The sequence below is a fragment of the Engystomops pustulosus genome, chromosome 1, assembly GCF_040894005.1.
Source record: "Engystomops pustulosus chromosome 1, aEngPut4.maternal, whole genome shotgun sequence".
Taxonomy (NCBI): domain Eukaryota; kingdom Metazoa; phylum Chordata; class Amphibia; order Anura; family Leptodactylidae; genus Engystomops; species Engystomops pustulosus.
The window spans coordinates 219,383,271-219,527,449 of NC_092411.1; the positions used below are offsets into that span (position 1 = coordinate 219,383,271).

Below are 144,179 nucleotides of genomic sequence, written 5' to 3' on the forward strand. Positions count from 1 at the left end.
TTACATACAGCCATGTAGATGAAAATATAGCTGAAATATATATATAATCCATAATTCAGGGTACAATTACTCTAAAATTTTGTTAATAATTACTTTCCTATCATATCCGATGATTTCACCATTATAAGATTATTATTATGTCATTGCGCCTTTCGCTCATTGTGGATCTTTAAAGAGGTTTTCTGAGGTTGTAAAGTAAAGTTTTAAGATATTTTTTCCTTTTTGCAAAACCTCTTGTAAAACTTCTTTTTGGTGAAATAGTTTGGTGAAAAGTGAAGATCATTCTGTATACTTGCAAATGAAGATTATGCTGATTTTACACTTATTACACTAATTTTAAAACTTGGACTCTATAGGTTAATGGCATTTCTAGCCAGCATAATATTTATAAAAAAAATTCTTGGCAATTTATTAAATTATAAAAGAAGCCTACTCCTATTGAAGCAGCATGCGTGAGCTTAAATTTTTACATATAGCTTCGGCATCATGTCCGAGTTTTCGAGAAATAAATAATGACAGATGGAATCTGTTCTGTATCTTATAATATATTCATTTTGAAAAACATTACTATCATCATTGGGGTACAGTGCAGTCAAAAGAAAAATAACATACAGCTTATAAGGTTCGGAAATAAAAAAAAACTTAAAAACCTAAATAAAAAAGCCAAGTACTCCAAATAAGTCGGTAACATGTAGAACCACCTTTATGACCTATACTTCATGAAAGTATGTGGACATTTGTTTATGTTTGAAAACTTTGGAATACAAAGAGCTTCATCGTCCACTCATTGGGAGAGATTTCTGAAGTAATTTGCAACCACAAACTTTCTGAAATGCCTTATTCTACAATTATTATGGGTTTTACAAAGTTTATATCCACTTTCTGAATAGTGTAAAAAGAGGCCATGGTCTCAGAAAAGGCTGGTGTGCCAAAATTTGCTGCAGCAAATGAGAACAATAAAGTACAACTTGACAGTCTTAAACTACATCTGATTTATCATCAAGTATCAGACACAGTGATAAATCTGGCACAGCAGAAGACTCTTAATCTGTGAATACCTGTCCGTTTGAAGTAATAAGGGATTGTTATCTGCCTGTAGTCAGCTTTTATGATATTAAGAAAACTGATTTATCAAAGGTAGCGGCATAAGGTAACAACTGCAGAAAACAAAGGGAAATGATGTAACACATAATGTGCCACTCCTATTTTTTCTGAAATTTTTGTAGGAATGTTGTGGAATCCTGCCCAGACTATTATTGGAACTAATAACTGGCCTTGGGTGTATGTGGCACATGCCTAATAATAATCAAAGACCGTAGGGATGGCAGGCATTTAACAGGCGAGATCTTTAGCCCCTTAACCCCTTAAGGACCAGGCCCTTTTTCGTTTTTGCGTCTTTATTTTTTTTACTCCCCACCTTCAAAAATCTATAACTTTTTATTTTTCCATGTAAGGAGCTGTGTGAGGACTTGTTTTCTGCGTAACAAATTGTACTTCATAGTGATTTTATATAATATTCTATGCCGTACACTGGGAAGCGGGAAAAAAATTCTGAATGCAGAGAAAATGATAAAAAAAACATTTGCGCCATTTTTTGTGGGCTTGGATTTTACAGCTTTCACTGTGTGCCCAAAATGATAGGTCTTCTTCATTCATTGGGTTAGTACGATCACAGGAATACCAAATTTGTTTAGGTTTTATAATGTTTTCATGCATTTGCAAAAATTAAAACCTCCTGTACAAAAAAAAAAATGTCATTTTGCCGTATCCTGGCGCTAATAACTTTTTCACACATTGGTGTATGGAGCTGTGGGTAGTGTCATTTTTTGTGACTTTTGATGACGTTTTCAATGCCTCTATTTTTAGGACTGTAGGACCTTTTGATCACTTTTTATTGAATTCTTTATATTTTTCAAAATGGCAAAAAAATGCAATTTGCGACTTTGGATGCTATTTTTATATGACTTCTAGGGAAAAGGGGGGTGATTTGAATTTTTAGATTTTTTTAATTTTTACTATTTTTCAGACTCCCTAGGATACTTTAACCCTAGGTTGTGTGATTCATCCTACCATATACTGTCATATGATAGTATGGCAGTATATGGGGATTTTGCACACCATCTATTATAATGTGCAAATTGCACATTGTAATAGATGACCTAGATCTTTAGCCTAGATAGCTTAGATAGCCCCGGATCTTTATGTGACCCGAGGCTGTCATGGCAATGGATCGCTGCTCCCCGATGATGTCACGGGGTAGAAACGATTGGAGCCAAGATGACGGCTCCCACGCTCCACCAGCCCGTTTATGCTGCCGGCAGCTTTGCCGATGGTGATCGAAAGGTTACTAGCTCCAATCGCGGGTGTTAGCGATGGGCGTTTGCTTCATTGGGAAGAAAACACCTGGTGAGTATGAAGAGGGCTCAGCCGGTGAGCCCGCTTCATACTCCCCCATGCGCAACAAGACGTAAGGGTACGTCTTATTGCGCTATGGGGTTATGGATGTAGGGTTTTTTCCACTCATTTCTTGCTCTCCACCTTCAAAAACCCATAGGTTTTTCATTTTTCAGTGTCTAGAGCTGTGTGAGGGCTTATTTTGTGTGTAAGTAATTTTACTTTTCTGTGACATTTTTTATTATTCCATTCCATGTACTGGTAAGCTGGAAAGAAGAAAAAAAAAAGAAAAGAAAAAAAATTTGCCATCTTCTGACACTAAAAACTTTTTCATACTTTGGTTTACATAGCTGTGTGCGGTGTCATTTTTTGAAAAATGAGCTGACGTGTTTATTGCTATCATTTTGAGGACTATGCAACATTTTGATCACTTTTTATTACTTTTTTTTGTTATGTAAAATGGTGTAAAAGTCATGTTTCAGACATTTGGGCGCTATCTTCCATTATGTGGTTCACCACCGGCAACAACCGTTTTTATATTTTGATGGATTGGGCTTTTTGGGACGCTGCGATAAATAATGTGTATGTGATTTTTACTGTTTATTTAGTTTTATATCAGTTTTAGGAAAATGGGGTGATTAGAATTTTTTATATTTTATTAATTTTTTAAACTTTTTATTTATTTTTTTTTTCACTATTTCTTAGAACCTCAAGGGTACTTTAACTCTAGATAATCCGATCGTTCCTACCATATATTGCTTTTTACATAGGATTCATTACAGTGAGCTACTGTATTGAAACCATGCATCCTCGGGTCTGACGAAGACGACGCTGACATGGCAACCGATCTCTGCCCTCCGAGGATGTTCAGGGGAGCAGCAATCCCATTAAAGATGGCCACGCCCATGCGCCGCTGTCTTTTAAATACTACCGTTTTTGCTGTCAACAAACAAGGGGTTAACACCCGCAATTGGTGCAAGCAACGACTGCAGGTGATAGCGAGGGGTCTTTCCTGTAGTATGCAGCAAAGCCCATCTCTGTATGAAGAGGGCTCAGCCCGTGAGCCCTCTTCATATACCCTTCATAGCTCTCTGGCGGATATATCCATTGCAGAGCGTGAAGGGGTTAAACTATTTCCTCTATTACCTTAAATTCTATTCTTCTTATTTTTAAAAAAAACCATTAAGACGTTAAAGGTACTAATTTGGACAGTTTCAACTCTTCTGGCTTAATGAAAGGTTACATCGCACACATTTTCAGGTTCACCAAGGATTTATGGATATCTGACAACTATGGGACTTATTTTCTACTATTTGATCCTATGTATAGTTACAGTAGCTTAAAAAAAATTCCAGAAATTCCCAAAGGGGCCAGGGCTGAGTCGAGAAAAAAATAGAACAAACACTTTCCACACAAGGTGAGATGGTTCCTCAAGTCAATGTCATGTCAATGTTCTTCCATTTTCTTACTATTGAATCAACAGTTGTGTCCTTTTAACCGAGCAACTTACTTATGGTTTTGTAGCACATTTCAACCTTGTACAGGTCTTTGATCTTGTTCTTGACATCCTTAGAAAACTCTTTGGTCTTGAAAATGTTGTAATGGTTAGAGACAAACTGATTCATTGGCAATCTGTCTACACCAGAAAACAAGAGTAGTTTGTTCCTAAAATGCTGTACACTACATTTATTAAAGGATCTAGTCCATTTTTAGACACACCCCTAACACCCCCCCCCCCCGGACACACCCCTAACTCCTCAGAATTAGGGGTGTGTCCGTGGTAACTAGAGGGCGTAACCAGACAGAAAATAATGTAGATTTAAACACAGCAAGTGTGTAGCCAGCTCACCCTTCCAAACATGTCTGTCTTAATGAACCGCAGGTGCTTGTGGATCTGCGGTGAAGTTTAACGCTTATCAAACAAAGTTTTCCAACGATCCCGGTATGAACCAGCAGACACAGACGTAACTGTAGATTCTTCTTTGTCAGATTAGATAGTACATGTATCCGAGGAATACCAAGAATGACTTGTCATTTGGGCATTTCTTGGATACATGTACTATCAATTCTGACGTTTTCAGAATTCAGACGTCTGTGTCTGCTAGTTCATTCCGGGATCATTGGAAAACTCGGACAGAAAATAGGCCATGCACCAGAAAATTTAGTCCAGAAAATTCAACATTGTGATGCAGCAAACTAGATCAACTAGTAGGAGGTGCAAAGTACAGTCTTATACTGCACCAGACTAATCATCCAGCATCAGATACAATGATAAATCTGGCGCAGCACAGATCTGTATAGTTTTACTCTGCACTGGTCTAAAGACCAACACACTAATACATCTCCCCTATTGTGGCTGTGGACACCTGTCTGTAATACAGGAAATAAGTAGAATAGGATTTGTAACTGGTCTGTAGTAGCCTGAACTCTTAATGGTTGGTAGGGGATCAAATACTTATTTCTCTCAGCCAAATGCAAATATTTTTTGTGCGCTGACTGTCAGGGCTCAAATAATTATTTTCTTCACTGTCCATAGTAACTGACACTGTGTATTATAGTCTGTACTCTAGTCTGTATCTGAAATGAGATCTTAACTTATTTTGTATGACTTGAGTATCCCTGTATACATTAATTACCAATCAAGCAATGTTTACTAGAAGAACCCCTAGGCACTCTGTGGGCTTTTTTATTTAAGTGTCTCTCAAAATGGCAACAAAACTATTGAAAACAAGACACTGGTAAACAAAATTCAGCTGAACAGTATACCTTAGAGGAGAAAACAACCTGCAGAATAGTTACTATTAATAAATGATTGTTGACCTTCAATCAGCCATATTTAGTAATCAAGAAAATTGAGAAGCATGACAAGTACTATTCACTTCACACAGAGCACAAGAGGCGACTGGTGAGGATAAATATTTCAATACAAGAGTGGTATGCAGAAGTGCTGCTGAGAGATAATAACATGCTAATCTATTAATGTGAGAGGTAGGTTGGCATTATTAAAAGTCATTTACTTACAATCATAAAGTCTGCTTTTATGGATGGCAAAGTCACTTAATTCAAAAGAAGTAAAAGGAGCCATTGAATGCTATAAACTGGTCTCTTGCTTTCTTATTTTTCATAAAATAAAGCACAATATTAAGCTTTCCTTTGTCATAAATAAAGCCTGTGGTGGCCATAAGTTGGAAAACTACTGACTGTATACAGTTTCCGGGATTTATTTCTCTAGAGCGTGTGTAATAGAGCATGTTCTTAAGGTTTGCTTTCAATCAATGAACTGATTGCACTTGTGTAGACAGCACAGATTGAACTCTCCCCAGGGACTGTACAAGCTTGACCTCTCTTGTAAACTTTAGTGACAGAGATCATACATTTGAAATAATGTGTACTCTGGGTCTTTTCCACATTTGCACAAGGCATTTTATATGTGCTTGATGAAAATTAAAAAGAAAAAAGTCCTGAGACCACTTTATGGTTATCTCATAAAACTGCGGTCCAATTAGACAGCTTTCCTTGCTCCATCCGTCATACCTTGAACTGACATGCTTCCATCCTTCAATAATTGCTTCTATATTTAGCAGCACATCAAGGATATCAGATAGGCAGAAACACAAATACCAAAGATAAAGGCCAAAAGAAGTTTAAAAGTTGAGAGTCTTCATTAAACAATGAAGAGAGAAATCAGTCACTTTCTCAAATAGTTAATAGTAAAGAGTGTAATTCCCTCAATTTTTTTTAAGAACGCTTACACCATGTAACATATCTTTTATAATTATTATTAAACACATATGTGTATATCATATATGTCTTATCATAGTTCTCTATTTAGTAGTTTTTATTATATTTGTACAGTCATTTCTTTGTGCATATTGCCTTTCCCATAGTATTTTCTTGATAATTAGGATCTGAGGAAGGGGGCAGAACATTCCCAAAACCATAGATATTAAACAATTTTATGTATGATCAACCCCCAAGTTTGGAAGTTCCATGGAATCACGTTACCCAACTGTGTTTTTCTCACTATCCTGGAATCCAAGCCTACTCTTAACCACACCACAGAGAAACACAGAATACTACCACTCAAAGCCATGAGCAAAGTAGCGTACTATCCAAAATAGCACCTTTTAAAAAATGTGACCGCTCTACGCCATGCTGTGCGTTCCCCTTTTCTCTTCAAAGTGAATATACAGTGTGTACATCAATGTGTGTTTTTACATGTGATATAATTAAAAACATCATAGTGACACCAATTTCAATAGCAATGTGCGCTGGGGTTTCCCATTAAATGTTTACAATGCTATTGTTTAACTGAGAATTGATCTTGGCGCAGTCTGTAAATGGTAACAGTGCATCTTGGGTAACATCTTAAGATGTGCATTTCTCAAAGACTTTTTATGGAGACTCTTTTTTTTTTTTTTTATAACAAAACGCTTAAAACATTGGTTTACCATTAGTTGTGTAAAAAGCATGTGATAGTAGAACATTCTCCCTAACATGCTGGTAAAGCTGCTGACAAAACATCATTCATAATGCAATTAATGGGCTTTTTCCTTTTTGTAACACAAAAGCAGTTTCAACTCAACATTATCGGATCTCTGTCCAAGTGGCAACAAAACACTTTAGTAGCAACAATGAAAATATGGGAAATAAATCAATTATGGAGCTTCTCATAAAGCTATATAATTTACTGTACTCTACAGCCTTTCAACCACATGGTGCCTCTCATCTATTTTATAAACATTTTAGATATAACATATTATTAAATTATTTCTTCTCTGATTCTTAACCATGCACAAACTTCATATCTTACTATGTTGTTTCAGTTAACATTGAAGATAAACATTCCTATCAGTCTAGCCCTTAACTCCTCACGGGCTGAACCCTCTCCATACGAGGTAGCCTTTGCTGCATATTGCAGCAAACACCCACCGGTAACACTTGTGGTCGTGCTGGCACCAATTGTGGGTGTTGACCCTTTAAATACGTCCGGCAAAGCTGCTGGAGGTGCTTAAATCCTGGTGGCGTGTGGTGCCGCCAAACTGGATTTGATCACCGCCCTCCTGATCACTTCACAGGGGGGCGGCATCACATCGGTTACTATGACAACTTTGGGTCATAGTACCCTTATCAAACAAAAAACAAAAAGAAGGGATATGTCACTATACATAATAAGTGGTGAAAGTGCAAAATAGAGCACAGCTGGGGCGCAAACATACAATCCAAACAAAGCCACTAGTGTGTATATTAAAAAAAACGTTTTCTTTGGATAACATAAAAAAAAAACAAAAAAAAAACAAGGATTCCATCTCAAAACAAGTATGTGATAAAACATCAATGTCCCATTAATGCGTTTCGGGTACTAACAATCCTTTCTCAAAAAAACGGAATGAATGAAATAAAATAAAGTGTCCGGACTAAAAAGCATATATTTTTATATAAAAGGCTCATGTATTGCATTAAACATAAGGGGGTGTATCTTAATGATGACAAGGACACAATATGATGTTAATCATTGCATAGAGACAAGAGTACTCATAGTACTGTACGGCCAGTCAATTCTGTCTATAAGACCGCCCTGAATCACTATGGTGATTTTACTAAACTTCCGGCCCCATCACACGATGCTTCAAATGCACATGAACATCTATGCGAGGGTGTCCATGGCGTTGTGTACATTCCAGTGCTCAGGCGCAATTCTCGTATGGCAGACTCATTTGGCTGAATGTGCGCCAAAGCTACAGTACTAGGAGTACCCTTGTCTCTATGAAATGATTTATATCATATTGGAGGTCCTGATGGGGATTCCCGATGCATGTGAGTGATTGTTTTTGTGACACAATTGGTTTTTTAAATTCAGCGTTTTTTCCGAATCCGCCAGGTTTTCCAACGGCCACGCACCCCACACATTTCTGCTGTGTGAAAGCTGGCACTGATGCGCCACAATCCGATTGCGTGCGCCAAAATCCTGGGGCAATTCGGCGCAAATCAGAAAAATTCGTTTTATGTTATTCAAAGAAAAGGTTTTTTGTGTATATGCACTAGTGGCTTTGTTTAAATTGTATGTAAATTGTAAATTGTATGCACCCCAGCTGTGCTCTATTCTGTACTTGTTTATTTGATTACCTGATCCCTATGGTTTTCCGCTCATTTGAGCCTCTAGAGCTGCTTTTTACATCCCCAAGTCAGTGTATAATGGCTGTGACAGGTATTTAACAGGGGATTGTGTTGCACACGATTGGATTGTGGCGCAGCTGTGCTGGCTTTCATGCGACAAATATCGGGGGGAGGGGGCGTTGGACGATCAAGAACTTGTACATCCAGCAGGAAGAAGAAGGTGAACTCGGTCAGAACTTTTTTTTTTTAATGTGGAATATACATATACACGATATACAATATACAAGGAGCACCGCAAATAAAATACAAACAAAACAAGAACACTCTGTCATAACTGAGCGGGGAAGCGACACATGCACGATATTGGGAGAACAATCTTCTGTGAACTCCTCTGGACGGGGAAGTAAATGTGCCCCATAATGGTTACCACTTTCAAGCACGTTGCCCATGTTATCACCCAAGGCACCATCCTCTGTGTAGTTTTTCTTTTGTTTTTACTATACATAATAAGACTTAATTTTATTAGGATTAATTAAAAATCATGTTTAGAAAAAATACATATATAAATGAATACACAATAAATGGTGCTGGGCAGTAGAAAAATTAATAAATATACAAGCCATACAAGTGTGTACATTACATCACATGGCATCTCAATACAGATTATGACAAATAATAAGTGCAAACAAATCAAAGCAGGATAAAATGTACCTACAAGATGAGAAGGCCACTCCACAAAACATGCTGTCCAGCCCGGACACTTGTTTTCGTCTACTGACCTTTGTCAAGGGGTGGTGCTGGTAAGTGTCAAAAGGAGGTTGACAATTCCAGGCACCACCCCTTGACAAAGGTCAACCAACCAAAACACTTGTGAAGGCTGGTGCTGAGCAGTGTGTTTCTAAAGTGGCATTCTCATCTTTTAGGTACATTTTGTCCTGCTTATTATTTGTCATAATCTTCATTGAGATGCCACCTGAGGTTATGTATGCACTTTAGGTGTATATTTATAAATGTGTCCGCTGCCAAGCACCATTCGTTGTATATTCATCCTATTGCTACATTCATATATGTATTTGTTATGAACATGAATTTTAACTTATAAAATTAAGCCTTATTATACTTAGGGTCATATTCTCTCTTTTTGTCATTGGTTTGCTATCGTTATGTTAGTTTGAGTGGCCACAATTATCAAATAGCCTTTCAGGTCTTATAAGATTCAGATTTAAGCTAGCTAACTATAATTATTACTATTTAGTTGGCATTTTGTTGTACACTCGTCAGCTCAGGGGCATCCTTTTTATGGACTGGTACCCAGAACTGGGCAGCATGTACCAGGTGAGGCCGAACCAATGCTTTGTACAGTGGTAATAATACCATCACAGGTGCCCCTGCGACCCAAGTCTCGGGTTACATGCACACCCATGCTCCCCTTTGTGCCCCTCCATATCATCACCTTTTCATGATCCAGCAGCGTCTCCTGCAGTCTGGTGCTCACATCCCTGCCTTCTAGTGCCTGTGCGCCGGTTCTGCGAGATTTAAATGGCCAGCACACTGGTAATTACCGCTGGCCATCTGGTGACTTAAGAAATGGCAAGCCTCTTCCCTTATGCCCCACTGTGCCTGAGAGAAAGCTGGTTCCCTATGTCAGTGACTGTTTACTGAATTTCCGTTGTGACCCTGGTTCAGTTCCTAACTACGTTCCTTGGCTGCCTACCCTGACCTCCTCCTCTGACTCCTGTGCTGAGTTGTTCCACATCGTTGAATCACAAAACTATTTTATTGAATCTTATTAAAACCAAATCTCACAAACAATTAAAAAAAGAGTAAATTCCAAAATAAGCCAGAAAAATACATGTTTGGTATGCAAACCTCAGAGTATAGTATATTTCAAGTAAAAGTACTAGTCATAATTTTTACCACAAAGAAGTAATTCCTAACACATGCTATAACATATTACAAAGATCACTGGTTATATTGTTAACATCATGATCGAAAATTGGACCAAAAATTTACCTCGGTTCCATTGCTGACTACGTTCCTTTGCTGCCTGCCCTGACCTCCTGCTCTGCCTCTGACATTGATCCAATGCTGCCTGTCTCAACCTCCTGCCTGTCCCCAATCACGATTCTGCCTCAAAACTCTGCACCCTGCCTTGACTCCAACCACAGGCAAAGTCGCACCTGTGGAATAACTTAGTGGTACCACGCTGCAGCAAGTCCAACCCATTTTGTGGCGGGCTCTGGTGAAAACCAGGTGCCACTTAGATCCGCTCCCAAATGTCGGCTTACTTCATCTTCTGCGGTGTTACAGTGGGTCCACTACCCCTGAATCCTGACAATTACATCCCTATCTTAAGAGTCCATACCTCATTCTAACATTATTCAATTTGTGCTAGATTAATTATCATAATTCATTAGGGGTGATAAATCTGGTGCATCTTTAGTCCATCTACTCTATAGAGCATATTTACCAGGACGTGGTGCAGAGGCCCTGAAATAATCGCAAATTCTAGCTTATTGGTAGCACTTGCGATTATTTGCCCCAATCCGCCACCTTCACGCCAGTGGGGCGTGAAGGGGGGGCATGGCCGGCCAAGCGGAGGGCGCGGCCGGCCGAGCAGAGGCCTGGCCGGCCGGGAGTGAGTCAGCACGGGTCGTTACTGTCCCCGCGAGTGCGCACTTGCTGCCGCCGGCGACTTTTCATATGTGAATAGTCGCCGGCTGTGTACGCCCTGCCTGGCGTAGGATAAACGCTTTGCAGCCTCCCGCCCCGATGAATCAAGAGGCGGAAGCCTCTTGATGTATCCCGCTGTGAATAAGCAGCAGTGGGGCTATCATACGCTGGCGCACGATAAATATGCCCCTATGTTTCTACCACCTATTAATTGGCTATTAATTGGCTTCATCTTTGTCCAAACTGTACAGTACTTCATAGTTGTGAAAAACTTTGGCCCCAAAATGCAAAAAATTACAATAAAATTTGATTTTATTTTACTCCAATATCATTTTGCAACCACTATAGTAAATATGTCCCAACTTTGATACTTGTACCTTATCATTTTGGTTGAGGCTTTTTTTATTGGAGCTTAGTCTGTAACATTCTTGCTCACAGCCCTATTCATGAATCCACATAAGTTTGACAAAAATACACTGACAGTACTTGGTCTACTATCATCTATTCTCTGTCTCTTTGCAGTTGCACATTCTGCAGAGCAGCTTATCAAGTTATTGTGGTACAAGTCTTTACAAACAGTCACCAAGCCATCTATACACTCAGACATCGCTTTCAAGTAATATCTAAATTGGTATGTCAAGCGATATCTGCCATGATATTTTAATGGTGAATGCACTATTTAAAGGGTTATTACCATCATGGAAATTTGTGGCTGAGACAAGGATAACTCTATTTCCAATCTGAGATGGTCAAAGTTGCAAAAAAAACTTTGCAGCAAATTGAGCTACTCTGTAGGTCCTAAGTCAGTGATGGCGAACCTTTAAGGCACTGAGTGCCAAAACTACAAGCAAAAAAAAGATATTTTCACAAAGTGCCAAATTCCAATTTAAAGTATAGGTTTCAAACATATTACACCAATACAAGAGAAAGAAGGAGAAATTTGGATTGTTATTGTAGTTCCCCTCTAAAGTCCTCTTAACAGGATGAATCATGGGTCCGGAGAAGAGGCTACATTGATAATCAAGCTCTGTCCACACCTCCTTGATTCAAGTCTTGAGTCCTGAATGTTGACCTTTGTGCTGGGCAATGCCCTGGGTGCCCAAAGAGAGGCCTCTGAGTGCCACCTCTGGCACCCATGTCATAGGTCCGCCACCACTGTCCTAAGTTATAAAAAAGTTGCACTCCTTCAATGTTTCCGTAACTTCTATTCATCTCTATTGAGTTCAGATGGTTCCACAACTCTGGACAAATTCTCATCTCATTTGTGAGTGACAGGGATGGCAATAATCCTTAAGATGACAACAATTATAAATATATATGTTTTCTTTGTAAAACTGCTGCCCACCCTGAAGCTGTGCAAACACCATAACAGCCTTGGCCTTGTTGTCGGGCAGGGTTTATAGACAAGAACAGTGGTGAATTTATCAGAAGTGTCTGAGGTAAAACTGTTCTAGTTGCCAATGGAATCCAATCAGAACTTAGCTTTAATATTTCTAACTGCTGTAGGAAAATTAGAGCTGAGCTCTGATTGGTTTTCATGGGCACCTAGAACAGTTCTACTGTCAGGCACTTCTAATTAATCTCATTTAATGTCTTATGGCTTACTTTCTCTGACAATGAAAGTAAGGAATCAGTTCCAGGTTAGGAGCTGTCTCTTTCTGCCTAAACATTGGAGACTTCTGAAGGCTTCTGTGACAGGTTTTAATAGCTCTGTGTCAAATATCCATATACCGCAATACATATTGGGGCTCATTTATTAAGGGCCCCACGGACCGCACTTTTGTGGGACATCCCGACGATTTCCTTTTTGCGCTTCTGGGACTTTAAAAGGAGTTTTTAGCGCACACGATCGGATTTTGGCCCAATCGTGCCGGCTTTCATGTGACATAAATCAGGGGACGGGGGATGATCCGATGGATTCGGACGAAGCGCAGGATTTAACTTAAAAATTGTGTTGCAAGCCATGCAATTACATGCACCGGGAAGAAGACGGTGAACTCCAGCGGACCTAATCGGGGATGAAGACACATGCAGGATATTGGGCGCAGAGTTCATTCTCGTCAGACCGTCCGGATAAGCGACCGGGTAAGTAAATTTGCCCCAATGTATTTTTTCCTGAAGATAACGATTAATGATATTTAACATAATGATTTTTTTCCCTGTAAATAAGAAAGAAACAGATGTATAACAACCCTAAGAAATGCAGTTCCATCAAGCGTCTTGTTTGCGGCATCTGCATGTTCACACTTGATTGCATATTGCCCTCACAGCTTGGGAGAAAAGGGCAAATGTTCCCTTGTGCTGTTAAGTTAACATGACAATTGATTTGTATTAAGAAGTTACTGGTAAGGTTCATAAGTTTTTACACAAAAGATTAAGGCGATTTTGAGAACAGAGATATTTGACATTAGGCTTTGATCATTAGGGAGACATTTTTCATAAGCATATCAAGCTTCCTGTCAGTAAACCTAGTGAAGGACACAGCAGGGAGCCTTTCCCTGTCTGAAATAGCCAACAATAGAGATCTTAACTTGTGGAATAGCGGATAACAAGGTTCTCTCTACAACATTTTCAAAAGTTTTAACTTCTATGAAGAAGTAAGAATATTTACATGCTCTGAACGTATCTTTCCTCTTTAATCCATGCTTCATATACCTGGTTTAATATGGTGTGTGCAGGAAAGACAATTCCAAAACATGAAGTAAAGACCAGGAAGAGGCAGAAAAATGTATTGAAAATTGTTAATGTTAAATCATAATGCATTTCTTCTGCAGCAGGAACCGTTCCAAAGTGGTTCCAGTTACTTAGGGAGAATTGAAATGGATAGGTTTATATAAAATGTCACACGCCAGTTTACCGTGAATGACAATTACGAGTGCCCTTGTTGTAACTTGAGAGGAAGCCTTGAAAAGAGAGCATCATGGATTAGAACTAGAGGGAAAATTTTGCCCTAGTTGTCTTTAGAAAATATTCAGACAATGTTTCATTTGATTTTCATGTGGTGTTAAAAAAAATAACTATTCAATAAGGGCAAAAAGGAAAACTATGAGGCACATTTACTAACAACAGTGTAAACTGCACTTAATGCAGTTTGCCTGTGTAGTGTTGTCACGGAGGCCCTGTGATCCTTGTCGCGGATTGCGGGCAAACCCGTGACCCCCCCCCCCCCCCCCGGACTTACCTCACCACAAGCCTGTTTCCCAACTCGGTCGCACGCTGCCGAGGCCGTGCGATCCCGCTGCTAGGGCATGCACGCACCCTCTCTCCCAGTTTCAAAGGGCCAGCGTCCTCCTGATTGGTGCTGGCTAATCCGTCTCAGCCTTTATAATCTGGCACCTCCCTTCCTTCCTGGACGGATCTTCAGAATTGTTTGAGCATTCTATGGAACTTTCAAGGTTTCCACACCTCGCTTCCCACACCGGTTCCTGTTAAAGTGATTGCCTATCAGAGTTTCCAGACGCTCCTGTTCCTACAGCTTTTCCAGACGCCTCCATGTTCCTCCAACGTTTTCAGACGCCTCCATGTCTCATGTCTTCAGCGTTCCTAGATGCTCCTCGTGGCTCCCGTATTCCAGCCACCTGCGAAGACGCTAAATATGATAAATGTGCCCCTTTTTGCTCATTTGGAGCTCCGGGTAGCCAATGTACCATTTTTTTGGTATCATCTATTTAATGGAATCATCATTAAATACACAGGATTTATAGAGACACTGCCAGTCATATGTTGCCTTTTCTTTTGAGCATTTAACTCTGCACCTTATGAATACAATGGGGCTCATTTACTAAGGGTTCTACGGCTGCATTCGGAAATGCGTTGGATATTCCAACGATTTCTGATCCGCGCCACATCGCGCCATGGATTTTGTTGCACGCGATCAGATTTTGGCACAACGGCGCCGGCTAGTACTCGGCACAAATCGGGGGCACCCCGGGGGCATCTGTCGAGACAACTCGACAGATTCAGCCTACGCGCGGGATTTAACAGTTCAAATTGTGTCAGAAAACACGCACTTACGTGCACCGGGAAGAAGAAGGTGAACTCCGTCAGAACTCGGCGGGTAATTGGGGATCACAACAGAACCGGGTAAGTAAGTAAAAGTGTTTAGTAGGGATAGCCAGCAATTGAATTGATAGCAGGGTGAAGAGTTGTATCCAATGATTCCCACTCAGAATGTGGTTACATTTGTGGTTACATCCACAAGGGTCAATGCTGGCCTCATTACTATTTAACTTATTTATTAATGCTATAGAGGTCAGCATTAAAAGCACATCGGGGCATATTAACTTTCCCCGATCTGGAGTGTCCGACAAGAATGAACTCTGCAGCGATTCACTACGATCGTGCGCCTGATATCATGCATGTGTCGCTCCCCACTCAAATCCTGCGCTCAGTCCGAATCGGTCAGAATGTCCGACGGACCGCCGCCCTATTTCTGTTGCATGAAAGCCAGCACCGATGCTGCAAAATCCGACTGTGTGTGACACAATCCCCTTCTAAATCCCTGTTCCAGCAGAGCGATCCCCGAAAAAGTTGGAAAACCCAAACGGAAATGCGGCCGCGGGACCCTTAGTAAATACGCCCCACTGTGTCTATTTTTGCCGATAACACCAAGCTGTGTATTATAATGTAGTCTAAGGAGGATAATCATAGGCTGTAATTGTTTGGGCATCCACAAATGTCCTTTATGTCCTTTATCAGAAAGTTACATTATCAGGGAAACACTAACAGTGTATGATCAGCAGAGGCCAGGGATGGTTTCCCTACAATGGCATCTGTCTCACATAGGTTATTATGGTCACATATTTTTAACTGCACTATGGTAACATATGTAAACGCTAAAATGATTCCAATCAAATCAATTGCATATGATAAATTAAATGTGTTAAAATCATCATTATAAAATAACATGAAAATCTACTTTTGAAAGTTAAACTACACTTCTTAATCTTGACTGTTCATTAACTAAAATTAAAGCAAAATTTTGAAAGGCATTTGACAGTAAATGTCTCAACAACACTTTTCATAAATCTTAACTATTAATCTCTTCATAATTGTAATGAGAATTTATATTATTCTGACACAGATGAAGTATGAAACTAAAGTTCCTATTGCTTTTAGTTGAGTTGAGTTGAGTGACATGTATAGCACTTGATAAAAAAAAACACCTTGCATAGTTCCATAAATGAATTTACATATACATGAACAATGTCACATTCTCTCTGCATGACAGTTAGCACCCAAAACTTTAGCGGTGTTCCACTTTGACTACGAGGAAAAGAATTCTGTAATCACTGATACTGTATATCCTTGTTCCTGCCTCAAATAATTGTGTCAACTGGCCAAATATGCTGAAAACTAAAATATATTTCACTTTTCCTTCATTGTTACACACTGTTACGGTGCAGTCCTGACCACAGAATGGAAGATTTGAACATACCAAATCTCATGGAGAAAGGAGGATCTGAGAGTACAAGTTTGTGATATCATTTGACACTTTCAGATCAAGGCTGAATTTGTCATGTGTATTGATGAATGCACCCAAAGTTCGGATTCGGCTGAGCGACAGATCTCAATAAAGGGAGAATAAAACCATCATACTCCCCAAATACTGCAATATTTACTGCGAATAGTGTTTATTCTTTTCTCCTTAAATTAATTGTTCTGTTTCTACGACTTGCCTCATCAACCATAGCCGTAATGGGGAACATTTACTTACAATGCCGCTCGAGTTCACACAAAGTGCATTGTGCAGCAATTCACTAAGATTGTGCACAAGAAATCATGAATGCGTCGCTTTCCCGCCCAGGTCCAACAGAGTTCACCATATTTATTGTGGTGCATCTTTAACATAGGCCATGCGCCACAATTTGAAAGTCCGACCGTCCAACTCACCCCCTAATTTGTGTTGCATGCAAGCCAGCGCAGCTGCACCATAAAAGGTTTGCATGTGCCACAACCGCAGCACACAGACTTCTTAAATATCTGTGCAAGCCGTTTAAGCCATGAAGAACACGAAGAGTCCGACTAAAGTGCTGCGCAAAGCCCTTAGTAAATGTGCCCCATTGTGTCCATTTGTGTATAAATTCAGACGCTGTCTTATACCAGTGATGGCGAACCTTTTGGAGACAGAGTGCCCAAACTACAAACAAAATCCACTTATTTACTGTGAAGTGCCAACATGGCATTTTAAGCAGTAACTTATTGCTACCTGTTCTTCCACATCTTTCAATTGTATCGGCCCTCTGAGGCCATCAATACAGTTGAAAGAAGGAGGGCAAATTCAGACTCTCGTTGTAGCTTCTCTCCAGGGTCTCTCTGTAGAGGAGGAATGGTGGGTCCAGAATGAGGACCTCAAAAGGTATTGCAGTTCTGTCAACACCTTCTCACTTTCCCCACAGTTCCAAACAGCCAATAAAGTGTCATTTTAAAATAGCGCTGAGTGCAGCATCTCTTGAGTTGCCTGGGACTGCAGGAACTCTGGGGAACTCTGTCCTGGGGTGATGGCCTGAGTGCCCACAGAAATGGCTCTGAGTGCCACTTCTGGCACTAGTGCCATAGGTTCGCCATCACTGTCTTATACCATGCCTGAATAATAGACCTTTGTAATCTTCAAAACTTGCAATTGTCATCATGCTTTTTAGCTACTCAATAAAAGTTATCAACAACCAAGGAACAACTTTATGAACTTTAAGACAGATCATTTTTATGTGGGCTAAAATCTATTCATTGTTTAATTTTGTAATTGTAACTTTAAGAGTATCTGTAAAGTTACTTGACAAAAAATAGTTTTAACACAGCTGGAAAGAGCCTTTGACAACAATTACAACAATACCTATATCATGCTTCTTGCTTCTTCCTATCCTAAGATTGAGCCTGGTATACCTATCAGTCTTCTATAAAGTCTTCTCAGATTCTCCTGAAGAGGACAGAGACTTTCTAGTTGTGACATCAGCTAAGGGCAATGAGGCCAGAGCACTCAGGGCTTACACGTGAACTTGCACAAGCAGCTAAACCAATGAGGACACATAACCAGTGTTTCTGCTTGCACAGAGATCTTGTGCAGAACTAGGCAGGGAAGACACAGAGTTGACAGCTTAGATAACTGAATCTCTGAATCATAGTAACAATGATCATACAGTAATCTTCTACACCACAAAGAAAAACATATATTAAAACATGTCCAAATACACCAAAAAATACCTACATAGGAATAGCTCAGTGTGTGTAAATAAATATATATACCTAAAAGACTTTTTTTTTTATTCAAAGCCAAATTTTCTATTTATTTTTTGTTATTATGCTTAGAGATGGGCAAATCGATTCTAATGAATTGGAATTTGTTTAGAATTTCAGGAAAACTTCAGTTCTGCACGAATCCGAAGTTTACGGTGATTTTTGGGAACAAATTAATTTTTTTCACTTTATTAGCAAAATGGCACAACGTGTTAACATAAGTGCTAAGAAACCACTGCTAAGGACAGGCAACAAGCATAAGAGGCTTGTGCAACGTCCCTGCCAATGCGCATGGCAGAGGAATTGCGAATAAGCCCTTTTCCTATGCAATACATATAGAGGTAATTGAGCAGCGGTAGATTCTGCCTGGATAGGCAAGGGTTAAGTATGTTAATGTTAACATCCAATGATGTTTCACTATTGTAACTGGAGTGTGATTGGAGGAGTAGACCACCTGACTAGGGAGTAATTAAACCCTTAGTCAGGGGAGGAGTTCTCTCTCTTGGAATCCAGCTCTCTCTTACCAGAGACACCTGAGAGCACAAGCTCTGACTACAGACCTGCTAGGCCTCATCTCAAAAACTACTTCACATAGAGTGACACAGGACAAACAGGACAAAGCTGCAGCTTCCAGCATTGGACACAGCTACATCCCAGCCTGCCCCTGCATCCAGGCTGGTGAGACAACTCCTGAGGTTCCTCTCCAAAATCACTCCAGTACTGCATTTGTACAGAATCGTTTGGTGTGTTGTTACCGTTGGTTGAATAAAGAACTGTAAGTTACTTTTATGCACAACATTGCCTACATCTGGTCCCTGCTACAGCTGCATCACCACCAAGGGCGTCCCATCTATCTACCAGGGACACATACTACAGACTCTAAGGGCTGCCCCAGGGAGAACCAGTACCACAGCCTCTCCCTCTATATCATTTCTTGCCAACACCACCTGCTGGAGACCTGCCAGGCTGTAGGACAGCCCCCCCGGTCCCCATACCAAGCACCGTGACACTAGCGTGCCTAGGCCGCAACCGCCAGCCACTCCGGTATTTTGGGCCCCGGCTGCCTCCAGGCCCCAAGAAAAAGGATAGGCCCTGATGTTGCACTTGTTTTGGCTAAAGAACACAAATAATGGACGTTAGACCAGTGGAAATCTGTGCTTTTGTCTTGTGAGTCCAAATTTGAGATCTATGGTTCCAATCACCATGTCTTTGTACGATGCAGAAAAGGTAAAGATCCGATTAGAGACCAGGTCAATGCCACACAAAGTTCTAGCAGCAGACAAATCTCTACAACAACTATGTGTAGCAGCCCTTCATGGTAAAATAGCTGCTAGGAAACCACTGCTAAGGACAGGCAACAAGGAGAAGAGGCTTGTTTTGGCTAAAGAATGAATGGACCAGTTGAAATCTGTGCTTTGGTCTGATGAGTCCAAATTTGAGATCTTTGGTTCCATACACCATGAGGCAAATTTATCAAGCAGTCTGAAAGTCAGAATATTTCCAGTTGCCCATGGCAACCAATCACAGCTCAACTTTCATTTCACCAGTGCTCATGAATATTTTAAAGGGGAGCTGTGATTGGTTGCCATGGGCAATTGGAAATATTCTGACTTTCAGACACTTGATAAATGTGCCCCCATGTCTTTGTGCGACGCAGAAAAGGTGAACAAATGGACTCTACATGCCTCGTTCCCACTGTGAATCATGGAGGAATAGGTGTGATGGTGTGGGGGTGCTTTGCTTGTGACACTGTTGGGGATTTATTAAAAATTTAAGGTATACTAAACCATCATGGTTACCACAGCATCTTGCATTGGCTTGTATTGATACCTAATGCATTTCCTATATATACCATTTGCCCAATACTAGAGGTCTAATTTTGTTATCTGCTATATTGGTTCCCATTTTGATGCCTTCACTTGTAAATATGCACTTGATCATGTTTTGCTAACCATTGCTATAATTTGATAATATGCACTTGATTATGTAGACATTCTGATCATGTTAGTCACTATACCATCAGAATCACTTGTAAAAATATATTTACAAAATACTGTCCCTGTTAATATGTATGCTACATGCCACTATATGCAATTTTGAATTTCCCTCTAATTCGCCCCCTCATCTGTAGCTGTGACATTTTGTATATTTCCACATACTTACATTATATTACATGTATTACATGTATCTGATTAAGGTCAGAGATTGACCAAAACGTCACTATATTTGTTTGCTGAATAAAAATGATCTACATTTAAAAACCCCAAATCAGTGTGATTGGATTAAATATCTTCTTCTACAATTTTAATAGTCATGAGAATACAGAAAACTCTTTCAATGAGAAGGCGTGTCCAAAATTTTGGTCTGTACTGTATGAAAGCCTCCAAAAAACACATGAAGGACTCCCAGACTATGAAACAAAGATTGAACTGTTTGGTGTTAACTCAAAGCGACATATGCAGAGGTGTACCCAGCCTCTCTGCTGCCTGAGGTGAATTATAGAAACAGTGTCGGACTGGCCCACCAGAGTACCAGAGGATCCTCCGGTGGGCCCTGGCTCAGCCCAATACTAAACCCCAGAGGTCCATCAGATAACACCGCAATTTGGAGGCTGCTGGAGTACATTTCCTGGGAAATAATGAAGAGTGGGCCCCCAAATTGATTTTCTCTGGTGGGCCTAAGGAAATCCTGTCCGACACTGTATAGAAAGACGCCCCCCCCCCCCTCCATCACTCCCCCGAACGGTCAAAGAGTTACAAAATGTACTTAGTGCCAATAATGAAATGCGGAACCCATGGATCACAGAATTGCTATAGAAGCCAGTAGCATATGCTCCCTGCCATATAATGTGCCATTTCCAGCAGCTCTCAGTTTAAAATGGCCAATTCAGCTGCCCCTTTTTCTGTAGCCCCTCCTAATAGTGCTCCTTTTTCTTCTGTTTTTCTAAAAAGAACCGCCTACAAAAAAGGGGATGCTATGATACCCCTATTTCTACATCTATAATGTTCCCTGGTATTTTGCCTTTTCACTATGAGGAAAAAAACTATACATACTGTATATACATACTACTAAACATACTGTATATAAGTATAAGCCGAGGCACCTAATTATATGACAAGAAAAATGGAAAAACTTATTGCCTGTAGTATATACTTAAGGAGGGAAATGCAGCCACTACTCATTAATAAAATGTCCACAGAGAGCCCTCATTTAATGTAATGTCCACAGCAGAGCCCCCTTTAATGAAATGTCCACAGCGGAGACCCCCTTGACTGTAATGTCCACAGCAGAGTCCCCAATTAATGAAATGACTGCTGCAGAACCCCCCTTTAATGTAATGTCCACTGCAAAGTTCCCCCTTTAATCTAATATCCACTGCAGAGCCCCCCTTTAATGTAATGTCCACGGCAGAGCTCCCTTTATTGAAATGCCTACTTCAGAGGCAGAGCACCCCTTTAATGAAATGTCCGCTGCAATACCCCATTTAATGTAATGTCCACTGCAGAGTTTCCCCTTTAATGTAATGCCCCCTGCAGAGTCCCCCCTTTGATGTAATGTCCCCTGCAGAGACCCCCTTAATGTATTGTCCAGTGTAGAGCCCCCCTTTAATGAAATGTCTACTGTGGAGACCCCCTTTAATTTTATGTCCCCTGCAGAGCCTTCTCCTTTAATGTAATGCCCCTGCAGAGTCCCTCCTTTAATGTACTGCCCCGTACAGAGTCCCCCTGTAATGGCATGTCTCTGCAGTGCCCTCCCCCCTTAATATAATGTCTTGAAAAAAACATGATATCCTTACCTTCGGCTTCTTCTCCCCTGGCTCTGTCTTCTTCCTGGCCTGCTAGCACACAACTATGACGTCCCCCGGCCGCGACACCGTGCTACATCATGATTAGTGCCCTGAGGCTAATTGCACCTGAGGCACAAATTGCACCTTTTTTAAAAATTTGCCTGCATTTGACAAAGAGCCAACACGATAAAGACAAATGAGGTGCAAAAAATAGACTCACAATAGGCGCAAAAAGAGCGCAGGGAAGAGTGAAATAAGATAAATGACTCCTATACTGTTTGCTATAAATCAGCTTCAGAAAGAGCTGGTGCCATGGAAGTATTTTTTTCCCTTTTACACCTATCATATCAGTGTAATTTGGAAATAGTCACACTCTTGAAACTTTCACTGCTAAATGTTCCTGCAGAGATGATAGTTTGTAAAGGATTAAAGTGTGTAGGTATGGCCCCTGAAGGTGGCTTCTAATTGAAATATCTTTGTTTGTTGTGGCTGCCCCCTGCTTGCCTGATATGTGAACACAGCATGGCCGCTACACTTCACGTCATGATCCTGAGAATGGCTGAACGTTTTGGAGCAGAGGAAAATCTGCTGCAAGATTCCAGCCGCTACTCCACCTCCTGTATCTAACAAACACAGAAGAAACCCTTCTATTCCAAGCTCTGTGCACACAGTGTAATAATAAGAGGATTTAGAGGGAGATTGCTTTCAAGTCATTTTAAACCACTGCAAGCAGTCAGTTACCCATGCGTAGATAGGTTAACAAACCGTTCTCTTATCACAGGGCATAAAGAACAGCAATTGCATTATCTTATTTGTGGTAATGAATTCACAGAACATTTGCCAGCCTTTGTAATTTCAAGAAAAAATGATAATGGCATATAAAGCAGCATGGGTGGGTCATTTTAGGCTAACTTTTCTTAAACACAGAAACTGTGAATTTGGAAGAGGGAAGACCAAATCTGGAAACTGAAAATGTCTTTACTATTATAGCATGACACTGAACTGGAGAGAGGGACGCATACAGGGGTGGACTGAGCCATCCAGAATATGGAGGTTCAAGAAGGTCCAGGGGCTCCCAATCAGATAGAAAAAAAATATATTTAGCAGTGGTTAGGGGATTTTGGGGTCCCCAAGAACAAAGCAAAAACACATGAGTTTTCTAACATTGTGCCACAGGTTTACCAAGCATTTTTGGAGATCTCTGCTTGCTGTCATTCTATAGGAAGCATCACTGTTTACTTTTTGTGGGTAAAAATGGCCCTTGGTCATGTGATGTCACACAGGTGCATGGCTCGTTAGTATCACATAGAGTAATCAGAGCTGTGTGTTATAATGAGTCGTGCACCTGTGTGACGTCACATGACTATGGACCCATTTAAAAAAAATAAATAAATAAAGCTTTCTATAGAATGACAACAAGAAGAGATCTACAAAACCATGCAAATTATATTAACCCCCTGTACTCTGGATAGAGATAGGGGATAAATATATGATTGGGGGGGGGGTCTCAGCTGTTGGACACCCCACAATCGTTCCACTTATCTGCTCTGGACTTCTGATTGTGGTTTCTCTTGTTCACCACCTGGAATTCCCATAGAAATCAAAGGAGCACTGCACAGAGCTCTGTCCTGTGCTCCATTGACTTCTATGTGACTTCTGGATCAGCATACAGCACAACCAAAACCCCTGTGCTATGGAGCAACTAAGGGAAACTTGTGATCCCTCGTTCTGCCATATATATTTATATACAACCCCTTTAATACTGAAGTATATTGGAAAGTATAACATTTATTCAAACAATTTAATTTATTTACAGAAACTAGATAACCCTTTTAAATGTAGGTGGCATTAGTACTTTCAGCACTCATATTTGGGTGATTATTAAGTAGCCCTATACCATTATATACCTGCAGTCTACCCCTCCTGACCATGTATCAATATGTCACACACAATAAACTACCCAATTTACTGGGGACAATCAGGGTTTGTAGGTAATTTATGGACAAATGACACCATTTCTCTGAAACAATTGTATCACCTTTACAATGCAATATTTTGTTCAGTAGTTTGTATCAGTATTTGTAAATCACAACCAGGACTATGTCACCAACACTGCAGAGAGAAGAATATCTTATAGTAATTCATAGAGTACATTCGTCATACACCATCCAATGATCATATTAATCATACTACAACATACCACAGCTGCCTTGCACACCAGCCAGTGTTAGATCCTCTGTTGCACAACATACATTAGACTACAGTGTACAGAATAACAAATAAACCTCTATTTCTCGCCCATCCACAGGGTTTTTACTAGCCCCCACCCTTGTTGCCTGGCTTTGAGCGCATACAAATGCATGAGAGTCCTTACCAGCTAGTTCCCTGCAAGTCTTTCTATATAACACCTGATCCCAGATCTGTATCCTAGCATGGCAAGCTTCACCATTCTGCAGCATCAAATGTTCATGTTCTGAATAGCAGATTCTATCTGAATATAGCATAATGCTTAGAATGGGCCAAGTATTTGGAGGGTCAGTTGCACAGCACGTCTGGCATGTGGGTGGACAGCTCGATGCTTGAGAATGGTGGAGACATAACGAGCTTCATCAGTATCATTGCCTCCTGTTACAAGCAGCATTGTGCCTGCTCTCTCTGTCTGTCTCTATAGAGCATGAATGAGACTCATTCTCCATGGATGTTTACACTGCCCACACTATATACCACCTTGTTACAACAATGTATCAAAGCAGCGATCGATGGTCCAGTTAATTACAGACAAGCGCAATCAACGGCAGGGGGAGGGGTGGCCATGCTTATATCAGATGCTATAGGGTACACATGACAGCGATGCTAATACTAAAAGTGCATAGGAATATATACATACGAGGATCAGAAATGATACATTACATTGACAGCTTGATAGGAATCTCACAAAGTCACAGCCAGCCCATACATTTTACAGAAGCGGGGAAGGGTGGATTTATAGCTGGTAAAGCTCACCTGAACCGATTAATGCATTTACATAAGCCCTGGGGGAAAGGCTTCAAGAGAAGCAGCAGGGAAGAAAAGAGAAGAAATGATCTCTAGAATAAAAATGTCAAAAAAAAGCTTGCAGTGTACACATGTGTCCGCTAGAGGGAGCCTAGAATCCACAGATGCGTGGAGCTGGCGAGGAATGTCATTGAATGAATGGTGAGCTAATATCAGGCTCTCACTAGAGGGAGAACTTACACTCACATTGATGTCATGATGTCCCTTCCTTAAATGTCGCCCTGTCTGCAGATAGTTATTCCTTCTAATGAAACTCCCCTATGGCAGTACCTGTCCCCGTGCTAATCACATCCATTATCTGCTGAAATCTGATCGCAGCTTCCTCAGCATTTCCCAAATAAACGACATCTGTCACCGGGCGCCCGTCCAGCATCCGTCATGTGCTGAGCAGGGCTGCTGGGGGTTGTGGTGCAGGGAGCACACAAACGTGAAGAGATGGGGATGCTGGGACTTGTGGTTCCACAGGAGCTGGAGGATCGGTGCTCTAGTGGTGGATTCACATGGCAGACAGTAACTAAGTATGTTCTGTGCGTGCCTATAGCACTATATAGCCAGATGCCTCTGTATACATGAATACTATAGCAGTATATAGCCAGATGCCTCTGTATACATGAATACTATAGCAGTATACAGCCAGATGCCTCTGTATACACGAATACTATAGCAGTATATAGCCAGATGCCTCTGTATACATGAATAATATAGCAGTATATAACCAGATGCCTCTGTATACATGAATACTATAGCAGTATACAGCCAGATGCCTCTGTATACATGAATACTATAGCAGTATATAACCAGATGCCTCTGTATACATGAATACTATAGCAGTATATAGCCAGATGCCTCTGTATACATGAATACTATAGCAGTATATAGCCCGATGCCTCTGTATACACGAATACTATAGCAGTATACAGCCAGATGCCTCTGTATACATGAATACTATAGCAGTATATAACCAGATGCCTCTGTATACACGAATACTATAGAAGTATATAGCCAGATGCATCTGTATACATGAATACTATAGCAGTATATAGCCAGATGCATCTGTATACATGAATGCTATAGCAGTATATAGCCAGATGCCTCTTATACACAGATTCCTAACTGCCTGATGCTTCCATCTGTACACTGCTGTGGGCACACCAAAGGGGAGTACATGTATGTACACTGATGAAGGCACACTATAGTGGGGGTGCATGTACACCACTGGGGGCACACTATAGAGGGGGTGCATGTACACTGCTGGGGGCACACTATAGAGGGGGTGCATGTACACCCCTGGGGGCACACTATAGAGGGGGTACATGTGCACCACTGGGGGCACACTATAGAGGGGGTACATGTGCACCGCTGGGGGCACACTATAGAGGGGGTGCATGTACACTGCTGGGGGCACGCTATAGAGGGGGTGCATGTACACCGCTGGGGGCACACTATAGAGGGGGTGCATGTCTGTACATCAGAGGGGGCACACTGTAGAGGAGGTATATGTCTGTACATCACAGGGGGCACACTATAGGGGAGTTAAATGTCTGTACATTACAGGGGGCACACTATAGAGGAGGTACATGTCTGTACATCACAGGGGGCACACTATAGAGGAGGTATATGTACACTGATGGGGCACACTATAGAGGAGGTATATGTCTGTACATCACAGGGGGCACACTATAGAGGAGGTATATGTCTGTACATCAATGGGGGCAAACTATAGAGAAGGGATATGTCTGTACATCACAGGGGGCACACTATAGAGGAGGTATATGTCTGTACATCAATGGGGGCAAACTATAGGGGGGTTACATGTCTGTACATCACAGGGGGCACACTATAGAGAAGGGATATGTCTGTACATCACAGGGGGCACACTATAAAGGAGGTACATGTCTGCACACCACAGGAGGCACACTATAGGGGAGTTACATGTCTGTACATCACAGGGGGCACACTATAGAGAAGAAATGTGTCTGTATACCACAGGGGGCACACTTAGAGGAGGTATATGTACATTGATTTAGCACACTATAGAGGAGACACATGTCTGTACATCACAGGGGGCACACTATAGAGAAGAAATGTGTCTGTATACCACAGTGGGCACACTATAGAGGAGGTATATGTACACTGCAGGGGGCACACTATAGTGGAGGTAGCTGGCTAATGCTTTTGTATACTGCCGGCTCCTCCATAGGATGACAGCAGAGGATATAGGGATGCCGCCTACTGATCAGCCTGACGCACTGGGGTGGGGATTTAGTGAGAAAACTAACAAGTCCCACTCATGAGTCACAGGCCAGATGATCAGTGAGGAGACAGGCTGCTCCCAGGTCACCAGATCGCCCCCCCCCCCCTTCCACAGTGTAGATGCCAGTGCCAGCTCAGGGTACATGTATTTATAAGCTATCCCACCTTTCTGAGCTAGCCTGAGCCTTACTATGTGTATGTAGGTGGGTAGAAGAGAAACCAGAGGAAAATACACTGGGTGTAGTGTACTATATGATGCCATAGACTAGAAGGGGAAAACATCTAGACATTGGTTTTATCTCCTTTTCTCATACTTATGCCTAATTTCTTTTCATGCTACTGTGTAGTTGGCTCTGTCAATAAAGATTATTTTCAAAGAATTTATGTGAACTGAAAGCAATGATAGATACATAGTTGTAATAGAAAAAGAATGAAAGAATAGATAGGAAATAGGTAAACAGATAGATATATTATATAGTTATACAGGCAGTCCCTGGGGTATGTACAGGATAGGTTCTTTAGATTTGCTCTTAAAGGAATTCATCCAGTAGGAAAAGTCTCTATTCTAGGTGATCCTGGTGTGTCAAGACTAGCAAGGACCCCCACCTGAGTGAGTATTTTCTATTTACTGGTTGAATATATATATTTTTTTTTACTTTTTCGTACTGGTTACTTTCCTTTAAGCAGAATTTGTATGTAAGTCACAACATGTCTATTTTTGAAGTGTCACTACAGTATTTTTTGGTTCCTGTGACAATTGTATTTCATAAATTTTGGGTTGACTAGGGAACAAGGATTAACAATGAAGCTTCATTACAGACACCTTACCGCCCATCATTGCTGCCTGGCACTAAGCTATAGTTAATTACCTGCATCCAGAGAGGTCACATGAGGCAGAGAGGTGATATTGTAACTAGGGGTTGTCTGTAAGTTGGGTGTTCTTAAAGGACATCTACCATCATTTTACTGATGGTAGACGTGTGCTACTAAGAAGTTGGAATAATGCTCCTCAGGACATCTCTTTTTATAACTCTGTGTAAAGAGTTATAATGAAAGAAGTCCTGAAGAGCATAGTTCCTCAGGGACTTCCAAGTGAAACTGATGTCCTTTAAGTTGGGGACTGTCTTTACAGTAATATATAGTAGATACATAACTGATGGATAGTAGGTAGATTGCCTCAATAAAGATCACCAACTTTTGAATTCTATCTTTGGAGTGCTGCTCGCTTTTTCCAATTTGTATCTGCGTAAGGACCAAGCCAGAACCTTGGTGGGCTCTGCACCCCCCCTCCTTAGGGGTTCCATAAAGCTGTGCGGACTTGAAGTCTACTTTTTGTAGATAGATAGATAGATAGATATTGTAGAGATAATGATATACAGTGATAAGTATATACATAAAGTTATAGGTAATGTAGAGAAGATAAATGATTTAGATAGATAGATAGATAGATAGATAGATTATTTATGTAAAGATAGGGTGGAGAGACGATAATAGATACTATAGATAAAAGAGGATGATACATCTGCTCGCAGTAAATTGGGATGTAGTGCTGCAGGTTATAGCCTGGTATCAGTTCAGGTTTCCTGGCACTAGAGGGATTCCTCTCTTTCGTTACACAGCACAGGCTCTACCTTGATAGAGACTCTCCTGTCCCTGACTTCCCTCTGGTGTGAGTTACCTAGGCACCAGCTGATCTTAGCAGGAGCTTTCCGGAGTGATATACATCCCCTGTGGTAATAATTGGGGTTTCCCTCTTGTTATTCAGTGCGTGATCTCCTGTCCCATAAGATAGTCATCTCTATTTGTGTTCGCCCTTGAGACTGCTGGCATCAACAAGTGCCAGTGTTGCACCTTTTAATGTCCTCTGTGTAATATCACCATGGTGTCTGGGTTACTGGGAAGATCCCGCAGCCATCAGCCTGTGTGTAGTGCTCATTAACCCTGTGTACCAGTATATTAGTGATGTGGCACTGTGCCAGGCTTCATGCAGCCTTCAATATACTGTACTGCCGGTGCTGGGAATAACATGTGTGATTGCTGTGATCTGTGGGGTTATGACTGCTGGGATTACATTGTCTGTGGTGAGTTATGGTACAAGAGGTTCCCAAAAACTATAGGTGACTCCGTATTTATTGAGTGAACTTATAGTGGTGTGCCACAGACTCCCCCAGAGCAGGGCTGGTAAGTCAGCTCAGATTGGCATCAGCCTTGCAGGGTTTTTGCTTTCTTCTGGATCATCGCGGTATAATTTATTGGTTGGACTTGATGGACTGATGTCTTTTTCTAACCTTATTTACTATGAGACTATGATGCTGTTACCCCAAACCATGAGAAATGTAGAACACATGTTGCTAAGATTCATTAAAAAACCAATAAACTAGTCGACAAAATCTGCCACCAAGCGCCCCATGCCCTAGACGTAGGTGACACAATGATGGTCCTTCATACAGGGGGGTAACGCTTCTTCCAGGACGCGTTCTTACATTTTTGGGGTGTGGTTGGTCAGTCGGGCGTAAACTTCTTGACAAATGACAGGCGAGCGCAGGCGCTCTATTCTGTCAGCCATGTGACATTACGAATGACGGGGCGACAATTTCTACCTGTCGTTGTGCATGTTAACTATTCCCTGCCCGGCAGCCAGAAGCTGCTCCATCCTCATTACAAGAATAGAGCAGACGGCTCTGAGGACATTGCTATCGCCTGACAAGACTTGTGAAGCTTGGGAGCCAGCCTCCTTCCTCTCACCTTGTGAGGTGGACACGAGCCTCCATTCTCACAGAGAGCTCCATTACAACCAATGACACGCACTTATCATATGGCTTTATTAGTCACATTCTACACGTGTGTGTGTACAGACATGTATACATCTATGTGCAGGGCATGAGGAGAGATGCAGAGCAGCGCGGTCTCCTCTCCCGCCTCCACATGACGCCTCTGTGCTAATAGACTGACGTCCCCGCCAGGCCCCGCCCCTTGGCATATCCCGCTCTTCTATTGGTTGGCAGGAGGAGGGCGCTGCGCAAAAACAGCTAAACTGTGAGCGGAGAGCTCAGACCCTGGCAGCAGAGATCCCAGCAGCTGGAGCAGCCGGGGAGAGTAAAAGTGTGAGAACCACTATGGGATGTGTGCAATGTGGAGACTACAGGAAGTAAAGTGACAGCAGTGCCCTCAGACACACTGTGACCCGCAGAGACACCATGTGCAGTGGATGTAGCCCCCTGGAAAGGACTCTCTGACTACTGGGATTTATCGTTGTCGGATTGTACTGATGTGCCAGGAGGAGTGAGAAGACAGTGCACTTTTCTGCAGCCATCGCGTCTTGGAGATGATTGTTTTATTCCTTGTGCTGTGCATGGTGGATGCTCTGCTATCGCAGCTCGCCTACAAGGTGCAGGAGGAGAGGGACCATGGTACTTTCGTGGGGAATATCGCTGAGGATTTGGGCTTGGACATTACAAAACTCTCCAGTCGCAGGTTTCAGAGCGCCCCTAACTCCCGGAGCCCTTACCTGGAGCTGAACCTGGAGAATGGGGTGCTATACGTGCGGGAGAAGATAGACCGGGAGCTGATCTGTAAGCAGAGCCCGTCCTGCCTGCTGCACCTGGAGGTCTTCCTGGAGAACCCGCTGGAATTCTTCCGGGTGGAGATCGAGGTGCTGGACATTAATGACAACGCGCCCACCTTCCCGGAGAGCGAGATGCAGGTGGAGATCTCGGAGAGCGCCACCCTGGGCACCCGCTTCCCGCTGGAGAGCGCCTCCGACCTGGACGTGGGCAACAACTCCCTGCGCAGCTACGAGATGACCACCAACAGCTTCTTCACCCTAGACGTGCAGACCCAGGGGGACGGCAACAAGTTCGCCGAGCTGGTGCTGAAGAAGCCGCTGGACAGGGAGCAGCAGGCGCTGCACAGGTACGTGCTGACCGCCAGCGACGGGGGCATCCCCCAGAGGACGGGCACTGCCCTGCTCACCATCAAGGTGCTGGACTCTAATGACAACGTGCCAGTCTTCGAGCAGCCGGTCTACACGGTGTCTATGCCCGAGAACTCGCCCCCCGGCACCCTGGTCATACAGCTCAATGCCACCGACCAGGATGAAGGGCAGAACGGGGAGGTGGTGTACTCGTTCAGCAGCCACAACTCGCCCCGTGTCCGGGAGATCTTCAGCATCGACCCCCGGAGCGGCCGCATGGAGGTGGCCGGGGAGCTGGACTATGAGGAGAGCAACATGTACCAGGTGTACGTGCAAGCCAAGGACCTGGGACCCAACGCGGTGCCCGCACACTGCAAGGTGATGGTCAAGGTGCTGGACCTCAACGACAACGCGCCCGACATCAGCTTCAGCACGGTCAAGGAGTCGGTGAGCGAGGGCGCCCCCCCGGGCACGGTGGTGGCTCTGTTCAGTGTGACCGACAAGGACTCGGAGGAGAACGGGCAGATCCACTGCGAGATCCTGGGGGAAGTGCCCTTCCGCCTCAAGCTGTCCTACAAGAACTACTACACCATCGTAACGGACGGCGTCCTGGACCGGGAGCTGGTGCCCTCGTACACGGTGACGGTGCTGGCCAGGGACCGGGGCAGTCCTCCGCTCAGCTCCACTAAGTCCATCCAGGTGCAGGTGGCCGATGTCAATGATAACGCGCCGCGCTTCTCCCAGGCGGTGTACAACGTGTATGTGACCGAGAACAACGTGCCCGGGGCTTACATCTCCGCTGTCAGCGCCACCGACAAGGACGACGAGGAGAACTCGCAGGTGTCCTACCACATCCTGGAGTGCGACATCCAGGGCATGTCCGTCTTCACCTACGTCTCCATCAACTCGGAGAACGGCTACCTCTACGCCCTGCGCACCTTCGACTACGAGCAGCTCAAGGACTTCAGCTTCATGGTGGAGGCGCGGGACGGCGGCAGCCCCCCACTGGCCAGCAACGCCACGGTCAACATCGTGATCGTGGACCAGAACGACAATGCCCCCTCCATCATCGCCCCCCACGGCCGGAACGGGACGGCCAAGGAGCTGCTGCCCAGGACCGCCGAGCCGGGCTACCTCTTCCTGCGAGTGGTGGCCGTGGACCTAGATGAGGGCGAGAACGCCCGGCTGACATACAGCATCCTCCGGGGCAATGACATGAGCCTGTTCCGTATGGACTGGAGAACGGGCGAGCTTAGGACTGCACGGAAGATCACCAGTAAGAGAGACCCCCACAGACCCTTTGAGCTGGTGGTGGAGGTTAGGGACCATGGACAGCCGCCCCTCTCCTCCACTGGCCTCATCCAGGTGGAGATTGTAGACGGGACAGTGGAGAAGCTGAACGAGAACCGGCGCTCCAGCAGATCCAATGACACAGCCCTGGACCTCACCCTCATCCTCATCATCGCCCTGGGCTCCGTCTCCTTCATCTTCCTCCTAGCCATGATAGTGCTAGCCATCAGGTGCCAGAAGGAGAAGAAGCTCAACATCTACAGCTGCCTGGCCAGTGACTGCTGCGTCTGCTGCTGCTCCTGCTGTAGTCGGCAGGCGAGAGCCCGCAAGAAGAAGCTCAGCAAGTCAGACATCATGTTAGTGCAGAGCTCCAATGTGCCCAGTGCCACCCAGGTGCCAGTGGAGGAGTCTGGCAGCTTCGGCTCTCACCACCACAACCAGAATTATTGCTACCAGGTCTGCCTCACCCCAGAGTCTGCCAAAACTGACCTAATGTTCCTAAAGCCTTGCAGTCCTTCCAGGAGCACGGATACAGAGCACAACCCTTGTGGGGCCATAGTGACAGGCTATGCTGACCAGCAGCCTGATATCATCTCCAATGGCAGCATCTTGTCCAGTGAGGTAAGCCAGCCACTTGTCTATTGATGTCACGTCCAGTCCTACTGCTGCTGCAGCTAAATAGGTTCCCATTAGATAGGAGAACTTTTCCCTTGTAACCAGATGTTACTGATCCCCTGTTATCTGCAAATCCCCTTCCACGCACATTTATCCACATGAAATCTCATCTATCTCCATGTCCTGCTCCATCATCCGCCTATTCTTCCATCCCTTGCCTATCATATACTTTCCTGTATTGATTTATGCTAGAAATCCCGCAGTGGCAATCTATAGTAATAGATTTTAATTTCCAATCATGTCATCCTCATTTTTATAATACACTTGGTAACTATATATTGAATATAGGAGATTAGGATAAGAGATTTTTATATGGCATTAGAATTCCCCAAGAAAACTGTTGCAGCCTGTAGCCCACACTGCCTGAATGTGAATGAGGCCAGACTGCTGCTGATGAGCAAACAGGCAGAGTTTTTCCTGCCTTTGAGCCATGTTTGCCAAATAAAATGTCACTCCATTTAGCGAATATGATCTGGAATACCAGAAAAAACTGAAAAAAATGCCATTTTTAAATAGAGCCGAAACATAGAAAACAAGAGGATCCAAAGAAATGCCACATAAATCAGTTTAATGCGTCTGTGTTAAATGGAGGCTGCTTGGATACAATGAGCGAATAACAAATCCATTTTGCATTTGGCAACCCTTCATGCATAACAATCATAGAAAGTGGTATATGGATTGTGTATGGACAGTGGTGTCCTCTGTAAACCCAACCCCTGCTGTGAGCATCATGAGAACTACACATGTCTATCATAGGTTTCAGAAAGACTAGGGAGGGGTGCCCTGGCACAGTGGGTAGATAACATGCACTCTCAATATTTGATGTTTTCCCACTGCTGGGGGCCTAGGCAGCTCAACATACACATCTCATCCATCAGCCTCGTAGCTTTGAGCTCTTTCATGTTTCTTGCAGTGACATTTAGAGTCCAATTGTGTTTCATTTATTTTTTAGAATAAACACCAACGCACTGAACTCAGTTATCTAGTTGACAGACCACGACGGGTAAACAGGTATGGACTGTATTTGGGTATCTCCTCTTTATTTGCATAGATTATTTTTTTTATTGTTAAGTCAATCTGCTCTATAACATTGCCAATACAGATATGCTTCATGGACATGAAAGCTGTGACATTGTTATGTTTACTAGCTGCTAAATAATAGTTACAATGTATAACAGCAAGGATGCTATGTGACATGTATCATTTTGGCCATGATGGTGGTCTCACCTGCATATTCTCAGTGTGTAATACTTGTATCAGTCACATACTGTAGGTGTACAGCCACTTATTGCAGCTCCCACTGTGTCCATAGGATGGCAGAAGAATATATGATTTTCCATTTCTCCTCAATCCTGTGCTGTTTGTATTTGCAGTTCTGCATTCCAGGAAGCAGACATAGTAAGCTCTAAGGATAGTGGGCACGGAGACAGTGAGCAAGGAGACAGTGATCATGACGCCACTAATCGAGGTCAATCCTCTGGTAAGTCTGATGAGAGCAGGAATCAAAATTGGTTCTTTATCCCCTTAGTGGCAAGAGCTGCAATCCCCAAATACTTTATGTCATATGCCAATCCAAATGTGACAAGTAAGTGGAGAAGACTGTCATTCATGTATGTGGCGCCTATCTGAATGGTTATAATGGAAAATACTGAGATATGTCTAATGTCACATCACTGTAACCAGTATATGTTAAGGACGGGGCACCAAATCATTTCAGAGAACTTCCAGGTTTTCCAGCACTTTAGACACCAATGGTTTCAGATTTCAGGTATATTGCAATTGTATTCAATATAGATAACAAACATAAATATATAAGTGGTAGATAGATAGATTACAAGGAAAATAAGAAATCAATACCTTTTTATACTTATATTTATTTTTCCTGTCTTAAACTTTTCCCAATCACAAATTGGTTTGGGAATATACAAATCTAGGAAACTAAGTGAGAGAGACAATTACATTGCAGATAAATACATAAGATAGATGGAATAGCACCCTTTCTACATTACTTGGATTGTGCTGTCTTTTTGTTGTGTTTAGATAGATATATGAGATAGTTTATATACCTAGATAATTAGAGAGGTAGATAGATACATGTAGATCAGTCAGGCTGATGCTGATACATAGATAGTAGATTATGGAAATATATATATATTGAAGATATATATAGTATGGAGATACGTATAGAAGATATATACATAGATAGGCGGATAGATAGAGGATAGCCAGCTAGTAAGATAGATGGTGACTAGATATAAAGAATAAAACAGATACTGTAGATGGTAGAAAGTTAGATAGATGATAGCTAGTACCAGCCGCCAGATCACTAACACAGCAACATATAATTTTATCAAGTCATTTAGGAAACAATGGACTGAATAGTTCTTTTGTCTGCTATGCCATCTAGCATTAGTACTTATGAGGATTTTGACTTGGGAGCCCCACTCCCATGATCTTGAATAGATCCCATAATTGAGGGCAATGTCTATAGAAATGCACTCCCCAGCTGTCTGCATGCTCAGAGTTCAGTGATATCCACACTATTACTGGTGGTGGCTTCTAGCAGACACCAGGCAGAGTTTATGAAGCAGACGTTGCTGGAGATATGAGAGCTTCTGTCTTGGCCTTTGCCTTGTGTGCAGTTTGCTGCATTGTATGAGAAATCCTTTCAATAGAGGAGGCTATACTCCAGGCCCCCTTCTATTTTTACAAGTCATTAATATGCAGGCCTAATGAGAGTTCAGGAGAGCCAAGAATCCCTGGAGGTCGCTGCTCCTTGTGGGACTTCATGCTAAAGTGAACAGAGCGTCTATTTAATGTCTGGGAACCCGCACACTAACTAAGGCTTGCCAGAAGTTTACATTCAGGACAAGGAATCCTTTATTTTTCCCTATATGTGGGGCTCTGATTTATTGTTGTCTTGACTTAAAGAGATCTGTCTCGACCTATTTTATTATAAAGCGGGTTATTAATGTAAGCATTTGAATAGGGCTTAGCAGCAGACAGTAGTCCTACTTTGTTGGATTTTTTTTCTCAGGTTTTCAAAGCTGCTAACCCAGTGAAGCTTTAAAAAGGTTAGTTTACCAGCATAATGGCTTGTAATTAAGGAGCACAGAATATTTAATTGGCATCTGTTATGCAAATCGCCAAGACAATATATGCATTTGACTAATTAAAAAAATATGGAATTAGACTTTTCAAGTCTGATTCCCAGATGCCATAATAGGCAACAAGTTATTATATTGGTACAAAACAGATGCATATAAATTTAAAAAGAACAATTAAAATAAGCCTACATATAAAGACCAACATTAAATAGCAGATAGCAGAAGAAGTTAGAATTCTAGAAGGAAAGAGAAATATTTTCAGATTTCTATGTAAAAAACAAAAAAGGAAAATCAAATGGGAAGCAATAAACACTAATTATATATATGATATTATATATGTATTGTATGTGTTCTGTATATTGTATAATTAAATGTAGATTATACACACACTGTTATAGCGGAGTGGAAAGAAAATACTTAATAGTAATTCAGTGTACATACTACCCTCTATAAAACAACATATATTAGTTACAGAATTCATAAACCTTGAAAAGAAATAGGTACATGTAGTCCAACTTATAATTCTACTATCTATCTATCTATCTATCTATCTATCTATCTATCTATCTATCTATCTATCTATCTACCTCTCCTATTTTATAGCAATCACTCACTTTATATTCTATAATCTATTATATATTTGTCACGTATCTATTTATCATTTATCTATCCTATTAATCAATATTTCTGTATCACTTTATTACCCATCATTTGTCTTCAGTATCTATCTTCTAGTTGAAATGTATCATATTATCTATCATACACTATCTCTTTATCATCTATCTATTTATTTATTTATCCTAATATTAATCTTTATTTATATTGTACCATCATGTTCCGTAGCGCTGTACAGATTGTGGGGGAAATATACAAATTACAGAATAAAAACATAGTAATATAACATAATAGAAGTGTGGGCGCTGCTCACAAGAGCTTATAGTCTATGGAGGGTGAAGGGTTTGACACAATAGGTATAAGAGCTTGTACAATGGTCCAGCCATTCCCGGAACAGAAAAAAATAATTTATTATTTAAAAATGCTACTGCTTGAACCAGTCATCAGCCGCCAAGGTCAAATGGACTGCAGACAAGTTTGGAGCTCAGTATGTGGTGTTTACTGCATAACAGACGGGAGGAGGACACAGGATGGTTAGTAAAAGTATAGTGAAGTTTCATGAAGTTAGGGAATATGATATGCAATAACTATTTATAGATACCTTTCCATCAATCTTCTCTCATCCTATCTTCCTTTACAATTACCTATATATCTGTGTTATATATCTATATATTGTGATATATACTGTTTATTAGAATTATAAAAAAAAATCTACATTATGAAATACCTTGCATCATCTATACCGAGTCATGATGTTGAGCTCTGCTATATAAGTGTGCACACTTAGCTACTTCAAGTCACAATATCCAGGATAAAGTGCAATTTACCAAGCTGTACAAGGACCCAACAGATAGGAGATCCGACCTGGACCAAAACGCTATCATTTGTAGAACATTTTAGGGGTTTAAAATTTTGACCATCATCACAAGAAATAAAATACACACACACACACACACACATAGAGCATGTTGTATTGTTAAATAATAATGATAATAATACATAAAATAAAATACAAAAATCCAAATATACAAAGTGAAAAAAGCACACAAAAAATTGTTAAAAAACACTGATTTTCACAATTTTTCCTATTGTGAAACTGTTCAAAAGACATGTAGCTTCTTCATTTGGTTGCCTATATGGAAGTAGGCTAATGAACTTTATGACTCACAGTATGTGGTGGAGCATTATAGGGTCATACATACTGTAAGTAGTGCACTATGATAAGATATAGGGCATTGCACAGAAGGGGGTATCCATCACTGCTGTCTATGGACAACCTGCACAATTTCAATTACTTATTTTTCTTTGCGGAATTTCATTGATGTTCTGTTTGTTTCTGTGAAAGTCTAAAGATTTTTGTGCGGAGTGAAGCCAAATGGTGTTAAAAGAAGCAGAAAGTGTCTGTCTGTGGTCCCCCATTTGTTGCTTTTGTTTACATTGTCTCGGAGGAGGCCATTTGGCTGACCCCAGAGGGTGTTGTGTGTAATGCTGATCACATTCCAGCAGTAACTGATAATTGACATTTGGTGAAATAAGCGACAGATCATTAGTTACACAATATCTAATGTTTTCTGTTACGTATACTTGGCAGGCATCGCCACAGGTGACAAATCCCAAGGCTCCCAGCTTAATTCCATTTCGGAAGTGGTGGTTTACAAGTCGTGTTAAGTGGTTACGAGTTGCGTTAACCTTGCCATTCTTTATTTATAGCATGCAGCCAGCTAAAGCTATAGTTCTGGTTGACGCCTTGGTGTTGTAAAATGGCTGACTTATTGCTCCTGTACTGGCAGCGATATTTGTTTTTAGAATATGTATGCAGCGTGTTATCATTGATCTCTGATAATTTGCTCTTCTTGGCAATTTTATGGTCCATTTAGTGAGTGGACATTAATTTATAACTTAAGTCTACCTGTAGTCTCTCAATTTCTCTGGCCACTGGTCTAGAGCTTGAGTTTAATATGTTCAACATTGCAGCGGGTTATTGAGCAGCATGGTGGGTGATTTTAAATCAGACATGCTTTGAGGCCCACACACTGTGCATGGATTGCGGATTCGGAGATAAGGGACTGGCCTGCAGCTATCTTTCCCAGCTGAGGATGAATATACTCTCTGTATAAATACCTTCACCGTAATGAAATGATTGAGTTAGACAACTCATTTGGAAATAATTTAGGTTTTACTCAGCCACTGATATGCCCTGCTCCGCCACACAGGCTCACACAAGTTATTTCCATAATGTGATATTGCAGTTTGTGATTTGCAAGGCCATAAAGCCATAATATCAATCATTTATCAATGAGAAAACCAAAACACATTTTATCGCAGTCACTAATAGACATGGTTAGTTTATCTGTGCAGCAGTAAAGTGGAATTGCACCAAGAAGAAGATCATTTTGGGGGAATTAATTATAAAATAAGAGTTGCTAAGCGACTTCACCGACTTCATATGATCATTTCATTCACTTCTAACGCCAAAGTCCACATTAGTTGGCCATAGAAATTAAAGGCAAATAAAAGTCACCTCACTCATGAAATTGATAATTGTTGGTCTTCCCTCTAATGAGTAAGGTTACCACAGGAGGAAGAGATTTACAATAGGTTTAGTAATTATTATATAATTATTCTTATATTTAAACATCCATATCTCACACCACCAATAATAGTGTTAGATGTTTCTGTAAAACTTGCTCAACTGTAGCTAAGGAATGTTAATAAAATGTGACCTTTAAATGTCTCCTCACACTTACACTGCAATTCATTACATTTAGGAAGAGACTATAAATAAAACGACTTCCTAGTTTATTATCTACAAGGTAATATAGCCGGTATATGCTGGGTGCACCTCTCAGTCCCAGCCAGTGCAATCTATTTTCCCACCCTTTCCTTTACTAACATATTCAAGCCCTTTGCCCTTCTCCCATGGTGAAGGAACAATGTCTCATGAATACATGTCTCCTCTCACATCCAGAGCTATTCACTGCCAGTTGATTTAAAATCTGTAATTTATGTTGGAGGCTTTTGCATTCACTTCTCTAAAACCAACAAAGCCTGACAGCTGGGAAACATGATTCCATATCTATCTATCTATCTATCTATCTATCTATCTATCTATCTATCTATCTATCTATCTATCTATCTATCTTTCCTTATATTTATTTCCTGCATCTTGCACAGTTACAACATTTACAAAACTGGACACAGAGAAATCCCTGTCTCAAATACTTAGAGTCTATCTATCTTTAAAAAACCAAAAGTTCAGTGAAAAAAAATGTGGCTACTTTATTTACCCACCTTTTAGCCACGTTTAATAAAGTACCCACTTTTTTTTCACTTAACCTATGGTTTGCTACTATTTATTTAGATATGATGGATTAATAATGTCCTAGGTGTGCACCCATGTGCTTTATTTTCATCCAAGTGAATAAAGTTCCCATTTTTGCTTTCATTTTTGGTGAGCTACTTCTTGTTTTACTGTTGATCATGGACTGTCAAAACTAATAGTAGGAGTTAGAACCCACCTTTTTTCCATGGTTGTTACACTGGTGCTAATGAGCTTTTTGTAATCTTTTTTGTATCTATCTATCTGTCTGTCTTTCTGTCTACTATCTATCTATCTAAAATTCATTAGAGGGCTTGGATCAAGACCAGCTGTTTTCCCCATCCGTTTTGCTACCCTCTTGCCCTGGCACAGGTCAAAAATTAGGCGCCTGGCCATGACAATATTAACACCATTAGGGGACTTTGGTTAATTGTACAGAACTTTGACTTCATTTGTGAAAAGTTTAATCTGCTGGAGACCAATGGCCACGCCTTCTCCTCACCTACACACACCCCTTTTTGAAAACCAGAAAACTTCCATTTGCGGGAAAAAAATTTATGAACATGCTGTTTAAAACTATGGAAACCATTGGATTTCTCCCCTTTTTATTCTGAAAATGCAATAATTAATTGCCCCAATAATCTATTTCTATTTCTACTCTATGTATAATATATCTTATTCTAATATATAGCACTCTTTCTCTTCTCCTTTTTTTTAATCTAGACGAGACAAACTAGAACTTTTTTGTCTGAGGCTATTTGTGAATCCTTTCTATCTAACTATTTTAATAATTGGATAGAATTTTACCTCTTTTATTGCAAATAATTTATAGTGGAATTTCTTCCAATAAGAGTATTAAATTTACACTAACCTGTAAATGGTGAATAGTTACTCATGCTTTAGCAGAAAGATTTTTACCAAATAAAATCCTTACAATTATTTAGTACACTTTCTACTCATTATTTTTATTTGCACGAAGGAGTATAAAAGATTGAAGTTGTCGGTTTCTGTATAAAGGCCTTTATGTTTCTCATATCCCCCTCCTCAGCCCTTCTCCGATTCTTTAATCCCAGCTGCAGTTCACGTCTGAATTCTTCAACAGCTCACTGATCAGTAATTTATTTCCAGACTTCTGCATACTTATTATCAATGGAAGGTTAGGATGGAAGGCGCAGCCACTATGTGCTACATTGCTTCATTTAAAATAAAAGTCATTACAAAGTGAGATTAATCTGTAATAAAAGCTCTTCCATTTGCTGCCCTTTACCACTTGTTGATGATTCTGCCTTTTTTTATTTTCACAAAGTGCATTTATGGCACCGAGATGACAGAACAGTTAACATTATGAATCTAATTATAACATAGGGCAGTAGTTGAATACTAAATGGATATTATAACTGATTGGGTAGTAATGCGCTATCACCAGATACACTATCAAAGTCATTGCTCATAGACATGCATATGGCTAGACTAGACCATATAAAAATAAGGTAGTATGTTTAACTGTACTATCTAAAACTATGTAATCACATAAAATATTAGGTGCCAATAGGAGTGTTATCAGATTACTGCATATTAAGGGGTTTGTCTGAGATCATAAAAAAATTGGGGAAAGGCAGGCAAATGTTTAAAATAATGAAAGAAGCATGAACTGCCAGTTGAGTTCCCTGTTGCAGTGGTGCTTCCTTTGTGTAGCTTCCCATGTGACCACCACAGCCAATTACAGGCAATAGCGGTGTACCAGGTTATTCTCAGACACCAACAGGGGGTATCAGAGAGCTTGTACTGGGGCAGTGGATTCAGCAGGTGAATGATACATATTTTATTTTTCGATAATACTGCCTGACATTGTCCTACTTTTAATAATCTTGAGTGATCCTTTTAAACATAAAATAAATATTTGTAATAAATACAACTATTTGCTTTTCTCATTTGGAGTTCTCCTATTTTATGGTAGCAGCCATATGTGAATCCAGATTTAATATTAGGAGTAACAATTTCAACTAGACATAAAACATTCTGGTGTGAAACAAATAACAGATGCAACCAACCCCAGTTCACACCTGGTTCCGGACTTTTTTTTCACTTTTTCCATTGAACCTTGAAAGTTTGCACCAAATATAAATTTTCTGGTTAGCCAGTAAAGGTATCATTCCTTAAGAGCTTTTGCATTTTTGACAGAAATGTATTTAACATCTTAGAACTATTTTTACTTTCCATTGACATGAGATAGTAACAGAAACTAACACAGAAGGTAAACGTAAGGTCAACTTTTCACCTTCTATTCCCTATGGACCATTCCATTCCGTTACACATTTGTTATTAATAGTGGAAAAAAAGATGAGGTCTGCAGCAGAATGTGTCACAGAACCTGATGAACCTAGGTGTGAACTTATTGTTACATTTAAAAATGTGAATTACGCAATGGTATGATAGTTCCATAATCCACAGGATATGTAGTTAAAGGGGATGTCCACTTTAGGCACATTCCAACAAACAATTGATACTGTTTGTGCAAAGAAAAGTTATACAACTTTCCAATATACTTTCTGTATCAATTCTTTACGGTTTTCTAAATCTTTGCTTCCTGTCTTCTTTCTGTCATGTAACAGGAAACTTAATTTTTTCTTCCCGTAAATGACCCCGAGTCCATGGTCATGTGATATCACATAGGTGCACAGATCATTAGCATCACACAGCTAAGATTGCACTTTGTGTTATAACGAGATGTGCACCTGTGTGACATCACATGATCATGGACCTGTGTTTATCTACAGGAAGAAGCTAATTAAGTTTCCTGTTACATGACTGCAAACAAAGATTTAGAAAACTATAAATAATTGATACCGAAAAAATATTGGAACATTGTATAACATTTTATTACACAAGCAATATAAATTATTTGCTGAATATGCATAAAGTGAACAACCCCTTTAATACCCCCACTACTCCTGTTTCGGAGGTTTAGATGTGGTTCTACTTGGTTGTAGTTTGTCTTGTATAATATTGATATAAAGCTCTGCGCACACAGTTGGTGTAGGCAGGCGCATTAGCATACATATGGTATTGTGTACACAAGCATTACTGCACAATTATAAGCAACCCCACAGTGCATGTCTGTGTGCAAATCAATCACACGCCAAACCTGCCACTGCCGTTCCTTCAACCAAACAAATCTTCAGTACCAGTGACAAATTGAGGTTATGTATTTAAAAAAACACATCTCTAGGTAGTATATGATATATATACACACTAAAAGCCTCATCTAAAATACGGTAAAGAGAAAATTCCCTAGAACTGTGGAGGTTTGCTTAATAACACCTGCTTAAAAGAAGATTAAAATCAATCAAAATGTCAGATGTCATTCAGAAAGTCTTAATAGGCTGAGGAGGCATCAGAGAATATAGGGCTAGTGAGAGCATGACTGTGCTGGAAGAGATCTAGAGATTAGTCAATGGTATCAGAATTCACATCTCACATTACTCGAGCACTGAAAGCAGCTTATCATGTTCATTCACAATTGAAGCTTACACAGTATATCACAGGAAACATTCGAAAAACATGCAACCCAGAATTCATGTAGCACAATATAGTGACATTGTAGGCAGGAGAAGCAGCTAAGCAGATTGATAGTTTTCTTAGAATAGTTAATGTAATAGTTAATATTCTTATAAAAGTTAATATTTTATTTTCTGCTCGTTGTGGTTAAAGAGTCCAGTGGGTAGTCTTATCCGTGTGTGTATATTTATAGTAGGCACACCAAGTGGGCACCTAACCCAGTATGGGCATATATTAATATAAAAACGATATTACAGTACTGTAATTATATTGAATCTTTCCTAACAGTTATACATCAATTTTCATAGCTCCTCCTAGTATATTATGACATGGTCCCTGCAGTTTGTTAGTGAATTCTGTAATATAAGGATATTTATTCAAAATGTGCTTCACCTCCATTGTATAAAAAAAAACAACCTACATGAAATATATTTGGGATTTCCTGTGATGTCTCAAACTAGTTTCTCCTAAAAAATCTTAGACTGGTGGACATGAGAGGACTGTAGTATAGAAGAATACAGAAACCTTACTAAACAATACAATCTCAGTATGTTTCTCAGAGCAAGGTGCATATCCTAAATTATACAAATGGTGTAGCCAATAATGGAGCTGTTGAGCCCCGCTTACTCATCGATCAACCTGATCTATGAAGAATATAATGAAGGGTTCCATAATATACTCAACACACCGACTAATGGCCTGTAGAGCTTAACAAATTATCACATGGATTTATGGCTATCAGTACTGAACAGAACTGTAAGTGCTATTAGAATCTCTTCTCATTGATTGTGGCTACAAGTCATCTTATTTGAGGTCTAATTTATCAGGCTTTTATCAAGGCCTAAAATCAATGGTGTCAAACTATTTCATAAGGATTGATACTGTATATAGTAAAGTTGCTTTGCCTTGCAATGAATGTGATTTTGTGTATTGCCTTTATTGACTCCAATGTGCCCTCTACAGGGGCCGATCTGTTCTCCAATTGTACAGAAGAGTGTAAAGCTCTGGGCCATTCGGACCGCTGCTGGATGCCTTCTTTTGTACCTTCCACTGATGGCCGCCAGGCGGCAGACTACCGCAGCAATCTTCATGTGCCCGGCATGGACTCTGTTCCGGACACTGAAGTGTTTGAAGCACCCGAGGTGCCTCCAGGAGGGGAGAGATCCTTTTCTACTTTTGGAAAGGAGAAGGCATTACAAGGGCTGGCAGGAGTAGGCAATGGAAATGGAGGAGGTAATACACAGGAGAGAAAGGAGCTGGATGGCCTGCTCTCCGGGACCAGAGCGCCTTACAAGCCCCCCTATCTGAGTAAGTATTTGGTATTTCCCTTTTATTCGTAATAAAACAGGAAAAAGCTTTTATTTTTTCCAAAACTGTTATCTGATTGGTTGCTCTCTACATTCGCATTATTGTTTTGTCACTTTCATAATTATATATGATCACCATTACATACTACTTCAACATGTTGATGTGTGCTACTTTTACAACACCAGTTTGATTTTTATCCATCAAGTTAAAGGTGTCAACATTCACACTGAATCAATATTCACAAGAATCAAGTAACACAAGTAAATTTATTGATATTATTGTTATCTATATTTGCAGCATTATTTCATTTGAACTAATTTGCAATAAATTATAAGTAAATATAAAATAAAATCTTTAAATGATAGTCAAATGTTTTTATATTGCCACAACTTGCTGGTTTTATATTGCTAGATGAAACCAAACCCCATTACTCAGTATTCTACATTATGGTCTAGATGTGAGCTATCTGAACACTTAAATAAGGAATTAGGGAAATAGACTCGCTCTCATGTCCATGTGACAGCTGGAGTGTGCTTGTCCTATTCCACTTTATTAGGCTTGTTATCTCAGTTTCTTTTATGTATTCTATTTAGAATGTTTTCACCATTTTTTTACCTTGTCTGACAGTCCCATTCTTTCTGTCCATCAATACACAGTGCTCTGGGCTCTTCCTTGTAAACCATTGATGGATTTCATCACTCTCCTCCCACAGGATGCCTTTGTACTTCACACCCTTTGTTCTCTTGTGAAGTAAAGCTTCATCATAATCCCATGCTTTTTCTATATTTCCACCCACACTCTTTTTTACATTTTTTTTATTTTTTTAATTTGACCTCTTTATTACCCCTATACTTTTTCATATGGATTTTTTTTTACAAAATTTAGTTTTACATCTGTTATACAGTATCATGTATAAAGCCGTTCCTTTTAAAATTATAAAAATAGATAAAATATGCTACTTTTTTGTTGCATAAGGTCTATAAAAAATTTAATTTGCCAACTAAAAGTGAACATAAGCTAATAAATGACATTACAGGTGATAAAAAAGAGGTTATATCTCCCAGTTATTTATAACAGTATTTGAATATTGAATATTTAAATTCCATTGTTGATTCAGGAAACTCGGGATAAGCAGAACTACTCTTCCCTTGTAGATAAATGGGGATAATATGTCAAGTCTTATTGTGAACCTGTCAAATGTCTTCACATTTCTGGCATGCTTAATAAAATAACAATTCTGGAGCATCTATTCTTAGATACAGTTGCTCTGTTATTCTTTCCCATACACTTTGACACTGTCTTTACATCAACATATAATTCATAGAAAATCAGTGGTAACACCCAGTTGTCAATTTATACATCCATTTTGTTTTTGAAGGCATAATGGAGGAATCACATAACACAGAGTTAGAAGAATAGATGCTCTAGATTTGTTTTTACACAGAGAATAAATAAATATTTTATCATATGGAATACCATATGTCTGCTTTCATAAATTTCAAATCTGAAAATATTTACCAAAATGTGTATACAATCCTTTATTTGAGTAAAAATAAGGCATGCATATTCAACATGCCTTGTGCCCTCCATTCTGCTTCTTGTGCCTCTGTTACACAGCTCCCATTGGATCGATTGTTAGTCAAAGCCACGCCCCCTCCATTGTTCCAGCTCAGGACATTGGGAGCAGACATGTCTGAGACATACAGCCAACTACAGACAAAGTGAGTGGCCTTTTTAGAAGAAACCCAAAGAGGAAGACAAATAAAGTATTGTAGGCATCACAAGCATAACAGAGGGCATCAGGCATGTTAACTATTTATACATGAACCATTGTCAAATGTTGTTGTCTGGGTGGAGGGTAGCCTCAAGCATTGCTGTGTGCTAAATTTTATGGAGTTCCTGTACTTAGGGTTAAACACTATAAATGACAATAAATAATAAGTAATTTATAAACTGCAGATGCTTGAGGCCTGGGTGTGAGGCATGCATGACTAAGTGAAGGACTTGGCACTATCACACAAGGTGATATCTATTGAAATACCTTGATCAAGGGTATATGTTAACTGACTGCTTGTAGATTAAATATTATAGTTTTGTTATAGAGACGCCACAAGTGCCTCTCACGTTTAGCATATGACTTTCCATAAGCTATAGCTATTTTGTTGTTCCATGTGATACTGAACAAAAATCAATACATGTTAGTTTAAGTAATAGTCATGCTGGAATTAATGTAGGTATTGGATTGTTTCAAGGAGTAAATAAAGCTTTCAGGAGTAGATTTCCATGGGTTAAACAAATATGTTAAAACTGGAGATATGGAAGATAATGATCAAACATGGACTTCCTATGAGTAAAGACATCCTATATTAGATGTAAGTTGAAGATACTCCATTGTAATGTATGGTTTAGAGTACTGGTCTCCTCATATGGGGAAGATTCACCTACCTAAGGCTGCTGGCCCTGGGTGCACCTTCTGCACTCTTTTCTAGCCTGAAATTACTGACTTAAAGGAAATCTACCATTTCTAAATGGTCATTCTGACCCAAACATACCTTTACGTACCGGTAGGTAAGCTGATGCTGGAGGTTGTCTTGTTTAGACACAGAAATCATGAATTTCGCCAATTATTATTTTTTTTATAAAATATGCAAATGACCCTCGCACAGGTCATGCTTCAAAGTTCTCCCCCAATCCTCCATTGTCTTCAATACATTTCACTACACTTCAATACATTTTGGTTATATTGAATTGATATTGGACATTGAACGTGTTTTAGGATATGATACTGGAAATGTGTACTGTAGTCTGAAAATGTTCTTCTGCTATGAGTATAAATACAAACATATGCAATAATATTCCTTACTTCTGGCTATTAAGCACAAATGGGATATTGGGAAACAATACTGAATATACATTTACCATATATACTCGAGTATAAGCCTAGTTTTTCAGCACAAAATTTGTGCTCAAAAACCCTAACTCGGCTTATACTTGAGTCAACTAAAAAATTAAGTCAAAACTCACCTTTCTGACGTCTCCCCTAGGTCCTCTTCTATCTCCGATGCTCAGGTGCCACCTCGGGTCCTTTGGATCCTCTTCGGGTTCTTCTGCTCCTCTTCGGCTTCTCTTCAGGAAGTTCCGCTCCTCTTCGGGTCCCCTCGTGATGCCAGCGGCTCACAAACAATGACGTCGGCAAGCGGCTGACGTCATTCTGTGTGCTGGAAGAGCACGGAGACCCGAAGAGGAGCTGAAGATAAGCGGAAGAATCCTAAGAAGGCCGAAGGACCCGAGGCAGCATCGGAGACAGAAGAGGACCTATGGGGGACATCGGAAAGGTGAGTACATTATTTTTTTTTCCTACTACAGGGGCTGAGCAGGCTGTATACTACAGGGGCTGGGCAGGCTGTATACTACAGGGGCTGGGCAGGCTGTACATTACAGGGGCTGGGCAGGCTGTACATTACAGGGGCTGGGCAGGCTGTATACTAGAGGGGCTGGGGAGGGCATATGCTACAGGGGCTGGCAGACTATATAGTACAGGGGGCTGGCAGACTATATACTGGGAGGCTGTGTCCAAAGCATTTCCCACCCTTGGCTTATACTCAAATCAATAGGTTTTCGCAGTTTTTTGTGTTGAAATTAGGGGTCTCAGCTTATACTCGGGTCAGCTTATACTCAAGTATATACAGTGTAATTTATTAGAGTAGATGCTTTGAGATGGTGAGAAAAGTGAAAAAGCTTTGTCAAGAATAAGATCTAGGTCACTGCTGTCAGCCTGCGAGTATCCCCAAATATATTCCAAAGACAATGTGCAGTCATGTTTTTATGGATTTTTTTTTTTTTTTTGTAAGGTCCTTCTCAAAGAGCACTAATGCTAGATAGGAAACAAATTAATATATGAAATAAGTATGTCTCCCAAAAGCTTGTAAAATACACCACATATAGTATATTAGCTTATTTTCTGTGTATTAGTAGTACAAAGACAAAGTAATAGATTCTAGTGGCAGGAATCGGTACAGGACTAACTGAGCTCTTGGTTTATTTACAATACATTAGTGCAGATATATCCATGTATAGCTGGATGCTGTTGTCGTGTGATTTGTAACTGGGTGCTTATTAAATTTTGGTGTTTTCTTTCTCAGTATACACTATAGAATTGCAGTAAGACTGCCAGCTGTGAGATAAACCTCAAATCTATTGTGTGTCAAAATGCCAATAAGGTCATGGAAGAGAAAAAAAGAGAAAAACACAGGGATTGGCAAAGTCAAACTATGGGCACCAGATGATGCAATATCGCCACTGTTTTTGAAAGATGATATGTTTTAAGATTGTCCAGTCTATATTTGTACCTCCTATTAGGCGGGTTTGAACAAATACACCAGAACTTGGTAGATTTTGGTGCACCTTAAGCCATATCCCTTTTACTATGGTCCCTTTTACCATTTCGTTGTATAAGTCTCAAAATATCTAAAATCTGACTAAAACCTTTACCATAAATAGGTGAACTGTGTTTGTTACAATGTTTAAGTAGGTGGCACGTGCCATTTACCTAAATGCCAGCAGGTATAATATTGCACTGAGCATGGTACCACAGATTCATAGCCAGAATTCTGTTTTCTATCAATGTCTACTAGTCCTTCTGTGAGGTACAAGACTTTGCTTTCCATGCAGAGCAATGAGCCTTAGATGGCCATAACCTGATGCACTGCTTGTTATTCTTTTTATCACTAACACCCATATACCAGGAACACCCAACGCAGTGTCCAACTGGCTCACCAGAGTACCAGAGGATCCTTTTGTATTGGTTCAAACAAATACATATCCCAAAAGGTCCAGCAGAAAACATTCCGATTTGAAGTCTGCCTGAGTCTGTTTTGTGGGGGATGATGTTTTCTCTGGTGGGCCTAGGGAACCCCAGGCCGACACAGCCCACAAGATAGGCCATTTTGTGGATGCTCTTGTCTGTTTTCTGGGGGATGATATTTTCTCTGGTGGACCTAAGGAACCCCAATCCGACACTGCCCACAAGATATGCCATTTTGTGGATGTTCTGACCCAGTTATCTAGATATCATAATTTAACCCCTCTGTTGCTCAGACTTTACATTCTTTGCTGTCATGCAATATGGCACAAATAAATAATCTAACCGATTAATACTGTTTGTGCTGGATGATAAATCTCCATTAGGTTTATTGTGATACTTTCTTATCTATGACACTAAATAATTGAATTTTCACATTTATTATGTCATTTCCGCAAAGATACGTGTTCTTTATAATGTGACTCGACCCAGATTTTCATGCCAGTATTAATTGATTTATAACATGACCGCTGAAAGACACATGTTCAGTGTCTCATATGATTTCTGCAAATGTAAAAAATGATCTCATTGTGTGAGCTGTTCTTCCAGAGGACAAGCAGACATTGCAAAATAAGGTCACCCGCAATAACAGGCTCGATAATAACCCAAGTTTATCTCTAATTGCAGTTTTGGATTATGGAAAGTTTATTTACACAGAACCATTGCTACTGAGAAATTGGCTCAGCTTTTAAATGGAAATGTGCTCTGTAATGTTGCACTTCGTCTAGACAATGAGATGGACGGCTATGTTGATTTAGTTCCATCATGGATATGCTGAAACACTTGCACATCTGCATAATAATCTGAATGGTAAAAAAAAGAATCCCAAAATGATTTCATTTCATTTTATTTCATGAAAGAAGTACAATTTTTTGAGTAGACATTCATTTATTCTATGTCCTGAAATTTAGCATAATTGCAAAGTATTTACTACAAGAATGACTATTTATTTACTCATTTCAATGCCTCTTTTTACATTTAAAGTATGTTTCATCCAAATATTTAGTCAAATCTCCAGAGCTTAAGGGTAAATGTTAAGCAGGCTCCAGAGGAAGAAATGGTTTAGCATTCTCGGTTTTATTTTAATGTACACAACTTTTTATTTCAATGTTTTGTACAACTGGGTACTGGTAGCATGGAAGAATAAATAAAAAGGTTGATTCTAAAGAAATGCATAAAAATAATAATTATAGTGATAATGAGGATGAAGTACTGTATGTAAAATAATCATGATTCTGATAATAAGGATGAAGTATATAAAATAATAATGATAGTGATAATAAGGAAGAAGTATATAAAAATAGTAATGATAGTAATAATATGGAAAAGGTATAAAACATAATAGTGATAATAAGGAAGAAGTATAAAAATAATAGTGATAATACTAAAGTTTACAAAAATAATAATAATAGTGATAATACTTAAATATTTAAAAATAATAATGATGATATAAAAATTAAGTAAATAATAATAATAATAATAGAAATATTATTAGAAAATAATAATGGTAATTATAATATGAAGAAGTAACACATATTAATTATGATGATAAAGATAATAACTAAGTTTATAAAATAATAATGATAATGATATATTAATGACAGTGATGGCAAACCTTTTCGACTGCCTGAGTGCCCTAATACCTTTCAAAGACGGTAGGGCCCCATGAACAGGAAGAATCGTGGGGGCCTGAAGCAAGTTCTCTAATACCTCTAAACCAACCCTAATCACACCTTCTCACTATTCCTACAGTCCCAGGCAGCATAAGATGGCTCTTTTTAAAATAACACAGACTGTCTGAGACTGAGACTGTTGCCTGGGAAACAGCCTGAGTGCCCACAAGGAGGTCTCTGAGTGCCACCCCTGGCACCCGTGCCATAGATTCGCCATCACTGACCTGGGCCAACTAATAGGAAGTACAAAGTATGACCAGACAGCCTCAAACAGCTTCAGATTTATCATCCAGCAGCTGACACTGTGATAAGTCTGTTGTAGCATAGGATTGTCTAGTCTACCTGTGCATTTTTAACTTAATTTTACGACAGATTTCAAATTCTGCCTCATTAATGCCATTCTCAGAAATCACAAAATCTGTTCCCTGTCCAGTTTAGTGTAGAGTTCAGCTTTTTTTTTCATTTTTCCATGCCTTGTAGGCCAAATAATGATATATCAGCTTCATTGAAAAGGATGTCATTCTGTTTTGGTAAACACAAACATCAGACGGGATTAGAAATAGTAACAATTATAATTTAACTTTGATTTTAGAACCAAAAATGTAAATATGTAAGTGAATCATAATTTTGCTAATGAAGCTGCTGGGAGCTGTAATTTTAGTATGTATTGCATAGAACATCATAATTTAAATTACCCCAGACTGTGGCGGCATACAAAAGTTATCCGGCGTTTGTGCAGATGATCAGAATCATTGACTTGTAGCATGTAAATAGCAATCTGCAATAAATGACTAATCAGCTATTCCTATTGTAGCAATTTGGATCCTAGCACAAAAATATCTGCATGTTTGACAGCGATCATCATCTCGGTATCTGTGGCCAGCTAGATGGCTGCGTACTGAAGCCTTGTTTGCATGTCTCTAAAAGTTCAAACAAATATCCATACAAATATATTTCTGTGAAATTGTGCCAGAAATTGGAAGCCTATAGAAAAGAAGCTTAGAGTCAGGTGAATCTGCACCTGCAAAACCGAGCCAAGTTCTATTTTATTGTATGTTTAATGATATGTTAATGATGTCGCTAATTTGCAATTAACCCACACTATCCAGTACATTTAAGCAATCTAGAACATGATTGACACTACATAGGTAATGAGCCAATGATGTCAAGCTAAAGGTTATCATAATGTAAAGAGTAGCAGCAAATGGCTGACCACAACTTCACCTGACACCATTTGGTCTCATCACAGAATGTAGTTATTTACATGCTGTGTTCTCACACATTCTTCCAAGGTCAGGAAGTAAGAGTTCTCCTTATGGAGACTGCCAATTAAGGCCTCAATGTAGGTGTGTGGAGCCTTATAGCCAAGGATGCTCCACTAGTGCATTCTGGGAAAATATGAAAATACATTTTCTAGGATGGGATAAGGAAAACCACACCTCTTTTAGCTACCTTTCAGTTCCCTTGAGAACAAGCATGACTTTCAGGAAGCCTAATGACATGATTGGAATTAAAACCAAACCAGTACATCTATTCTAGAAGAAACAGATTCCCAAGTGTAGACAGAGCTGGTTGGGTCTCCTCAGTACAATATAGGGAAATGGTTTGGCTCGGTGAGATTCTTTTGACTAGGGTCAGGAAATAAGAGTTCTCCTTACGGAGACTTCCAATTAAGGTGGCAAGGATGTCAAGGGAGCTGCCTTACAAGGTAGATAAAAGAGGAGGGGTTTTCATTATTCCATCCTGGAAAACATATTTGCATATTTTCCCACATTCTACCAAGAAAGATGACCCTTTAATGGCCAGGCCTGTTGGAGCTTGGCCAAGAGCCAGTGATCTGCATTGCACAGCCAGCTGTGCAAGTGAGCCCGAAAGTGGCTTCAGTGACTGAAAGCTCCGCCAAGAGGAAGGGGAGAAGGAGGGGATTATGCATACAAGAGTTTTGCATATTTATGTGCGGTGGCAGTGCTGAGTGGCTAACCAGAGAGGCAAATGTAATTTTTTTTCGTTTTCACATTTCAGAAGACATTATATTGTTAGCTTTCCTTTTTCATGGCAGTGCAAGGTCTATTTTTGTTATGCAGGGTAAATCAAAGGAGTATTGCACTTCAACCAAAACTGACCTATCCAAAGTGCTCCATTCAGGTGTTCCATATTGTGTTTATGTAAATATTACATTAGGATGTCTGCAGTGTCAATCTACCTGTGGTATCATAATATCATAGTAGATGAGGTTGGAAAAATGTGCAGGTCCATCAAGTCCAACCTATAAGATCATGACACACTTTCTATACTTGAGCTGATGAGCATCCATGTCATCCATCACAGATCTTCCTGTATGCAACTTGGGGGTATGCTTAGGCATTTTAGAATTATAAAATTCTGAGTCATCATGGGTCTGATAGTAGAATTGGCAATTTGGGACACTAAACCAACTCAGGCTCTTACGGATCGGTGGTTTAGTGTCCCAAATTACCTTTTACCAAATCCCACTGTAACCGCTATTAAAAAAAAAAAAAAAACTGGAGATCACATTGGACCCATCTTTTGTGCATAGCATAAGGATTTGCTAAAGGGCAATTTGGACCTGTGTGAGGTTTTGTGTCTCTAATTGCCCTGATAGATTCTCTTTAAGCATAGATGAGGCTGCACTGCAAAAAATTTTTGCAGCATGTATAAAAGGTTTGAGTGTAATATACAATCAGGTAGAGGGAGAGATAGAAAAAACAAAATTTCTTAAAGTATTTTTTAGCACTATTTTGTTTGTTTGTTTGTTTTTTTTACTGTTCTAGCTACATTTATTTATAAAATAAAAGATTTTTATTGTTTTTTTTTTTAATTTGTTATGCTTTTGAGATTAGGATTTTGTGGATACCAAGGAAGCTCAGTTTGTCTCATTTCAATACCGGTATCCTCAATAATATTTATGTTCTAGTAACTAATTCTGTTTTTTGACAATGTTGTATAGGTTACAATGTATTTCCGTTCTTTGCATTCCTTTAATATCGTAGCCTGAGTAGTTTGCCATCACTTTGTAACTGAAGCATCATACAATGTCCTACATTTCCACTGAGTTACATTTTAGCCTGTAGCTATTAGAATCTTGACCTCCTCTTCAAACACATTTCTCTAATATGCTTTTGTCCTGCACACTGTTAAATCCCTTAACATATTCCAGAGATCACACTATATCCTCCCTCTCATTTAGCTTCATAGCGCCATGCATATTAAGGCTCAATGCTGTGTGCCTTATAGATTTAGTTACATCGAATGCTGCCCAGCTGCTGATGAGAGTTACACAAAAGGAACAAGTTATTCAGCCGGCGCAAGTCATAATTATAGCTACAGCACATTCAATAATGGCTTTATTGAAGGCCTCAATAGCATCAGACGCACCAGCCAATAAAATTGTCAAAATGGTACTTAGTATCTATCTACTGATTAATACTCCCAAGGCACTCGTTACTTTTACTATACTGCATGCTACAAATGGTGTAATAATCCAAAGCACCAGTAGAGGGAGCACAAGGAGACACTTTCGTCCCAAGATTTAATAAATGCTAAAAATCAGTTAAATCAGGTAGTTTAATTATAATAGAGTAAAAGGAAAGCAAAATGCATTTCTAGTCGTGTTCATGTGAATAAAACACCCAATGAATAGTTGGGTTATTGTTACTATTTATATTTTTGCTTTATTTCATTCGATACGAGTTTGCCATTGAAAATAACATTTGTCAATTTTGAATAATTATTTTAATTTATTATTGTGCTTTAGTTGTAATTTTCTTTTTAATGATTTGATCCAAGCATAATATGCTGACCGCAACACACAGAATTTATAGAATATCTATGGTTAAAAAAGGAACATTGGGGGATTATAAAAAAATTACAATTTTCAATCAAAATTAGTAGACAATATTTTATTATATGGCTCAAGCCCAACTGGAATATAGACTACCCATATAAAGAAGAATTGCAATGTTTGGATCCTCAGAATATGTGGATTAACTATAGTTACTATTAACTACCTTCTAAGGCCGGCTGTTCATGAATGTGCTCAGTCCACAGTGCAGTGGATTGTAGGAGTGTCATCCACTGCACTGAGCTTAGTCTCCGGGATCTGACCAGCATATGGATCGGTTTCCATGGACTGAGCAGGTTCATGTGCAGGGGGCCAATCTCAGTATTAGAACCAATAGAATTTTATGAAATGGACTTTCACTATCTATAATCACTGATTCCTTTAATTAAATACATCAGCAATAGAATTTTATGAAATGGACTTTCACTATCTATAATCACTGATTCCTTTAAATAAATACATCAGCAATCAGAATATATGCAGCAGGGCTGAATTATAGTTGCTGGGCACATCCATCACACCTTTGGGTCTGAGCCCAAAGTCACAAATATAATGTAAACAATTGGCTACCTCATAACTGATTAGCCACTGAACGGAGCCTGTTTGCCAAAATGAATCTAATATACCACTACCAGTATGTTGTATGATTTCTTTCATGGCCCAGTGTGGTGTCATCTTCTACAAAATGAACTTTGAAGTGAGATGTAAATTGGTTGTATAAAGTCAAGGAAGCGGAGTGCTTAAAAGTGGATTAGCTGAAGAATGCATTATAACGGATAAAATATGTTCATTAACCTACAAACATACTGGCGTTTTATATTATTTTTATGTTATATGCTTTTTCTTTAGCCATTTAGTCATTTTGAAGACACTGAACTGATATGTTCCCTCCAGAAGTTAATGTCTCATTGCACCCAGAATAGGTAGCACTTCTTTAACAATTATGCCTGCTTTGACAGCTTTCTCCAATCTGAAGTGTTTCTTTTAACACTTCCTTCTTCTAACTAGGACTGAAATCACTTTTCTGTGTGTCTCATAGCTTTTTCTATATTAGCACACTTCTTGAATTTCAATTTTTTTCCTTTCAGGCCATTAAAATGGCAATGTTTTATGGAAATTTTTTATGAAAATGCTTTGAAAGGTTTTTTTTTTTTTTTACAAATGTATATAGGCTGTTAGTATTGTCATTGATTTAATTTCATAACGTTCTGCATATTACATTCCATAAGTAATAACAGGTTTTTTCTTTGCATCATTTCATCTTGATACTGCCTATCTTCACAAATTGTAGGCATGTATTAAATCTATGCCTAAAAATTTTAGTCTTAAAGCATAATGCTGTAGATGTCATGCAACCTTTCAGAATCCCAACATATGTGCAGCTCCTAACAGGGCCATAAAAATGCTTTTTATAAGCATTCGTTTAGGACAACATTAAAGCATTTTATTTATTATCTATAAACTAATATTTGAAAGGGAAGAGAAGTTATCATTATGGCCTTTTGTGGATTTTTTTTCTTCCATTATATACATAATAACATTTTTAATTTTATATACATAACAACATTTTTATTTGTGTATACATTATGTATGTCACATTTTTCGTTAAATACAGGCACTGCATGGGTTACGTACAAGATAGGTTCCATAGGTTTGTTCTTAAGTTGAATTTGTATGTAAATCGAAAATGTATATTTTATAATTGTAGTTCGAAACAAAATTTTTTTTGCCCAGTGACAAAATTTTTTGCTGTAATGGGACCAAGGATTATCAATAAAGCTTCAGTACCACTATAATGGAGAAAGTAAAAGGACGGCACTCACCAACTTCGTGCAGGAGATTTATTGAACTGTGCAGAGTACAGACGTGGACATGGTGCAGACCGCGGCAAGCGACGGGCCGTTTCGCGCCTGTGTGGCGCTTTCTCAAGTCTGAGTGGTACTGCCTCTTTAGCTATTTTAGTCGAGCACCACCACAGTGCAGCCTAGCTTCCTGACTGGAGAGGACACACAGGGGAAAGTATCCTCAAAGGGGTAGTGCAGGGTGACTTACTTAATTGAAAACACGAATTATCAATAAAGCTTTATTACAGACACCTTACAGATGATCATTGCAGCCTGGGACTATAGTAAAGCATCCAGAGAGCTTCACCAAAGGTCACAATGGTCCTTAAGTGGGGGAACAACTGTATAGACAATAACAATGAAAGTTTTATTATTCATTCTACATTTATGTATACGTATATCTGCTACATACCAAGATGTCTCCTTATGCATATCTTTTCATAGACTATTTTTTTAAGAATTAGTTATGCTCATTAATGCCCTAGTCTGGGAACTAAGGGTATATCAGTGAGTAACTTGGCAGGCTTGGTATTCAGGAGTCTGTGAAGGCAAGTCGACTATGCAAATGAAAATACACAGACACAAACACAGCAAGGGGGATATTGTGTTTAACAGTAGGGGGGAATTGATGATCCATTAGAGTTTTTTTTCCTATGTCTATACACTTCTTTTTGAATCTAGTTTATAGAGAAAAAACAGTGTGTAGATTCACTAAACCTATCTTTACAGTCAGGCAGATTGCTTCTGCTGCAAATTTTGATGCAGCAGAACTAAGATTTGACCATGGTTTTTTTTATAAGAGCATTTTCTGGGATTTGTGTACATTGAGTGTGAGTTACACAGCAGCAATCTGCCGTATTTGGCCTTTAAGGGGTTTTCAGCTGGAAAACAATTGTTTTAAAAAAGTCTCTATTGCTTCTTAAGTTCTAATGCTGCCTAGGTGCCTGCAAGATAGTGAATACTAGATTGAAGAATCCCTGGACTCTCCCCTTCTGGCCAGTCCAGGTTCTGACTGCTCTCTGCCTCTTGGTTTCATTTGGCCACAAAGGATATACTCTCACATTCAGTTACAGTCCAAGACATTATGATGGGACAATAAAGTATGTACAATCCAGCCAGGATCTGGAAAGCAACGGAACAGGAGACGTTGCGCAATACTATTTTCTAAAACTGAGGCTTTATATTGCAACACATCAGAAGAACCACAAGGTCCAGGATCAGTAACTTTTACATTTTGGTATTCAAAATGGATCCGGCACCATGGCTGGTCTATCACCATGTGTGTTTTCACAGCAGCCTCACAATTTTTTTTATTTCCCACCTCAGAATGTGTCTATAGGGAATTGAATCAAAGCTCATAGTGTTGACCCCATTATAAATAAAAATGGGTAAATAAAAGGTACTATTTTTCATAAAAATGTATATTGAACGTCAGGGCTGATGATATTCACTAATTTAAGCTTCTTTCACGTCTTAACAAATATATTATCACAAAAATTCCCAAGCAGGTTTTATATTATTAAATACATCCTCCATATTTCATGATCCAATTTTTTACATTTAGACAATCATCTTTTTCGATCTATGAAGTAAAAGCATAATCTCTCAAGAAGCCTATTATCTGTTGCTGTTAAATACACTCCTCCATGAAACCATGAATGAGAAAAATTGCCACCACATTAACACTTATTTTTACATAGGAGCTACTTTGTTAGTCTGTAATGTAGGTTTTACTACATACATATTAAAAGTATTAGGTCCATTAATTTGTCCTAATTTGAGAGCTTACTCAAGGATTATTGTTATTGAAACAGACATGACCCACAGTTTTTATATAAAATCACAAAACTATAGCTGAGTCAAACAGATTCCATACAATAACAATATGCTGATAAATTAATGGGCAAATAATATCCCAAGGTGAACACGGAAAATTCATGGAGAGACAAGCGGCACTCCCACTTCTTTCCAATGCTGAAGTTATGCACTTTATGGAGCCCATAGAGTGGGAAATACAACCTTTTATTTTAATTTATGCAAATGTGGTAACATCTGTGTAAACTTGAAGTTGTGGTGCTTTTATCCTTATAGAAGTATATACACAATATACAGTCTACAGACAAGTACAGGAATAGGAAGGCACTCCAGTCTCAATAAGTCTTTATTGAATGCTATGTACAAGAATCATTCATAAACATGATATTACATAAAAATTGGAAGGGTGTATGGAGTCAATGGCCGTTTTACTCAGACTAGCACTTCATATGGCCAACAGATTTTTAATGAAATGGAATTTCGACTTTGATCAGTCAGTAGAAGATGTTGCATGGGGATGATCCAAGCTAAATTTTGTGCTGGGGCCCTTGAGTTTGTGGTATACCCCTTGTAAGAGGTTTAGAGGTTATAATCCTTTTATTACATATTCATTTGTTTTGTCTATTTTGTTTCCTTGTTTATTATTATGTGTTAATTGTGTTAATTGTTAATTGTGTTAATTATTTAGTTTTTATACTTTCAGTAGTGGACTACAATATAGGGGGTTTGGACAGTAACCCAGGGCCAATGCCTACCCAAACCACCTACCAAATTTTATATTCAGAAGGACTTTCACCCTTGAAATCCTTATTATCTGTTTTTCTCTCAGTACACATATACACAAGAGCCATTTTAGGACATTTGATGGTCCTGTAATTGCAGAAAGAAGTGACACATCCTCCATTCCCCAAGAAGCTTGATTCTAGTACTAGATTTAGGAAGTAAATTCTTGACTTGTAGTGGCTATAATACTCATAGAGCCCATGGCAGTCTTAATCCACCCCTGTATACTTTGTATTGTTTTTTTTTTCTGTTTTAAAAATAGGAAACCATTGTAGTCTGTGTATAATGCTGTCAGTTAGCTTCCCCCTTGTTGTGGCATAATTTGATACCCTGCACAAAAAAATGATTTGGACCTCTCATGCTTCCATTTTGATTTTTTAAAGCGGATCCATCATTATAAGCCTTGATTAATGTATGACCTGTGTACATGATTTCACTTCTGTATTCTATTATCACCGTTTCATATATTTTTCTAGATGAAATTCTAATCAAAGCACTTTAATTTAATAGAGTAATGGATTGTAAGAATCAATGATAATTCTTAGCCATTTCCATGAATCATTATAATGAATAGAAACAACTGCTTTAATTCATTGGAACGATGGAGTTGGAAAGCTTATAGTTAGCCCTGCGGTGTAAACATGTTACTGGAGTAGGACGTTTCAGCTCACATTTTATGCAATCCATTAAACTCTACGTAAACTATATCTGACAGGACTTGTCAAAATAATGTACACAGAAAGCCATAGCATCAATTAGTAGTTGAACCTTTCCTTCTTTTAGAGTGAACCTAATGAAATATAACTAGCCTCCCTATAGAAGAACAAGGAGTACAAGTACATTGTTGGTTTTTAACAAGTGCACCCAAGGCAATGTTGTTTAATACCGAGGGAGTGAAATGCCAGCGAAGAACATAAGCTTCTTCACTGGCTTCTTTTTCATTGGGTTATCTTACCTTGATCTGATTGTTTCCATCTGTAAAATCACATCCTTGCTATTCTACACACGGTCAAACTAACTATAAGGGAATAAAGATGAAGAAAAAGAATCGTTGTAAGAGATAAGTTACTGTACTAGAGAACATACAGGAATCACCTGAACGGTATAATTATTATTGTTATTCACTTTCTTGTTGTAAAACCATTGCATTTTCTTTAAATTATTTTGTAAATAGCAATTTTAATTCCAAAATGAAATGGTTGAGATGTAAAGAAATATAGTCACATCTGCAGAAGCATTATTCCTGATAAAACATCACCATTCTCCATGGCAGTACAATTTTGAAAAAAAAAGTATACTTTTTTCATATGTTTTTGGTCTTTTGTATAATGAAAGCACTTTCCAAAAAATAAATAATTAAATAAGTCACCACATTTCAAATGTGAGAACTTAATATTGTGCTATACATGTAGACCATGAGGACATAACTGAAGGCCTTCAATAGACCTGGGCTGTCTTCCAGTAGAGATGGAAGCGCTTTATCACAGAAGTAAGTCAGAAGTAAATACTTACCTCTTCAAATCCCTTCATAGGGAACATGATAGAAAAGGATTCATCCAAGGATCCCAAGAGTGAGGGAATGCTTAGCACAATCTGATCTCTCTTAGGAAATCTATAAAATCCAATTTATTGATAATGTTCCTTGGGTTTGTCCCAAAGGCTAGGCTGTACAGTATTTGTTTTTTTACAAAGTGTGTTGTCACATATGATATGAAAAAGGCAATGTTATTCCATCATAATACATTCATTATATTTGTGTTTATTAGGCTTAAATATAATGTATAGTATAGTAGAGATATGTGACCATGCATTGCTTGACAAATATAATGTAGGAGTTACCAGGATGTAAATTGAGGTTGTGAAGATGGTGTATCCATGCTCTAAAGCAGTGGTGGCGAACCTATGGCACGGGTGCCAGAAGCGGAACTCAGAGCCCTTTCTGTGGGCACCCAGCACACCAGACAGGACTCTGATGCTGCTTTCAGTCATATTTCGATACTTACTTCGCTACTTGGGACTGTAGGAAGAGGGAGAATGTATAGACAGGGCCGAATTATCTTTGGAGGACCTCCTGCTGGCTCCACGATTCTCTGTGTACAGAGGGACCCTGGAAAGAAGCTTAAATTATGTAAATTATGTAAATTTTCCATCTTTCTACTGTGTTGGTGTCCTCAGGAGGCCCAAATGTTTGAAAGTTGTTGAAGAACAGAGAGCAATAAGTTACTGCTTTAATTTTTGGTTGGCACCTCGCGATAAATAAGGGGGGTTTGGTCTGTTTTTTGGGCACTCGTCCACTAAAAGGTTCGCCATCACTGCTCTAAAGCATTAGGGGTGCTTTAGGTGTCTATATGAAAAGTGTAGTATTATAAATAATACATTATAATTAGAGGGTTATTGTATTCATTGTATATGGAAAAAAGCATTACACATCATTTTACTATTACAAATGAGGTAGCATTTCAGAAGGTGTGATATATATTTCTTATCATCAACACTGGAAAAAGCTAGTTTTTTAAATTACTGATCCCTTGTATAACCCTTGTCTTAAATAAGTTTGCCTTCATCTCTATTTAAATATTAACATAATTCTAATTTGTATTTCCTGTTAGAGAATTGTATTGTGGAGATGAAACTCTATATGGTATATTGCAGACCAAATGTACAATAATGGAAATGAATCCCATCAGCAAACAAGCCAAAGTGATGCTTATATTTACTCTGAAGTATATACCCGTGAACCTTGTCTGTTTGAATCTATGCTTACAATTGCAAAGCCAGATTTCATTCCGAAATGTTCTGCTTGAAGTCACAGGGATATTTTAGAGGTTATGACTTGGTCTGGTTTACAATGGTAGTTATAATTGGTTTGAGCATGTCAAGGTCAAGTTTCTCAGAAGTCTTTGACTTAGAAGACTAATGCTAATATGTACTTCTATTCCTCAATTTTTCTGTATATAGACAATAAAAAGCAGTTAAAGTAGCCTCTGAAAGTTTATCTTGCATTTATGTTCACATAAAAATGTTTCTCTTTTCATTTATATTGCATTCACATAATATCTTCTATTGTTTGTAATAAAAATAACTATTGAGGTCAAGAATGTTTTGGTTATTTCTCCTCTCAGCACAATATGCTCATCCTATGTGCTGAGCATATCTACACCTTAGTGTGTCTGGTCTTACTTGGTAACCGTGGTTGGATGACCATGTGACAAGCTAAGGCATTTTTATGTAAGCACCAGTAGAGGTAGACATCTTATTGTTCATAGTGTAGAGGGCACCTTGGTTGACCCTAAGCTTTGGGTGGGGGTTAAAGTATAATCATGCAGCATCATTTACTCACTTGTGTAGTGGAGAGTTCGGGCTCATCAATTCCCTGTACATGTATGTCTGCTTAAATTTAGACGACAGTTGCTTTAGGCACGGCCCATAACCATTTTTGTGATTATTGTATATTTAAAGAGTCCATTTTATGCATGTTTATTGGTAAATTCTGCACTGGATATACTCAGATGTGCATGTGTATCTGCCGTGATGTGCGGGATGGGGTTCACATCACTTAACTTGATAAATGTCCCCCCATAGTGCAATGCAGGCAAGGGGTGAAATTGTTTAACAATCAGAGCTAGCAGCTTAGGATAGCCACAAAGAAGAAAGTTAAATTACATATCTGCAGTTTTCAGAATACATGTATTTGGGGAAGGGAGAGCAGAGGCAGCTTACATTGCTTGCCTCTGCAGTTATAACTATTTAATCTCAATATGTCTAGTATACGCACCAGTAGAAACGGAAATCGTATTGTTCATACTGTAGAGGAAACCTTGGTCCACCCTAAGCTTTGGATGGGGGTTCAAAAGCAGGTTGAAAACAGACTTTCCTTAGCTTTGCTTGTTTAGAGCATTGATATGGCTATGTTTAAAATAGTCTTCCTCTATAAAACAGTTGCTCCATTGCCTATTCACATATAAAAATGTATGTATCAACATCTAAGTGTATAAATTAATATATATATATATATATATATTGTGCGATTTCTTACTTATGTAGTGTTTTTACAGAGAAATATATTTTATGGATATTCTTAGAGTAAGGATATATTGTCCATTGGCCTGTTCTTAAAAAAAAGGAAAGAAATGTGTCTAATAAAATACCAAGGATTTTACTAGCACTCTACAGCAAGGGCGTACATTTCATTTCCATGTAAGGAAATCCTAACTAACGTGCCATGCCAGGATTAAATTTGTGTTGTGGTTAGAAGGGTACATAGATTTTCCGCTCCCTTTGAAGCTTGGTTATCTAAGGGAATTTGTTTCCATCCAGTTTCTATGCAGTGGTCGTAGGCATTATTGCACATTAAAGTCAGGATTTTTTTAAACGGATTATTGCTATGAAAGTTCCCTGGTTCTGTCACAACATGAATTTGATGGCTTAGGCAGCATGGAGCCTTCATCTATTTCACACATTTTAAAGCAAAATGGATTTCCTGACACATGCATAAAACTATTTAGTGAAAAATAAATGTTGAAAACAAAAATGTAAGCTGCGGTGATTTCTCAGTTTCCACATAATACAATAGACTACATTGCTGGAATTCTGAGGAATCAATGTAAAAAAAAAAGATAGGATAACATTTTAACTGTTTCCAGAAACTTAAACATGGATTTTCTGTAATCTACAATACTATGGGTAAAGCCTCCCAAATAATATTTATAAATCCCCCTGTCATCCCTATTTATAAATCCCCCTGTCATCCCCTATATTTAATCAGGCATGGCCCATGCATTTATGGTTAAAGTCTGAAAATTGAAAAAAATAAGCTTACTGAAAAACAATAAAAATGCATTGTCAATGCCAAGTCTACATTTCCAAACAAAAATATATGACAGTGAGCAAATCTGTGGCTAATGTAGCTGGATAGGTTTTGTTACTTACTGTCTCAATTTCTGGGAAAATGTATTACAGTCATTACCGTTGTTTATCAATTATGTTTAATTATGATCTGTGAATGTTTTCAAGGTCTTTTTACTATTTGTTTAACATTTTTTGGCAAAAAATAAACATAATTTTTTACAAATGTATACAAAAAAGTAATGACATTAATGAAATATTAGTAGTATAGAAGAAATAGCGTATTCCAGTCCAATAGGTAAAAAGCATTAACATTACTGAACATTAAGTAATTACAATTTCTATGAAATCCTGCAAGAAAATATTTACCGGAGATCATCTTCAGCAATGTAAAGTAAAGCTGTCAAAAAGAAGATAATGAAATGTTAGGTGTGTAGTTTACTAGAGGTACAAAAGTGTAGGGAAATGGCCCAGTGAGGAGGAATCGCTGTGATATAAATAGTTTTCTGCTTGTTGTCTTTCTATAGGAAGCTTCTATGTCTACTTCCTGTAGATAAACACCAGTCCATGGTCATGGGATGTCATACGGGTGTATGGCTTTTTAGCATCACACAGCTTTGATTACACTGTGTGTTATTACGAGCCATGCACCTGTGTGAGATCACATGACCATGGACCGGCGTTTGTCTACAGGAAGTAAATTATGTAGCTTCCTGTTTCATGACAGCAAGCAGACATCAAGTAGAGATCTTGGAATCCATGAAGAATTGATACAGAAAGTGTATTGGAAAATGTTATAACTTCATTATTTAGGTATTAATTGACATGTAAAAAAAAGTCCTTAAAGGGAACCTGTCTAAACTATAAGACCTTGAGGACTTGTGGTTTAGTGTTACAAATCTACCTGTAAAAAGTTAGGTAGCCACTATAGAAAAAAATTATGTACAGACTTTTATACCCAGAGAAGAGTCAAAGAGGCACTTGCACAGTGATTTCATGAAGCTGGCGTAGTACACATTGGCTTTATTGTGCATGTGCCATATCAAAGGCGCATCTGCAATAAAGCCAGCGTGTACTGAGCCACCATAATAGCTCAGGACCAAGGTAACTATATTCATTTTTTTTTCTCGCGGGCACCAAGGGTGACAACCACCAGTCCATAAGGACCCCAGTAATGTCCTGAAGATCACTGATCTTTTTGTTGAGTTGTTTTGCTAAAAATCTTCCTTACATAATGATTACATAAGGATGTATTGTGTTTTTCATTATATATAACTAGCCAGTCATAAACCGTAGGTAATATTTCTTCATGACTCATGTGTCGTGATTCTAAGTTAGACTTACATGTCAATCATATTACTCTTGCTTTCGCTACATTAGGTAGCAATGAGATTTCAGTGGCTTGTACTGTTTAGTGTGTGTCTTTTTCTGTTTTAGTTCAAATGTAGCTTTTTTCTTCTACCATAATACGAAGTAAAATTTCAATTGCCATTAAGAAATATGTTTGGTCAAAACTTTATTTCTAATGGAAGTTCTCCAAAACTGGAGGAAATACCTGTTTAAGATAAGAATGTATGTAAAAACATCCACCCATCCATTGTGGTCTGGATGTTCAAAATGTATGCCATCTTTAGTGTTTGTATTCTAGAATATACATCAGTTAAATCTTTTGGTATTTTTATTTTAATATGTTGAATGCTACACTGATAAGTGATTGGTCAATGCCCCAATAATAAACACCTTTAAAGCATGTGCTAAAGTACAATGATCATAAAACTGTATGCAAGGCATTGGCAGATGTTTACCTAATCTGCTTAAAAATATTAATTTCATTAAACATATTGGTTTTTGGATATGAAATGCCAATTCTGTAAACAACATTAATCCCTTAATCCAACATCAGCTATTCTAAATCATAAAATAGAAGTGCAGATGTGGTTATCTTGGCATTAATAGTCTTTCTCAATGCAGTTGCATTTCTATGGCTTTTGTATAGGTCCAAACCATCATCCACATCATAACCAGATTTATTTCTATGTGATTTCATATATATCAGCCCTGACCATGTTCTAGTTTCTTCATCTGGATGAAAATATTGGGGAAGATAGTAGCCAATTTTCAAATTGTACCACCTTTTTTTCTTTCCCACAATCGAAGTATCGAGTCTCATAGTCCTATTATACAGCAAAAACCTCCAATCCCTTGTCAGTTAGAAGTAAATTATTGGATTACATATGGTTCTGGAGATATGTATATAATGCTCTGTTATGTAGGGATCTGTGGATGAAATACTGTTATGGCACAATGGTAATGGGGATCTGTCAATGGCACACTGCGATGGCATAACAAATTATTTTGGGGAAAAAGCAGAAGCACTGGTTACACTTTAGGAGATTAAAGTTCCCATGCTCCCAAATATAGCATGTATAAAGAGGCCATGGAGGGGTGGTGCTGCTCTGTACCTACATTTGTGTAACCATGCATAGGGAAGAGGGGGTAGGAAAATGTCAAACGGTATGTACTACTGTTTGGTGCATTCCCCCTCCATCTTCAGGCCTGGTTGTGGTCACCTCGTATTTACAGACTGCTGCTCTAGTTTTTTTCAAAACGACACTTGTTGTGAAGTTCTACATATGTACTGGACTATAAAATATTTTCTGTGTATGCTTTCTTGTAGTTTTATAGTAGTCTAATCTATTTTCTTTTTTATTTTGTCTTCCTCAGCACGGAAAAGGATATGCTAGTCAGAACTACAGGACTTACCCGAAGCAGCATGATTTGCACAAGTTGACCAACAAAAGCATCAACTTTTCAACTTCATTATCCTGGCCATCAAGTCTGGTATAACAGAAGGAATAAAAGTCTGCTGCTGAAGGCATGGCCAAACTAAGGACCTTTCTGCTCTCAGCAGGCCTGAGAAATGAGTTGAAATGTGAAGAAGAACTGTAGAAACTGCGGAGGCAGCCGCCCTTGCCTCACTTATCAGTGTGTGCCTGTTTACAGCACTATATATCTTTCTTTCTCCAAAACTTCACTGAGCCCTTTAGATGTTTCTAAACACCACAAGAAGCCAATCGTACAGATAGAACCTGCATTATAAATGCAATATCACTGTTTTAAACTTGACTGTTTTATATTATTTTTTTGTGTGATGAAGTGTTACCCAAATTATCCAAACTTTACAAGAGCGATTGTGATCATGTTATTTTCACCTGTGGGTCTAAAAAAAGAAAAAAAAAAGAAAGAAAAATAATTGTTTATTCGCAGACCCATGGAATATCAAGGACATTCTGTAGTTTATACACCGTGTTGCAAAGTGTTTACTGTACTATTTCAAAGCTTCTAAATAAATATAAAGTATATATATATTATATAATTTTCTGAAAAAAGTGGTACAATTGAATTGATTTATAAATGGATTCATACAGCCCAAAAGGTAAAAAAAAAATATTTAAAGCTAATTCAGGTCCTAAATTATTTATTGTTGATATAATTATTAAATAGCATTTCATAATGATAGATTTGGACCAATTCCTGTTCACCCTGATAAAAGAAGCTGTAAGCTACATCAGATTTGTACGGAACTTTAAAATACCAAAGATGCAGCTTTCAAGATTGAGCACTATGACCTACTATGGCATATTTTGATCTTCCTTATTTTATCCTGTGGATTTTAATTTTACAGCTAAGTTTTATAAGAAAAAAATTTAAAAAAATGAAACTGATCTGTAAATGTTGTCAAAACAACACTGAATATTCTGTACAGTTTGAAATTGTAAAATATGTACCTGAAGATTACTATTTTGAAAGATTAGCCCCAAATCATATAACTTACACGTATCTTTCTCTAGCATAGTTTTGTGGAAACTTGAAAAATATATATCTTCTAATCTTGCCTAGAAATGTTTTTTAATAGACGAATCATGAAACATAGTGTTTTCCAGTTCATTTTTTACACAGCAAGATTTCAAGTTAGGACCATTTCACATTACTATTAAACACTTCAATATTATCTGTGTCTATGATAATATTTTTTCATGGTAAAATTGTAATATATCTATATATATATATATATATATGAAGAGTAATATGTTTTATTAAAGAAAACGAGTGGCTCAAAAGGACAATCATCTTAAATTTAACTTTTATTCCATGTGAAAAAGTTCAAATTTCATCGAAATATTAAAAATGTTATTATTTTTCTTTTATTTTTTCATATTCCAGCGTGTTTGTTGTAATTCTTTGTCAGTATTTGTTTATTTAGAGATATATGTCGGATGGGTGGTTTTTGACTAGATGTCGTGTTGAACATGTTCACAAAAGCAATAGTTTTAATTGTATTAGCAAATGGTTTAAAGTCCTATTTTATATATCGTATTTATTACGGTCGTGGCTATATGGTGGACTCTACCTACTACCAGTAAAAAGATCCACCAATGTTTCATGGCACACTGCCAGTGGATAGTAGGAGGAAGAATGTTGAATCTTTACAGAATTCTATTATTAAAGGCTATGGACACATTTGACATGATAAAACTAATTTTACATGTATTATTGTTTATCTTAAATTTAGATTGCACTTAGTTTTGGGTTGCAGTCCCTGATTTTCACATCACTTTATATTGAGGATTTTCTGACATGGAAATGTAATGTCCAGAGCTTTCTACCTGTATTTACTCTTATACAGTACAGCCAGCATAAATATGATTGTGATCTGTCCTCCATGAAGACTTGAATGGTTACCTTACTCTGATCTACTATGTAAAACCTTCTCATATTACTCTGTAATGCTGAGAGAAGGGAATGGCCATAGAAAGCCAGCAACAGAAGCAGCTGTGCAGCTGGCTATGTAAAGATGTTACACAGGCTTTACATCAGAAATAAAGTAAGGTTCAGTAAATAGTATTGTGAAATCTCTCCAATCTAATTTGGGAAGAAAACAAGCAATAATTAAGATGTCAAGGTGTCCAAAGCCTTTAAGGTTGTCAGCAAAGAAGAATGTCCACCGCCATTAATGTTATCATCATGACTAGAATGGATGAACACACAAAAAATTATTGTCTCATCTCCAAAAAATGTGTCAATGTCTTATTATGGCGCCTAGTCATAGAAGGGACTTGTTGCAGCAAAAACCCTCCTGTGAACCATAGGGTAGAAATCCTAAGAACCATGAAGTTTTAAAGTCACCACTAAAATTTATTGCCCTAGTAGCCTCATATGATACTACATTTGTGACTGCTACAAGGGAAAAGAGCATACCTAGCTTGCCAGGGGTTTAGAAATATGGAGATGATCTGTGATGAGACTATTTAATTTTTCTTGGAATGACTTATGGATATGTAGATTGTTTTTTTCAGCAGTGAAAGCTGGCTGAACATAAGGTTGCCTGAAAATATTTCTTTTTCGCTGTTGATTATATTTGATTAATTTTCAAAAGAGCAAATAAATGAAACAGGCGTAGTCAAACTGAATTTGATATATAATACTGTGTTCATGCATTCTTTATGTTAGGGCAATTCAGTATGTTTATGTGTGTTTATCAATGTTTACAGCTACATAGCACATTGGAGCATATTTGTGTTATTTGGTGCTAAAGAGACCTAAAATGTATAGAGGTGGGGGTGATCTATAAAAGAGATCATTAAGTTGTATACCAATTCCGTGATGATCCGCTACCACTGCTCCTGTTTTTACTACCTGTATGTCTACTGGAACCACAGTAAACAACAGAGTCTTAGAAAGACCCACTGAGCCAGTCATTGGTAGAAGATACACGCATGGTATGTGGAGACCATAAGTGGTAACAAACCAGTGGCAGAGCATTGTAGAACATGCTCATTTTTTTACTGGCTCCTTCAAGAGCTTCTGCAAATAGATTAGGACAACCCCTATATGTCCTCAGTAGCATACTAATAAATGTGCTCCAGAGTGTAACCTTAATAATTCAGCTTTTTGAGATCCACAGATTTGAGACTTGTGAAGTTGCTTTGCACTTTGTATGTTTATGAAGATATTCTGGTGTTAGAACCATTGAGCATTACATAAAACTTCGACTTTCAATAGGGTAAGACACCTCTATGTGACATTTATATCATCCCATATGTAATGATGCCATGAGCTGGGAACAAATGCTACCTTACTTTTTATATTCTATTAGTAATTTCCAGGGTACACTAGTTTACTCTCACTACAGTGGAGCTCAGGAACAGCCTGTCACCATGTAGTGTCCTTTCATTTTTATATCTATAAACCACTGTTTAATTATTTGGATTGAATATTTTTTTACATTTTCAAATTAAACTGGAAAGGAAAAACTGAAAGTATGACACCATGAGCATTCCCTCAGATGTATACAACTACAAACCTATTTTGTTGGATATACAGTGTCTGATACGTAGTCGTAAAAAGGCACACTGACAAACAAATCCCAAAGGAGATTGTAATTTACCATTAGCCATACTTTCCGCATCACATATGTGAAGATTGTGATATCGAATGGCATTGATCCTGTTAGTCCATAGCCCATTGTGTCTTTATGCTTATGTAATGTAGAGCTATAATAAACCCCACAACATACATTTCCTAAATACATACATTAAGTGTAACCAAAAGAGCCACATGTTGGAGTGATTGTGTGTGTCTTGTAAAAATAATTATGTCTTATATTGTTTACTTTATTTTTTTTTTATTGAAAATACAAAAACTAAATACTGTAGGTTGTGTAATGACCAATACACATTTGTGTATAAAAGAAACATTACATATACAATTTCTATATCATTTAGTTTAGAATTCTTTCTTTTGTACAATATATGTATATTTGCACATGATGCCAATATAATTAGGTTAACAAATAAAATAATAACACTACTTCTTCCTATTACCATCCAGGTTTTATATTGTGTAAATAAACACATTTATGTGGCCTTTGTCCTCAATTTCAGTCCAGATCACTGTGTTAGCGATCTTTTACAATGTAACCAATCAGACCAAGGAGCTTTTTTCTGTATGTGTCTTAAGGTATATACTTAGGTACTAGCTAGCCATTTGTGTTATGTTTTATGTTACCTTTTCTATTATCATCTATAACATTGTTACAGCTTTCATATTGATTCACATAACGCAGATAAAAAAAATAATGAGTATTTTTATTGCAAGCTGCTAAGACAGTACAATGTTCTATATTGTGCTTTTTTGACTGTATAAAATGCAGTGGGTAACCATATTAATAAATTAAAACTGTACCAGTAGTCTTAATGATTAATTGTAAATCTAATAATAAAATGGTAAAGTACACGCACATATATATGAAATGTATATATATGTATATATATATATATATATATATATACATTTAAGCTATTGTGTTATTTTAATATACCTTATTAACACTTTAAAGCAGTTGCCCTTCTTTTTACTGGGATTAAACCATTTATCGGTTTGGTTAAAAAAAACTGTGCAGATACTTTAAAGGGAACCTGTCACCTTGGACCTGATTTTCACTAAAGACAGGTTGCAGAAGCCCATTACACCTGCAGTGGAAATCTGCCTTTCTGCCTTTTCTTAGCATTTGCATTACAATATATTTGTGTGTTATTACTTACTCTTGCATCCTGACAAAATCCTGGGGTAGTCACAGGGGCTGGACTTTGGTTTGGATGCATTTCAAAAAACAACATGTGCCTTGTCTGTGTTACTCACCCCTCAGAGCTTGTCCCCCACCTTTGTACTCCTGTATAGCTCCACCTCCTGCTCCTTCACAGATGTCACAGCCTGGTGAGATGACATCAGTGGGGGAGGGACAAGCTGTACAGCTCAGACAAGTCACATGTTGTTTTTTGAAATGCATCCAAACAAAAGCCCAGCCCCTGTGACTACCCCATGATTTTGTCAGGGTGAAATAGTAAGTTATAACACACAATTATATTGTAATGCAAATGCTTAGAAAAGGCAGAGAGGCATTTTTGCACTGCAGGTGTCATGTGCTTTTGTGAAAATGAGGTCCCTGGTAACAGGTTCCCTTTAAAGGAGTTGTCTGGAAATAAAAGAAATGGTATTTTATGGCTGGGAGGCTATAAAAATTGTAAACCTCTTATACTCTCCTCCACTGGTGCTCCCGTTCACCCACAGAAATGTCCTTTACTGCCGCCTCTCTGTGCCCTCTGGACCACAATCAGAGACAGGTGCGTATCGGGGAGCATAGGTGAGTATAAAAGATTTGTTGTTTTTATAGCCATCCTAGCCATATACAATATTTTTATTCCTGAAAACCCATTTAATTATAGATTTCACTTAAGTCTTCTGTAGGTGCTAGTAAGTTGTCTATTGTGACAGCACTCTTGTGCTCCAAAGAGAGCAAACATTTGTAACGCACTTTTCTCACAAAGGACTCAAGCCAAAGTAGTGGTGTGATTTACGGTACCAGGTGAGTGCAATGGTCATCTGACATGCCAAAACTTTGGCCATTATGCTTGTAGGGACAAAAAGACAACTGAAGCAATGGGGATAGTATAAGAACAGGAAGGCATAGGACCAGAATAAGACTGGGTTTATATCTGTGCTATAATTTATATTCTTTTTATTTTGTTAAAATATACATAAATAATGCCCATGTCAAATCAATCATATGATGGATACCAACAGTGCCTAAAGGACCCCATTGATGATTGTTTCAGGTTCTCTATAACTGTAGCAGTCATGTTACTAATCAAAATAGTACAGTATGCTGCAGTAACATGTTCGACTAGGCGGCCATAAACCTCTCATGCTTATGTGAACCTACACTTAATACGGTGAGTATATTAGAAAAATTGTTTTGGTTTATTTTTTCGGCCCCAGTTGATTCATTTCTAATTCCTAAAACTCCATTAAAGCAGTGCCCATAGAACTGAATGGACCAAGTGGTCCCTAAATGAGACACATGCGTGATAAAGTTCTCTACATTAGTTAGTACATATCTTAACTGTGGAAATATTATTCTATTCGCTGGGATAGTATAAGCAGGTACCAACTTTACAAGCTAATTTCCATAATTTATTATAGTGACAAGTTTCAAATATGCCTAATAAATATATCCTAATACATGTAAACTCCAAATAGGGAAAAAAAACAGTGCTTCTTATAAGTTACTAGAATTTCCAAGCCAAAGAAAAAGATATTTTTTTTAATTGTTAATAGTAATTTCCAAGCTTGTTGATCCATGATACACATATTGGAATACTAATATTCATATTTCCAAAGGCTGGCATTGTATTTTCCTTTTATCTCGTGATAAGTATTGCTTTTTCCTGCCTTCACAATTTCTTCTCACTATCTGAAAATGTTACTTTAGATTTGTTAAGTATTGTATCCTTACCTTATGCATTTCAATGTGATTATTCTCATGTGATATTTTGTTGGAAGATTTCATACTTTTACCTACAACTAGTGACCTAATAACTAAATAGACTTTTGCAATAAAGAAAGTAATATACAATTACTCATTTAGATATCTTGCCTTAAGTTATCTGTCTGAACTGTCCACTTTATTACAGTATATCATTCCAAATTTTTAACATAGGTTTGACAGTTTTGTAAATGTTTGAAACACCATAAAAGTGTGACTGATTTATTAACAATTTTGTCTATTGTGTTTTAAGAATAAACCTTTGGATTCGCTTGGTCTGCAGGTTACACAAATAGACAATTCAATAGATTTCAATGTAAAATTTAGATTTAGGCCATTTACTAATTTAATTGAAACAGTGTCCTAATTTCTTTATTACTTCATCTACACCCTTTAACTAAGTCCTGATCTACCAACACCCCCCACACCCATAACACCACACTCCACTTGATGCCCAGTGTGTAGGCTCCATTTAATAAGGCGTTACCATATGATTGGTAATATATAAACCAATGACGACAATTAACATAAGGGTGGAATAAATATATTATAAACATGGCTGAACAAGTGACAATCAAATTTACTCAATGTCCTACTGGCGTAAGTTGGTTACATAGAAAAACAGATACTGAAGCTTTCTTCAAGCAGAGATGTGAAGTAGGTGGGTGTACTTTTTAGAGAGGTATTCTTTTTCAGCTTTGCCCTAGATACCTAATAAAACTATTAAGACTACATGCCCTCTGACCAGTAGGCACAAAGAAATGGTCAACTTCCATGAATCAACTAAAAAGATTTGGGGTCAGACCTTTTTGCCATGCAACATCTACTCTCTTCAACTCATTATCCAAAGCTATCGGAGAAACATCATTCCTGGATGGTTGTAAATCCAGACTCAAAACACAACTCTTCAGTCTGGCATTCAAGGGCAATTGACAACCCTTGCTATCCATAAATCATAACAATACACTGCATAGCATACACCAGTAATTTCTTTGAGTTCACTGTGAGAAAAGCTTATTATATATACTTCTTGTTGTGGTTTTAAAAGAATTGTTCATAATTTACATAATAATTATAAAACCTTAGAATAGGCCATCAGTATGAGATCCAAGGAGGAGTAATGTTCTGAGATATGTGCTTCTTCAATGACACTGTGTTATGCCCAGTGCTACAGTTCCTGTGTCAGATTTCTCAAAATGGACTCTGCCTTGCTGGGAGCTGATTGACTGCTGCCTTTCTGTATCTGATCCCTGGATTATTTGATGGTTTCTTTCTGGAGCTCTGCGTTAGACTCTGGGTTAGCTGTGGGTTGAATAATGCAGGGCCAAGTCAGTCAGCTGCTGGGGACAGCATCCAGGGGCTGGATAAATTCCAAAGATAACTCTGGGCTTATTATTGTTTTTTTCTGTAATTGGACTCTGTGTGGCTTTTCCAGTACTTCTGTGACCTTTGGTACTCTAGACTATACCTGTTCCTGTACTTCTGTTTTTTTTTTCCTGGGTCTGACATGTAGTCTGAAGTGTAACCTGTATCCAAGTTGGTATCCTGAATCATCCAGAATGAACTACAACCTGTATCTTGACCAGATCTGGAACCCAGATTCTGTATCTTGACCTGATCCGGAACCCTGATCCTGTATCCTGACCTGATCCTAAACCTGTATCTGGAACCCAGTATACTGATCCTTTATCTGAACCTGTATGTGAAATCCAGAACTCTTTTCTGTTCCTGAGCTTGTACTCCAGTCCAGTGCCTGTTCCCGCATACTCATGTGTCTTCATTTCTATCTGCCATGATAAAATAAATATCTATTTATCTAAAACCATGATCAGTTTATCAGTTAATGTATTGAACATGAACCTAGATTTTCTAACCTCTTAGACATTTGCTATTATTGTCAGATGAAGCAAACACACATGCGCACACAGGAATATTACCTCATTTTATTGTAACCTTACACTATTCTTTTGTTTCAAAATCTGCATTACAATTCATAGCTGTATCGCCCTATATTTGGCCACAGATTTGTAACCACTAAACCAAGAAATAACATAATAATAAAATAATAATAATAAATAGTTCACTGTATTTATTGCTTGTTGTCATGTCACTGTTATTTTTCAATCCCTCAGGCGGGAAATCTGATTGCTCTGGTGTCTAGCATTTCAGGTTATTTGCACTGTATTGTTAGAATGAGCATTATCAAATTAAAAGTGTGAACAACAAGAAAAACCAAACATCATTTTATGTTTGGGTTCTCCATAGAATAAGGTTTTAATACATTTTTTCACAGGTTCATAGGTTAAGCTGAAGAGTTTCTATTGGATATTATCCTATTATATTGCTATCAAGGGAAAAAAAACTGAAAAATGTATTTCACAGCAAAATTCTAGGATTTGGAATATGAGGTGAGTGAAAGAGGTTATGATTAAAGTCTTTGGCTTCTGCTTGCACAGGAGATTTACTCACCTTAACTTTCCAATTAGCTGCAAAAAATGCACACACACATTCACACACATACGTACTATACATTGAGAGTCTTCATATACAGTGCATTGGTAGTCTTCATACCCTTTGACTTTTTAACAAATTGTTGGGGCTATGTGCTAAAATAAAAAAATAATCAAGTGTTTCCACAACAATGTGCACTTTATGAGAACCTGTCACCCTAAAAAAACTCTCTACCGCTCTACTAAAGTAAGCAGCTCCTAGCGCTAACCCATTAAAAGCAGTTTTAAACTGGTACTGCTAAAGCTAGAAAACACTGCAGTGCCATACTCTCGGAACCCTGGACCAAGCTCACAGTGGTCTGGTGTATTCATGAGGGGGTGGTCCGGGGAGGCAGTGGCTGCCGCATGAAGCCTGGTCCAGCGTTCCGAGGGTATGGCACTCCATTGTTTGCTAGCTTTACTGGAAAGTTCCAATAAAGCTGGCAGTTTAACACTGCTTTTACTAGGAGCTGCTTACTTGAGTATTACTCTAGTAAAATATATATAATCTTGCATTGACATTTATTGACAAATATTTAGACCCTTCATTGAGAAGCACCTCTGGCAGCAATTACAGCCTCCGGTCTTCTTGGGTATGCTGCTACATGGTGTGCACACCAGGATTTCTGCATTTCTTCTCTGCATATCATCATAAGTACTGTCAGTTTGGATAGGGATTGTCTATGGAAAGCTATTTTTAGGTTCCCCCAATCCCTTATGTTTAACTCAGAGCTCTGTCTGGGTTACTTATGGACATACACAAAGTTATCGTACAGCCACTGCTTAACTGTTTTAGTTGTTTGCTTAGGGTTATAAGCTTGTTGTATGGATAACATTCTGCCCAACCTGAGGTCCAGCTTTCCCTTGCCACGTTGCTGTTGAAAAACTTTTGTGGAGTGTAGTACGTTGTTGAGTTTGAGTCCACTGCTTCAATACTTTTTGTATTGTTTGTGTTTCTTTCACTGATGCATAGAGATCATTTTTTGCACACAAGGACATCAGCTTCTACATATTAACCATTTCTCCATTTCAGACACATTACTACTAATGAGCTACATTGATTTCCATCTGCAGTTGAACAAAATGGTATTTTTAATTGAAACAAATGTCAGAACATTGCAACTATGTGCATGAAAAATAATGGATACAAGCTGAGCCACAGATTACGTAAAGATAATTAAAGTTATTTTAATTTATATACTTCACTAAATAATGATTGTACTATGTCACCCTTAGTACAAAGTACAACTCAGACTATTTTTTTTTAAAGTTTAAAAATAATTTAGTTTCTAAATGTAAGGATTAAAGCATGAAACATGGATGGAATATTGAAAGAAGTCAATCATGTACACAATGAAAAGAGGTCTTTATTATGTTTTACCAAGCTTCAAATAGGCAGCAGCAGGTTAACCTTCTAACACTAGTACAAAATATTTAGTACTACATTTGTGCATATATTTTCTGTAAATAAGTGAAAGTTGTATGGGTCACTTGTATTTTTTATGACAACTTATGTTGTATGTTTGAATTCAAAATGTGAAAATCAAAACATATTAGCCAATATCTGTTTATTCCATATTGCAGAGGTGCAGCACTGTTTTCCTCCATATTAAATACAAAGTGTGTGTCTAATTTATTCCTGATATGTTGGCTTCACCACCCTTGACCAGTCCGGCCACAGATTTCTCTTGATACTGTGAATAGAGAGAATCAGGGGGAGGGGCACAAGATCTGCATATTATTCATATCATTGGACTTTGATGTTAGTTTGCTGTACTGCACTGTTGATGCTATGTGTTTTCTAAAAGTGTGGTAGCTCATAAGTGACAGAAGAGGCAATAAAATGGATCTAACAAATTCCCACAAAATATATTTTTTAGGTTAAATAACCTTGTACTTGCCTTCTCCAGTGCTCCCAGTGTTCTGCGCCACTGTCCGTCGATGCTGCGCCACTTTTTGCTTTTAATCAAGATGAAGTGCTCTGTGTAGCGTGAAACAAGTTGTCCTTTTCACTTACTCCTGCTGTAAATACCCCTCCCTGTATTGCTTGGATGTTTTTTAAGAAGAATCAATAAAGAAAAAAACGTCTTATTATTGGTGGTGAATGCCACATTCTCTGCTCCATTCCGTCAACTTCTGCCTACCTGGTACACCTACTTGTTCCCTGTCCCAGCTCCTGACACAGCATTAGTTTCAATGTGTATTAGGTGCTGGGACAGAGGATGGGTGAGTGTGCCAGGCTTGCGGAAGTTGTCGGAGAGGAGTGTTCCTTCCCCTTGTAAACAAGCAGGGGCATGGCACCGATGGAAAGTGGTGCTGGACACTGGGAGTACTTGTGAAGGTATGTACTAGTTTATTTTTTTAGCCCTCCCAGGCTACCTCTAGATTTTTTATAGACTCAGACAACAACTTTAACTTCCTGTTACTAATAATTCATACTTTAGATAAGCAGAGTTTATTGGATTTCAAAAGCTGAACATGCATACTCTCAAAGCCCTAAATACTTTTGAATTAAAATAAAATAAGTTGGTCTAACCACATCACAATATCTAAATAGAGGTTCTGTGTCAACCCCCTTCTCTATCCACATCTGCCATATCATGACACTTTTAAAAATTGTATACCAGGCATACTGCCGCCATGACTCATTAATAGAGATGAGCGAACATACTCGTCCGAGCTTGATGCTCGATCGAGCATTAGCGTACTCATAACTGCTCGTTGCTCGGACGAGTATTTCGCCCGCTCGAGAAAATGGCAGCTCCCGCCGTTTTGCTTTTTGGCGGCCAGAAACAGAGCCAATCACAAGCCAGGAGACTCTGCACTCCACCCAGCATGACGTGGTACCCTTACACGTCGATAGCAGTGGTTGGCTGGCCAGATCAGGTGACCCTGGGATAGACTAGCCGCTGCCCGCGCTGCTCGGATCATTCTCTGTCTGGATGCCGCTAGGGAGAGAGCTGCTGCTGCTCAGGGAAAGCGTTAGGGTGTTCTATTAGCTTACTGTTAGGCAGGAGTGATTCTAAAAGAACCCAACAGCCCTTCTTAGGGCTACAATAACGTTATAATTTTTTTTTTTTTTTATTTGCAGCTAGTACCATATTGTGAGGAATTAGCAGGGGGACTTGCTACCGTTGTGTTTAGCTCTTAGTGACACACATATCCACCTCAAACACCAAAGTGGGAAAATTTATTAGGGGTTTGAGTAGAATTAGGCACAGTCTGCCAGTTTCTTTTTATTTTACGTTTATTTTTTTCATAACTCAGCGTCATCTCATCTGGCATAGTAGTGTGCTGTAATACTTGGCTAGAAAATAGCCATAGGAGAATACAAACGTCTTAATTACGCCTACAGTAGCGTTATATATATTTGATTTCTGGTTGATCTGCTGGTGGCTGTACTTGCTGCAGTGCATCTACTATCAAATTGGGAGCAATTTGGAGTCAGACTTGCGACCACTGTGTTTTAGTGACGCACATATCCATCGCAAAGACCGAAGTGGGAAAATTTATTAGGGCCCGGGGTTGTATTTCAATTAGGCACAGTCTGCCAGTTTCTTTTTATTTTACGTTTATTTTTTTCATAACTCAGCGTCATCTCATCTAGCATAGTAGTGTGCTGTAATACTTGCCTAGAAAATAGCCATAGGAGAATACAAACGTCTTAATTACGCCTACAGTAGCGTTATATATATTTGATTTCTGGTTGATCTGCTGGTGGCTGTACTTGCTGCAGTGCATCTACTATCAAATTGGGAGCAATTTGGAGTCAGACTTGCGACCACTGTGTTTTAGTGACGCACATATCCATCGCAAAGACCGAAGTGGGAAAATTTATTAGGGCCCGGGGTTGTATTTCAATTAGGCACAGTCTGCCAGTTTCTTTTTATTTTACGTTTATTTTTTTCATAACTCAGCGTCATCTCATCTGGCATAGTAGTGTGCTGTAATACTTGGCTAGAAAATAGCCATAGGAGAATACAAACGTCTTAATTACGCCTACAGTAGCGTTATATATATTTGATTTCTGGTTGATCTGCTGGTGGCTGTACTTGCTGCAGTGCATCTACTATCAAATTGGGAGCAATTTGGAGTCAGACTTGCGACCACTGTGTTTTAGTGACGCACATATCCATCGCAAAGACCGAAGTGGGAAAATTTATTAGGGCCCGGGGTTGTATTTCAATTAGGCACAGTCTGCCAGTTTCTTTTTATTTTACGTTTATTTTTTTCATAACTCAGCGTCATCTCATCTGGCATAGTAGTGTGCTGTAATACTTGCCTAGAAAATAGCCATAGGAGAATACAAACGTCTTAATTACGCCTACAGTAGCGTTATATATATTTGATTTCTGGTTGATCTGCTGGTGGCTGTACTTGCTGCAGTGCATCTACTATCAAATTGGGAGCAATTTGGAGTCAGACTTGCGACCACTGTGTTTTAGTGACGCACATATCCATCGCAAAGACCGAAGTGGGAAAATTTATTAGGGCCCGGGGTTGTATTTCAATTAGGCACAGTCTGCCAGTTTCTTTTTATTTTACGTTTATTTTTTTCATAACTCAGCGTCATCTCATCTGGCATAGTAGTGTGCTGTAATACTTGGCTAGAAAATAGCCATAGGAGAATACAAACGTCTTAATTACGCCTACAGTAGCGTTATATATATTTGATTTCTGGTTGATCTGCTGGTGGCTGTACTTGCTGCAGTGCATCTACTATCAAATTGGGAGCAATTTGGAGTCAGACTTGCGACCACTGTGTTTTAGTGACGCACATATCCATCGCAAAGACCGAAGTGGGAAAATTTATTAGGGCCCGGGGTTGTATTTCAATTAGGCACAGTCTGCCATTTCCTTTTTTATTTTACGTTTATTTTTTTCATAACTCAGCGTCATCTCATCTGGCATAGTAGTGTGCTGTAATACTTGGCTAGAAAATAGCCATAGCAATAGGATAGCATCGTTTGGTTTTAAAAACTAAAAAACACAAAAAAAAAACAAAAAAAAAAAAAAAAGTTAAAAAAAAAATACAAGTTATAACTCTCATTTTCAAAATGTTTAACCCGAGGGCTAGGGGTAGAGGACGAGGGCGGGGACGTGGGCGTCTAACTACTGCAGGGGTCAGAGGCCGTGGTCCTGGGCGGGGTGAGACACCACCTGCTTATGAGGGAGCAGGGGAACGCCGCAGAGCTACACTCCCTAGGTTCATGTCTGAAGTTACTGGGAATCGTGGTAGAGCACTGTTGAGGCCAGAACAGTGCGAACAGGTGATGTCGTGGATTGCCGACAATGCTTCGAGCAATTTGTCCACCAGTCAGTCTTCCACGCAGTCCACCCATGTCACCGAAATCGGCACTCCTCCAGCTCCTGCACCTCAGCCTCCTCCCCCCCAGTCTGCCCCCTCCCAGCAAAATTTGCCATTTGAACCGGCATACTCTGAGGAACTGTTTTCTGGACCCTTCCCACAGTCACAAACCACTTGTCCGGTTGCTGATGAGCAATTTTCCGATGCCCAGGTTTTCCACCAGTCGCAGTCTGTGGGTGATGATGACCTTCTTGACGTAGTGGAAGAAGTGTGTAAAGAGGTGTCCGACGATGAGGAGACACGGTTGTCAGACAGTGGGGAAGTTGTTGTCAGGGCAGGAAGTCCGAGGGGGGAGCAGACTGAGGGATCGGAGGATGATGAGGTGACAGACCCAAGCTGGGTTGAGAGGCCGGGTGAACACAGTGCTTCTGAGACGGAGGAGAGTCCTCGACCAGAACAGGTTGGAAGAGGCAGTGGTGGGGCCAGACGGAGAGGCAGGGCCAGAGCTGGTGCATCAGCGCCAAATGTGTCAACTAGTGAAGCTCCCGTGGCGAGGGCTCCTGCGGCGAGGGCTAGATTTTCAGAAGTCTGGAGGTTCTTTAAGGAAACACCGGATGACCGACGGACTGTGGTGTGCCACATTTGCCAAACCAGGATCAGCAGGGGTTCCACCACTACTAGCTTAACTACCACCAGTATGCGCAGGCATATGAATGCTAAACACCCCACTCAGTGGCAACAAGCGCGTTCACCTCCGGCCTTGCACACCACTGCTCCTTCCCCTGTGTCAGCTGATAGTCAGCCCCCTGCCCAGGACCCTGCCACAAAAACCCCATCGTCACCTCCACGATCCTCCACAGCATCCACCAGCGTTCAGCTCTCCATACCCCAGACGCTGGAGCGGAAACGCAAATATAGTGCAACCCACCCGCACGCCCAAGCCCTTAATGTGCACATCTCCAGATTGCTAAGCCTGGAGATGCTGCCCTATAGGCTAGTAGAGACCGAGGCCTTTCGCAGCCTCATGGCGGCGGCCGCCCCTCGGTATTCGGTCCCCAGCCGCCACTACTTTTCCCGATGTGCCGTCCCAGCCCTGCACCAGCACGTGTCAGACAACATAATCCGTGCCCTGACCAACGCCGTTTCTGACAAGGTCCACCTGACCACGGACACGTGGACGAGTGCTGCCGGGCAGGGCCACTATATATCTCTGACGGCACATTGGGTTAACTTGGTGGAGGCTGGGACCGAGTGTGACCCTGCGGCTGGTCATATACTGCCGACGCCGAGGATTGCGGGGCCTACCTTGGTCCAGGTGTTTGAGGCCTACTATGCCTCCTCCTCCTCCCACCCCTCCTCCACCTCCTCCTCCGAACGACCATCCGTGGGCATGGCGCCATCAGTCGGTAGCTCTAGGCACAGCAGCAGTGCCGTCGCTAAGCGACAGCAGGCGGTGCTCAAACTGCTGAGCCTAGGCGATAAAAGGCACACCGCCCAAGAACTATTACAGGGCATCACGGCGCAGACTGATCTGTGGCTGGCACCGCTGAACCTGAAGCCAGGCATGGTTGTGTGTGACAACGGCCGTAACCTGGTGGCGGCTCTGCAACTCGGCAGACTGACACATGTGCCATGCCTGGCCCATGTGTTAAATCTGATAGTTCAGCGTTTCCTCAAGACATACCCCAATCTGTCTGATTTGCTCACGAAGGTGCGCCGCATCTGTGCGCATTTCAGGAAGTCCAGCACAGATGCTGCCACTCTCAGGGCAGCGCAGCGCCGCCTCCAACTGCCCGCTCACCGACTGTTGTGCGACGTGCCCACGAGGTGGAATTCAACACTGACCATGTTATCCAGAGTTTACCAGCAGCGCCGAGCGATTGTAGACTGCCAGATGTCAACTTCCACCAGACCTGGTAGTCAGGTCAGTCAGCTTCCTCAAGTCTACAATGAGGAGTGGACGTGGATGTCTGATATCTGTCAGGTGCTGAGTAACTTTGAGGAGTCAACACAGATGGTCAGTGGCGATGCCGCCATCATCAGCCTCACCATCCCGCTGCTTGGCCTGTTGAAAAACTCTCTGGTCAGCATGAAGTCGGAAGCTTTGCGCTCCTCACAAGAGACAGGGGAAGAAGATTCCCTTGTTGATAGCCAAAGCACCCTTAGGTCTGTTTCTCAGCGCATATCGGAGGAGGTGGAGGAGGAGGAGGAGGAAGAGGAGGAGAATGTTGGCGAGACACAAGAGGGGACCATTGTTGAGTCCTACACTGTTGAGCGTGTATGGGCAGAAGAAGAGGAGTTGGAGGAGTTGGAGGAGGAGGAAATGGACAGTCAGGCCAGTGAGGGGAGTGAATTCTTACGCGTTGGTACTCTGGCGCATATGGCAGATTTCATGCTAGGCTGCCTATCCCGTGACCCTCGCGTTCAAAGAATTTATTCCAGCACCGATTACTGGGTGTTCACTCTCCTGGACCCACGGTACAAGCAAAATCTTTCCACTCTCATCCCTGGAGAGGAAAGGAGTGTGAGAATGCATGAATACCAGCAGGCCCTGGTGCACAAGCTGAAACAGTATTTCCCTTCTGACAGCGCTAGCGGCAGAGTGCGTAGTTCTGCGGGACAAGTAGCGAGGGAGAGTAGGCGAGCAGGCAGCTTGTCCAGCACTGGCAAGGGTACGCTTTACAAAGCTTTTGCCAGCTTTATGTCACCCCAGCAAGACACTGTCACCTGTCCCCAGTCTCGGCAGAGTAGGGCTGATCTTTACAGAAAGATGGTGAGGGAGTACGTAGCTGACCATACCATCGTCCTAAATGATCACACAGCTCCCTACAACTACTGGGTTTCAAAGCTGGACATGTGGCACGAACTGGCGCTCTACGCCTTGGAGGTTCTTGCCTGCCCTGCCGCTAGTGTCTTGTCAGAGCGGGTTTTCAGTGCAGCTGGTGGCATCATCACCGATAAGCGTACACGCCTGTCGACTGACAGCGCTGACAGGCTGACGCTTATCAAGATGAATAAAGCATGGATTTCTCCTAATTTCAAATCTCCAGCAGGTGAAGGAAGCTCAACCTGAATAATTTATCCACTCCTCCTCCTCCTCATTTTCCTCCTTCTCCTCCTCTTTCTACAGTAAAGCAGAGGAAACTGGCTGTTTTTTGACAGGGCCCACTGGCTCTAGGTATAGTACTTTATGCATTTAATTTTTCTGGAGGGCCACCGACACGGTCCTCTGTTTTAAACAATTTTTGGGAGTGCCACATACAGGCACACAATCTATTCAATTTTTCTGGAGGGCCACCTTTCCGGTCCTCTGTTTTAAACAATTTTTTGGGACTGCCACATACAGGCACTCAATCTATTCCATTTTTCTGGAGGGCCACCTACCTGCTCCTCTGGTTTGAAAAATTTTTTGGACTGCCACATACAGGCACTCAATCTATTCCATTTTTCTGGAGGGCCACCTACCTGCTCCTCTGGTTTAAAAACTTTTTTGGACTGCCACATACAGGCACTCAATCTATTCCATTTTTCTGGAGGGCCACCTACCTGCTCCTCTGGTTTGAAAAATTTTTTGGACTGCCACATACAGGCACTCAATCTATTCCATTTTTCTGGAGGGCCACCTACCTGCTCCTCTGGTTTGAAAAATTTTTTGGACTGCCACATACAGGCACTATCCAAATTGAATTGTCTCCATAGCAGCCTCCACACGTTGTCTCCATTGCTACCTCCAAAAGTCGTCCATATAGCTGCCTCCATACATCGTCCCTTTATCAAACGAGGTTTGTCAGGCCGAAATTTGGGTTGTTTTCATGGATTCCACATCAAAGTTGTTAACTTTGTCGCCACCCTGCTGTGTTATCCACAAAATACACTGGCAAACTTTTACCATTTACGGATATTATTTCAGCGCTTCTTGCGCATCTGTTTACATTCCCCTCACCCGCCATATCCTAAACTTATAAGAACGCTACTACACTTGATCTTATACAAAAGGTTCTTAGAAGTGCTGTTTGGGGAGTAGCCTAGAGACAGGGGCTTGGATTGGCGAAAGCTCGCCTAGCAGCGGAGCGCCAGCTCCATGCGCATCATGCGCTTCTTGCGCATCTGTTTACATTCCCCTCACCCGCCATATCCCAAACTTATAAGAACGCTACTACACTTAACTTGGTGCAGGCTGGGACCGAGTCTGACCCTGGGGCTGGTCATATACTGCCGACGCAGAGGATTGCGGGGCCTACCTCCAAATCCTCCCACCCCTCCTCCACCTCCTCCTCCTCCGAATTACCATCCGTGGGCATGGCGCCATCAGTCGGTAGCTCTAGGCACAGCAGCAGTGCCGTTGCTAAGCGACAGCAGGCGGTGCTCAAACTGCTGAGCCTAGGTGATAAAAGGCACACCGCCCAAGAGCTATTGCAGGGCATTCCACATCAAACTTGTTAACTTTGTCGCCACCCTGCTGTGTAAGCCACAAAATATACTGGAAAACTTTTTTCATTTACGGATATTATTTCAGCGCTTCTTGCGCAGATGTTTACATTCCCCTCACCCGCCATATCCCAAACTTATAAGAACGCTACTACACTTGATCTTATCCGAAAGGTTCTTAGAAGTGCTGTTTGGGGAGTAGCCTAGAGACAGGGGCTTGGATTGGCGAAAGCTCGCCTGGCAGCGGAGCGCCAGCTCCATGCCAAGAACCAACTAACATAGTTTTAACTGCAGTACCTTTAATCTACTACTAGTTCACTGCCTCCATACATCGTCCCCTTATCAAACGAGCTGTGTCAGGCAGAATTTTGGATTGTTTTCATGGCTTCCATGTTAACTTTGTCGCCACCCTGCTGTGTAATCCACAAAATATACTGGCAAACTTTTATCATGTACCAATATTATTTGAGCGCTTCTTGCTCACCTTCTTTGGTTCCTCTCTGCTACCCATTGGTTTGAAGCCTGAGTCCATTTAGGGTATGTCGCCATGCCACTCTCTAGCCTTCCGCTGCTGCCGCTGCCTCTGCATGCCGTCCCCTATAGTGTCAGGGTCAATTATTGGATGTTTTAGATGCTATCTAGCTTCATTCTGTCACTCTGTCATGGCCATGCTGTTGCCCATAATTTTGGCATAATGGTGCGATTAAGCAGCCTCAGAGGCATCCATGCATGCTGCCCCTGCTGTTTCCTGTCCATTTCCGTGGTGTTTCCATCCTTTTCTGAGGTTCCCAGGTGTTTGGCCAAGCTTCCCTGTGCAGAGCCTTGGTCCCCTTGAAAAATGCTCGAGTCTCCCATTGACTTCAATGGGGCTCGTTACTCGAAACGAGCACTCGAGCATCGGGAAAAGTTCGTCTCGAATAACGAGTACCCGAGCATTTTAGTGCTCGCTCATCTCTACTCATTAATAATAATTCTTTATTTATATAGCACCTACAGATTACACAGCACTGCACAAAGCATGCCAAATTGGTCCCTGTCCCAATGGACACCACAATCTAATCAATCTACCAGTATGTTTTTGGAGTGTGGGAGGAAACCAGAGGACCCCCACACAAACATGGAGAGAACATACAAACTCTTTGCAGATGTTGACCTGGGTGGGACTTGAACTCAGGGCCCCAGTGCTGCAAGGCAGAAGTGCTACCCACTCAGCTATCATGCCTCCCAGTGAAATTTGCTGGCAGGAATCCAGGTATACCTTTGTCATCTTTTGAAAGTGAGTAAACCGTAAATGTTAATTATAAAATCAGATTGGAAATTGGTAGTAAAAAAGCTATAGGAACCTGTCATTAGGTGAAAATTTGAAATCCTGATGACTTAACACCTAATCATTAAAGGTAAAGAATAGTAACTTTTAGCTAGAAAAATGTTTTAGCATGTTTCAAATGTTATATAATATCAGAAGCTATTATTATATTATTACAAAGGACTGAGTGCCGTGGGTGGGTGGGCTTGGAGCAGTGGATGTTGGGATCCTTTGAGGGTTGTTTGGTTGCAGTCTTTGTGCCTTTTTGGGGCCATGGGTGGTTTTGCCCTGTGCACTGGCACTTTGGTATGGTGGGTTTACATGTGCTGACGGTCTGTTTTTGCACTTGCGTTTGTGTCTGTTTGGAGACACTGTGGCATGCATGTGTATGTGTTCCTTGTGCAGCTGTGGGGATTTGGTGTGATGCTGATGGGTTGTATGGACCTTTAGGAATGATTTAAAGGAATATTTTGTGGTCATCTACAAATGTTTTAATTAAGTCTTTTTTGAACTATCTTCAATAAAAAATTGAATAAAAAAAAGGACTGAGAAGACACTGTTGATACTGTACAGAAGGACAGTGTTGTACATTGTACTTTGTAATTCAGCTGCTGATTGGTCCTTTTATATCCTTCTGTGATTTCCTACTGTGTCAGGGGGATGAACAGCTTCAACCATTTTCATAATGTATGATTTTCTAATCTACATTAGCTGCGTGGGGCTTTTTATATTAATGTGTATTACCTGTGTTGCCCAAAAAGTGATAGTCTGCTGTGAAAAAGTAACTAAAAATGGTGTCCAGTTTTTTCATAGATGCTATAAACTCATAGATTTTAAACAAAGGAAATATTTTTTCTAGGTTCATCACTTGAAATAGCAACAGTAAAAGACCATTAACAAGTCATATATACAAAATTACTGCTTGTAGATGAAATGTCACGACTTTAAGTGACTTTCCTGTTATGCCAAATAACCAACCAGGCTTTATGGCTCACCTTGAAATGTGGCCTAGTGAGTTGTTGAGTGCATATGCTTGAGGTTTCTTTTTTTTCCACATGCTAGATCGATGAAGTCAGATCAATGTGTCTGTTCAACTCTCTGTCAGTGGCTCCTTGAATCTCATAGATTGTGAAAATAGCATTACAAGGTCAATGACGGAATCGTCATTTGAATAAAAAAAGAACAATATTGGCAAACACTGTGAATTGTGATATGCAAAAAAGACGCTGTTCAAAGTTGTTCGGCCGATCCAAAAAACGGAGAGCAACTTGCAACGTTTAGGTAGTTAATTTGATATACTCTTTTAGCCTATTCACCCAATAGTGGATGATAGACAGTAGCCAGATTAATCTTAACTTCTACCACACAGTTCCAGAAAATAATTTGAGGTTAACTGTGCACCAAAGTCAGAGGTTATATAATCCATTTAGATGGAAATTACAGTGTTAGAACAATAGAAACACAACTGATCAAGGTGGGAGTTACAGAAGCAAACAGAATAAAATATAACAAATTATGAGATGTTTATTAAAGCATAAGAATATGTTCACTCAGTTGGGAAGATTTATCAGAAGTGTCTGAGAGCAAAACTGTTCTAGTTAGTAGTGAATTATACCAAATTTTATACTCAGACGGATTTCACCCATGAAATCCTCGTACATCTGTTACTGCTCTCAATACACATGTACACAAGAGCCATTTTGTGTCTCCTTCTAAAAGAAGAAATACTTAGGAATCAGACATTTTGCAACTTTTCACCAAAAAAATCTCTCCAAAATATCTATTGTAGACATTCACATCTCATGTGCCACAAGAAGCAAAAATAATAATGATAAATGTGACCCTTTGTTTACCTATTGCCCTATAAAAGGGTGAAGCTGTGATTTATCACTATGGGACAGATTTACTAAGCCGGTCCAGTCGCGCGTTCTCCAACACTGATTCATGTTCTGCCGGGATTCACTAAGGTCGTGCGCCCAATGTCCACCAGGTGCTGCGCTGATGTCCGGAATTCACCTCCTCCGCCTTGGTGTATGTGAGTGCTATTTTTGCAACACAAATTTTTTTTTTAATTCTGTAGTTTTTCCGAATCCGGCGGGTTTTCCGGCGGCCATGCCCCCCGATTTTGCATTAAAGCCGACGCCGATGCTCCACAATCCGATCGCATGCGCCAAAATCCCGGGGCAATTCGGCACAAAATGGAAAAATTCGGGAAACCCGGCGGAAAAACCTGATTCGTAACCTTAGTAAATGTGCCCCTGTGTGTGACTTGTGGTTTACTGCTAAGTATGTCAATATGGATTCATGCTTTAAAAACATTATTGTATATCTGTTCCTGCTCTCAATACACAATACACATGTTCTCAAAACACATAAAGTCCTCCAAATGTCCTGAAACAACAGATTAAAAGCAGGCAGAAGGGGCACATCCTCCATTACCCAAGAAGCTAATTCTAGTACCATATGTAGAAAGTGAATTCAAGATTTTTAGGGGCTTCAATATTCGTAAAGCGATTCACTTTCCTCGGATTTTCAAAGTTTTCGGGATCTGTGCCACTGGGACAGGTATTTAACTGGGATCGTGACGCACGTTATCAAATTTTGGCACAGCTGCGCTGGCTTTCATGCGACAAAATTCGGGCTGCGTGCCATCGGATGATCCGACTTATTCGGTCTGAGCACGGGATTTAAGATTCAATTTGTGTCACAAGACAATGAACTTACATGCACCAGGAAGAAGAAGGTGAACTCCAACGGACCTGAGCGGGGAAGCGACACATGCAGGATATCGGGCGCACGTTCTTAGATGTGCATTCCGGTCAGACAATGCACTTTCGGGGATTGCGCGGGACAGATAAGTAAATGTGCCCCACTGTGTTTGTTATAGATAACTGAATGGCTTCATATAAAAGGTATTGCTTTAGAACATATCTATCAGATCCTCTACACTTATATATTAGAGTACCAGAGATGGAAGAAAAATTATAAAGATTAAGGAGAAATAGAATTTTTATAATTTGATTCTATAATTGAATGGATATTGTTCAGGTGAAATACTGTATACCGCAGAACTTATAAGGAAAGGGTTTGCCCTGTACCCTATATATTTCTTTTTTCCATATAGCTATCATTTGTCAGTCATTGGTATTGCTCAAATCTATTCTTTTGTCTATATCACATCTGTATCTCTTCATATAATATTTTTTTTTTTATCTGTGTTCCCTTGAGGTTTTCCCAAAAGCAGAGCAGCTTTCAGTCAATAATATTGAAAGCTCAAACTGCAGGATCTTCTTTAAAGTATTGTGTGAACAGATTGTAAACGAAATCGTGAACTTGTGTCCAATGTTACTATGTGCAGCAACTCCCGCAAAAAAACATCACTTCTTGGACAATTTTATTGCTCAGTAGAGAAGTCCCCATCTGGAACCTGCACAGCGGTAGAGAACAAACAGTGATCTCTTTTAAAACAAAGCGCAACTTCATATCACTTTTATCATCCTACACATACTGAGATTGATGGAATTTTATGTGATCCCTCCAGAGATACACAAAGAACAGATAGTTCTTTAAACTGCAATCATATGAGACATTATTAGTATTATGCCTTCTTTTCCCAACATAAGTCTTCATATTATGAGCTCTATGAGGTCTAAGAAGAGTTATCATTTATATCTTCAGATTAAAACAAATAACCACAACAACAACCAATCATCAATGATGCATAGATAAATTCTTCTACAGATACTGTTTTCTCTGTGAAAAATTTTACTTAATTAAAGGAAACCTACCATGAGGAATCTACTATCAGAAGTAGATGTAATGGTAGATTCCTCCTGTCTGCCTCTGCCCTAATTTGTAATATAACAATCCTGGAACCTAACATATCTTGTTAAAAACTCTATTTTAGTAATATGTAAATTAACTGCAGAGGCTACTGGGACACGGTGTAGCCTGGCCGGGCACTGGGACCTAAGGATACTCTACACCCAAGTAGCCTCTGTAGTTTCCTTTAACTAAGATTTATCAAGTCGTGTCGAGTCAGTCAGCTTTCTTACAGAAGGATGACTAGAGATATTGGGGGGAATTCATTAACCCCTTAAGAGCGCAGCCATTTTGTAGCTTAAGGCCCAGCCCTATTTTTTGTATTCTGACTTGTGTCGCTTTATATGGTTATACTTTATGGTTACCTTTTGAACACTGTTACCTATCAAAACGATTCTGAGATTGTTTTTTCTTCGCATGTTGTACTTCTTTAGTGGTAAACGTTGGCTAATAAGTTTTGCGTTTATTTACAAAAAAAAGTTGTCATTTTTCGAAATTTGAAACCATTGCGTTTTCAGGCAGATAGATTTACCACCTAAATAAGTTGCTGAATAACATATATATATACATACATATACTGCAGTCCCAGCACCCACCCCCAGTATATAGGCAGGTAGAACTAGCACACACTCCCAGTATACAAATAGGTTGCCCCAGAACACATCCCCAGTATAAAGATAGGTAGCCCCAGCACACTTTCCCCAATATACAGGTACCCCATGCAATCTACCCCTTTTCCCCACTAGTATACAAGTAGCACTAGCACACTCCCTCCCAGTATACAGGTAGCCCCAGCACACTGTCAAAAAGAAAAAACTCATAAAAAAAAAACAAAAAAAAACTCATTTTCCAGATGCTCCCGGCAGCTCCTCTTCATTCTTTTGTAGCATTGCCAGAAGTGCCTGCTCCGTGCTCTCAGCCAGCACATACAGAATGACGTCATGAGGCGGTGTCCCACCGTGTCATAAGGTGAGGTCTGGAAGATGAGTAAAGAGTTATTTTTATGTGCTGGGAAATTGCTGGCACATCCCCTGTTGGTGCAAGGGAAATTGTACAACTCGCCCAGTGGAAGAATCACCCTGCTAATCACTTATACCAATAAATGAGTGCTGGTGCTGAATATAAATTAATGGGGGGCAGTGGTGTCATACATAAATTAATTATGGTTTGTTGTTACTGTATAATAATTAGTGGGTGCTTATATAAATTTGGACATAGTTTTTGTGCAGGTGACACTACTGTGGCTATATGAGTGACTGGGATATTTTTGGGGCACAGTGTGAAGATATGATGCACATTGCTGAAGACATCTAGATGTGAATTCTCTAGCGATAAGTTGTGGCTTGAAAAGTAATCAAAGCTCATCAATCTAAAGACCAGGAAGGACTAGTTTAGCACAGAAGTAGAAGGTCGGAAGTATTGGTAGAATAAGTGTGCAGTATATTCCCAGCTGGTCATTACTGTGATGCTGTCAGTATTGTACAGGTGTGTGGGTATTGTGTATAGTGTTTGGATATATATATAGTGTTTCTTATATATTTTGTCTAGTGTGTATATATAGTAGGGCTCTAACTAAGAAGCTTTCTAGATAAAGAAATAGTTCTAGATGTTATTATCTTGTGCTTTAACATTACTGATTGTAATTCATAATTTTTATTGACAAAAATAACAACAATAGCAAAATCTCTAAATATATGTTATTTAACAAATTAAATATCGACACATTAATTAGCGTCTCTCTGGCACATACCGTTAATGTAAATTTTCCTCAACCTTCAAAAAGTTACTGGCAGCCTAAAGAAAAGCCCCTAGTACACCCAGCCTTGTGATGTCGTCCTCCAGCACTACACCTCTTAGTATCTTGCATTGAACAATGAAATTCAGAGCAGCAATATTAAATAACTGTGATACATAGTTGCATACTAATGTAAGTAGTTACCCTGTCCTGAGTGCCAGAGTACAATGTATTATGACAGTAATAACAATGTTTGTTTTACTTTTAGCTGTGGTAAATGCAGAGAGCAGGTTTATTTAATACATAAGCGGCGGTTACCGCTCTGCAGGAAAAGTCCCCTGCATCTTATAAGCTGACTGTCATAGCTGGCGTGAGGTCTCTCCCTCACTATATATATATTTCAGCTTCCCCCTCACACCACATTACTGCCACTTATAGGTGCTTTGTAAATGTTAGTAACTTAGTATACAAAATTCCTATATGTATATTATATATGCCTATGTATATTGTGCAGAAATCGGTATCTCTGTGTTTCTGCAAATATACAGAATGCATATAGATGGATGTATAAATACAGTATATATATGTGTTTACGGTATGTATATGTAGGGGTAGTTAGTAATCATACAGGCACACACATTAGGCAATTGATTATAATACAGACCCTCCGACCGGACAGTTAATAACAATACAGACCTCACACAAGATAACTAATTATAATGCAGACATTTGACTAGACAATATCATAATACAGTCCCTCTGACCAATTAATAACAATGCAGACCCCTTGGAAGAAACAATTAATAACAATACAGACTACTGACTACACAATTAAAGCATAAAGTTACTGAAAATAGTTTTAGCACAGCTGGAGAAAGACTTTGATAACAATTCCAACGATACCTGTATCATGGAGGAAAAAATGGAGAGCAGAAAAAAGGAATGGCACTCACCATCTGGGGTCTTCTTAGTGTTGCATTTATTAGTGAAAAATTACAAAAACCTTATACAGACATGGCACAAGCCATAACACGGTGGGAGGAGAAAACAAAGGTGCAGGGCTTCACATCAAGACAAAGCAACAACCTTTTTGCGCTTTATAGTGCTTCATCCCGGATTCAGATTCCACTATTGTTGGTGGGCTCTTCCAGGTTGTCACATCAGCCCAGGGCAATGAAGCCAAATCAGGACAGCAAGTTTTTAAATGACCAATATAAAGCATGTGATGAGGTACATGCCAGGGACTTCACTTTTGGTCCTTTGCCATCACATTAAGTACTTTCAAATGATGCAGGACAGCTTGTTTGTAATTGGACGACCTGAAGCATGTGATGAGTCACGTGCTTGTGAGATCTCTACAGTTCCTACAATCCCTCTCAACAAGCCTCCTGTAATCTCTAACTGTACTAAACAGTTTCCCATCGCAACCAAAAAGCATGGCAAATGGAGATTAGACTGGTGGTGCAAGGTAAAACCTGTGTTATATGCTAAACAGCTGCAGATAGCTAATTATATTAAATTAGAGAATTGCTTATTTTTGCTTAGTGCAGAGTTAGGCAAAAGTTTTTATACTTTACAGTTGTATTTTAACATAACGCAGATCCCTGACCAGACAATTAATTAACGCAGATTAATCAAGAAAATTTGGATTCAATTTGGTGGTTAAAAATTGATTCATAGAGAAATTAAACTGACAATTGTCTATCTGTACTTGGGACATACAGGTGAGGTTTGCTGCTGAAGGTTTGTAGATGCCATGTCAATACTGGATCCATTCTACTGTTACCTGGAATCTATACTCTCCCGTTCAAGCAGATAGCACATTCCCTAATTACCATTCACTGCTGCTTTGAATTGTAACAATTGGCACATGTGCTGCTAAATTAAAAGTATAAAAGATAGAATTACTACTACGTACTTCTAATATTTTTAGGCAGCTGAAGGACCTTCTGCAACATTCATATGTCAGCTGAGCCAGTAACTGGCCCCTGCAGTAACATGACCTTCTATACACATAAGGCCCACAGTCATGTAAATCTCTACAGACTGGGCCCTGCAGTGCGGGAACAAGGGGGTCCTATAGAAAATGGTAGAAAAGGTATTTGTTTAGTCTTCAATGCCAGTTAAATTGGAAACATTTCCATTCCAATGGCCGATCCCATTAAAGAGTTTGATCTATGTCCCTGTTAACTTGCAGACAATTAAACGTGTGTGTTTATGCATTTTTGACAGCATTGCAAAATGCGTGTCCTTCAAAAGTTCTTGGTTTTACGTGAAGCCCTGTGGGAACCTTTTTATGCAAGCACAGTATATACAGTAGCTATGACTACAGTATCTGTCACGTGAATGCTAGGAAATACGTTCTGTGTGTCAGGAATATGAATCAGCTCCTTGAACATATATCCACTGTAGCTAATCATGGAAGTAGGTCCCTATGTAAATTCTGGGAACTCCATATACAGGTATTCAACCTGAATCAATTACCAGGACTAAATAATTCACAAATGGATTGATTGAGCATTAATGGCACATTAGCTGCATGTTTCAGAGATGTTTCTTTGAACTTCTACTTCTAGACTTTTTCTAGTTACTATTCTATTGTAAATGTATTTTATTTTCCATACAGGTTATAGACTGTATGCCCTAGTTAGTAATACAATCAGTTTTCATGGCTGTTATCGAGAACATTTATCTACTGTCATGGGATCTTCTTAATATTGATTATTGCATTAGCATTATCTAGACAATATCATATGCCATATATTACAAATTGTATTTTTCTAAAAATCATTATTGAATAACTTTTGGACAGTAACCAAGCTGAAAAGCAAGAACAATCTAATGTAACTTTAATCATAGGTGCCATTAACCCCTTAAAGATTTCTTATTTGGTACAGCACTGCTATCTTGCTGTGACTTTTGCTTGGGCATAGGTTATTCTCTGGTTATTGATTAGGTATTCACATAGTCTCCTGGTTTTACACCAACCAAGAGAGAAAAGACAGCAACTATTCATGAGGGCAATACTATATTATATATTCCAATACTATATTAAAGGGGTATTCCCACAAAGACAAGTTTCTTAAATATACTCAGGATAACAAAATAACACATTCTCTAATTCACTGTTATTAACAAGAATACAGCATTTCACAGATATAATTCACATCTCTATGTTTACCATTAGGGTTTCCCTGGATCCGACAGTAAAGACTATGGTCGGCAGATACCTTTAGCTTCTCTTGCATTGCAGGAGAAGGGGTAGGGGCAGGGGGCACTACAGACACAGGCACTTCCTTGCTCATCAGGTGCTTCCACACTGGAGAGAAGATATCAGAAGATCTACAAACAAAGTAAGCTCTGTATCTGAGGGATGAGGAGGGAGGGGCTTAGCAGAGATAACTCTGTGTCTTATTGATTAGGTGAGGCAGCACAACGGGAGTGTCATTGTGTCTTATATTCATTTTATGACTCTGATCTGTCTCCTCTCTCTTTTTCTATATTTCAGACACTAGTAGAATGTTCATAAACTAAATAACAGTGTAGCTAAACCCTGGACCCTGATAATCAAAGCACATTGTCAGCACACAGTGTCTCATAGCACAGAGATCATGAAGTGTCTGCTCAGCTAGTGTGCACCCTGACTCTGGAATATTACATTGACCACCACTGATTGATAGGAGCTAAAACAGCAATAATATGGGATTAAATTTGAGATCTTTCTTCATGGGCAAACCCTACTATGCTACGAATGTCACATGACCGCTTGGTCTGCTGGGGTTTATCAATGCTGCTGGCTATAGCTCTAATCAGACATTTTCCCTCCACAGGGTGTAATGTGCATTTGCAGTATGCTCATCTCTAACCCTGTATCCTTATTCAGGGATGAAAGGGTTAACTGTGTGCTTTAAATCTATGCATTTTCAGAAAAAGACAGCTTTTAAATTAAATAGGTAAATCTGGAATAATAGCATTTGGAAGGGATCTAATGGGTAGTTATTAGTTCATGTGAACTTCTGAACCTTGCATAGAAAACATAAATTGAATTTACAACTGTTTAAAATGCATGGGAATACTGATTTACAGATGGCAACCATTCTATGAACACCCAATTATTTCATAGAAAAGATTAAATTTCCCTGCAGACTGCAAAAGGTAGATTTTTTTGTAATCTAATTATTTTTGGTATAATTTTCAGATTTTATATCACCAGATCATAGTTTTGACTATTGTATACAACAGATGTGTTGGTTTATTACTCATTGAATGGGGGCTGATCCCACAAGAGAGAGAGGTGTGCTAATATGTGCATTCAGCCCCTTTATGATGCTGCATTACAAATGTTTGCTGCTCCTTATTGCAAAATATGCTTCTAAATCATTTTGGTTTTGTATACTGGTATCTACCTGCAGAATAGAAAACCATGCTGCTAAGAAATTTTCCTTACATAGGATTGTGCTCCCGCATCTGAATACTGTTGTATACGAGTGGTTCAATAAGTACCCGAGTTAGAAATGAAGATACCATGGACACATCTATAGCCTCTGCTACTTCACGCACTTTCATTCGTCGATCAGCAAGTATCATGTTGGGACGTTTAAATTTGTTAAACAGCATCCAACTTTGCTTTTATCTCCTCGCATTTTTCCAACCCAAAAACAAAAAGCAAATTACCGAACGATACTGCTCTTTTTCCATCTTAGCGAAAATCACGAAACATGTCTTACTCAAATGGCTGCCAAATCCAAACTAACCTATCAATCAGTCTGCTTTCATTTGATAGATGGCAGCACACGATGATAATACCAACTTCCCTCAGGAACGCCCTCTGTCGTCAAACATGGGTACTTATTGAACCTCCCTCGTACATGAGGACTTAGATTACTCAGTTTTTAACTTTATTGGACATAAACCCTAATTGTAAAAAGCGGAAAAAGCATTTTAAAAATATATTTAGATTCAGTAAAAAATACATTTAGACAGCAGTTTTACAAAATCACTGCAGTCATAACTACATGACATTGAGTTGTTTTTGTCATAGCTGAAAAACAGGTTCTGTACAGTGGCACATAAACTCCCTTTTAATTCCAAATTGAGGGACCACATAAACTTACACCTCCTTTATTGTCCTGTAGGCATAATGTGTAGGGGAGTTTTTGTCTGATAGATGACATTTTCATAGAAGAAAGAAAAAAAAAAAAATTATTGAATTATTGGCAAAAAGAGTTGTCATTGGCTGACATATCATGACCACCCCATATTCGTACATTTAGACTATAGTTTATCAGGATTACTTAAAGACAGGGTTCACACAGATGCAACCAAGTAATGTATCCGTTGCAGTCAGATACATGCTTGATGTATCCAGCATGTGCATCCACCACTTTTCTGGAACTTCTGTTTTTCCGACTGGATTAATCCCTTGCACCACAAATTGAAATCATACATAAAAAATGATAAATGCCCCACAAAGGGTCTTTAAAAAAAATGCACAAAAGGTTTTCATGGCTGATTTTGCTGGCGCTCATGTTCGCAGCCTAACTCTTCAGTACAGGTGGTCCACTTCTTAAGGACACCCGACTTACAGACAACACATAGTTACAGACAGACCCCTCTGACCTCTGGTGTAGCTTTCTGAATGCTTTACTATAGTACCAGACTGCAATGATCAGCTGTAAGGTGTCTGTAATGAAGCTTTATTGATAGTCGCTTGGCCTATTACAGCAAAAAATGTTTAAACTGCAATTGTCACTGGGGCCAAAATAGTTTTTGTCTGGATCTACAATTATAAAATATACAGTTTCGACTTAGATACAAATTCAACATAAGAACAAACCTCCGGAACCTATCTTGTATGTAACCCGGGGACTGCCTGTACAAGAAATAAAAGATCAAGGGTTAATACTGAACATTCTCTTGATTTGGACATGAAATAATCAGTGTTAGAACTTGACAAAAGTAACATACCTGTGATCAAGCGTAAAAAATATTTTAATTAAAAATATGTTATATCACTGCTCCAAGGAAATATTTACAGCTACTGATCATGGTTGACAAAAAAAAAAAAATCACAAACTTAATTTATTTTACTGATTTAAAGTCAGCAGTTATCTGAATGCAGCAATGTGTAAATGATTTGTAAGTGAGATATTTTAGAGCATAATATATTTTTAATGCCACTGCGTCTGCCAAGTGCAGGTCACGTATCAATAGTAATGACTGGATGACACATTTGCATTTGTTTGCATTCCTCATGATGTTTGACATGTTTAACAAAATGTCAGTCACTTTTTTTTCACATAATTTCTTTCAGCTGGAACTAGAAGGATGTCTCTAGGACTTGTCTTACTTGTGCTGCAGTATGTAAACACCATTTCTTCTTGGTGCAAGGAAATGACATTGGACAATATGAATTTATAGATTTGGTACAATGTACAATGCACATTTTGTACCAAGGTCCATTTTAGGAAAAATAACACATGAGCCAATATATATTTTTAGACCTAATGGCTATATTTTTGGAGCTAATGGCTAATACATGTTGCCATTCCTTTCAATGGGCTCATGCCCACGGCCAATGCATATACCATGCCATGACGGGTTGCAAACAAGGGATTACATTCTCTTTATTTTGGCCCACAACATGACTTAAGACTTTTACAGGGTTTTCACCGCCATTCACCCGTCTCGTGACCCCCAGCATCACTTCCTGTGTCCCGTCGACATCTGACATACGTAGATGGACATGCAGTGATGACTGTCTGCACACCCCATATGTCATAGCCACTCCCATGTAAGCAGTTGGAAAAATGTTCAGATAAAAATTGATGTGTTTGGCACAGAAAGGCAGATAAGTCACAAATTCCAGGCTATGTGCAAAAAATGCAGTTTTTTCATGTCTTCTATACCAAAAAACTGACGTACAAGGAATGATATATAGGCCCCACACAGTCCTATTGTCCTTCTGTATTAAAGAATTCTAAGTACAGGCAGTCCCCGGGTTACAAGATAGGGTCCATAGGTGTATTCTTAAGTTCAATTTGTATGTAAGCTAATCATTGCAATCTAGGACTATAGTTAAGCTTTAGAGCTTTACCAGCGGTCATAGGGGGCAGAGGGGTCCGTCTTTAACTAGGGGTCATCTGTAAGTCGGGTGTCCTTAAGTAGGGGACCGCCTGTACTTAGTATTGCTTCTATGTGGTGCTATGTTTTGAAGCTTTTAGATTCATGATTTATAATGCATACAATTCAATTCATGGATATACTCCATACTTCATATGCAGAGCGGTGAGCAAAAGCTGTTGTGTGCTATATGTGTCAAAAGTTGTGGGTGCTGCTAAATGGTGTGAAATGACTTAAACATTCTGTTATAGAAGTAATAACTTCCTTTTCACATCATGCTAATTTAATGAAAATCTCTTTCTCAATAAAGGAAATCTACTATTAAAAATAAAGCATGATAAACCAGGGACACTTATGCATATATCCAGGCACCGTGACTGTGGTAATCTTCTTATATTTGTTATCCATGGCCTCCTTCCTTCCAAAATAAACTTTTAACATTATGCTAATGAGTTTGAGGGGCTCTGGTGGGTGTTACCAGAGACCCTTTGTGCCACAGATTCACAGACTGTTTTCAATGAGCAGAACATTTCTCCCTCCTCCCTCTGCCTGTGTAATGTATCAGCAGCAGGAGGTGCAGGAAGAGGGAGAGATCTGCTCTGCTCATTGTAATAACCAGTGAAAAGACATCACTTAGGGGCATTGGAAACACCCACTAGAGCCCTCAAGCTCATTAGCATAATTTAAAACGTTTATTTTAGAAGGGAGGAGAGGTGACAAATAGAAGAAGATTACCACTGTCACAGTGCTTCGATCTATAAGTAAGTGCCGCTGGTATGTGAAAAATAAATGCCATGCAGATGCCAGATTCTAGGGTAAGTAATAGCCTAAAAAATGGCAAGATCGAATGATTAACAATGTTGCAGAACAGATACCTTTTTAATATTGTAGAGTATGTTACACAGCTTCAATATTCTAGATACAGATTGTTTTTGCCTCATTTAACTATTTGTTGAATCAGCTGTCAGGGGGGAAATATCTTGTATTTTCTTTTAACATAGAGAGCCATTACAATCTGACCTTGCTGTCAGTTTATTTGACAAGCGTCAGATAGAATTAACCAGGTACAGAGTGCACGTGTGAAAATAGGGGGCTGTCACACATTTCCTCTTCATTGAGAGCAAGGAAACAGTCCATCTCTTATAGGTCACAGGTGGTCTGCACACACTTATAGTCTTACACTGAGCAGACTATTTACATCCAGTATCTACAAAGACTAAATATTCCCGTTAAGACCCCATTTTCTTAGAAACCAAGCCAATTTATTTTGTCATGCCTGCTTTTTCTCGTGTAGTTTAAATAACATGACATTTATTATATTCTGAATATCTGATTTCATCTAGAAAATTAAATTACTTGGGTTGAGTAAGGCCAAGATGATATAAGAGTCTATTTTTCACATACAAAGGGATGTCTGCTTCAGAAATACTATAGCTTACAAAACACAAAGCATAAGACTAAAACAACAACGACTTTTTAACTTCCATCCAAAATAACACAACATGCAAAATTGAATGTTTGTAAGTGAAATTAGAGAGAGGTTCTCCGTACGGATCAGACATGACATGACATAAGATCCCTGCTGGGGGAAAGTGTTTTAACTGAAAACTTTGTCCAAGTGTTGAAATGAGATCTCCAGCTGTGAACCTTCTGCTAAAGGCCAAAGTTGCATATTATATATGCTGAACAGGACCACTAATGCTTTCACATAATCAATATAATCAGTACACATGCTGTGAGGAGCAAGATATTGTAGAGAGGAGCTGAGAGGCTGAAACTGGCACAGTGCGCTCAGAAAAGAGACAAATTCCTATACTTCAATCTGCTTAATTAATCAGTTCTGCATTTTATGCACAATGGCCAGACATGCTAATGAATTAATTGACTGCTGGAATACAAATTTTGCCCTTTGGAATTAGGGAGGAGGTAGTTGAATAGAAATGTACCTTGCTATATTTAAACCCAGAAGACTAATGTAGTGGATATCCTCATTTATTTTCTCTAAGTGTTACAGAAGTTATAAAATATGCAAATATTTATTCTTTTCCTTAATCATCCTAATGCCCCCTTCTATCTATCTATCTATCTATCTATCTATCTATCTATCTATCTCATATCTATCTATCTATCTATCTATCTATCTATCTATCTATCTATCTATCTCATATCTATCTATATATCTATCTATTTATCTCATATCAATTTATCTATCTATCTCATATCTATCTATCTCGTATCTATCTATCTATCTCATATCTATCTATCTATCTATCTAAAGTTTCAAAAACTGGCAGCACTCCGGATTGGTGTCAAAAAGGTGACGGGGTGTCTTTTATTCCATGTGCAACGTTTCAGCCCACAAGGAGCCTTTGTCAAGCATGTTACATAGATCAATGTGCAAACATATAAAGGCCAGTGATACATCTCATTGGTCCATGCAAGGACCGTGAAAAACAATGCATATAATAATCAATACATGAATATACAGAGTGTATACATAAGTAAGTGATAAGGGAGATCTAAACAGATCTTAGTACAGTGAAAATTTGTAGCAGGTTGTGCATAAATTACATGTGTATCTGTGTAAATAAAAGCAAGTACCCTCCCATCGGCGTTCGGACCGCCCCTAGTCTCGGCTCTTCATTCATGAATTCCTGATGCAGTGTAGAATCAGCTGTGTTCTGGCGCCAACCTCTATCTGTTGTGAAGGAAGTCGGCTGTGTGTAGTGGTTCCGTTTAGTCTGAAACCGGAAGTGACATGTTGCCATGTCAACCGGACTGTGCAGAAAGTTTGGCGCATGCGCGCCAGAATTTTGGCGCATGCGCGCCAGAGTTCGTGGTGCCGGCGGCCATCTTGGATTTGGGCCGACCTCAGGTAAAATCATAATGGGGACTCCTGATGTTTTCAAGGCATATTGGTCGACCGCTAGGGGTCATATGAGGTGACTATTCTTGTCTCCAGGTCATGGGTGCGTGTATGTGATCCCAACAGTAAAACACCATTGGTTTCACTACGCCCGGAACAGGGTATTGTGTCGCAGATAACTGCCGCACTTAACCCATATCCTGCCCAGATCTAGCGGAGAATGTAGTCACAGGGGAAAAAAACCCTCTTTTTTGTGCCTGACACCAGGGTTCCCAAAAGAGGGTCACCACTAATATATAGATTAAGTAGAAAAAATGAGGACCAATGCACACTATTAAGACAATAATGCTCACTAAGTGCTCGAGACTTGTGGGGGGATATGATCCAGCCGATGGGGGTCGATGGTTCAAATTCAATCTGTAAGTAAAGATAAAGAAGAAAATGAATATATTTGAAAAGCTGTGGATACAGCATCAATGTTGTGTCAAAAAACCACTGGCGGAGAAATATCTCCAGGGTAACCTACACATGGGGTCACAAGTGGGCTATACAGGTAACCACAGGGCGTCAAACAACTAGAGTCACCATCATGGGCAGCAAACTCATAGTATCTAAATGATGCTATTCAAATTGTATTCGATATTCAGGCCGTTCGGCTGCAAGGTACCCAACTTATGTATCCATCTCAATTCCTGTTTTCTAAGGATAGCTTCTCTGTTGCCCCCTCTCCTGGGCATAGGGATGTGGTCAATAATTCGAAATTTTAAATCACTCTCTTTATGTCCGGCCTCAGTGAAGTGTCTACTCACTGGTAAGTCTTTCTTTCTTTTACGTATGGTGTATCTGTGTTGTCCGAACCTCGTTTTGAAGTCTAGTGTTGTCTCGCCCACATATTTTAAATTGCATGGGCAGCTTAACAAATAGACGACAAACTCGCTATTACAATCGAGGTAGTACTGGATTTTGTACTGTTTGTCATTGTGGGTAAAAGTGTCACCCTTGAGCACATATGAACAGTTAATGCACGCTCTACATGGAAAACAACCTTTTCTTATGGGACCGAGTATTCCTCTTTGTGTGACTGTTTTTAGGGGACCTATGTCAGTCTTGACTACCCGGTCTTTAATGTTCTTTGCTCTCCTGTAGGATAGGATTGGGGGATTATGGAATTCGGGAACCCCAGTGGGATCGCTCGCCAATATTCTCCAATGTTTTTTTATTATGGATCCTACCCTGTTACTGGTGTCACAGTAAGTGGAAATGAAGGGGATCCGCCCTTTCTTATCATGTCGAGTTTTTGGTACTAATAATTCCTCCCTCTTGACGGAATCAAGTTTTTCTTTGTTTTTAGCCAGGATTCTTTTAGGATACCCCCTCTGTGCAAATTTGGATAGCATCAATGTAGTGTTTCTCTGTAATTTCTCCTCATCTCCAGCAATACGTTTTACCCTGTATAGCTGGCTGAGAGGGAGAGAGTTGACCATTGGTCGGGGGTGGTTGCTTTCAAAGCGTAATATAGTGTTCCTATCCGTTGGTTTGTAGAATACATCTGTTGTGATCCCATATGTCGTGTTCTCCACCAGAACATCCAGAAATTGGAGGTTCTGTTTGGATTTTACAATGGTGAACTTGATATCGTCATCGATAGTGTTTAAATACTCATGAAAACTTGTAAGTTGTTCCAAGTCACCTGTCCACAAGAGGAAGACATCGTCTATGTATCGCCACCACCCCATAACGTATTGGAAGTGGTGGGACACATAGACGAAGTCCTCCTCGAGTGTAGTCATGACAATGTTGGCGTAAGTGGGGGCCATATTCGCCCCCATTGCCACTCCCTTGAGCTGCAAAAAAAATTCATTACCAAAAAGAAAGTAGTTATTGTGCAATACCAGTTTCAAAAGATCTAAAATGAAAATTGTTTCAGCTGTGTTGAAGTGAGAATGTTGTAATTGTTTTTCTACGCATCTTACTCCCATGTCGTGATTAATGGACGTATACAGTGACACTACGTCGAAGGAGACCAGTGTCACGTGTGAGGTGTCTGTTAGTTGTAGCTCATTGAGTTTGCATAAGAAATCCGTGGTGTCCCGGATATAAGATTGGCCCCTGGTCGATAATTCCCTCAACGCTTGATCCAAAAAGATCGCTATATTTGAAGTTATGGAACCCCTCCCTGAGACAATCGGTCTCCCTGGGGGGTGTTCCAAATTTTTATGTATTTTGGGGAGTGTATATAGAACCGGGGTACGTGGATTATCGACAGTCAGGAATTTCTGCATACTTTCACTGATGATCCCCAAATTGGTCGCCGTCCCAATTATGTGTGAGATGCGGCGTCCTAGCTCAAATTTGGGGTCAGTGGCAACATATTTGTAGACAGTGCCATCGTCCAGCTGGCGTCTGATCTCCGCAATGTAGGCCGACGTGTCCATGACGACGACAGCTCCGCCTTTGTCGGCGGGCTTGATGGTAATGTCGCCGTCATGGGCAAGCCGGTCAAGAGCGGAGATCTCGTCCGCGCGGAGATTGGCGCGTGATAATCTAGTGTCACTCTCATGGTGTAATGCCTCTAAATCTTGTTTAACCGCATTCATAAACGCTGTTATAGCAGGAACTTCAACATTTGGACAAAAAGTACTTTTGTTGGATAGATTAAATCTTTTTGGGTCTAAATTATTATATGTCTTAGGTACACTCGGGTTATTGTGGAACCAGTGTTTGAGACTCATGTTTCTATGTAGTCTCTGCAGGTCAACCTCAAGTTCAAACTGGTCAGTGTGGGAACAAGGACAATAAGATAACCCCTTTTGTAACACAGACATTTCACTATCAGATAATGGTTTGGAAGATATATTTACCACCACCAATTCTACTTCTTCTTGCTGTTGTTCACTGCTCTCGGGGGTAAAGTCCTGTTTTTCAGTGTTCTGTTTTTTTCTCCACCGGTGGTGGCGCTGGCCGCCCCGCCGGGTTCGTCTCTGTCCATATTGTCCCCTAAAAAAGGCAGAGGGTCACATGTAGGTTCCATATTAGGCGTCGAATTCATGTCGTCTCCCCGTGTTTTCTTGATCGGGGTCCGTCTTTTTTTCTTTGTTGATGGTTCTCTATTGGCGTTTCCCACGGTGACTGTGTGTGTACCCTGCCATCCATAAATCCTACCCAGTCGGTAGTCCTCGTTGTCTCTCGCCCACTTGGTTCTTTTGGTATGCTCCTGTTCACTCTTGAGCTGTGCAGTTTTCTTGTTAACGGACTCAATAAATTCTTTGAATTCGTCTGTCGGGACATTTTCTTTTAATTTTTCTTGTGTCTCTGTAGTCAGAGTTTCCAGTTTTTTGATCTCCATCTGTAGATAATCGATGTTCAACATAATGAGGTCTAGAGAGTACTTATTCGAGATATGCATAAATTTTAAGCAGAAAGATACGTCTTGAGAGAAAAGGTTGGAGATGGAGATCAAAAAACTGGAAACTCTGACTACAGAGACACAAGAAAAATTAAAAGAAAATGTCCCGACAGACGAATTCAAAGAATTTATTGAGTCCGTTAACAAGAAAACTGCACAGCTCAAGAGTGAACAGGAGCATACCAAAAGAACCAAGTGGGCGAGAGACAACGAGGACTACCGACTGGGTAGGATTTATGGATGGCAGGGTACACACACAGTCACCGTGGGAAACGCCAATAGAGAACCATCAACAAAGAAAAAAAGACGGACCCCGATCAAGAAAACACGGGGAGACGACATGAATTCGACGCCTAATATGGAACCTACATGTGACCCTCTGCCTTTTTTAGGGGACAATATGGACAGAGACGAACCCGGCGGGGCGGCCAGCGCCACCACCGGTGGAGAAAAAAACAGAACACTGAAAAACAGGACTTTACCCCCGAGAGCAGTGAACAACAGCAAGAAGAAGTAGAATTGGTGGTGGTAAATATATCTTCCAAACCATTATCTGATAGTGAAATGTCTGTGTTACAAAAGGGGTTATCTTATTGTCCTTGTTCCCACACTGACCAGTTTGAACTTGAGGTTGACCTGCAGAGACTACATAGAAACATGAGTCTCAAACACTGGTTCCACAATAACCCGAGTGTACCTAAGACATATAATAATTTAGACCCAAAAAGATTTAATCTATCCAACAAAAGTACTTTTTGTCCAAATGTTGAAGTTCCTGCTATAACAGCGTTTATGAATGCGGTTAAACAAGATTTAGAGGCATTACACCATGAGAGTGACACTAGATTATCACGCGCCAATCTCCGCGCGGACGAGATCTCCGCTCTTGACCGGCTTGCCCATGACGGCGACATTACCATCAAGCCCGCCGACAAAGGCGGAGCTGTCGTCGTCATGGACACGTCGGCCTACATTGCGGAGATCAGACGCCAGCTGGACGATGGCACTGTCTACAAATATGTTGCCACTGACCCCAAATTTGAGCTAGGACGCCGCATCTCACACATAATTGGGACGGCGACCAATTTGGGGATCATCAGTGAAAGTATGCAGAAATTCCTGACTGTCGATAATCCACGTACCCCGGTTCTATATACACTCCCCAAAATACATAAAAATTTGGAACACCCCCCAGGGAGACCGATTGTCTCAGGGAGGGGTTCCATAACTTCAAATATAGCGATCTTTTTGGATCAAGCGTTGAGGGAATTATCGACCAGGGGCCAATCTTATATCCGGGACACCACGGATTTCTTATGCAAACTCAATGAGCTACAACTAACAGACACCTCACACGTGACACTGGTCTCCTTCGACGTAGTGTCACTGTATACGTCCATTAATCACGACATGGGAGTAAGATGCGTAGAAAAACAATTACAACATTCTCACTTCAACACAGCTGAAACAATTTTCATTTTAGATCTTTTGAAACTGGTATTGCACAATAACTACTTTCTTTTTGGTAATGAATTTTTTTTGCAGCTCAAGGGAGTGGCAATGGGGGCGAATATGGCCCCCACTTACGCCAACATTGTCATGACTACACTCGAGGAGGACTTCGTCTATGTGTCCCACCACTTCCAATACGTTATGGGGTGGTGGCGATACATAGACGATGTCTTCCTCTTGTGGACAGGTGACTTGGAACAACTTACAAGTTTTCATGAGTATTTAAACACTATCGATGACGATATCAAGTTCACCATTGTAAAATCCAAACAGAACCTCCAATTTCTGGATGTTCTGGTGGAGAACACGACATATGGGATCACAACAGATGTATTCTACAAACCAACGGATAGGAACACTATATTACGCTTTGAAAGCAACCACCCCCGACCAATGGTCAACTCTCTCCCTCTCAGCCAGCTATACAGGGTAAAACGTATTGCTGGAGATGAGGAGAAATTACAGAGAAACACTACATTGATGCTATCCAAATTTGCACAGAGGGGGTATCCTAAAAGAATCCTGGCTAAAAACAAAGAAAAACTTGATTCCGTCAAGAGGGAGGAATTATTAGTACCAAAAACTCGACATGATAAGAAAGGGCGGATCCCCTTCATTTCCACTTACTGTGACACCAGTAACAGGGTAGGATCCATAATAAAAAAACATTGGAGAATATTGGCGAGCGATCCCACTGGGGTTCCCGAATTCCATAATCCCCCAATCCTATCCTACAGGAGAGCAAAGAACATTAAAGACCGGGTAGTCAAGACTGACATAGGTCCCCTAAAAACAGTCACACAAAGAGGAATACTCGGTCCCATAAGAAAAGGTTGTTTTCCATGTAGAGCGTGCATTAACTGTTCATATGTGCTCAAGGGTGACACTTTTACCCACAATGACAAACAGTACAAAATCCAGTACTACCTCGATTGTAATATCGAGTTTGTCGTCTATTTGTTAAGCTGCCCATGCAATTTAAAATATGTGGGCGAGACAACACTAGACTTCAAAACGAGGTTCGGACAACACAGATACACCATACGTAAAAGAAAGAAAGACTTACCAGTGAGTAGACACTTCACTGAGGCCGGACATAAAGAGAGTGATATAAAATTTCGAATTATTGACCACATCCCTATGCCCAGGAGAGGGGGCAACAGAGAAGCTATCCTTAGAAAACAGGAATTGAGATGGATACATAAGTTGGGTACCTTGCAGCCGAACGGCCTGAATATCGAATACAATTTGAATAGCATCATTTAGATACTATGAGTTTGCTGCCCATGATGGTGACTCTAGTTGTTTGACGCCCTGTGGTTACCTGTATAGCCCACTTGTGACCCCATGTGTAGGTTACCCTGGAGATATTTCTCCGCCAGTGGTTTTTTGACACAACATTGATGCTGTATCCACAGCTTTTCAAATATATTCATTTTCTTCTTTATCTTTACTTACAGATTGAATTTGAACCATCGACCCCCATCGGCTGGATCATATCCCCCCACAAGTCTCGAGCACTTAGTGAGCATTATTGTCTTAATAGTGTGCATTGGTCCTCATTTTTTCTACTTAATCTATATATTAGTGGTGACCCTCTTTTGGGAACCCTGGTGTCAGGCACAAAAAAGAGGGTTTTTTTCCCCTGTGACTACATTCTCCGCTAGATCTGGGCAGGATATGGGTTAAGTGCGGCAGTTATCTGCGACACAATACCCTGTTCCGGGCGTAGTGAAACCAATGGTGTTTTACTGTTGGGATCACATACACGCACCCATGACCTGGAGACAAGAATAGTCACCTCATATGACCCCTAGCGGTCGACCAATATGCCTTGAAAACATCAGGAGTCCCCATTATGATTTTACCTGAGGTCGGCCCAAATCCAAGATGGCCGCCGGCACCACGAACTCTGGCGCGCAAGCGCCAAAATTCTGGCGCGCATGCGCCAAACTTTCTGCACAGTCCGGTTGACATGGCAACATGTCACTTCCGGTTTCAGACTAAACGGAACCACTACACACAGCCGACTTCCTTCACAACAGATAGAGGTTGGCGCCAGAACACAGCTGATTCTACACTGCATCAGGAATTCATGAATGAAGAGCCGAGACTAGGGGCGGTCCGAACGCCGATGGGAGGGTACTTGCTTTTATTTACACAGATACACATGTAATTTATGCACAACCTGCTACAAATTTTCACTGTACTAAGATCTGTTTAGATCTCCCTTATCACTTACTTATGTATACACTCTGTATATTCATGTATTGATTATTATATGCATTGTTTTTCACGGTCCTTGCATTGACCAATGAGATGTATCACTGGCCTTTATATGTTTGCACATTGATCTATGTAACATGCTTGACAAAGGCTCCTTGTGGGCTGAAACGTTGCACATGGAATAAAAGACACCCCGTCACCTTTTTGACACCAATCCGGAGTGCTGCCAGTTTTTGAAACTTTATTACTGAGGCTCTCGGGCCAGAGGGCATCTGGACTTTGCACCCACCAGCATTGCGGTGCTGCTCCAAACTTTTTCACATATCTATCTATCTATCTATCTATCTATCTATCTATCTATCTCATATCTATCTATCTACATATCTCATACCTCTACCTACCTACCTACCTACCTACCTATCGCAGATTAATAAATGCCATGGGCCATGTGCTGTATGAATATTAAAGCCCCTATAAACCACCTATATTATAATACACTATTACTATCTATCATATGTTTATATCAAACTCTTTCTGAATAAGTGGTGTATGGCACCTTATACTTATTCCACTGAGAATAATTTAGCACAAGCACCAGATGCAAAACACTGAATATCAGACTGCAACATATGGAAAGGGATCCTGCCATGAGGATTCAAGTCCAAAAACAACAACCAAACTGTTATCCGGGATAAGACTAATGGTAAAAGTTTTTTTGGCTGAAACACTTGCAGTGGATATGTATTTTTAAATATAGTTCAATAAAGACTTGCACATGTTTAACCACAGTGATAGGAAAATCCTCTCATCCTTAACTGAATTGACTCCCCTGCAGTCTAAGCAGATTCATGCATAGTGGAGGCACATAGAGTCACAGTAAGGGTAGATTCATACAGCCGTATGCCCACCCAGCTGTGGGCAGGCGGGCATACCCCTGTGTGCTGGAGAAGAGGAGGAGGTGACCCCTCCCCTCTACAGAGAAACACACAGGAGCATGCTCTATCTTTTCCCTGTGTATGTTGCGGATCGCCGCTAGGCCCCCATTGCCGTATATGGGGATGTATATGTGGCCACAAATTTGAATGTACCCTAAATAGGAAACACAGACAAAAGGGTGAGCTGTACTGGTTTTCTACTTTTCTTCTAAAACATGTTATTAAAGATAAAATCACTTCATCCAGTAAGACTCTTGTCCACTTTTTAGTGTTCATTTTTATTCAGGAGATATATATTCTGTCTTATTCTAAATCTAGCTGACTTTAGAGGGATATATGTATAAAGAGAACCTGTCAGTAGGATAAATCTCCAAACTGTCCCCAGGGTGTTATGCAGGACAGTGACATGATCATAATGCTGTTCTATGTGCTGCCGTATTTAGCATTGCACAGATAAAGAACTATGAACACTTTATGAAAATGCCCAAAGGCATCACAGGGGTGGAATATAGTCGCTACCCAGCATGACTCTTCTCTGACACCTGTGACTTCTTAATGGTGTTATAGCTTTCACAGATCTATTACTGCGTGAAGCTAAATCTCCCAGGATATAGCAGGACCTCATTGTGATTGTGTTACTGCCCTGCATAAAATCCACAATGAAATCCACATACTGGCTGGAGTAAAATTTGTGAATCGTTTCCATGTCACAATGAATTAGAATTAATTTTAAGATTAATTAAAATCCACATAACATGTTCTTCTCTGCAGTGTGTACTGTAAATGAAACACATTATTTGCACATGTACATTTTCCATGTAGATCCAACACAAATAATCTGCAGGAAATCTGTCTGAATTTGACACAGCTTTTCATTGAAAAACACTGTTTAGGTAAGAAGTAAATAGGTATTTCACAGAGATATAATACACATATCGTAGTTTCCTACAGTACACACATGAATATGATTACGATATGCGTGAATTTTGCCAGTATTTGTACTTGCTTTGGGTTACATTTCAAGACATTTTCTAGACAGCCATTGGCAAGTCCGTGCTACCTGCGGCGAAATGTCACCCATAAAGGGTTCTTCAATCTGCAGCCTGAGGCGGCCCTGCCTCTATATATGGGGATAGCACAGGACTACCAGTCTTAGGTTGTATATATGAGCATAACACAGTACTACTACTCTCATCCTGTCTACATGGCCACAGAACAGTATCACTACCCCTATCCAGTATATATGGACACAGCACAGTACTACTTCTCCTATCCTGTATATCCTGTATATACATATATATATATATATATATATATATATATATATATGGACACAGCATAGTACTACTTCTCCTATCCTGTATATATATGGACCCAGCACAGTTCTACAACTGGTACAATAGGTGCAGTTTGCCTGTGTAATGTGCAGTGTGTAGAGATGAGCGAGCACTAAAATGCTCGGGTACTCGTTATTCGAGACGAACTTTTCCTGATGCTCGAGTGCTCGTTTCGAGTAACGAGCCCCATTGAAGTCAATGGGAGACTCGAGCATTTTTCAAGGGGACCAAGGCTCTGCACAGGGAAGCTTGGCCAAACACCTGGGAACCTCAGAAAAGGATGGAAACACCACGGAAATGGACAGGAAACAGCAGGGGCAGCATGCATGGATGCCTCTGAGGCTGCTTAAATGCACCATTATGCCAAAATTATGGGCAACAGCATGGCCATGACAGAGTGACAGAATGAAGCTAGATAGCATCTAAAACATCCAATAATTGACCCTGACACTATAGGGGACGGCATGCAGAGGCAGCGGCAGCAGCGGAAGGCTAGAGAGTGGCATGGCGATATACCCTAAATGGACTCAGGCTTCAAACCAATGGGTAGCAGAGAGGAACCAAAGGAGGTGAGCAAGAAGCGCTCAAATAATATCGGTACATGATAAAAGTTTGCCAGTATATTTTGTGGATTACACAGCAGGGTGGCGACAAAGTTAACATGGAAGCCATGAAAACAATCCAAAATTCTGCCTGACACAGCTCGTTTGATAAGGGGACGATGTATGGAGGCAGTGAACTAGTAGTAGATTAAAGGTGCTGCAGTTAAAACTATGTTAGTTGTTTCTTGGCATGGAGCTGGCGCTCCGCTGCCAGGCAAGCTTTCGCCAATCCAAGCCCCTGTCTCTAGGCTACTCCCCAAACAGCACTTCTAAGAACCTTTCGGATAAGATCAAGTGTAGTAGCGTTCTTATAAGTTTGGGATATGGCGGGTGAGGGGAATGTAAACATCTGCGCAAGAAGCGCTGAAATAATATCCGTAAATGAAAAAAGTTTTCCAGTATATTTTGTGGCTTACACAGCAGGGTGGCGACAAAGTTAACAAGTTTGATGTGGAATGCCCTGCAATAGCTCTTGGGCGGTGTGCCTTTTATCACCTAGGCTCAGCAGTTTGAGCACCGCCTGCTGTCGCTTAGCGACGGCACTGCTGCTGTGCCTAGAGCTACCGACTGATGGCGCCATGCCCACGGATGGTAATTCGGAGGAGGAGGAGGTGGAGGAGGGGTGGGAGGATTTGGAGGTATAGTAGGCCTTTGAGACCTGGACCGAGGTAGGCCCCGCAATCCTCTGCGTCGGCAGTATATGACCAGCCCCAGGGTCAGACTCGGTCCCAGCCTGCACCAAGTTAAGTGTAGTAGCGTTCTTATAAGTTTGGGATATGGCGGGTGAAGGGAATGTAAACATCTGCGCAAGAAGCGCTGAAATAATATCCGTAAATGGTAAAAGTTTGCCAGTATATTTTGTGGATTACACAGCAGGGTGGCGACAAAGTTAACAAGTTTGTTGTGGAAGCCATGAAAACAACCCAAAATTCTGCCTGACACAGCACGTTTGATAAGGCGGGCATGTATGGAGGCAGTGAACTAGTAGTAGATTAAAGGTGCTGCAGTTAAAACTATGTTAGTTGGTTCTTGGCATGGAGCTGCCGCTCCGCTGCCAGGCGAGCTTTCGCCAATCCAAGCCCCTGTCTCTAGGCTACTCCCCAAACAGCACTTCTAAGAACCTTTTGTATAAGATCAAGTGTAGTAGCGTTCTTATAAGTTTAGGATATGGCGGGTGAGGGGAATGTAAACAGATGCGCAAGAAGCGCTGAAATAATATCCGTAAATGGTAAAAGTTTGCCAGTATATTTTGTGGATTACACAGCAGGGTGGCGACAAAGTTAACAAGTTTGTTGTGGAAGCCATGAAAACAACCCAAAATTCTGCCTGACACAGCACGTTTGATAAGGCGGGCATGTATGGAGGCGGTGAACTAGTAGTAGATTAAAGGTGCTGCAGTTAAAACTATGTTAGTTGGTTCTTGGCATGGAGCTGGCGCTCCGCTGCCAGGCGAGCTTTCGCCAATCCAAGCCCCTGTCTCTAGGCTACTCCCCAAACAGCACTTCTAAGAACCTTTTGTATAAGATCAAGTGTAGTAGCGTTCTTATAAGTTTTGGATATGGCGGGTGAGGGGAATGTAAACAGATGCGCAAGAAGCGCTGAAATAATATCCGTAAATGGTAAAAGTTTGCCAGTGTATTTTGTGGATAACACAGCAGGGTGGCGACAAAGTTAACAACTTTGATGTGGAATCCATGAAAACAACCCAAATTTCTGCCTGACACACCTCGTTTGATAAAGGGACGATGTATGGAGGCAGCTATATGGACGACTTTTGGAGGTAGCAATGGAGACAACGTGTGGAGGCTGCTATGGAGACAATTCAATTTGGATAGTGCCTGTATGTGGCAGTCCAAAAAATTTTTCAAACCAGAGGAGCAGGGAGGTGGCCCTCCAGAAAAATGGAATATATTGAGTGCCTGTATGTGGCAGTCCAAAAAAGTTTTTAAACCAGAGGAGCAGGTAGGTGGCCCTCCAGAAAAATGGAATAGATTGAGTGCCTGTATGTGGCAGTCCAAAAAAGTTTTTAAACCAGAGGAGCAGGTAGGTGGCCCTCCAGAAAAATGGAATAGATTGAGTGCCTGTATGTGGCAGTCCAAAAAAGTTTTTAAACCAGAGGAGCAGGTAGGTGGCCCTCCAGAAAAATTGAATAGATTGAGTGCCTGTATGTGGCAGTCCAAAAAAGTTTTCAAACCAGAGGAGCAGGTAGGTGGCCCTCCAGAAAAATGGAATAGATTGAGTGCCTGTATGTGGCAGTCCAAAAAATTTTTCAAACCAGAGGAGCAGGTAGGTGGAGCTCCAGAAAAATTGAATAGATTGAGTGCCTGTATGTGGCACTCCCAAAAATTGTTTAAAACAGAGGACCGGGTCGGTGGCCCTCCAGAAAAATTAAATGCATAAAGTACTATAGCTAGAGCCAGTGGGCCCTGTCAAAAAATAGCCAGTTTCCTCTGCTTTACTGTACAAAGAGCAGGAGAAGGAGGAAAATGAGGAGGAGGAGGAGGAGTGGATAAATTATTCAGGTTGAGCTTCCTTCACCTGCTGGAGATTGGAAATTAGGAGAAATCCATGCTTTATTCATCTTGATAAGCGTCAGCCTGTCAGCGCTGTCAGTCGACAGGCGTGTACGCTTATCGGTGATGATGCCACCAGCTGCACTGAAAACCCGCTCGGACAAGACGCTAGCGGCAGGGCAGGCAAGAACCTCCAAGGCGTATAGCGCCAGTTCGTGCCACATGTCCAGCTTTGAAACCCAGTAGTTGTAGGGAGCTGTGTGATCATTTAGGACGATGGTATGGTCAGCTACGTACTCCCTCACCATCTTTCTGTAAAGATCAGCCCTACTCTGCCGAGACTGGGGACAGGTGACAGTGTCTTGCTGGGGTGACATAAAGCTGGCAAAAGCCTTGTAAAGCGTACCCTTGCCAGTGCTGGACAAGCTGCCTGCTCGCCTACTCTCCCTCGCTACTTGTCCCGCAGAACTACGCACTCTGCCGCTAGCGCTGTTTCAGCTTGTGCACCAGGGCCTGCTGGTATTCATGCATTCTCACACTCCTTTCCTCTCCAGGGATGAGAGTGGAAAGATTTTGCTTGTACCGTGGGTCCAGGAGAGTGAACACCCAGTAATCGGTGCTGGAATAAATTCTTTGAACGCGAGGGTCACGGGATAGGCAGCCTAGCATGAAATCTGCCATATGCGCCAGAGTACCAACGCGTAAGAATTCGCTCCCCTCACTGGCCTGACTGTCCATTTCCTCCTCCTCCAACTCCTCCAATTCCTCTTCTTCTGCCCATACACGCTCAACAGTGAAGGACTCAACAATGGTCCCCTCTTGTGTCTCGCCAACATTCTCCTCCTCTTTCTCCTCATCCTCCTCCACCTCCACCTCCTCCGATATGCGCTGAGAAACAGACCTAAGGGTGCTTTGGCTATCAACAAGGGAATCTTCTTCCCCCGTCTCTTGTGAGGAGCGCAAAGCTTCCGACTTCATGCTGACCAGAGAGTTTTTCAACAGGCCAAGCAGCGGGATGGTGAGGCTGATGATGGCGGCATCGCCACTGACCATCTGTGTTGACTCCTCAAAGTTACTCAGCACCTGACAGATATCAGACATCCACGTCCACTCCTCATTGTAGACTTGAGGAAGCTGACTGACCTGACTACCAGTTCTGGTGGAAGTTGACATCTGGCAGTCTACAATCGCTCGGCGCTGCTGGTAAACTCTGGATAACATGGTCAGTGTTGAATTCCACCTCGTGGGCACGTCGCACAACAGTCGGTGAGCGGGCAGTTGGAGGCGGCGCTGCGCTGCCCTGAGAGTGGCAGCATCTGTGCTGGACTTCCTGAAATGCGCACAGATGCGGCGCACCTTTGTGAGCAAATCAGACAGATTGGGGTATGTCTTGAGGAAACACTGAACTATCAGATTTAACACATGGGCCAGGCATGGCACATGTGTCAGTCTGCCGAGTTGCAGAGCCGCCACCAGGTTACGGCCGTTGTCACACACAACCATGCCTGGCTTCAGGTTCAGCGGTGCCAAACACAGATCAGTCTGCGCCGTGATGCCCTGTAATAGTTCTTGGGCGGTGTGCCTTTTATCGCCTAGGCTCAGCAGTTTGAGCACCGCCTGCTGTCGCTTAGCGACGGCACTGCTGCTGTGCCTAGAGCTACCGACTGATGGCGCCATGCCCACGGATGGTCGTTCGGAGGAGGAGGTGGAGGAGGGGTGGGAGGAGGAGGAGGCATAGTAGGCCTCAAACACCTGGACCGAGGTAGGCCCCGCAATCCTCGGCGTCAGCAGTATATGACCAGCCGCAGGGTCACACTCGGTCCCAGCCTCCACCAAGTTAACCCAATGTGCCGTCAGAGATATATAGTGGCCCTGCCCGGCAGCACTCGTCCACGTGTCCGTGGTCAGGTGGACCTTGTCAGAAACGGCGTTGGTCAGGGCACGGATTATGTTGTCTGACACGTGCTGGTGCAGGGCTGGGACGGCACATCGGGAAAAGTAGTGGCGGCTGGGGACCGAATACCGAGGGGCGGCCGCCGCCATGAGGCTGCGAAAGGCCTCGGTCTCTACTAGCCTATAGGGCAGCATCTCCAGGCTTAGCAATCTGGAGATGTGCACATTAAGGGCTTGGGCGTGCGGGTGGGTTGCACTATATTTGCGTTTCCGCTCCAGCGTCTGGGGTATGGAGAGCTGAACGCTGGTGGATGCTGTGGAGGATCGTGGAGGCGACGATGGGGTTTTTGTGGCAGGGTCCTGGGCAGGGGGCTGACTATCAGCTGACACAGGGGAAGGAGCAGTGGTGTGCACGGCCGGAGGTGAACGCGCTTGTTGCCATTGAGTGGGGTGTTTAGCATTCATATGCCTGCGCATACTGGTGGTAGTTAAGCTATTAGTGGTGGAACCCCTGCTGATCCTGGTTTGGCAAATGTGGCACACCACAGTCCGTCGGTCATCCGGTGTTTCCTTAAAGAACCTCCAGACTCCTGAAAATCTAGCCCTCGCCGCAGGAGCCCTTGCCACGGGAGCTTCACTAGTTGACACATTTGGCGCTGATGCACCAGCTCTGGCCCTGCCTCTCCGTCTGGCCCCACCACTGCCTCTTCCAACCTGTTCTGGTCGAGGACTCTCCTCCGTCTCAGAAGCACTGTGTTCACCCGGCCTCTCAACCCAGCTTGGGTCTGTCACCTCATCATCCTCCGATCCCTCAGTCTGCTCCCCCCTCGGACTTCCTGCCCTGACAACAACTTCCCCACTGTCTGACAACCGTGTCTCCTCATCGTCGGACACCTCTTTACACACTTCTTCCAGTACGTCAACAAGGTCATCATCACCCACAGACTGCGACTGGTGGAAAACCTGGGCATCGGAAAATTGCTCATCAGCAACCGGACAAGTGGTTTGTGACTGTGGGAATGGTCCAGAAAGAAGTTCCTCAGAGTATGCCGGTTCAAATGGCAAATTTTGCTGGGAGGGGGCAGACTGGGGGGGAGGAGGCTGAGGTGCAGGAGCTGGAGGAGTGCCGATTTCGGTGACATGGGTGGACTGCGTGGAAGACTGACTGGTGGACAAATTGCTCGAAGCATTGTCGGCAATCCACGACATCACCTGTTCGCACTGTTCTGGCCTCAACAGTGCTCTACCACGATTCCCAGTAACTTCAGACATGAACCTAGGGAGTGTAGCTCTGCGGCGTTCCCCTGCTCCCTCATAAGCAGGTGGTGTCTCACCCCGCCCAGGACCACGGCCTCTGACCCCTGCAGTAGTTGGACGCCCACGTCCCCGCCCTCGTCCTCTACCCCTAGCCCTCGGGTTAAACATTTTGAAAATGAGGGTTATAACTTGAATTTTTTTTTTAACTTTTTTTTTTTTTTTTTGTTTTTTGTTTTGTGTTTTTTAGTTTTTAAAACCAAACGATGCTATCCTATTGCTATGGCTATTTTATAGCCAAGTATGAAAGCACACTGCTATGCCAGATGAGATGACGCTGAGTTATGAAAAAAATAAACGTAAAATAAAAAAGGAAATGGCAGACTGTGCCTAATTGAAATACAACCCCGGGCCCTAATAAATTTTCCCACTTCGGTCTTTGCGATGGATATGTGCGTCACTAAAACACAGTGGTCGCAAGTCTGACTCCAAATTGCTCACAATTTACTAGTAGATGCACTGCAACAACTACAGCCACCAGCAGATCAACCAGAAATCAAATATATATAACGCTACTGTAGGCGTAATTAAGCCGTTTGTATTCTCCTATGGCTATTTTCTAGCCAAGTATTACAGCACACTACTATGCCAGATGAGATGACGCTGAGTTATGAAAAAAATAAACGTAAAATAAAAAAGGAAATGGCAGACTGTGCCTAATTGAAATACAACCCCGGGCCTTAATAAATTTTCCCACTTCGTTCTTTGCGATGGATATGTGCGTCACTAAAACACAGTGGTCGCAAGTCTGACTCCAAATTGCTCACAATTTACTAGTAGATGCACTGCAACAACTACAGCCACCAGCAGATCAACCAGAAATCAAATATATATAACGCTACTGTAGGCGTAATTAAGCCGTTTGTATTCTCCTATGGCTATTTTCTAGCCAAGTATGAAAGCACACTGCTATGCCAGATGAGATGACGCTGAGTTATGAAAAAAATAAACGTAAAATAAAAAAGGAAATGGCAGACTGTGCCTAATTGAAATACAACCCCGGGCCCTAATAAATTTTCCCACTTCGGTCTTTGCGATGGATATGTGCGTCACTAAAACACAGTGGTCGCAAGTCTGACTCCAAATTGCTCACAATTTACTAGTAGATGCACTGCAACAACTACAGCCACCAGCAGATCAACCAGAAATCAAATATATATAACGCTACTGTAGGCGTAGTTAAGCCGTTTGTATTCTCCTATGGATATTTTCTAGCCAAGTATTACAGCACACTACTATGCCAGATGAGATGACGCTGAGTTATGAAAAAAATAAACGTAAAATAAAAAAGGAAATGGCAGACTGTGCCTAATTGAAATACAACCCCGGGCCCTAATAAATTTTCCCACTTCGGTCTTTGCGATGGATATGTGCGTCACTAAAACACAGTGGTCGCAAGTCTGACTCCAAATTGCTCACAATTTACTAGTAGATGCACTGCAACAACTACAGCCACCAGCAGATCAACCAGAAATCAAATATATATAACGCTACTGTAGGCGTAATTAAGCCGTTTGTATTCTCCTATGGCTATTTTCTAGCCAAGTATTACAGCACACTACTATGCCAGATGAGATGACGCTGAGTTATGAAAAAAATAAACGTAAAATAAAAAAGGAAATGGCAGACTGTGCCTAATTGAAATACAACCCCGGGCCCTAATAAATTTTCCCACTTCGGTCTTTGCGATGGATATGTGCGTCACTAAAACACAGTGGTCGCAAGTCTGACTCCAAATTGCTCACAATTTACTAGTAGATGCACTGCAACAACTACAGCCACCAGCAGATCAACCAGAAATCAAATATATATAACGCTACTGTAGGCGTAATTAAGCCGTTTGTATTCTCCTATGGCTATTTTCTAGCCAAGTATTACAGCACACTACTATGCCAGATGAGATGACGCTGAGTTATGAAAAAAATAAACGTAAAATAAAAAAGGAAATGGCAGACTGTGCCTAATTGAAATACAACCCCGGGCCCTAATAAATTTTCCCACTTCGGTCTTTGCGATGGATATGTGCGTCACTAAAACACAGTGGTCGCAAGTCTGACTCCAAATTGCTCACAATTTACTAGTAGATGCACTGCAACAACTACAGCCACCAGCAGATCAACCAGAAATCAAATATATATAACGCTACTGTAGGCGTAATTAAGCCGTTTGTATTCTCCTATGGCTATTTTCTAGCCAAGTATTACAGCACACTACTATGCAAGATGAGATGACACTGAGTTATTAAAACAATAAACGTAAAATAAAAAGAAACTGGCAGACTGTGCCTGATTCTACTCAAACCCCTAATAAATTTTCCCACTTTGGTGTTTGAGGTGGATATGTGTGTCACTAAGAGCTAAACACAATGGTAGCAAGTCCCCCTGCAAATTCCTCACAATATGGTACTAGCTGCAAATAAAAAAAAAAATAAAATTATAACGTTATTGTAGCCCTAAGAAGGGCTGTTGGGTTCTTTTAGAATCACTCCTGCCTAACAGTAAGCTAATAGAACACCCTAACGCTTTCCCTGACCAGCAGCAGCTCTCTCCCTAGCGGCATCCAGACAGAGAATGATCCGAGCAGCGCGGGCAGCGGCTAGTCTATCCCAGGGTCACCTGATCTGGCCAGCCAACCACTGCTATCTACGTGTAAGGGTACCACGTCATGCTGGGTGGAGTGCAGAGTCTCCTGGCTTGTGATTGGCTCTGTTTCTGGCCGCCAAAAAGCAAAACGGCGGGAGCTGCCATTTTCTCGAGCGGGCGAAATACTCGTCCGAGCAACGAGCAGTTACGAGTACGCTAATGCTCGATCGAGCATCAAGCTCGGACGAGTATGTTCGCTCATCTCTAGCAGTGTGCGCCAGATTCATGAATTTGGCGCTCCCTGCACTGCTCTGACAGAGTGCACCAACTTTTAACATAGGGCATGAAACATAATTCCGTCGTACACTGCATGATAAATGTGTTGCATGGTGTGACTGTGCACCAGATCGCCCCTTTCAGTGCAGAAATCTGTGTCGCCTCAGGAATAGTGCAGCCTAACATATGTGTCACAGACACTTCTTAAATACCTGTGCAAGCAGTTTGCACTAAAAAGAAGATGCAATGACAGAAAACTGGCTCAGAGACTTTAATAAATCTGGGCCAAGCTGTTTAATTATACAAGATTTCTCAGAAAACTGCAATTTACTGTAGCTCTCCTCTAGTAGAAAGAAAATAACCTCAGTGCTGCCACCTGTTGGTGGTCTTCTTCAAAAGGAAAAGGGCATTTGTAAACCTGTCTCATTGGTTCTGAGCAGAATCTTGGTGGTTTTGCCGAAGCCTCTGATAAAAAGTTTTGTGGTTAAATCCATTGTCTCATATCAGGTCTGACAAGGGGCAAGAACAATGGGACCTATAGCTTCAGTTAGCTCTTGTTTCTTTTGAAGAAGACTCTGGTTCAGCATCCAAGACTGTTTTTCACTCCCCTTACACATGATCCTCATGAACTACATCATTAATATTACTTTTGCAGTCTTATTGTATGTGCAGAACCTTGTTAGTAGACTTTCTTCCAGGAATAGAGATAAGACATGGAAACAGGAGACACAAGGATACAGACAGACTGGGAAACTGTTCAAAAGGAAAGATGATAAAAGAGGACAGAGAATCAGATAAGGAAACAAGACCCAGAGAACTATATATATATATATATATATATATATATATATATATATATATATATACACAAAATATATTTGTATATATAAAATATGCCCTTCTCTAATACTAGAGAAAACCAGTGCTCCTTCCATGGATTTCTTCTGTCTTGCAGTTCACTGATAGCAGAAGGATATAAGATTACGTCAAACTATTTTTATTCAAGGGATGGGCGATTTTAATCATCTGCTTGATGCATATGTCCAATGCAATCATCAAAGGGAACCTGTCATCTGCCTGTGACAGCAATGTGAAAAAATTTCAGTGCTTTTTATTGATTATGTTACATTACCTGCCCCCCTCCCCCTGCCAGCAGAGTCCTGGTTAGCAGTTCAAGTGGTATGAGCTGTCTCCTCCCCACTCATGGCCCTCCCTCAGCCTCTCCCCTGTTCCCCGGTTTGACTTTGGGCCACACACTAAGGGCTTTATCTCTGGATCTCTATAGTATTCACCCTTTCACCCCTATACAGGGTATACCGGGATCTGGACTTCACTTCAGAGAGATAGCAAGGCCACTACCACTTGTGGTGCTCCCAGTATACATAGCAGTTGGCCCAAAGGGCCCAGAGTTACCGGTGCCAAGGGGTCAGGCAAGGCGGGTAGTCAGTAATAATCCCTAGTCAAGGCAGGCAGCGTTCAATCAGAATCCAGGTACAGGCAGAGGGTCGTGGCAGCACAGTTTCAAGAAACAAGTCAGGGTCGTATTCCAGGGAGCGCAGATCAAATCAGAGCCACACACAGGTAGCAAACAGAAACAAACATCGCAGCTAAAGATAACCCGTCGCCAGCATTACAGTGTGCATTTTTTTTGTGACTTTTCATGAAAAATTCTCAATTCCAATGCAAACATGAACACCTCTTATGCCACATTTTTCATTCTGTCTAAGCCACTCTGATAAATCTGATGTACAAAAAAAGTCCCAGGACTGTCTATAAAGCTGGAGCGCATTGCCTGCCTAATGATAAATCATGCCAATGTTCTAAAAAGAAAGAAAATGATCTTAATATCTTTACGTTTGTAGAGACTTTAGTTTACGGCCTTTGAATAGAGATGACAGGACCCAAACTTTAAGTTGGGTCCAGGATTCAGGTGTGTCCTGTGCGACCCAGACATATTGCAGGATCGGTGGCTGTGCGAGAAATCCAGCAACTTGGCGGTCTTAGCTACTAGTCATGGCTGTGATTGGCCAAAGACTTCCACAGCTAGTAGCTAGGGATTGCCGGGACACACTTGAACCCTGAACCTGGAAAGTTCATCTGTACTTTTAAACACTACACAACCAGAGTGTGTTTCCACAAAGGATCAGAGGAAAGCAAAGAAACAGTAGGGTTAAGTGTCATGAAACATAGTTCCATAAAGAAACCTTCTATCCAAAATGGAAATGGAGGGATACACTATAATACAACAAAGGTAACAAGGAATGTATCTATTACATATTGTGTAATAAAATAATTTATGACATTGACTCGGGGAGAACACATCATAAATCTTAGACACCTGGGAATTCAGTTGTATGCTTAGATGTTCTTATGTGGTCTATACATTTTTAACACGAATAAATGATAAAAAAGAAAAAATGTACTAAAGCTCATGGCAAAATGATACTTCTAGTGACATTTCAATTCTGAACATTCAGCACAATTTTAATGGTATCCCTATAATTTATCATGTGCTGTTGTCAGCATACCATGGCAGCGCATGAGAGGGCATAGGAAGAGATTTTAATCTTAGAAATACATATTTATTGCGGATTAAAGGTGAAGATTTATTATGTTATCTACAACATATAGAAAAGTGAATATATGGTTCTCTTTCCACATGTATTCAGGTGTATGAGCCTACTTTTGTATTATTTAGTACTATAGAAAAGGAAATATATGTCGCTTTGGTACTGAATAAATGGATATTTGCCTTAAACTACAGCCTTTCAGGCATTTGAAAAACAAAAATCTGATACTAAAATTATGCTGTTCATAGTTTTGCTGCATGTAAAATAAAAGCTTGAATGTATTTCGTTATTGCTATGTATCTATATGTGTTATGGCTCAGTGTAAGAATGTTATATAGCATTATCCCTGCAGGAACTGGAGACTTCGGACTTTCCATTCCAAGATCCATATTTTTTTTTACATTTCAATCTGAAGCTTTTTGAAATGTTGATTTTGAAGGGTCAGTATTTACAAGTACGCCATTTGGGTTATAAATTAGTGATTATATTTTACCCAAATTTTTATTGTTATTTTCATAGATTCAAACATATGTTGTTGGCATTGTTACATAAGAGCAGGTTTTCTTGGATGAGGAACTTTTTGGGGTACTTATAATTTTTATAATAAATTTAATATTTATAGACAAATTAAGAACAAACATAAAATCTGCCACCTTCTTTTTTATATGTGGCATTCCATAGAAGTGGTTCAATTAATAAGTTTAAAGCAACAGACACATTGCACAAGTCCCTATCTAATCTCTGTATCCTCTCCTCCTCAATGCTCATACCTCTCCCTTTGGCTCTCATTTTCAATGGTGAAATGACATGAGAGGCAAGGAGTGAACAGAGAGGAGAGTCAGAGGGAGGGGTATGCTTGTGGTGGAGAGGATACAGTGAGGAGATGGGGATTCGGGCCCCCATGAACTTTCCGCCAGGGACCTGATTGACACCGATGGCAGGGAGCCAAATAATGTGAATAAACCTTTTAAAAGACATGACCAAACCAATAAAGACATTTTTAGCATGGGCCAATCTATTGAAACCTGTCTTCAGGTAAAAATTACCTTCCTGGACCTTAATTAACACTAAGTTCCTGTTCCGTAATTAACACTGAGTTCACTATTGTACTAAGTCCCTGTAGTACAATAACTTGCAGTTAGCTGGTCTTTGCACTGATCTTCTCTTGTTATGCATTTATAAAGCATAATATCCAATTTATAGACATCTGGCTGTAAGTTGTTCCTTAAAGTAGTTGTTCAGAGATATCAAGTTAGGTCTTATCCACAGGATAGCGCTTAACTTGCTGATCAGTGGGTGTCTCAGTGACCACAAGATCACAAGAACGGGGTCCATTGCACCCAAGATGAAGGAGCAGCTCCATTGCGCTTGTGCTAGCTGCTCTCCTCATCAGTATAAAGTTGACTGATATGCCCATCACTGAGACCCCAACAATCAGCCAGTTAGGACCGTGTGAAACAAAAAAAAATCACAGTCTAATAGACCACACAGTTTGTATGGAACAAAAGAACTTACAACACAATTAATGTCCGCAATGGCCGAAGCACTGTCCCCCATATGTTCATGTGGTTGGGGGGCCTAACTCTGAATTGGTCTATTCACAGAGTAAAAAAATGTAAAAAAGGATGCCACCAGCACATCTATATGGACATGTTTAGAATGTACGCTATGAGCTTTCCTGAACGTGTATGAAAAAAACGAGATGTGAACACAGGCTAACACTTGTCACATGTTCCCTGCTGTCTGTATTATGCATGCCCCAAAATACTTTGCTCCCTTCTACATTCACACTCCATAGCTAAAAACAGATGAAATGACATACAAACAGCGCAGCATTTATGCTAATGGTCAGTGGCACGGAGAAAAATCGTCTGCAGCTATCCTATAGTGATTTATAGTCACTACATAGATTCATACAAGGAATGAAAAGATGTTACATATTTACAAATAAAAAACATTGGAGACCCAGCCTAAAATACAGTAGTTACACACAAATTGTACTGCAAATACTGCTATGCATGTCTAAAGTCATCACTCAGTCTTGAGTAAAATAATATGGCTATATTTCTTGAACTATAAATCTAGAGGTGTCCTTTCTCTCTCTGTGCGTATATATGTATGTACTGTATGATAAATATATACAGTATATGAAAATCAGAGAGTAGCTGTTTCCAGCTTCCAATTCTGAATCTGGTATAGGGCTGTTTTATTTTCTACATTAGGCAGCAGGTTGTGTTCAGAGTGTGTGGGGTTAATCTTTCCCTATCGTGTTGTGAAAAGCATTCCATTTCTTTGCTACAGACAAAGGGTGTTAAAACTTGCTCATTTATCGTCAAAACACCTATCAACTGAGCTGAATCCCACCTGCTCCATCTGTTAGCACCTCCCTGGGAACATCCTTCCTTGTCACTGCTCATCAGTCTTCAACAGGAACCACTGCTTTTTTATTCATTTTCTTTTCACAGGATTGTGTTTCCTCTGATTCACTTCTCCAAGAAAGCAATACTTCTAATAAACTCAACCCCCATCAAATACTTTCATCTATTCATTATGGCCTGCACTCTTTGCGGAAAGCATTTTTCACTGTCTGCACATCGTGTTTAAAGTTGTCATCAAACCTTTTTTTATCACCAATAGCGAAAAAAAACAGAAAAAATAAGATTGAAAGTTATTTTCTGCTACACGGGCTCTACACATCTAATCTAGAAACAAAGTATTATGTTTTCCGAACTTCAGGATGGAGTTGATTACTATTTTAGTCAGAAAAACATATCTTGCCCGAAGACACAGATAGCTAGCAAAATAGGGAGGAGGACATACCCTAGTTAGACAGATAAATAAAGGGTTATAATAATTGAAAAAAATATTATTACTATTTAATTTATAGAGTAGAATTTTTTGCATAGTTCTAAACTCAAAATTAGCCTAAACAGACACAAAACTAGACTAAACTGGTAGAAGCAAAAATAAGACACTGCCTTTGAGGGCTCACAATTGATACCATTGATGGATACAAAGATAGATAAATAAATAGATGGATATGGAATAAAAATCCACTAATTTTGTAAATTGTATCGGTTGGAGTGCGTTTTTTTCTATTCTCTATTATTGGAGGACCTGAAGCCCGGCCCTGGTAAACTTGCACCCATTTTTTAGTTTTTGTTTTTTCTTTCTTTTTGTGCTGCTTTGAACTTTCTATACGTAAATAGATAGACTAGAGACATCTTTTTTTCTCATGCATCTGAACTATGGACATCCACATTCCTGAATAAAATTTGTGACACTGATTTATAAATACATTAAAAATGCATTAAAATGCAATCATAATTCCATAAGTCTTTAAATAAAACTAACCCACTTGATATTTTTATTCATTTCCTGATAGGAACATTAATATCCACATTAATATGAATCGCTTTGTGGTATGAGGTTCCTATATAAACTTTGACTTGAGTTCGGGAAGAATTTTTACTATGTACTAACTTCTCCATGACTATTTCACCACTGCATCAGTGTGAACAAAGACATTCACAGGTCCAGCTTTTATCAGATCGTCATCTCTGATGAATGTATAAGTGAAAGGAATCAGTCATGGTACTGTCCCAGCACATACATTGGAGGTGCGTAGAGTATGCACTCGTGTCCGCTACCCTGCAGCCAGATAGAAGCTAGTCTAGTCTATGTTTGCACATGCTATTTGTAGGGTTATAGGTTATGAGAGAAAATGTGCATTGGGAAACATTTTGCTACTTTACCAACAAAACCATGCCACTGCAGCAAAGACAAAACTATTATAACATACATGGTCGATTCATCTCTGCCTAAGTTTGTGCCTAATTTGTCTCAAATTATTTCCCTACAAAGTAGATCTCTTTGTGACCAAAAATGAAGCAAGATTGAGAAAAGGTGACAAAAAGTTCCGATCTTCATTTTTGCACAAAAAAGTAACTGCATGTACAATGTCCAGACTACATTTTGTTGTAAGTGCAGAGATTAAAAGTAAAAGACATGTAAAAAAAAAAAAAATTCTTGCCCAAATAAGTCTTTGCCTTTTTTATGATAATGTATAGGATATGGAGAATGATAACATTTTAGATCTGCACATTAAGATTGACAATAATCCCACAAAAAATTGTGCAAGAAAATTAAAAAAATTATGATCAATGTCACCCACAGTATGATAGCGTCATCACTCTACCTGCATCCCCGGCAGGAGGCAGCCAGTGGGTAGCAGCAGGAGGTATTGTATATACTTTATATAATAAATTATTGGACTCTATATTTATTTATGTACATAACCCTGTTCTAATGCTAAAGTTCTGTACAGAGACCCTTTCTGGTTCTATATTTGTATACATAGCCCCTTTCTAGAACTGTATTTTCATTTTGGAGCCTGAATCTGGAGCTCTATGCATATACTGAGCTTGGATCTACATACAGATAATCTACAACAACTCACATATGGCTGTACTCTTACTGCATGATTTAATGATTTCAATTGAAATCTAACCATATACTTGAGTACAGTCACTATTTTAATATAGTCTGGAATTATTCACTTGGGACATCTTTGGGAATTCATTGCCACAGTTCTCCCTTTACCTTATATTGAACCATGTAGGCTTCTATGGGAAACTCCAACAGATATTACTATTAACTATTGCTCCAGAATGGCAAATATAGAAGAAGGCAGCAAATTGTTATTAGTTCCTATTCATAAATAAGATCAAAACATTCGTTTTATTTCTGCCTTTTGTTGTTCGTACTTCAGTTTAAAGCCATTTTATCAGTATTACCTAACTACTTCCATATACTGTATTTATATTCTTTCCAGTTCTGGCCTAATCCCATTGATACCATAATAATAACAAGGCATCTCTAACTTTTCCTACATATCACTTGCTGTAAGGTCACACACCCATTAGAAAGTAAATAATGGAAGTGTACTTAAATGCAAGCTCTGCAAGCCGACTTACAGCATCATCATAAAATCTAGGTCAAGTCCTCTATGTGTTTTCACATAAACAAAAACATCACTAACAAAAATAATACTTAGCTGAAAAGGTATGAAAAATGCAGACAGGTTAAATGTTATGGGTGCAGTTATACAGCTGTGTATATGCCTTAGCTGTTTGGTTTAAAAATATTCCTGTTAAATTAAATCTAGAATAAGTTATTATAATGAATTTTTCTACTAAAGAAATTAATCTGGGAAGCTTACTATGGGCAGATACTTCGGTCTACCTGCTATGATTGGACTTCTAGTATTCTTTATTTATGAGCTACATAGCTACATGTAATTTAAAGGGAACCTGTCACCACATATTTTTACAAATACAGCTAGTGACAGTTTCCCATAGAGCCCTATTAACTAACTGACACCCTTATTTTAGCTAATAATAATAATTCATTATTTATATAGTGACTACAGATTATGCAGTGCTGCACAAAGCATGACAAATGGGTCCCTGTCCCCATGGGGCTCACAATCTAAACAACCTACCAGTATGTTTTGGAGGAAACTCATGCAAACACGGAGAGAACATACAAACTCTTTGCAGAGGTCGACCTGGGTGGGACTAGTACAAGGACTCCAGTGCTGCAAGGCAGAAGTGCTACCCACTCAGCCACCATGCTGCCCTAAAATTGTTCCCATCACATCCCCATAAAATTTTATAACCTTGTCTTGCATATAGCCACATCTAGAGTGATTCAAGGGGAAGTGGCCTCCTTTGGCTGATTCTAGCAGCTCCTCTCTATGCCCTATGTCTCTTCTCAACATTCAGCAAGTAATGTCATATAACAAGGGTGACATTGTCTAAGATCTTTTAGCCACCTAACATGAGAAAACTGCAGTCCATATATTTATTTGATCACAACATGCAGCATGGTTGTACAGTGGTATATGTTTTTCTGGTTCAGCTCCAGAAAAGTGGTATTAGGTGAAAACATCGTAAATCTGGCGTAGTTTAAGACTGTCTACTTTTGGTTGGCTTATTTTATGCCAGACAGTTTAGTGTAAATTATGACAGAAAGGCCCAAATTTACTAAGCAGTCTGAGCCAGTATTCTGGTGTAGACTGCACACAAATACATATGTAAACAGCTTGCACATGTATTTATGAAGTGTTTCTACCAGTATTTTGTTGTGGCTGCACTATGCATGCCACAATATGTGGTTTTTAGTGCTGGGGGTTTGCTGCAATTTGCAACAAACCCCACCTGTGTTTGCTGCAATATGCAGTGAACACCCGTTTTGTATGGAGAGGGCTTAGTCCGTGAGCTCTCTCTATACACCCGCAGCCGACATGTGACATATTAATAGGTCACACGTCCGTAAGGGGTTAAATCTCAAAGTAGAACATTGCATATTGGAAAGCAATAAAGGTCCAAGGCCAGATAAACTGCCATCCTGTTCAATATATGTTCTATAGACAATAAGAATAAAAGATGGAGAAATCAGAAACATTGGCATAGATCTATCTTATTTTTTGCCTAGTAAAGTAGATTTAAGTTACAACTTTTTTGAGCAATGGAAAATTTGTGTTTGCATTTCAACTTGTTTTGTACCAGTCCAGAAAGGACTTTATTTATATTTATTACAGATATTTTGGCGCGAAAAATTTTGCAAAAGCTCACCTAGTCTTGTCTGGATGAAACAGGACAACCCCTTTTGTGACTCCGTTGGCTTCAGTACAAAGATATAGAAGTAGATTGGTTGATGGAGATATATTACACATACATTGTGCCAATATGTCAATGTATTGGCAAACTGATTGATGTATAGTAATCATAAGCATGTAAAGTGTCAAGCAGAGGATAAACCTTAGACTTTTGTTATCAGCAACCGTTTCTTTTTCATGTCTGCATCCAGCTTTTCCTTATATTGTTTCAGAATTGTCCTTTGGCTTTGGCAAATTTCCAGCAACTTCACAAACCTCCCAACTATTCACATCAGATGAAAAATGTATTAATGTTAGCGCATCTTAGTTGTGGGATTTATTTCTCATTTCCATCCTTAGAAGAGTTTTCCTTTTCTATTGAACCCTCTCTAGGACATAGCGCCTTTTATATGCAGATTGGTATAATTATGCTTTGAAATAGCTTTGAATTCCCAATGGCTTAAACTGAGAACATGAAAGGGCAAATGTTATATCGAGCTAAAGGATATAAAAGTGGCATGTACATCAATCCAGGACGAGATATAGAAATGAGCAGTTCTTTACCACTGATGTCAGCTTTTGACAGGTTATAGAAGGATCTTTATAACCGCAATGGCTGCCTTAGGTTGGATGAAAACTCTGCCTGGGGATATTCTTATCAGTTTGTATTTTTCTTTTTAATACCAAAAGGTGAGTTGATGTTAAGTGAAACAAGAGGAATAGGCATTGACAAAAGCTTTAACGCTCTTCCCTAAAGAATGACACCTGGCCCCAATGGTAAAACACAATGCAATCTCTTGATGTAATCACCTACACAACCTGTCAAGGAAGGAATGGCAGTCTGCACTGTGGCTTTCCAGTTGGGAAAACATCTACAAACTCCAGACACCAACCTTGGTGTCCACAGAGAGCAGCATGACAGATGACTGCTGGCGCGGTGCAGGAGGCGAGCTGACAGCATAACAGACAGGTTCCCTGAGTGTTTGCTTAAAGCATTAAATAGTTTTCTTTATCAGATGTGATGAAAGGAGAGAAATCCTTACTTGATCCTTATAATTCCAAACACCAGCATGTGTTATGTATTATGCACAAAATACGCGACATAACCAAATATGAAGAGCTGTTGTGTAATGACTCATGTGCATGCGAGCAGGATGTATCATTTTATCCACACAGTTTTATCTTTATCATTGTGGTAGCATTGAAAAAAAATTAGCATTATCTAAACTTGGATAAATGAAGTCATAATAGATAGACAGACAGCCAACCAGATAGTTAGATAGATAGATTTGCATAAATCCGGGTTGGTCTGATTATTACTAATATATTTTAAATACACTTAAAGGGATTCAACCATTATACATAAGCTCAAATAGACTGAAAATACTTACCTACGGTCCTCTGTTCATTTTTATCCCAGAGGTGGTCTTTGGTAAGTTTGACAAGCTGCTAATTATGCATGCCCTCACCACCTTTCTCTCCCATGTTAGGAGAATTGGAGAGGGAGGTGACATCATCTGAGATGGCCTAAACTCATGCCTCTCGAGAGACGTCACATCCCTATCCCAACATGAGAGAGGGAGGTGTGGGGGCGTGCATTATTAGCAGCCGGACATCTTGTCCCCGCACTCCGGACTGCTAATATATAATGGTAGATTTCCTTTAAGCGCAGAACTTTTCAAAGACCTTTGACATGTTCATTAGGAAAGTGCATGAGCAGGAACCATAGTGGGGGAGATATATTAATGTCTTGGTCTTTAGACGAGTGCAGAGTAGACCTCGACAGATCTCTGCTGTACCAGATTCATCGCTGTGTCCTCATGCACACATCAGTTTTTTTTGATGCAAAAACGGTGACCACAAAGAGCTTTAATAGTTTGATTTTATGATTCACAAAATTTTTTATCACAGAAGTCCCATGACCCTTCAGTTCTCATTAACTCCTCTTCCCACTTATTCTCTCCACCCACTGATGATGTAACAGACAGTCCTGCTCTGTTACCATAGTAATGATGTGTGTAACTGCCATCCCAGCACATTTCCTCACTGGGATGATGTCTCACCACAACACTGGTCATCCTGGATGCACTGCAACCAGCTGACTACAGCCAAACATAGTGGTAAGTATAGTCCTGCCAAGCAAGTGCAGGACATGTGATATGTACATGTGACCAGCAGCCATCTTCTGTCCTGTGTCTCATTAATCAACAGACTGATTAAAGGGCCCATGGCATTTTGATTCTCCATTACAGTGCATATTGGAAGATTCCTGAATTTAATGGAGTATATTTACTAATAATGTTTTGAAAATATGCACAGGATGAAGAATTTGGTGCTTCTATAGACACTATTTAAAAAGGTTACGGTCCTCCGGGGAAAAGCTAGAATTCCCTTTCCTTTTTCTACACATCAGGTACTTTACATGACAGAAAAGGCAAGTAACTGGCAACTCTCTTTGCCTTGGAACTTCTGGCATCAGGCAAATTCCTATTAGCAAGACCATGCAGATTGCATTTGCACTGATAAAACATTCTGCTTAAAAGTTTTTGATGGGATGATGGGATAAGGAAAACATTGCCTTTTGGCTACCTTGTAAGGCAGCCCCCTTAACATCAAGCATGACTTCATTTTTATAAATCCTAATGACAGTGTTATCATACTAAAGGGATAATACACACAGTGGTGTCAGATCCCAGGGATAAAACACACTGAGATGCCACAATACATGGGCAATACACACAAGAATTTCACAGTAAAGGGATGATACCCACAGTGATGTCATAATACAATAATAATACAAACATAACGATATCACAGTGCAGGGACAATACACACTGTGATATCTCAATTCAGCGATAAAACCCACACATTGTACAGCGACAATGCATAGTGATGTCAAATTACAGGGATAATACCCTCAGTGATTTCATACCACAAGGATAATACTCATATTGAAGTCACAGTACAAGGATGATACACACAGTTATGTCACAGTACGTGGCGTATACACACCGTGATGTAGAAGTACCTCTGGGTGGTTTAGTGTCCCAAATTGTCCTGACTGTAAGTCAATAGATCGCAAATAATACATTCCAGAAAATACGTTTGATGCAACAAATATTTATTTGCATTTTTGTAGGCATATACACTGAAATGGTTACTGAATAAAGGAACACACAATGGGGCACATTTACTAAGAACAGTGTAAACTGTACTATGTGCAGTTTGCCTGTCTATAGTGCAGGGTGTGCCAGATTCAGGATTTCTGGTGCCCGTTTTGCATGAATATGGCGCCCCCTGCACTGCCCCAATAGAGTGCACCACTTTTTTTAGTGCACCTTTAACATTGGGCTTTACAACACATTTCTGTCTGACTTTGCATGTTAAATCTGGCGCACGGTCAGACAGAGCACCGGAATGCCCCCTGAAGTGCATACAATTGTGTTGCATGAAGAATAGTGCAGCGTGAGCCACAAAACGGTTGTATGCGACACAAATGTGACACTGACACTTCTTAAATACTTGTGCAAGCAGTTTGCACAGAAAAGAACGTGCCCACCGATACAAGTAGTAGGGGGCACAGACAGAATGCACCCCCACCAAATCAAATGGGTCGCTTCCAAAATCAAATAACACCACAAAAAAGGGGAAACAAAAAAAATGTAGAATGCATAAAATGACACTTTATTAGATCAATTAAAATAAATCCATTTAAAAAGACAACATACAGAGAAAAGGTCCACAATGGTCAAAATAACTAAATGTACATAACAAATAAGCTTGTATAGAAGTTATAATCCTCAGAACTAGTCAAGGGATTTGATTAAAAAAAGGTATTGTGAATTACCCAGAGGAATAACAGAGGATAAGGGACACATAAACAGATATATACAGACCAAATGTGGACACCTCACAACACGTGTTTCGCCGATATGTGCAAAGTCCGACAGAAAACTGGTGCACGGAGCTTAGCAAATGTGCCTGTCAGCACACGTCCAGCAAACGCGCAACCACAACCAGACTTGGCGCTAGCTGTCAGACTACGTAAGTGATGGCGAACTCACCCTGCGATGTCCCTGGGGGCTAAGGCCCTGACTAAAGCAGGTAAACCGCCCTGATAAGGGCAGACCCACTATCAGGAACCTAACTGACGGTCCCTGAGTGACCATACAACAGGAAAGGGGACACTTACTTCGTCTGGCAGCTACTTGATGGTGGAGCGGACAGGTGACGGAAATACAGGTATAGACCAGTGTTCACACTGGTACACAGAATACAAATACAGGACTGAGACAGGGACAGATATATACAGGTCTTCAGGCAGATAATCACAGGTCAGATACAGATACAGATACAGGTACAGGTATTTTCATTTTTAAAGTTTTCCTTAAGTATGCTTTCGCCTGTAGTTTTTTGCGCCCAAAAATGTCTAAAATTTGAGATATATGTATATATAAATATATAAATTTGCAACATTTAGCATATCTGGGATAGAAGATAAATGTGTCTTACTAACTATAAACAAATGTTTGGTGGACATTTCAAAATGTCCCCAAAAAGGTGGAAAAATAGCAATGCGCCAAAAAAAGTCATAAAAAGAGAGAAAAAAAGGGAGATAAAGGGAAATAAAGATAAATGACCCCCCAAGAGTCACTAAAATGTCAGTGAAGCAAGATTCAGTCATCCTTAATATGTATATATATATACATTAACCCCTTAAGGACGGAGGGTTTTTCGCCTCATTTCTCGCTCTCCAACTTCAAAAATCCATAACTTTTTCATTTTTCCGTGTACAGACCTGTGTGAGGGCTTATTTTGTGCGTAACAAATTTTACTTTCCCGTAATGTTATTTATTTTAACATGCCATGTACTGCAAAGCTGAAAAAAAATTCCAAATGTGGAAAAATTGAAAAAAAACCGCACGTGCGTCACGTTCTTGTGGGCTCAGTTTTTACGACTTTCACTCTTCGCTCCAAATAACACGCCTACTTTATTCTTTGGTTCGGTGCGATCGCGGTGATACCAAATTTATACAGGTTTTATTGTGTTTTAATACATTTTCAAAAATTAAACGAATGTGTACAAAAAAGAAAAAAAATTTTTTGCCATCTTCTGACGCTAATAACTTTTTCATACTTTGGCGCACGGAGATGTGTGAGGGGTCATTTTTTGCGAAATGAGGCGACGTTTTCATTGCTACCATTTTGAGGTCTGTGCGACATTTTGATCATTTTTTATTTCATTTTTTATGTTATGTAAAAAGGTGTAAAAGTCGCATTTCGGACATTTGGGCGCCATTTCCCGCCTCGGAGGTCACCGCCGGCCGTAACCGTTTTTATATTTTGATAGATCGGGCATTTTGGGACGCGGCGATACCTAATATGTCTGTGATTTTTACTGTTTGTTATGTTTTATATCCGTTCTAGGGAAAGGGGGGTGATTTGAACTTTTAATATTTTATTAATTTTTTTTATTTTTTAAACTTTTTTTTTTCTTTTTTTTTTCACTATCTTTTAGACCATCTAGGGTACATTAACCCTAGATAGTCAGATCGCTGCTACCATATACTGCAATACTTCTGTATTGCAATATATGGCATTTTTGCAGCACATTCATTACAATGAGCCACTGGCTCATTGTAACGAATATGCAGCTGCCAGATAGCCTCGTGTCAAAAGAAGACACGAGGCTACCATGGCAACTGATCGCCGCCCCCCGATGACGTTCGGGGGCGTGGCGATCGAAAAAAAGATGGCGGCGCCCACGCGCCGCCGTCTTTTAAACGCCGCCGGCGACTTTGCCGGCGGCGTTTAGGGGGTTAATAGCCGCGATCGGTGCAAGCACCGACCGCGGTTATTAGCGGTGGGGGTTTTGTGCAAAATGCAAAAACCCCCACCTTTGTATGAAGAGGACTCAGCCCGTGAGCCCTCTTCATACATCCCTTATACCTCTGCGCCGTAGAGCTACGGCGCAGAGCGTTAAGGGGTTAAAGATATATTGTTTATGCAGTAAACTTTACAATTAGACGACACAGCCTGGTATAAAGGCGTATAAATATTTCAGTGAAATCATACTTTATAAAGTTACTGTCTGTCCATTAGTTTTATTTTTCAGAGTAGTTTCTTGCAGGGATTATAACATTAAGCTGAATAGAGTCTTTTAGGTTTATGAAATTAAACATTGACCTTCCATTAAACTAAACCCTGAGGGCAAAGAAATGACTTGGATATGAAAAGAAGAAACTCAGTGTCTAATTGTTCCACAGATAAATAGGACAGTAGCCAAGTCTCATGCAAGTCGCATGCATTTCCTTTCCACCGTCTGGTATGCCGTAATTCATCCTATCTAGAAATGAAATAAACGAAAATGAATTATGTACAGAAGGACATTACTAAATCCTGATGTTTGGTAACATTCAGATCCAGATTTAAGGCCCTGAAATTGATCTATTCCAGTTAAACTTTTATATTTTCATTTCACATTTGGTAATTTGATATTTTATAAAAATGAGTATAGAATGGCAAGCGAAGACCTTGAATGGGATTACTAACTGTTTACAGTAATGTAGACCAGGACGTGCACATTGTTTTGGTGAAAAGCTCGGTCACTGCTGCTTTGTATATGTCTTACTGTTTGTGTAGACGGTAGAGGTTTATATTCTGGCTTGCCTTTAAAGAACAGGTCCCTCTTCTGTCTTCTATCTTTCTTAACAGGCTCTTAAATAATAATTATGACTCCACAGGCTGTTTGCTTCTTTTAGCATGTCTCCAGCATTTATCAATGACTATTTATGATTGTAAAGCAAGAACATTATAAAGCAATAGAACCAAAGTAGCCATATAACTGACATTGTATTATTGTGTTTACAGGACCGGCATTAGTGGGTGGCAAACTGGGCATTTGCCCAGGGCCCCCTGTCCAAAAGGGACCCCCTGCATGTAGACTTGTGTGCAGAGGTATTTATTGCTGTTACACCTTGGTTGAATGTCCGCGTGAAGATGCTTATAATCTACGTATCTCCTGTATCATCTATATGTCTAGTTATCTCCAATAATTTCCTATCTATATATCTGTCTATCTAACAATGTATCTATCTAGCTTTTTGTCTATTTTATCTATTTATCTATATATCCTCTATCTACCTATCTATCTCCTTTCTATTACCTATCTATCTATAGATCTTCTGTCTTCTACTGTATCCATCTATCTCTCATATCTATCTATCTATCTATCTATCTATCTATCTATCTATCTATCTATCTATCTATCTATCTATCTATCTATCTATCTTTATATATCTACTTTACCAACAAATTCTCCTACAGTCCCATATTACAGATTGCCTTACCATACTAATGTGTGTAAACTACAAAGTGTAATTATTGTGTAGGGCTAAATAGAGCATTCTTACTGAATTCTCATAAAATAGTTTTATTTTGGGGCCCCACTTTTAGTTTTGACCAGTGCCCCACTTTATCTAAAAGTGGCCCTGTATATATACACCAGTCTCCTATTATTTAATTGTTACAATGCATTATCTGTTGACTGTGCATTTGCCCTTACAGTATGTTCCAGCATATAAATCTAATGTTTATAATGATAGCACTGAAAGCCCACAGTGCATTATCTTATTGTAGGCCTAGACGTTAAACAGAATAGGACAAGGTTGTATCTTAAGAGGACCTTTCACCATCTCACACATGTGATGATACCATAATGTAGGGGCTTGCTGAGATATCAGTCCTGGTATCTGACCATTGTAATCCTCTCCACTGTTAGCGAGGAGGTGCTGGACCCGGAGTAAGTGGTGTGTGTAATTATAATCTCTTATTTACATGCACACGAATGTGTGACCTCCCAGTGCCATGGAGTGGAGGAGGGGTGACCCCCTCCCCTCTCCACAGACATACACGGTGCATGGCGCAATAACACAGCAGAGATAAGATATGTCCTATCTTTTTCCCGTGTATTGAGCTGTATGGTGCCACGCCAGTGCTGCACTGTATCGCTCCATGCTGCCATTTCCGTCTATGGGGGACGTATGTGTGGCCGCAAGCTTGCGGCCGTACATACGTCCCCCTGACGGTCGTGTGCATGGGGCCTTATATGGAGACATTGAGAATATTTACATAACAAGACCCCCACCTCTGTTCTAGCGGGTCCGCTCTGACAGTGGAGAGGATAAGAATTCTCTAATGTCCTGACTGATATCTCAGCAACCGTGGGGGCTAGAAATAAAATTCTAAATGCCCCTGAACATTTGAAGAATCCCCTACATTTTTGCTAATCTCCACATGTGTGAGCTGGTGAAAGTTTACTACATTAGAGAAAGTTAGATCTGTATATAAACGTCTCGGGCAAGAGAAGCAAAGTCAAATTCTGCTAGTGCATCCTTTTTTAATTGTTTTTCCCCTCATGATGGCATTCGTGGTATAGAGGGATAGTGCTGAGTACTATGTAAAATAAGCTTCTGTGCAATCATTGTCTCCTTACACTGAGAAACATGTTTTCAAAAACATGGAATTTTCTATAAATTTACAGATCTCTGGAAAAAAAGAAATGATGGAGCTTAAGCCAAAGTTAGTTAAAAATCATAATCAACATTGTTTTAGGTTTCAGTCAAAAGAAAAAAATTACCAAATTATTTCATAAGCAGAAACTTTAAAGTGTAATGCATTGTATAGGTTTTTCAGAAATACTTGATTTGTTTAGGATGACAATCATTGGGGGCCATGTGTCTTAGTTCATTTAATCTTTTATTTAGTATAATTGTGGCTTTTTAAAGTTTTTTTTGCACCTTGTGTACGTGAATGTCATTGTTCTTGTGTTACATTTTAAGATTTTCCTATCCTGGCAGATGAGACTCTTGCAAATCTTTCAAATGCTCATGGACACAAGACATTTTAGGTGGAGTTATGTACAGGAGAGGACACTACTGTAAATTTTTAATATAAATATTTGAAGCTGTGGTCTGCATTTTTGAGCACTCTAGCCACACCCCAGGAAGGTGGTGACAAATAAAATAGATTAAACCTTTAAATTACAACTTTACATTATTACATTACATGATTTAAAAGGAAGAAGAATTTAGAAGTAACCAATACATTTTAACTGTGAATGCAAAAATGTTTAAAATAAAGATAAATGTCACCCATTGTGTTGGGTAGTATAAAAAGAAGAAAATGGACACTCAAAAAGGTACAGTAGTGTCCCGGGTGTCTTGAGAAGCTTATCAGCAAAGCGAGATTGAATTTTCTCTAAACTTGCAGATCTCAGGGAAACAGGAAAAGTGAATAATAAAAGTTTGGGTGGCACATTGGCTTAGTGGTTAGCATTACAGCCTTGCAGTGCTGGGGACCTGGGTTCAAGTCCTATGGTCAACATCTGCAAAGAGTTTGCATGTTCTATCTGTGTTTGCATGGGTTTCCTCCCACACTCAAACAAAACATACTGGTGGGTGGTCTAGATTGTGAGCAATAGTTTGTGATTTGCGAAGCTCTGTGTGCGCTATATAAATACAGGAATTATTATTATTATGACGCTTTCAACACAAAACTAATTTTACTGGTTGACTCCTTTTAACAGAGAGGATAGATGTAGAAAAAAAGGAAGTCTACAATCAAAATCAAGCATGATGAGCCAGGAACAAGTTTGTTATCCTGCTAATGAGCCAATAGGGATCTGAGGGCGTTGCCAAAGCCCCTCCTTGTACTCTCTTTTAAAGGCTGTTACACTGCACAGGAGCTCCATCAGTGCTTCCCCCGCCCCCTACCTGGTGTAATCTCATGCAGAAGCACACTGTTGGAAGGTAAGATGATTTCCTACACAGTGTAACAGCCTGTGAATCTGCAGCACTTCAGGCTAATTAGCATAATTTTAAAAGTTGATTTTAGAATGGATACTAAATATAAGAAGATTACCTCAGTCACAGGTCCTGGATCTATGAGTAAGTGTCTAGCATGCTGGATTATGCTTATAGGTTTTCTATAAATATGGTAGATCTTTACAATTTATGAGTTTTTAGTATCTCTCATTTTGTAGGCATGAATTGGTTCATGCCTACAAACTATATAGAATTTTTCTTATTAAATCATAGCCACAAATATTCAGACCAATTTGTTTCTTAAGTATAGCTGTTATCATTTATTTATCAAGTGCTAGAATTTTCCTCCCTGTATAAAATTAGCAGCTACCCACTTTCAGAATAATATATACTTTCTGTGATATCTACAACAAAGTCCTCCATGCTTCTTTTTTAATCTAATTTTGTCACTGGGGGATGTTATAGGAGGCATATGACCCATATAGAATGATACTATTTGACACAACACACAGTTTCATTCAAAGATCCTGACTTAACTATGACTGTAATATTGAACAAAAAGACTGAAAATAATATAGACCAAAGCTTTGTTGCTTTGCATTCTATTTAGCCCCACTTATTTGAGACTGGGAATCCTGCCAAGTCACTGAGCTCTTACTTTAATCTATTCAGCTTTGGCAATGTTGTACAAAAGGATCATTGAATCCCCACAATGAACTAAATTGGGCATTCTTCCAAAACACTGGGCAAATTGCTTTTATTTACCTTGTGTGCAAGAACACTATATTAGGTTCAATAGTTATTTTTTTTGTTCCATATCAAAGCTACATCACCCCTGTACACAATTTTAAAATTATAGGTGAGCCATGAGGTTTTAGTGTGGCAGGAGGTGATCTTAAGTTGTAAATTGATAATATGTTTCAGTTACATAGTAAAATTCATATTGTGGAATTTTATTTGAAACCTTTTGTAGGTTTATTTGAAACCTCTGGGCACCATTCGCTGAACACTTATGGCACTGGAATCTAAGTTGCCTTAACTGTCCAGTTTCTTCAGTGGGCAGCATGTTATAGAGCAGAGATAGATGAGCAGACTGCTATATATAGTCAATGAGAAGTCAATAGTGATTAACAGCTGCTCATCTATCAATGGCAATCACCAATAGACTCACCTCCATCACTTTTCAAGAGAAATAATGCAGAGATGAAATAGTATAAAAGTCAGTATAAAAAGTCAAACTTTTACCTACAAACTATATATTAAACTGCTCAGCACCTCCTGTTCTATAACAGTCTGCCTGATTATTAGTATATTGTGATATCTTCACTTTAACTCTATGATCCATAAATGTATCACATGTGTGTGGAGCATCTTCGAAGCACAATTCAAAATCATCGTATGTTGAGAAAATTGTAGCCATTGTTGCCAATTGTTAGCCAGGAAAAATCAAAATTCTGATGTAAATACTTTTGTGTGAAAGCTACAAAAGTGCTTAAGGAATTATACCTTAATTTACATCAGAATTTCAAAATCATCACAAGGGTTGTGTTGAGCGGACTCCAGTTCACCGAGTTTGGCCGAACTTTGAATAAGATTTTAGTTAGGGTAACCGAACATGAGCATCCGCAATCAATTTTGGCAATGTTCATGGGTGTTAACCCTTTAAATGTTGCTGGCAAATTGAGTGCTAGCCATTTTCCCTATTATTGTCAATTCCCGTGAAATTATCACCAAGGCAGCATTTAAAGGGTTAACATCTGCATTCCGTGCAAACTCGTTTAATCAATATTACATCATCTAATAAAAGTTATTTTTTAATTGAAATAGAGAGAAAGAAATGTTCTTGGTGTTAAGGTGTAATATAAAAATAAGAACTAATTGTAAAAAACCAATTTAATGTAAACTTTGCAAAAAAACATTTTCTATAAATATTTTTGGAAACAAAGTAATTAACATTTATTGATCCATAACCAGCACCATTTGCAGATTTAACAGTGCTCTATAAATAAATGATACTATAGTGATCGTCTTTTTCTTAGCAATGCATGTTATAGTCTAGTGTTTCACTTACTTGTTTATGAATATTGCTGCAGTTATCACTGCATCTAGTAATCATCCTATAACCAACATAGTCCATTGACCAACATTGTACCATAAAAATTCAAGTAATGAAAAATGCTTTGAAATAAGTGAAGCAGTCTGGTTTAGTTATGCTCTATTTTTACTGTCATTTTTGCTGTCATTTTAAGGATTAAGTATTCCTGATGTATCCTTACAGTGCAGGGTAGCAGTGTATCCAACTGTATGGCTATACAGTACTGCCTTCTTTTCAGTTCCTCTCCCCCTGGTAATTCCCAAGGAGCAAACATCCGCAGCAGGAAGTGATTTGCTGTTGCCAGTGTCTGGCAATGTACGTTCAGTGTGGGCTGGAGAAGGAGGCCATACAGTGGCATCCATCTTCCGTAGCCTCCACTGAATGTATCCTTTTTTGTGATGAAGCAAGAGGAAAAATCACAGTCTACCACACCGTTTCATTATCTTCTGTTTTCTGATGGTTGTAACATACAGAGTCGGACTGGCCCACCGGAGGACCGGAGAATCCTCCGGTGGGCCCCCGATACCTTCACTACGGCAGGGGCCTCCGTCCCCACAGTGGACCCCGGGATGGAAGCCCCTGCCACTGAGTGATAGCTCTGGTACTCGATGTGGCCGTACGCGGCCACTCGAGTACCAGTAATATACGGCTGTTGCTGTGAATGTGCGACGCGGCCATTTTTTTGCCGGCACGCGTCGCACTGTGACCCCTGATGTGCGGCAGCGTGATGATGCACTCACGCTGCCGCGCTGCTCTGCGCCTTGTTCCCGGTCGCCAGGAGAAGAGACGCTGAGGACGCGGAGGACGCAGGAGCGCTGCGACAGGTAAGTGAAATTTATTATTTTTTTCTTCTAAACTAAATATATCATAGGGGGTCACAGTGGTAAGGGAAAACACATAATAAGGGACTCCAATGGGGCACTAGAAAACTATATACAATAATGGGACTGGTTACAGGAATATAAAAGGCCAATATATAGGGGAAATATATAG

General features: G+C 40.1%; 1 protein-coding gene across 1 annotated transcript; it reads left to right on the plus strand.

Moving 5' to 3' along the window:
- Positions 1–30,543: 30,543 nt before the first annotated feature.
- PCDH10 (protocadherin 10) lies at positions 30,544–74,596 on the plus strand. The gene is made up of 5 exons (XM_072119408.1): positions 30,544–33,335; positions 34,342–34,400; positions 34,763–34,869; positions 44,952–45,296; positions 67,704–74,596. Exons 1-5 carry the CDS (start codon positions 30,837–30,839, stop codon positions 67,721–67,723), a joined length of 3,030 nt encoding a protein of 1,009 aa, XP_071975509.1. The 5' UTR covers positions 30,544–30,836; the 3' UTR covers positions 67,724–74,596.
- The last annotated feature ends 69,583 nt before the right edge of the window (positions 74,597–144,179 follow it).

Bases quoted from the DNA above. Each gene is read 5' to 3' on its own strand.
- PCDH10 (XM_072119408.1), top strand. From the start codon at position 30,837: ATGATTGTTTTATTCCTTGTGCTGTGCATGGTGGATGCTCTGCTATCG. The intron at 34,870-44,951 runs GTAAGTCTGATG...TGCCCTCTACAG, and splicing joins TAATCGAGGTCAATCCTCTG to GGGCCGATCTGTTCTCCAAT. The intron at 45,297-67,703 runs GTAAGTATTTGG...TGTCTTCCTCAG, and splicing joins TTACAAGCCCCCCTATCTGA to CACGGAAAAGGATATGCTAG.